The sequence below is a fragment of the Callorhinchus milii genome, unplaced genomic scaffold (genome assembly GCF_018977255.1).
Source record: "Callorhinchus milii isolate IMCB2004 unplaced genomic scaffold, IMCB_Cmil_1.0 Scaffold2, whole genome shotgun sequence".
Lineage (NCBI taxonomy): Eukaryota > Metazoa > Chordata > Chondrichthyes > Chimaeriformes > Callorhinchidae > Callorhinchus > Callorhinchus milii.
The window spans coordinates 47,826,676-47,970,854 of NW_024704743.1; the positions used below are offsets into that span (position 1 = coordinate 47,826,676).

At 41.8% G+C, this 144,179-nt stretch overlaps 1 protein-coding gene and 1 non-coding gene across 2 annotated transcripts; both read left to right on the forward strand.

Moving 5' to 3' along the window:
• Positions 1–4,199: 4,199 nt before the first annotated feature.
• On the forward strand, positions 4,200–67,805 carry hibadhb (3-hydroxyisobutyrate dehydrogenase b). The gene is given in 9 exon segments (XM_042332125.1): positions 4,200–4,315; positions 11,817–11,977; positions 14,197–14,306; positions 15,234–15,355; positions 48,044–48,177; positions 49,614–49,662; positions 49,665–49,689; positions 65,793–65,949; positions 67,123–67,805. Coding segments are annotated over 9 exon segments (987 nt in total). The 5' UTR covers positions 4,200–4,245; the 3' UTR covers positions 67,282–67,805.
• Positions 67,806–81,486: 13,681 nt separating this feature from the next.
• Positions 81,487–81,558, forward strand: trnap-cgg. Its single transcript has one exon. It is a non-coding gene; the product is annotated as a tRNA-Pro (tRNA).
• The last annotated feature ends 62,621 nt before the right edge of the window (positions 81,559–144,179 follow it).

The following is a 144,179-nucleotide window of genomic DNA, read 5'->3' on the forward strand; positions in this document are numbered from 1 at the left end:
TCTTTTGTCTCTGGATTTTTCAGATAGGTTTTCAGGAGGTTATTCTAAATGAAATGAGTTTGCCAGGTCAGTAATTTGATGAAGGTATTGAACTGGAACAGTCAGTATACAATGCAATTCTAAAGTTTTGGAAGCAAGGAATGCATATTAATGAAATGATAAAGAACATGTTTTATCTTGTAGCTAATCACTGCAATAAACAACCATAGAATTTCGAGCTATGTTTTTCTACTGTCCTCTGTTCCTTCACTACATAAACAATATTACCGTTTAGGGTACATTTTGCCTTGACTCAGGTGGATGGGTAAGATCCATGGCACTACTTGAAAAGAGAAGAGAGTTTCTCCCGGGACCCTGGACAACCCGCTCCACCACCCCCAAATAAAATTGGTCACTTGTTTCATGACTGTTTGTGGGACATCGCTGTGCTCAACTGTGCTGCCACATTTGCCTACAAATACACAGTCACTTCATTTCACAGTAAATCCTGTGAAGCGCTTTGAGACGTCCTTCTGACATGATATGGCACCATAACAAATGCAAATATTATTAAGGATTATTGTTTATTTTCTGCATTGGCTTAACTTCCCACTCCGCTAACTTATCTATGACCTCCTATCGTCTTCTGCAAACCTCCTCACATTAAAACAATTCTTTGTCATAATTTAGCAGAATTTTAGCATCTACAGTTTTTGACAATTATAAATGTAAAGGGGAATACAGTAATTAGTAAAACAGGTTTTATTGTCATAACATGTTTATTAGAAGTTCATATTTTAAGACCTTTTTAAAACATGTCCTATATCATAGTATCTGTGGAAAAAAATTAAAATAGGTCTGGCATTCATAATAGTTTATAATTTTCAGGTTGATGTCTTACTCCTTTCTTGAATAATGAGATATAACATTTGCCCTCCTCCATTCCTTAAGGTTAAGATTTTTTATGGAGTTCCTAAAAATATTCGCCAGAATCTAATTTATTTCCTCTCACATTTCATTGCAGATTTCAGGGAATGTGCCATCTGAATTAAATGCCTATAGATACTTAATTATTTTGAGGTTCTCCTGCTTATTGTAGTTTATATCCCTTTCACATCCAAATTCATCCCCAAAATGTAAGGTCTATTCATCTCATTATTGTACATAGGATGCTTCTGATACAAATTAGCCTACAGGGTGTTTGCCTACCAACCAACAACTAATTAATCTTAGGTAAAGCAGTTTAAGGTAAAAGGTGCAATATAAATATAAATTTTCATAAAAATATGACATCCTAAACCCAGTCACTGCCTTTTATGGTTATTGGCACTCAACCTATGTGCAAAGGAAGCTAACAGGAGTTGGACTCCATTCAGGCTTGACTGGAGTTCCAGTGATAATTTGGCACCAGCCCCAAAGGCTAATTGAGCACTAGGTATAAAGCCGTGGGTTAGTTAGAAGGGAGGGAAATCTGGAGTTGACGGATATGAAGAGATAATCAAAATAAACTCTTTCTTTGTTAAAACTGTTGTGCAAGTTTTGTTTTTTCGGTGTAGCCATGCCCTCCTGCAAGCAGTAACACATATTTTCTCCATTTCCATTTATTAGAAGCTCCAGCAGTGTGCTGAACATTCCTATTCACTCTACTTACAAGGTGCTATTTAAATGCAAGTAGTTATGATTGTGCAACTTACACTGTATCTAAGAATGACCAGATCAGCAGGTGCCAGTCCTTATGCCAGATATGCCAGCCGGGTGTCTGGCACATGCGGAAACTATGCTTAAGAGTATTCAAACCAAATTGAGAGTTCCATGCATCCCACCTATACACAGAAATTCCTTTGTATTGGAATGCAAATTGCACTTCTCCCTGAAGGGATGCATTCTGCTAGAGTACTTCCAAATTGTAGAGGGTGACCAAAAAGTCATGATACCATTACAAAGTCTAATAGATCTGAACAAAATTATGATAAAATTTTGTTTTTTAAGATAGTGGGGTAGTTATCATGACTTTTTGGTCACTCTGTATTAGGCACAGAACCAAGAGTTAGGGACATCAGAGTATGTGTAACAGGTAATGCTAAAACTGGATAGCTTGCAATTGAAAACACTGTTTGATAACCTTCCCACTGCTTGTCCAACCAGAACCACCCAACCAGTTAGGGCTTTGGCTTGCAAAGTTAATAGGAGGTGAGTAGGAAAAATCTCTTCCCCCAGTGACTGGTCTGCCCCTCCATGTACTGCGAATGAGCCAGGCTGGCTGTACTGTCATCAGCAGTGCCCTGGAGACCCGCCTGGCTCAGGAATCACACAACTGAGATTGCTGAGAGGTTGATTCAATGCTGACATTTCATTGCCAAACATGTCACCTTGGAGCCAGTTCAGCTCCATGGAGACCCCATTTACCTCCCCCCAGGAGGATAGTTGATAATTGGTCATTTGGCATGAGAGAAGTGCGGGCTTGAAACCTCACTCGGAGATCACATGTGCCAACTTTCTGTTGGGCAACACAGCTCAGCATGAAATGCATGAAAGTATTGCCACCATTTTCCTGCTCCCAATACTCATTTATGATTTTGAGCACTTGGGCATTCAGAAAAGTGGCTTCCTCTTGCCCACTTGCAAAGTTCTGGATCAAACAGTGAGGTTGTGGGTAAACAGATAAAGCATATAGAACTCTGAAGCTCATAAATGCTCCCCCGCTGGGTTCCATGATCTCACTTCTCCACAGCTCCCCTGGCTCCCTCTCCCTCAACAGATACATTTAAGATCCTTATCCTTACCTTGAAATATCTCCATGGCTTGGCCCAATCTACCTTTACAATCTCCTGTCACCCTAGTTCCTTGGCCAGTTCATCTGCTTCTCCAATTCCACGATACTTCAAAGCATCACCAATTCTGCCCCACTATCGACAGGTAAGCTTTCAGCCACTTTGCCTCCATTTTCTAGAACTTTCTTTTGATATCACTCCATCTCCCCACACCCCCATCTCTGTTTTTGTTAACTCTGTAAGCCCAAGCCCTAATAGCTTTGGTGGTCCTAGCTGGACAAACAAGAGGAAGCTTGCCAAATAGTGTTCTCAATTGCAGGCTATGTAATTTTAGTTGGTTAAACTCCAACATTGCCTGTAACATGCACTCTGGGGTTCTCAATCCTTGGCTTTGCCAACCTGTGCCTAATACTTTCTGGAATTAGCAAGGGAGAGAGTCCATATTCCATTCGAGACACCGGGAAATTCTATGTGTAGGTCGCATTCATACTATGAACTTGGATTTATTGAGTGGGAGAAAATGCGAGCTAAAGAGCAGAAAGAAAGACCAAACCATCCAGCGATGGAATAAAACATGGAGGAATATGGGAGAGAGAAAGACATCTCAGATCCTACACACAATCATTGTGGATGAGTAGAAATTGTGGCTGGAGTGAGACTGATGTTTTGTGTCAACAGATGTTCAGGTGCATTTTAACACTGTGATTTATAATACGTGATTTCTGGAGTCTTGAGGGTTAAGAATCAGAACTCAAATTAAATAATCTTAATATTATTACTAACATAGTACAATTTACAATACAATCTACACTTCTACGTCGCCTTTGATTCGGGAGGACGTCCGAAAGCGTTGACCTTTGACAACATGCAACTTAATAAATTGCACGCAGCAAAGAAGCCGAGCCAAGCCCCCTCCCCTGCTCTCCCCGCCCCCCCCCTCCTGCTCTCCCCCCCCCCCCTCCCTGCTCTCCCCGCCCCCCCTCCTGCTCTCCCCCCCTGCTCTCCCCCCTCCCCTGCTCTCCCCGCCCCCCCCTCCTGCTCTCCCCCCTGCTCTCCCCCTCCCCTGCTCTCCCCGCCCCCCACTGCTCTCTCCCCCCCTCCCTGCTCTCCCCGCCCTCCCCCTCCTGCTCCCCCCCCCTCCCTCCCTGCTCTCCCCCCCCCTGCTCCCCCTCCCCTGCTCTCGCTGACCTTGCAGACTGGGAGGAAGGAGAAGTTGCGCAATGTATCAGCGCGGAGAGAGGGGAGACGGGGAGACTGCGAGCGGCGGCGGCGGCGGCGGGGAGTGGGGAGTGGGGGCACCGCGTGCGCTGCTGATTGGATGGAGAGAGAGCTGGTCCCGCCTGCCCTGTGCAGGGCCCCCCCGAGGACTGGTGTCTCCAGCTGTCAATCAGAGATCGACCCCCCCCCACACCCCCCCCCCCCGCCCTGACTTCCGCCGGCGCTGACAGGGATAGGCTGCCACAGGGGAGGAGGAGCGGGTCGGGGAGGCTGAAGCATGGCGACCATCATCAGGAGGTCCGCGGGCTTCTTGCTGAAATGCAGCAGCTATGTCCGTCACGTCACTGGTAAGGTATTGGCCTCTCGATTGGAAAGAAGCGCTGGTTTCAGTTGGCAGCTCCTGCACAGGGGCTGGTGTCGGGAGGAGGGGTCGGGAGGGGAGGGGTCGGGAGGGGGGGGTCAGGAGGAGGAGGAGGGGAGTGGGAGGGGGGTGTCAGGAGGAGGAGGGGGGGGTGTCAGGAGGAGGAGGGGGGTGTCAGGAGGAGGGGAGTGGGTGTCAGGAGGAGGGAGGGGGGGTGTCAGGAGGAGGGAGGGGGGGTGTCAGGAGGAGGGGAGGGGGTGTCAGGAGGAGGGGAGTGGGAGGGGTGTCAGGAGGAGGAGAGGGGTGTCAGGAGGAGGGGAGTGGGTGTCAGGAGGAGGGGAGTGGGTGTCAGGAGGAGGGGAGTGGGTGTCAGGAGGAGGAGGGGGGTGTCAGGAGGAGGGGAGTGGGAGGGGGTGTCAGGAGGAGGGGAGAGGGGGGGGTGTCAGGAGGAGGGGAGAGAGGGGGTGTCAGGAGGAGGGGAGTGGGGGGGGTGTCAGGAGGAGGGGAGAGAGGGGGTGTCAGGAGGAGGGGAGTGGGTGTCAGGAGGAGGGGGGGGTATCAGGAGGAGGGGAGTGAGAGGGGGTGTCAGGAGGAGGGGAGGGGGGTGTCAGGAGGAGGGGAGAGAGGGGGTGTCAGGAGGAGGGGAGAGGGAGGGTGTCAGGAGGAGGGGAGAGAGGGGGTGTCAGGAGGAGGGGAGTGGGGGGGGTGTCAGGAGGAAGGAGTGGGGGGGGGGGAGTGTCAGCCTGAAGCCTGGATATCCACTGCACTGAGGATTGCACCCCTCAGGTCAGGTGTAAACAGGCGCCACCTGAGTGGGAAGACTTGAGGGCGTTTCTGTTGCACGTCGACGCGGTGCAAAATTTGCAAGGATTCGCCGGTCTACATTTTTCTTTCCTCTCTTATTGCGCCCCAGTGCACATTTGGAAGGTGACCCGAAACCATCGGGGCAGTGACAGCCGAACATCTCTCCTTTTGCAATGGCGTATAACGTGCTGTGTGGGTGGGCATTTGTGCACCAGTGCAGTTTGGTGGGTTTCTTTCGGTGCTGCTGATGCTGCTCGAAGCGGCACTTTACTTCTGCGATAGAGAGTGAAATGATCAGAAAGTCATTACTGTGGCGGTGTCCGCTAAGATGTGTCGCTTTTCGGATGCAAATACTGCCTATGTTTTTGAAGGTAAAACACTGCTTCAGAAAGTCCCCATTTTACTTGGAAAGGAAGCACAAGGCTTTTGCAGTGCTTATTAAACACATTTCATTTTTTTTTGTCATTCCCTGTGGAAGTATCGAATTCCTGGTTGAAGTTGGTACAGGATTGACATTGTTACATTTTGAGATCTGTTCTGATCACTCTGTCACTTTCGTATCTGCTGAGGTTTTCAAGGGCTACTTTTTTTGTATCCATAGTAATTAATTTTCGCCATCTCTGGAGTACAGATACGCATCCTCACTCAGTCTTTGTAGGAATTTCGCAGTGCAGGCCAAACTTAGTACTGTTACACCCAAATTATTAGTCTATCCAAAGTTAAAATATTTTTTACGGTGATTATCATTACAAATGTCAATGTTATTAGTAATGTCATGTCTTTCTGAAGACTATTTGTTGATATTTTTCTTTTTAATAGGTTACATTATTTAGTCAACTGAACTTGTTGTCTGCAAACTAAATAACTAACAAATTATATTATTATTTTGTTTATTTTAACATTACAGTTATGCAGAACCTAATTAGTTACTGCATAACATTTTAAATACCCCATTGTTTTTTGTTACTCCTACATGTGAGCTGCTTCCTGCGCTTGGTCTGTGAACGTTTCTGTGAATTGTGCACATTATAGTTGGCATCCCTATACAACAACAGTGTTTTTTTCAAAATACATCCCACTCTGCACCGAACAAAACATTTACCCAATGCAGTGGGTTCAAGTATTCAGTTAAAAAGTCCAGTACTGGCTTAACCAATGGGCAAATTTGATGGTTTGAGAACAGCACGATGCTTTCTTTACTACAGTAGTTTGCAGTTCAGAAATAATTTACGTATTTGGACAATGGCAGTGTCTGATCGCATCATCCAAAGTTGAATTTGATTGGCCACAATATGCAGTGATGTCTCAAGAAGTTGTAATACTTTCAGCTGGCAGAGGACTTCACTAATTCTAATTGATTTCTCTGTTCAAAATCCAATTATCAGCTAAGCCCATTAATTTAGAGTCTGGCATTACCGTGCTCTCTAATTTTACCAACTGTCACTGGGGGTAAACAGATACCGAATGTCAGGAAGTAATAATAATAATCCTTGCATTTGATAGAAGTTTACCTAGGAACCTGGTTGTTAGTCAATTGGCAGATCACTTTCACTGGGGGTAATAATCCCTTTTAAAAACAAAAAAGTAGTCACTCAGTCCATGACTGTTTGTGAGATGCTGCTGTGTTCAATTGGCTGCTGCATTTCGCCCATAGAATATACAGTCACTTGACAGTAGATTTTGTGAAAGGCGTTGAGGCAACTCAACAACATGATAAAGCACTATATCAAATCAAAGATTATTATTACACCAACAGAAGAATTAACCATTTTTAGAACTAGTCTCTGAATTCCTACCCTTAGAAACTGGAGTTAAAATCTTTAAGCAACAGAGAAGAAAAAGATTAATTGAGCTTGTTAAGCAAACCGTAGGCCGCGCAACTTTCAAGAGCGGGGACATAGTTGTGAAATTCAGAAATTATCTGCCAAACTCAGGTACCTTGACATCATCGGGGAGCCTTAAGTTTTTTGGCAAGACTGACCAAGATATGCAGCAAAGTCCACAATTGAGACTGCCCCATTAGTGACAGTGAAAGCCATCAAAATGAATGTTTCCCAAATCAATGGCTTTTTGTCCCGCTGCATTAAGAGAAAGTCATATTTGACCATGCCTATGTTCACATCTCCCTTCTTACCTCTCCCTTCCTTGGCGTCCAATCCCATCTATGGACGTAAAGGGTGTTATATAATTGTAAGCTTATGTCTCCCCACCCGAGAGCAAGATCTCTTTGGGACTGAGCTTGCTCCAAGTGGATATACCTGGCAATGGAATGTTAAAATTGAATTGATCCTCTTTTGACGGCTCCAGTTCTTGAGCCAGATGGATCCACAGTAATCCAAGGCACTGTTGATGGTGAACCAGTCTGGCTCATCGGCAGGACTTGGAGGGGCAGGGATTCTTCTCATTCATTTCCTGTTAACCCTGCAAGCCAAAAATCGAACAGAAAGCTTGCTAGGCACCATCACTGGTTAAACATAAACTGTAGTCCAAAGCACACTCTGGTTCCCAAGCCTTGTCTCTTGCTAATATCACCTGCTTTCTATTATTGTATAACCAGGGCTTATTTTTCCTGGCAGAGTGTGCACTTTTACTTTTAGGTAAAAGAATTTTCCATGTGTACGTAGCATACATAGGTGGAATATTTAGTCTGGTTTGGATTCTCTTTAAGTGTGTTGATGGCCGAGTTAAACAACTGCTGAACAAAAAAAACACAATATATCAAAGAGTTGTCTAAGGCTGGTCAGACTCATTTTACTTGGGGGGCTTGAGTGCTGTGTTAGCAAGAGGATTTCTAACCAATCATTTGGGATGAATTTACATCCGAATCCCAGAACCAACTATATCAGCGGTCCACCTACAGAGCAGTTTAAATAACCCTTTGTGAACAAGTCCCCTGCTTTGCCACCCCACCATTTGCAGGAAAGCCTTCAGCCTCTCTGCCCACTCCCTCTGAAACTCCATCCCACAGTCCCTCCCTTGCTTCCTTCAAGATCCTCCTCTTCGACCATGCCTTTAGTCACCCTCCTACCCCTACCCTCCCCGCCCTCCACCTCTCTTGATCTCAACCACCAGCTTGGGTGTGGATCCGTGACTGTCCAGCGCCTTGGGATGTCCTCTGGATGAAAGACGCTATACAAATGTAATTTGTTGCTGTCTGGATAAATAGATAAGGCATTGTGCTCGGCCACTATTAAATGCTCTGGGATGCTACTCTGAATGAGGCTGCTTTATAAATGTAAGTTGTTGTTGTTATGGTCAATGTGTTTATTGTGCATTAAGAATTTTTTTTATAAACTTTGGTTTGAAGTGATAAAATGTGAAATGTCTCTCTCTCACTCCCCTTTATGTCTCTCCTCTCACCCTCCTCTATGTCTCTCCTCCCATCCCCCTCTATCCTCTACTCCCCCTCTGTCCTTCTCTCCCACCGCCCACCCCGCCTTCTCTCTCTCCTCGACCCCATCACCACTTCCCTCTGCTCCAGCCTGGGCATCCTCTACTGGGCCCATCATGGCTCCCGGCACTGGCTGTCCCAGAGCAGCAAACCCATGTGTCCCATCCCTCACTCCCTCTGCTCAAACCGCCTCCTTAAGGCAAACCCAACTACCCCTTCCCTCATACGTACCCTCCCAACTCTCCACTCATACCATTCTCCACAACCATCTCTCCTATACAACCCAAAATCACTCTCTCCTCCCTCCCCCCCACTCCAGCAAACCCACCCGCATTTCCCTCCAAAATGTCCGTTCCCTCTCAAATAAAGCCCTCACCATCCACGACCTCAGCCTGGACGAGCACCTTGATATTCTTGGGCTCACCGAAACCTGGCTCTCCCCCAATGACCCCGTCTCCCTAGTAGAAGCTGCCCCTCCAGGCTATACCTTCCACCACATCCCCTGTCCAAACCAATGTGGCGGCGGGGTGGCCTTCATTTTCAAAGCTTCCCTTGGTCTCACCCCCTACTCCTCTGGCTGCTTCCCCTCCTTCGAGCACCTCACCCTTTTCCACCCCTCTCTCCCTTTGAAAATCCTCCTGTTTACCGCCCCCCGGCTCCTTCCACACAGACATCTCTACTCTCCTCTCTTCCCTGACCCTCTGCTCCGAGCACCTACTCATAATGGGCAATTTCAACCTCCACCTAAACTCCCCCTGCACCACTTCTGCCGATTTCACTGACCTCTTCTACTCCCTAAACCTTATCCTCCTTATAAACTCACCTAGCCACAACCATGGTCATGCCCTTGACCTCATCATCACCCATGGCCTTGACATTTCTGACCTCAGCATAGTGGACAAGGCCATCTCGGTCCACTTTGTCATCTCCTTCTCCTCTCACATCCCTCTCTCCTCCACCAATCCCTCAACCATCCTCTATCGCCCTTGGAAAAGACTACGCCCTGAGACCCTCACAGAGGCCCTCTCATCTTCATGCATCCTATCCGTCTGGCCTTCCACCCGTGGAGATCCTGAAGCAACCATCCAGCTGCTCCATGATTGCCTCCTCCACTTTCAACTCCCTCGTCCCCCTAAAATCCAGGACCATCTCCAAACGCACCCGATTCCCCTGGTACAACAACCATCTCCGCCGCTAAAAAACCCAAACCCGTTTGCTCGAGCACAGATAGCGGAAAACTGCACTGACAGTTCACCGCCAACTGTGGCTCGAGCATCTCCACAGCTACCGCCGTTCTTTGACACGCGCAAAAATGGCTTTCTACGCCAACATCATCTTGGAGGCTAAACACAACCCCAAAATCCTTTTTTCCACTACCCACTACCTCCTCCGTGCCCCCCCTCAGACCTCCTCAATTTTTGTATCAAATGCCAAGTACGAGGAGGTCATGGACTTCTTTTCAACTGAAATACTGAACATCCGCCAGGCAGCCTCATCCACCTGCCCCTTGTCACCCTTCACCACACCCTCTCTGTCCCCCTCACTCCCCTCATCATCTGCTCCTACCACCACCCCCATTCTACACTCTTTCTTCCCCAACTCTCTCTCTTCCCTCTCACCCACCATCATCTCCATGAAACCCACCACCTGCTGTCTCAACCCCCTCCCCACCGACTTACTGGTTACACAGCTCCCCCTCCTCTGCCCACTACTGGCTGACATTATCAACCAGTCCCTCTCCTCCAGATCAGTCCCTGCCTCCCTCAAAACTGCTGTCATCAACCCCCTCCTGAAAAAACCCTTCCTAGATCCCTCAAACCCCAGCCATTACCGCCCCATTTCTAACCTGCCCTTCCTCTCAAAAGTTCTAGAACGCGTTGTTGCAAACCAACTTCGCACTCACCTCTCCTCCCACTCCCTCTTCGAACCCCTCCAGTCCGGTTTCCGCCCACAGTACAGAGACTGCGTTTGTGAAAGTCACAAACGACATCCTTTCTATCTGTGACCAGGGCTTCCTCTGCCTCCTTGTCCTCCTGGACCTCTCTGCCGCGTTCAACACAGTCGATCACGCCATCCTCCTCCACCGCCTTTCCTCCGTCATCCATCTCAGTGGGACCGCACTCGCCTGGATCGAGTCCTACCTCACAAACCGCCAGCAGTATATCTGCACAAATGGCTTCTCCTTCTGCTCTCACCCGGTCACCTGTGGGGTACCCCAAGGTTCCATCCTTGGCCCCCTCCTCTTTCTGATCTATATGCTCCCTCTTGGGGATGTCATCCGCAGACATGGCGTACATTTCCACATGTATGCAGATGACACCCAACTCTACTTTTCCACCTCTCTTTGCGACCCCCAGGCCCCTGATGTTCTGTCAGCCTGCCTGTCAGATCTCGAGCTGGACAAGCGCAAACTTCTTTTAGCTGAAAGTTGACAAGACGGAAGCCATACTCTTTGGCTCTCGTCAATGTCTAAAATCTCACGGTTCTCATCTCCTCCACCTACACGACCTCCCCCTAAAACTCTCCGAACCCTTCCCCACCCAGGCGTCAGGTTCGACCCCCAATTATCCTTCCTCCCCCACATCCGGTCCCTCACCAGCACCGCTTTCTTCCACCTCCGACGCATCGCCTGTCTCCGCCAATACCTCTCCCCAAAAGCCGCTGAAACTCTGGTCCATGCCTTTGTCACCTCTCGGCTGGACTATTCAAATGCCCTCCTCGCCGGTCTCCCCTCCACTACCATCCATAAAATCCAACTCATTCAGAACACTGCCATCCGCATTCTCACCCGCATGAAACTCCGCTCCCCGATCACCCCAGTCTTTGCCAGACTGCACTGGCTCCCTATCCCAGAGAGGATTGATTTCAAGATCCTCACCCTTGTATTCAAGTCCCTGCACTCCTCTGCACCCCCCTATCTCTCTGACCTCCTCTCTCCTCAGCACAGTATCCGTTGCCTTCGTTCCTCCAGGTCAGGCCTCCTCCTTGTCCCTCGAGTCCTCCGCTCCACCCTCGGTGGCCGTGCCTTTAGCTGCTATGCCCCAAGGCTCTGGAACTGCCTTCCTCTCTCCCTTCGTCTCACTCCCTCCCTTCCCATTTTCAGGTCTCTGCTGAAGACCTTTCTTTTCGACCGCGCCTTTGGTCACCTTCCCACCCCTCCCCCCGCATGGTCCCGGGATCCTAAACTGTAAAGCGCTCTGAGACGCGGTCCGGCGTTGAGGGCGCTATATAAATCCCAAGTTGTTGTTGTTGTATATTAATCTCTCATTGCTAACATGCTTGCATTTGATAGTGTCTTCTAGGTCAATGGCCTCTAAAACCCCAGTGGGATTTATTGGGCTTGGCAACATGGGTAACCCAATGGCAAAGAACCTGATAAAGCATGGCTATCCGGTTGTTGCTTCTGATGTCTTCCCTGAGTCATGCAAGGAACTACAAGATTTAGGAGCACAGGTAAAATTAAAATGGTAACAACACATAAAGTAGTTTCTTCCCTTGATGTACAATATACCTCCAATTTGAACAGATTAGTGATTAGCAATTAGCAAAAAGTAAATAATAATTCTTGCATTTGATATAAAGTTGTCAAGACGTCTCAAAGTACCTCACAGGATTTTATTCTGAATCATAGCGAGTTTGTATTTATAGTTAAATGTGGCAGCTAATTTGTGCACAGTGATGTCCCTCAAACAGCCATAAAATTAATCACCAATTATATTTGGGGGTTGTTGGCCAGGATACCACAGTGAAAATGACAAGAGGGTACTGTACTTGACAGCGATTTTAGCTAATACCAGAAAGTTAGTCTAGAATTCAATTTACTAGTCTGACCAGAACACATTTTGTAACTGAGTAACAAACTGTACATATATCCCTACTAGAGATCAATACAAATCTGAAAAATCTTCAGCAGACTTTCTTTGAAGACCATTAAATTATTTTCATAACCATACTATGAAGATATTTTTGCACATGGGTCTTTACTTTCAAGAATGCTATTCTTTAAGATTTTTGTTCTTCATTAATTACTGGTACTGATGCTACACAAGACTATTGTAATAGAGGGAGAAAGTATAATGGTGAGAATCGCAAATACAATGTACTGACTCATTTGGTAGGAAAACCACTACACATTAATAGTGTGGTGGTTAGACCTCCAATGCAGGGGATACTTATTTTGCCATAAACCTTTATGACTACTTTCTAAAAAGTAGTCATAAAGTCCCATCCTCCTCAGCTCCCTCCATCTCAGGCTCAGAGTGTTTTAGAGCCCCTCCTAACTTGAGAGGTGCTATATAAACGTACATTATTGTTGTTGCATCTCTCATTTGGTATAGGCCAAACTCCAGTACATGCTATATGGAATTAACATTGATCTAACACTAATCTGCAGAATTAGGAGCCATTTAATGGCTACTAAGTGGATTATTACAAATTGTAAATGGCTATCTGGATTTTCTGTCTATTCAATTTAATTTTTTTTAGAGACTGATGTCCCTCTGTTAACAACAAATTTAAAGGAACATATTTTGTTTTAGAAATTAGGAAGTAGTCTTAATTACTGCCATAACAATAATCCTTCTGTATTAGTTCAATTTTCAAATCATTCCCGCTGGAAAAATCCAACTGATTACACAATATAATGTACACTATTTTTACAAGCTGTAATAACAAGAATGTCTTGAATTACATAGTTAAAAACATAATGGACTATGGAAAGTAAATTAACAACACTTATTTATACCAAAGGAGAACAGTAGGCAACAGGTTCAGGATTGTACAGGACAATTTTAGGACACATATCTGAAATGATTTCTTAACCTAATCAACAGTATCAGGAAGGATTGTTGAGGTCCAGGTACTGGATATGTTTAACAAACATCTTGATGTTGCAGTGGGCTGGTATTCTGAAAGAATTGCATAAGGTCAAGGTCCAAAGGGTTCCCGTTCATTCAAATCTCTTTTGAGATGAGGTCATTTTAAACTTGTAAAGTTAAAAGCAATCGTAGGAGCAAGATCATTAACCATAGTCTCTACAGACAATAGCTTGTATCTTCTGCTTCCATTTATTACATTAATCCATTCACACCCTGGCACCTCCTTATCTCTCCAACCTCCACATTCTCCAATCCACCATCTGGGGCCTCCGCACGACTGGCACCAGCCTCCTACTTGTTCCTCGCACCCTCCACTCCACCATTGGAGGTTGCGCATTCAGCCACTATACCGCAAAACTCTGGAACACTCCTTCAATTCCTCTGCTTTGTTCCCTCTCTCCCCTTTTTCAAGTCCTGCCTGAAAACCTTCCTTTTCGAGTGTGCACCACCCCCACTCCCCTGGCTCGGAGTCAGGCTCCGCCACTGTTAAGTGCTCTGAGACCCTACCCTGCGTGTAGGGTGCCATGTAAGTGACAGTTGTTGTTGTATTTAAGGTGCGCTCCAGTTTGTAATTGTATATTCTCATTATAGCAAGGAATCTGGCAAGTCTATTATTTTCTTTTTTAAAAAATTATATTAGCTTGTGTAGATTACATTTAAAGTGAGTGCCACCATTAAATACAGCTTGCCTGATGTACTGGTTACACCCCTAATTACTTTTGAGCCAATTACCAATCTGAGGAATCCTTTATTGCTCCCTAGAAAAGCACTTTCATCTATTTTTCATTTTTGTAGATCATGGATTCTCCTGGTGATGTGGCTGATCGAGCTGATAGAATTATAACTATGTTGCCATCAAGCCCTAATGTGATTGAAGTTTATCATGGTTCAAATGGGATTTTCAAGTAGGTATTTCACTTTTCTGTTTGAAATTGTATTTTAATCAGTGTACGTTGGTCGTAATACAATGTGGCCATTGTGCACACGGATATTTGGTAGTAATGAGTTGCATTTTATTGCTTGCTGTACATAAGAAGTTTGTATATTTATAAAACAATTATTTTAAGTGTTTTAATTTCCACATCTTTTCACTTTTACCGCCGTAGAAATTTTGTTAGGTTTTAAAATTGAAATTTTCATAGAAGTAAGTTACAATTATTTATGTTATTGGCTTCAAATTGAGTTCAACGTTTTATATTGGATTAGTTACAAGGCTCTATGACCCTAGCTCCTGAGATTTGGCTTTATGTTTTATTTTACAACCACAACTTCCAGTTACAATAGCATGTTATATTGCTATAGTTGGTGTCCACCATATACCAACAAGTGTTGCAACAGGGTGCAATTGCTGGTTAGAATTTATGCATTCTGCACATGTGCATTAAAAGCCAGCTGAAGCCGTGCTGACTGACTTCCTGTGCTACAAAGAAATAACTTCCAGGTCACTACCAGTGATGCTAACTCTGTGCTATGCGCAAGAAGTGTGTGTTGGCTTTTAAGAACAATCCTTTCAAGTCCCGTTTAGCTACCCTTTTCACTTTACCCCTGTAGTTATCACCCCTTTAGGTATTTACCTAATTGGAGATTGAGGAAGACGCATGTAAATCTCTGCCTCGCATGGAAAGAGTGTTTAGGTCTATGTACAGTATCAATGGAAGTGATAGAGGTGTAATATAAATAATATTGATACACACCACCACAAGATGCACAGCTTTTCTCCCCCACCCTGCCTGCCAAAATCAAAACATCATATTATTATTTCTGGTATAAGGGTGCTTTTCAGATTTTTCTCCCCTGCCCCCAAATTAACTTCAATTTTATTTTTTTTGCAGGAAGCTAAAGAAGGGTTCATTGTTAATAGATTCCAGCACTATTGACCCTTCAGTTTCTAAGGGATTGGCCAAAACAGCAGAAAAAATGGGAGCGCTGTTCATGGATGCACCAGTATCTGGTGGTAGGTCTCTTCAAGAAATAACTGATACACTTTCTTTTGAAAGTATCGAAATATTTCATTAGCCTTTCTAGCACAGTGTTGGTTTTAAATCATTGGGGAAGAGTTCAACACTTTGTGTCAATAGTAGTTGCTATCCATTGTAGAATGTTTGCAGGAGAGAAGGAGGTCATTTGTGCATCGTGTCTGGCTGGTCTATTATTTTTAAACTTTTGCCCTTGTTCCTCTGAAGCTCCTTCACCATCCCACTTGCTCTTCCTCCCCCCTCATCCTTACTCAATTGAATTTCAAACTGTTTACTTCGACAATTCCTTCTTTCTAAAAAAAAATCTCTACTGTTCATTTCTGGGTTAAAATTAATCTTCTGATTTATTAAGATCACAAACCACAGGCGAGACCTGAAGTAAAATTCTAATTTCTTGATGGAATTTCTCAGATGTGGAAAGCTGCATTTTTTCCATTTAATTGCTTCTAAGTGAGGCAAATTGATCTTTTTCCTTAATTTTCTATGGAAGATTTTAAATACAGCTTTTTGAGGCGTAGAAATACTAAGAGTGCTGCTAACTATAAATATTGTAACAGTGGCCAGCTTTCCTCATTTCTATCATGTTTATACACATCTACAACAAGAACTGTTTCCATTTATATAGTATCCTTCACATGGTGTAGTTTCTTGGAGCTCTGACATCTACATGTTCACAATAATGGTAGATTAAAGGTAGTTATTTTTTTCACTTGGGCAATGGGGTTTTGCTGCTTAAAGTGATTCCCTGGTGATTTTATCGTGGCTGGTTCCCAGTTTTCATTAAATATTCATTCTATCCAGAGCACTAAACTACAGAATACTAACCTTCAATCTATCGGTATGGATATAATTTTGTAAATGAGATATCCAATTCCAATAAAAAAATGCTTTTTTTTAATGGCTGTGATAACAGGACATCATTTGATATAGTGCCTTATCACGTCTTCAAGATGTCTCAAAGGGCTTCAGAGAATATAATGTAAAGTGAATTGACTATTTTGTCGCCAAAACGCAAGAAAGAAAAGGTAAACAAAAGGTCGTGGTCAGAGCCCAGATGTGAGGGAGAAAGAAGTGCTGAGGATTGAACTCTACACCATGGTTGTAAGCTAGTTCAAGTGAATTTTTGAGCGAGAGACCGGGAAGATCTAGGAGATTAGAGCCAGAAGTTAGGAGATGTTGGTGGGAGCCTAGGAGGATGTCTTCCAAGGTTCTTAGCAAATGAAAGTATTAGAGGAATGAAGAAAGCTGGGAAAATTAAATCAGAAAGAGAAGAGTTGCCATTAATGAACAAAATAACAAAGGAGACTTGATGGGTCAAGTGGCTTTCTATTGCTTCTGTTTTCACACCTCATGCTGGCTTCCTCTTATTTTACCACAATCTGTCTTACAGTGTAACTGCATGTTTTGGTAGTTGTTAACCATGTTAAGTCTGTGTTATTACCTGGGAAATAAAACTAACATTTGTACTGGCTAGTGTTTCGACCACAAAATACAGTTATTTTATTTTACTGTGTATTCTGTGAAGCACTTTGAAATGTCTCAATGATGTGATGAGACATCTCAAAATGAACTATATTAAATGTAAGGATTAATAATTATTATTAATAATAAATTCACTGCCTGATATAACAAGAAGTTTGCCAGTTGTCTAGTTAGATCCACTATAGTTGGGTTCAACAGCTGATTATTATTATTATTAACCAAGGTCCCAATAATGTTCTCTCTTTTAGAGGATTTAGAGGAGATGTTTCCAAATTTCTGAAAATAAGACAGTTATTCTTCCCTTGGAATAAGTAATAATGGATTTTAAAAGGCAATAATATTTTATAGTATAGTAGAATGTTTGCTTGTTTCTTTATATAGGGTAACTAGTAATATAAAGGATTTATATGTAGCAAGGTCATCAGTTCAAATCCTGATCTGAATTAGTTGGTCTTTGCCAAGGAAAAGTTGCAATTTCTTTTATCAGGGCCTTGTGTTACGGAATTCAGTAGAGATCGTTGTCAAGTGATCCCTAATGGAAAGTGCATGTGTCTGGACTTTGGGTGAGGATAGAGTCAGGGTTGGTTGTGATTGTCCCTGCCCCCAGCAGACAAATAGATTCCCCTGTCAAAGGTCACACATGACTGATACCATAGGGTGACAGGCACCCCTGGAACCTTATCCTAGTAGAAGGAAAAAGGAGTTAAATGCCATAAGAAAAAAGGGAGAGGAAAAGTTTGTGGGAATAAGAACATAAGGGGAGCTTTAAGAAGGAAATAATTCCTGTTTTCACCTCATTTTGATCTGTCAAATTGTTTTTAAATTGCATTTTGGAGGTTGAAATGGTTTCTGTTTACTTCGGTATTATTTTCTCATCATTGCTATTTCTGATATAGCAGAATCTAATCCCTGAATAGTAGATGTTCATATGATCGCATCAAACTTGCATTGATTTATGGAAATGTCTGGTATTGTACACATCAAATGCTGGGATTACTTCAGAGACATCTAAGTTGAGTTAATGACAGTTTTACTCAACTTAGAACTTGGTGGAAAAATGAAGCTAAGTTGTAAATTACCTCTCCAACACCATAAAATTTAGGATATGGGGATCGTGTGGCTCTTGATTTAAATTGTTTGTTTATCAGCTGGCGCCTGGTCTGGAGTCAAGATCTGTGAATATAAATCTCTGACAGAACCTGGAAACTCCTGCAGGCTACTTTCATTGTGACTGAGGCTAAGTTAAATTGAAAGCTCTGCCGTAAACATTTAATAAGAATATATATATATATGTTTCTATTTTACCAATGTGCTCTTGTTTGCAATTGTGACTGCTCAAGGACTGTGCTGACAAGTGAGGTTAAAAAACATGAACAACATGGATGTCAGAAATTAGACCAGTTTAACTGGTGATTGTCATCTAAAAAGCTTAAATCAAACAGTAATATTATTAGAAACAAAAGTGCTTTCATTTGAAGCTTCATTTGGTGTTATTTTTCAGCTATTTTAACCTTCAGGCTCATAGTACAATCTAATTTTTCTCTCCTTGCTCCACACCCCACTCCCCCCTCCCCCGCTGCCTGCCTTCTGAATAGCGTACATTAATTTATTTTTTTTAAATTAGAAGTTTGTAAGGTGTTATCACAGCCTGACTCTAATATCTATGTAAATACAATTTTTAACAACAACAAGATTACATTTGTATGGCACCTTTCACGTCAGGAGGACGTCCCAAGGCGCTGGACAGTGTACAGCATTTCAGACCCGAGCTGGGGTCGGGGGGAGAGAGGGGAAGGGGGGTGGCCGATGGCATGGTCGAAGAGGAGGGTCTTGAGGCGGGACTTGAAGGAGGCTAAGGAGGGGGCGACGTGGAATGATTGGGGGATGGAATCCAGAGGTTGGGGGCAGAGTGGCTGAAGGCTCTCCCACCAATGGTGGGGCGGGTGGGTTGGGGGACATGGAGCAGGCCAGAGCCGGCTGAGTGGAGGGAACAGGCGGGTTGGTAGGGGGTTAGGAGGTCGCAGAGGTAGGGTGGGGCGAGGCCATGGAGGGCTTTGTAGATGAGGATCAGGATCTTGAACTGGATCCTCTGAAGGATAGGGAGCCAATGGAGTCGGGTGAGAGTGGGGGAGATGGGGTCACGGAGTTTGGTGCAGGAGAGGACACGGGCTGCAGAGTTCTGCATTATCTGCAGCCTGTGGAGGGAGGAGTTGGGAAGGCCGGCAAGCAGGGCGTTTGGATAGTAAATGGGGTAAATGACCAAGTATTTGCCTAGTCTCTGTGCAACCAAGTCGTTGCCATAGAATTGTAACTAAAGGCTTAACTCTAGATCGTGTCTCATGAAGGGGGCATTTAAAAGTTGTGTTGATGGCGTGAAAAGCGCTGTGTCAAATGCAAGGATTATTATTGTTATATAAATGCAATATTTTGTTGTATTAAGTATTGTTGTAACACTCAGTTATGAAGAATGGCCACTTGGATAAGGTACTGGAAGGCAATTGGCACTTGTAACCAAGGGAAAAGAATTGCATTCCAGGCGGGGGAGGGGAGAAAATCAACAAAATAAAAAAAGCCTACTGATTGTATTTAGTTTTAGCTGATTGTAATGTGCTTGTTTGTGATTTGTCCCTTCAGTTACATTGTAGAGCATATATGATTCCAATATTTTTCCTATCTTTAGAGTAACTGCAGGGACACGGTCTATTTGTGTTTTGGATTATTATTTGTGACAAATCACATTGTTATTCAGTGGTTCTGCTGCCACTGAGATCCATTATAATAATATAATAATAATAATCCTTGCATTTGATATAGCGCTTTTCACGTCGGGAGGACGTCCCAAAGCGCTTCACAGAATAGACTGTAAAGTGAATTGACTGTATATTTGTGGGTGAACGCGGCAGCCAATTGCGCACAGCAATGTCCCACAAACAGTCGTAGATTGAAAATGACCAATTTATTATTGTTTTTGTTTTTGGAGGGATTATTATTAGGCGTGTGGAGTAAGGAATGTAGGTAACTCTAGTTGTCTGAGCACAGGAGCAATGCAGATTGCTCTGTTATGACTTGTATAACTATCTTATCCATTTACGATTCCAGTGTATTCTTTCTCCCCCCAACCTGTTTCCTTCCTGGGCTGCTATGTTCGTTTTACATAGAGTAACAGAGTGAAACAGCATGGGAACGAGTCATTTGGTCCAATTAGACAGTGCTTCCCACGATCCTCTGCCCCACCTATTCCCCTTATTTATACCACTCCATCCCCTTCTCCCTTGTGTAATCATCAAGTTTTCTCTTAAATTGATGCTATTTGCTTCAACCCAGCTTCCGGCAGTAAATGCATCACCATCCCATGGTGAAGAAGTTCCTCCTAAATTCCCTATTGGATCTGCAACTAGCCTGCTTATGTTTATACCCTCTAGTTTGTGTATGTATGTGAGTGAAACATTTATTTGCTTAGGTTTTCTCCTTAAGTCGTTGTGTCCTTCTGTCGACATGGTGGTATTCCTAGATGAGACTGCAACATCAGTGACTGTATATTGACAGCCAAATGAAATAAAGTATAAAATAAACTTGACGTGTAAAACAACCATTTTTAAATAGCCATTTCCCTCTTTTAGATTCAGCTGCCAGCATAGTCGAAATATCCAGTTTGATACAGAATCAGATTAAGCATGTGAAGCAGTACTCAAATTCATGCTCTCCTGGTGGTAACAATAATGGCAGAAGTTTCGGGCCAAATCACACTGAAGAAGTTGTGAGGTTTAGACTTCACACTGGCTGACATTGTTTAATTATGGAAGGGTTTGCACTGGACTTTTAAGTGATATGATAATTATGACACTTTTTTAACCTTATTTGCAAGTCTGCAATACATTTTCATAATTTGGGTGTAGAAATACCTTGTTTTCACAAACAAGATGAAAGCAGCCCTTTATAAGAAAACAGTACAAGAGACCAATGTGCACTTCACCAGCAGATGGCATTGCAACCAAACCTGTTCAGAGACTGGGAGCTGTTTTGAAGAAACAATACTAATTCAAACTCACTTCAATCTAATATTTTTTTAAAGCTTTATGGCGCTGGTGAAAAAATGATTTAATTAAATATCATCAAGAAATTTCTAATAGATAATTAAGCTATCTGGAAAATTTGAGAATCTCTTATGCAGACGTGTCAGGCCATTTTGTAGAACATGCATAGTAACGTAGTTTTAATGTAGTAACAGTTTTCAGCAGAAAGTAGATGATTGGATCACCAAGTCTACAACTCCCCAAACATTCCTTTAGGGAGTTGTAGACATATTCTAGTAACCCTAAACCCCTTTCATTTCCAGGAAATTGCCTAATTCCTTTTTGAAACCTGACTTGCATGACTTGTCACCATTTATGTGAAAATAAAGTGTCAAAACACTTAACAATGAAAGAGGTGGTAACTAAGCAAGAAGTGGGAGAAGCATAGAGATGACTGAAAACACAAGAGACAGATTTTGAAAGCAGGGAGAGAGGTAGCAAGGCAAGTTATTTTGGAAGAAAATTGCAGAGGACAGAGCACGGTCACTGAAGGCCCAGCTTCATATGGTAGAAGAGAAGGAATAAGGCACAAACAGGAGTCGAGAGTCCTCGGTACATGAAAGGACATATGGCTGGAGAAAATTGGACAGATATGGAAACGTTCACGGAGGAATTAGAAAATAACAGATCTTAACATCAATCTACTTGAGGGCCACGTAACCTCTTTCTTTGGGTGGGAGTCGGTTTGTGTTTTCTGCAGATGTGTTTGTGTGTGGGGGTCGGTCTCTTTTTCTCTTGCTTTTTGTTGTTGTGTATCCCTTTTTAAGTAACCCTACTATATCCTTCAGCATGTGCAATGGTGAAATAATTAAGCTTTTACAGCAAAGTGATAGCTTCAGGGAGCACAATTGGAAATTGTGTCTATCTTGCCAAGTGTTTGAATGTTTAAAAATAATACATCGTTCAGATGAAACATAAAACTGAGATCCCATCTGCTTGTTTAGGTGGACGTTAAAGATCCTATGGCACTCTTTGAATAGTAAAGGGGAGGTTCTCTTGGTTTCCTGGCCAACAATCCCCCCCCAAATAAAATTGGTCATTCACCTCATGGCTGTTTGTGGGATACTGCTGTCAACAAATTGCCTGCTGTGTTCATCTGCAAAATACACAGTTGCTGCATTTTACAGTATAAAATGGTTGACGTGGGAATAAACTATGCCATTGTTCAGCTCTCTGATGCTGTCCTGTGTGGAGGGCACTATATAAATGTAAGTTGATGTATATCCTATGAATCGCTTTGAGAAGTGCTCCCTCCTTGAAAGCCACTATATTAAAAGCAAGCATTATTATTAGTTTCTCTTGGCCACACTAAACCTATTATTTGATAACTAAGCACATAAAGATTGCTTTCAACTCAAAATGTTTATACATGCTCAAACGTGGAGATACTTCAGCAGTGGGGCTATAAAAGGGTGAGAAAAGATTCAGGGGATATTTTAAGTTATTTCTGAAGTTCATTCTGAGCGTTTGAGAAAACTAAAATGAACTAGGAAGGTTTGCATTCTGTCATTTAGCCTGCCAAGGACTCCGGGATTGATTGAGTGAAAAGAGTGGAACAATTTCCTTCATATGTGGGTACGTATTGTGGGGTGGGGGAGATAGTCATTTGAGCTGAGGAATGGGAAAATTATCTGCTCAAAATGAAATACAAAAAATTGTTGTCTGTTGTAAGTCAAATATTAATTCAATTTGTTTTACATGTTAAAAAGGAGCCTTCCCATTCATTGTATAATCACACAGCGCCAACAGGTAAACCCTTTAAGCAGGCTACCTTTTCTTTTCAGTCTGTCTCTGTGCTTCTATTCAGTGGATCCCCTGAGGGAGATTCCCACATGTGCTGGAATTCTGGGAGCAGGCGAGTTATATTCAACACCAGCCTGTCCATTTTACTAGGCTGTTCCTCTCCTGTAAAAGCTAAATGTGAGATTGGTTAAGAAAGGCAACAGTGGAGGCACTCCTTGACTGGTTTCTACTCTCCAGTAGGCAATCACTGGATGTCTTTTGCCAAATATTATCTGGATTTATCTCAAAGTGACTTTCCAAAGAAAGTTAATTTTTTTTAAAAAAAATTGTGCTTTAAAACCCAAACTGCTTTATGCTGTATAATAAATAGCCCAACAGGAACATTCAAAACTGCACTTCTGAACCATCCTTGTGTCCAGGTGTTGTGCAAAGAAATGGAGCTAGTTGTAAGTTTACTTGAAGAATTGCTAGTCTGTGCTGATTTAGCATATCTAACTCAAGTCTTGTAGCTCAGTGGTTGGAGCATTCATCTCGCAAACGAGAGACCTGAGTTCAATTCCTGGCATTCTGCCTCCACCCTTAACAACAACAAAATTACATTTCTATAGTGCCTTTCATATCGGGAGGATGTCTCAAGGCGCTAGACAATCAATGTTTCAGATCTGAGCTGGTGGTTGGGATTGGGGAGGGTGAAGGGCAGGGATGACCGAAGACACGGTCAAAGAGTAGGGTCTTGAGATGGGTCTTGAAGGAGGCAAGGGAGGGAGTCAGAGGGAATGTGGGATGGAGTTCCAGAGGGTGGGGGCAGAGTGGCAGAAGTCACACCTACCAATGGTGGGGTAGGCGAGGCGGGAGATGTGAAGCATGCTGGAGCCCGCTGAACGGAGGGAGTGGGCAGGTTGGTAGGGGGTTAGAAGATCGCAGAGGTAGGGGGAGCAAGGCCGTGGAGGGCTTTGAAGGTGAAGACCAGGATCTTGAACTGTATCCTCTGTATGCTGGGAAGCCAGTGGAGTTGGGTGAGGATGGTAGTGATAGGGTCGCGGAACCTAATGCAGGAGAGAACACGGGCTGCAGAGTTCTGGATGATCTGCAGCCTATGGAGGGAGGAGTTGGGGAGGCCGACAAGCAGTGAGTTGGCATAGTCGAGCCTCGATGTAATGAAAGCATGTATGAGGGTTTTGGCAGCCTGTGGTGTGAGACAGTGGCGAAGCCGGGCGTCGTTGCGGAGGTGTGGGGGAAGGCAGAACGGGTCATGACACGGATGTGGGGTAGAAAGGATAGTTGTGGGTCAAACAAAACACCAAGTTTCCGGACTGGCTTAGCAAGGTAGAGTGCACAACCACGGATGGTGCTGCTGTCAGCGCCTGAGGTGAGGAGCCGCTGATGGGAGCCAATCAGGAGAACCTCGGTCTTGTTGGCATTCAACTAAAGAAAGTTATCTCTCATCCAGGACTTGATGTCTGACAGACATTCTGTCAGGACAGCAGTGGTCCTGGAATCAAGGGTGGAGGCAGAGAGGTAGAGTTGGGTATCCGGTTGGGACCATAAATTTAGTATGATTTGTGCAAAGTATGGGTTATGTAAAACTTGCATAGAATATAAACTCTTGAACAGGACTTGGGCAGATGTACGACTTAGGCCATTATACGATTTATACAGGTCAGATGTATGCACTACTAGGGATTTTGCACATGCATGGAACTTTGCATGCGCAGAACTGGATGTTTTTTTTNCAGATGTCTGATGTGGTTACATAGGATTTAGTTAGTTGGCATTCTGCAATACTTATGATGGTATGATTGACAACCAATGTGGTGGTGACCCCCCCATTTTTGAATAGCCTGTCCAGCCTTACACATCACAAATTGGCCACTGGCAATGTACAAGCAAGCCACATCTATCCAGTATACCCAGTATGAATTAACACCTTCAGGAGGGGTAAAGGGAAAATACAATAAAAAATATATTTCTTGGATTATTGGAAAAGTTAGAATTCTCATCCAATGGTTGAGTACAAACAAATTTTAATAGGCAATACAAAATTACATTTGCAGTCTTTCGGTGATCTTTCACCGTGTCTCAAGGTGGGCCTTGAGACAAACCTCAAACAAGGTCAGGGAAGGATTGAGTCAGAGGGACTCTGAGATAGAGTTAGGGTGAGTGGGAAAAGAAAGGCTGAAAACCTGCCTTCTGATTGTGAGATGGGTAGGTTGAGTGGCATGAAGCAGGCTGATGCCCACTGAATAAAGGGAGTGGCCGGGTCAGTAGGATTTGAGGAGGTTCCAGAGGTAGTGGGACGAGACGTTGAAGGGATTTATAGGTAAGAACGAGGACCTTGAACTTGATCTGCTCGGGGATTGGGAGCTAGTACAGTGTGTGAGAATTGAGATGATAGGATTGCAGAGCCTGGTGCAGGAAAGGATATGGACTGCTGAGATCTGGATAATGTATTGAAGCTCCCACTCAGGTGGGTAAATGGGAAGCATGAAATCAAATATGCCAAATAGGCTTTTTCATCCAAATCCTCTCCTGTGAACATGTAATCCAGGTCTCTGTCTAACATCTAAAAAATGTTGAGTGTCGGGACTTAAAATGAAAATTTATTATTTCAAATCAATTAATATACTCCCTGTTTTGTCATGATCTTTTGTATCTGGTTAAATGTTAAACGAGTCATTAAGTATGTGTGTATTAGTATTAATTCTGCATCATACCCATTAAAACAGTTAATTTACTTTTAATCAATCATGCAATTTTCCTTTTTTATTTCACTTTTAACATGCAGGGCCATATTTCCAAGGTTTTGGCCTGGTTAACATAATCTAAATACTTCAGAGTTGTGAATCAGTCTCAGCTTCTGATGATTGTAGCTGAGCCTAAGACTCCAGGCTTGTGGAGATTCCTTGTTAATTTTTAAAAAAAACGTACTCTTCTTGGCAATTAGAACTATTCTCTAATGAGGCAAATGATTATGCAGTTCGCAGTCTTAATGTGTTTGGATATGGCAAACCGTATTGCATTTGAGCTTGACACAGATGTGTGACTTTCTGTGTTATAATTTTGATAAGTTAGGATACAATCTTTTTGGTCTACTAGATCACCTATACTGTTCTGCAATTATTTAGCCTGAAATTGTTAAAATCATACAATTACATTGAAAGAGAATTCAAGTCCTACCTCACAAACCACCAGCAGTACATCTGCACAAATGGCTTCTCCTCCCGCTCTCACCCAGTTACCTGCGGGGTACCCCAAGGATCCATCCTTGGCCCCCTCCTCTTTCTGATCTATAATGCTCCCTCTTGGGGATGTCATCCCCAGACATGGGGTACATTTCCACATATATGCGGAAGACACCCAACTCTTATTTTTTCACCTCTCTTTGCGACCCCCAGTGCCCCTGATGTTCTGTCAGCCTGCCTGTTAGACCTCAGGGGCTGGATGAGCGCAAATTTCCTTCAGCTGAACGTTGACAAAATGGAACCCATACTCTTTGGCTTTCGTCAACGTCTAAAACCTCACCTCCTCCACCTACCCGACCTTCCCTTAAAACTCTCTGAACCCGTACGCAACCTAGGCGTCAGGTTCAATCCCCAATTATCCTTCCTCCCCCACATCCGGTCCCTCACCAGCACCACTTTCTTCCACCTCCGACGCATCACCCGTCTCCGCCAATACCTCTCCGAAAGCCGCTGAAACCCTGGTCCATGCCTTTGTCACCTCTCGGCTGGACTATTCTAACACCCTCCTCGCCGGCCTCCCCTCGACTACCATCCATAAAATCCAGATTATTCAAAACTCTGCATTCTCATCCGCACCAAACTCCCCTCCCCGATCACCCCAGTCCTTGCCAGACTGCACTGGCTCCCTATCCCAGAGAGGATCGATTTCAAGATCCTCACCCTCGTATTCAAGTCCCTGTACTCCTCTGCACCCCCCTACCTCTCTGACCTACTCTCTCCTCAGCACAGTACCCGTTGCCTTCGTTCCTCCGAGTCTGGCCTCCTCCTTGTCCCCCGGGTCCTCCGCTCCACCCTCGGTGGCCGTACCTTCAGCCACTATGCCCCGAGGCTCTGGAACTCCCTTCGCCTCGCTCCCTCTCTTCCTATTTTCAGGTCTCTGCAGAAGACCTTTCTTTTCGACCGCACCTTTGGTCACCTTCCTCCGCCTCCCCCTGGCTTGGCCCCAGAATCCGTTACTGTGAAGTGCTCTGAGACGACGTCCGGTATGGAGTGCGCTATATAAATCCAAGTTGTTGTTTCCGGTGTTGTTGCCTGTGTGTTTCCATTATAATTCTGACATTGAATTTACCCAATACTGTATTTGAAATAACTTTGCAGGGCTTCCTTCTACCTTTTGAATTTCAAATTTCCCACCTGAACTTTGGTGGAGGCTGTTGGTGTTATTTATCCCATGTGGAGATTAAGCAGTTCAGTGGTACAGGTTGAAGTCACCTAAGACTGCTATGAGCAGCACCAGCAAAGGCTAAGTTTTGCTCCTGCTTTGACAGCTGAGAACTCAGGCTGGCAGGCTCATCATCCATCTTAAGGCTTGTTTGTCTAAGGAAAGCACATATAAGAACTGCCCTTCATCTTCTTTTAACTCCTAGCACTGACATCATAAATCTGTAGCATCTGTAATGTTTCTCAATCCACAAAACTGGGGTATTAAGTAGTTCCTTTATTCTCAGTTTACAACACTCCTACCATTAAACCCACGCCCTTGGGATGTCCTCTCAATGTGAAAAACACTATACAAATGTAATCTTGTTGTTGGTCTCACTCCCAGTAGGCTTTTATATATCCTGTCTTTTTCTGATTGGCTCTGTCTTTATTGCCATTTGCTTCTTAAAGCAATATCCTGCAGGTTCTTGTCCTGCTGCAAGATCCAATAGGAAGGACCTTAGTCATCGAGTAAGTAAGGTTTGGACAAACTGGATGCAAAGTTATGGTAGACTTTCTTTGAATTGTTGCAATCTGCTTAATCTCGAGTGGACACAGTTCTTTTAGGATTTGAATATGGTTCAGAACAACTTCATATCTTTTAAGAATATGTGGGTTTGCAAGATCTTTACTTTATACACTGGACCATGATATTAGCATCCGTCAAGCACGCCAAGATTTATCCCAAGTGAAGGTCGCTATATAAATGCAATTTTTTTTGTTATAACCTTAATGATGTGAGGGAGAGAAGATTTCAATCTGTTCAGTTACAATTTTGAAAGACACTAGTGGATTTATTTGTTTGAGGCAAATCTTTTCCTCATAAACAAGCGAGACACCTGGGTTCAATTCCAGGCAGGCCGAAACCTTGGGCAAGTTTCCTTACTCCACACGCCTAATAATAATTCCTCCAAAACAAAAACAATAATAAATTGGTCATTTTCAATCCACGACTATTTGTGGGACACTGCTGTGCGCAATTGGTTGCCGCGTTTCGCCCACAAATATAGTCAATTCACTTTACAGCATATTCTGTGAAGCGCTTTGAGACGTCTAGAAGACATGAAAAGCGCTATATCAAATGCAAGGATTATTATTATTACTGGACATCAGATATCCTTGTTTCCTTTCTCTCATTCAAAATGTCTCAAGACCAACAAGGGAGGGATCACTGTGCTCCCAATATCATAAGCTCCAGAAGACTTCATTGTCCTGCTTCTTATTCCAGAATTAACAAGAAATCTGCTACCAATCTCAGTTAGCCTGGAAATAGGGGCTGTGCTATCTGCAGAGAAGGGTCTTGTGTTAAAAGTAATGGTTCTGAGATTATTCTTGGTGTTTGTCTTAAGAATTGGCCTCAGAAGCTTGACTTCCATGTCTTGTCTGTCCTTTTTAAGGATTCTCGCTCTTTGCTGTAAAATAAAAGATTTCTGACTGAATGCACCACCCTGTCCAGCCCCTTTCATTTGTTGTATGAAGCCGTACCCGAATTTCCCATGACCAAGAGGAGACCCTATCCTTTATCCAGAGCTCATAACTGTGGTGGGGAGGGGATGTTTCTCAGTGTGAATCACAGCAAAATCACAGCCTATTGTGAGGGAAAGGACTGAGAAACACAGCAAATAATGTCCCTGTATTTTTTGTCATGTGGGACCGAATATTAGGTTTCCCAATCTCTCAGCAGCAGTTTGCACGCTGATAGTTGAGTGAATTCCTCTGTGTTACCAATTAACAGGACTCAAAAGCATCTGATGGTAATTAAAAGGCATTCCAGTGGAACAGCCACTTGATGGAATAAATTTTGCTGCGTAGGTTTGTAGAAAATCTGTAAAGTAGAAACATAGAGTGGTAGAAACACCTCTACATTATGCATTTTTTCCCTGGTCCTGCTGCTAAGAATAACTTGCAGTTTGCCAAGGCTTTTCTAACAATAAATTATGATTTCACAAATGGATTCTCCTACATATCAAATGATTGTACAGGTACTTGGCTTGTGGAATATAACAAATCAGGAAGATTTTTGACATGTTTATAGGAAAACTAAGTACTTATGTGTTGTGCATATTAGCGTGTGGGTTCTGTGTTGGACCTAACCAGAGTCCTGGGACAGAGATTAAAGAGTCGGTGTGAAACACGTACATTAAATCACACCTCATTCTCTGGCTGTTGAAATAATGGCCTGAAAACGTTTGCACCCTCAGGCTCAGTGACTGCAATTAAACCTATTAAGGGCTTGTTAATGGTGAGTAGCAAGGAATTCCCATGGAACGCTTAATTTTGCACTTGGAGGTTATTGGGTGGCATTCTTAAATGCCATGCATTTTGTCGGCATATTTTGTGAGGCACAGAGTGTTAATAAGAGTTGCTAGATACCATAGTGCAATATTTCCGTATTTCCTCTAGTCCTGTCTCTCATTCTGGTTAAACTCCAGGAGTACTACAGTGCACCTTTTGGATTCTGTAGCTCAGTGGTTAGAGCACTTGCCTCACACGCGAGAAACCTGGGTTCGATTCCCAGCAGGGCAAAACCTTGGGCAAGTTTCCTTACTCCACACGTCTGATAATAATCCCTCAAGAAAAAAAACAATAATAAATTGTTCACTTTAATCCACGACTGCTTGTGGGACACTGCTGTGTGCAATTGGCTGCCGCGTTTCGCCCACAAATAAACTGTCAAGTCACTTTATGGTATATTCTGTGAAGCACTTTGAGACGTCCAGAAGACATGAAAAGTGCTATATCAAATACAAGGATTATTACAGGATTATTATTCTAGTTTTTACCAATCTGCAGCTAAATTCTCACAAGTTTAGGTAAGACGGGTGAGGGGCAAACAGAGGTTATATATTTAGTGTAGTAACCTCAGTAGCAAGCTTTGGAGGCTGTAAAGCACAATGATTTGTTCTCTTGTGTGACAGCTACATAGCCCCAAAAGAATCTCGTTCTGTTTCTTTCATCTAGATCTCTTTTGCAGCCTACTTGAGGCTGTTGAGCACACACGTAGAAACATATTATTTAAATTTTATTAATGTATTCATAGCAAAGCAAGGTGCAAATGCTGTATAACCTGAATAAATTTGACTCAAAGCTCAGGTGTTTTTTGTATGTATTCACTTGAATCTTTTTGTATCTGTTTACTGGCTCAGACATGGGTACATATATTATCCATCCATAAGGCTGTAAGAAAATTGCGGACCGAGATTTTGTTGTGAAAACTGCAACTTTTAACGTAAATTATTAATTTTTGACTTTTTATACTTGCTGCAACTTTTAATGACTACAGTGAGTACATGCTCTCATTGGACTTGTTGGTACGATGTTCCAACGAGAGCATGGGATGGGTTGATGAACGGGTGGATGGTCCAATGGGAGCGAGTATTCACTCGAGGTACAACAACAACAAAATCACATTTATAGAGTGCCTTTCATGTTGGGAGGACGTCCCAAAGCGCTGAACAGTCAGCTGGCACGGCCTGAGCATGGGGGAGGGGTGGTGTATGGGTGAGAGAAGGCAGAGAGGTGGGAGGGAGACCAAAGGCACGAACGACGAAAAAGGTCTTGAAGGAGGCAAGGGAGGAAGCGATGTGAAGGGACCGTGGGATGGAGTTCCAGAGTGTGGGAGCAGAGAGGCTGAAAGCCCGGCCACCGATGGTCGGGCGGGAGACATGGAGCAGGCCAGAGCCTGATGAACAGAGGTTGGTAGGGAGTCAGCAGGTCAGAGAGGTAGGAGGGGGCAAAGCCATGGATGGCCTTAAAGGTGAGGATGAGGATCTTGAACTCAATCCTCTGGGGATGGGGAGCCAGTGGAGTCGGGTGAAGGTGGGACTGATGGGGTCATGAAGTGTGAGAGTACACAAGCTGCAGAGTTTTGGATCATCTGAAGCTTGTGAAGGGAAAAGTTTGGAAGGCCGATAGGTACTTATAATAAATAATAATCCTTGCATTTGATATAGCGCTTTTTCATATCTTCTAGATGTCTCAAAGCGCTTCACAGAATATGCTGTAAAGTGAATTGACTGTATATTTGTGGGCGAAACACGGCAGCCAATTGCGCACAGCAGTGTCCCACAAACAGTCGTGGATTGGAGATGAACAATTTGTTATTTTGTTTTGGAGGGATTATTAGGCGTGTGGAGTAAGGAAACTTGCCCAAGGTTTCGCCCTGCCTGGAATTGAACCCAGGTGTCTCTTGCAAGGCGAGTGCTCTAACCACTGAGCTACAGGACTCCAAGGACTTGAAATTGAACTGATGGCATCAAAACCATAACTTTAACAAATTGGCTGGATCATCTGGGCTAAAAAGTCACGACTTTCTTACAGGCTTATTCATCGTATACAGCCTTATCCAGCCCTCATGGATGCACTCTACACCGCAAGAGTCAATAAGGAACCTTGGCATCCTGTTCGACCCTTAACTGTTTTGCCCACAAATATACAGTCAATTCACTTTACAGTATATTCTGTGAAGCGTTTTGAGACGTCTAGAAGACTTAAAAAGCGCTATATCAAATGCAAGGATTATTATTATTATTAACTGTCCTTCATCCCCCACATCCATGTCATGACCCACTTCATTTTTCCCCACCTACGCAACATTTCCCGGGTTCGCCACTATTTCTCGCCACAGGATGCCAAGACATTCATCCACGCGTTCATCACATCCAGGCTCGACTACCCAACCTCCCTGCTTGTCGGCCTCCCCAACTCCTCCCTCCACAGGCTGCAGATCATCTGGAACTCTGCAGCCCATGTCCTCTTCCGCTCCTCAACCCCATCTTCGCTCGACTCCACTGGCTTCCCATCACACAGAGGATACAGTTCAAAAGGTCCTCACTTTCAAAGCCCTCTGTGGCCTTGCTCCTCCCTACCTCTGTGACCCCCTAACACCCTACTAACCTGTTTGCTCCCTCCACTCAGCGGTCTCTGGCCTGCTTCAATCCCCCGCCTTGTCCGCCCCACCATTGGCAGGCAGGCCTTCAGCCACTCTGCCCCCACCCTCTGGAATTCCATCCCACAGTCCCTCTGCCTTGCCCCCTCCCTTGACTCCTTCAAGACCCGTCTCAAGATTCTCCTCTTCGTCCATGCCTTCGGTCACCCTCCTAAACCTACCCTCCCCGCCCTCCAACTCCTGATCCCAACCACCAGTTCAAATGCGGATCCCTGACTGTCCAGTGCCTTGGGATGTCCCCTGATGTGAAAGGCGCTATACAAATGTAATTTGTTGTTATTGTTGTCCATTAAAAAAGAGCCTAACTGTTTTTTTTTTTAAATCTTGCCACAAGTTCACAGGTTCAGGGTTGTGAAGGATAATTTTAGAACCTACCAGTATTTCTTTCATTACCAATTCGAATAGGGTACCAGGAAGAGTGGTTGAGCCCAGGGCACTGGGCTCATTTGAGATACTGTTTGGTACTTTATTGAGAAGATAGCAGCATTGGTGTTATGGAAGCATGAAATTAAATTGATCAATGGACAATTCATCTCCATTAGTCCATTATTATCATTATTATCTCAATCTTTCTTGTGAGGGTAATAATGATGATTCACAAACATCAGTTTTGAGAAGAGGCTCAAAAGAGATCAAGGCAAATCCAATTGAAATATTCATGATCCAAATTGTCTTGAGTAAACTGAATCTTAATAATAGGCTTAACAAGGTCAAAATATCTAGAGAAATGGGACACATATTTAAGATTAGAAGACAGAAGGTGAACATACAGTTCAGATTAAATAATTTTGCATGGATATCATGGGGGTGATGACAGTAGTTTTGAGGGGGAGCAGAATGCAGAATGCTGCTGGAACAGAGCGACAGGTTGACCAGCAGGGGGCAGAGGATAATAATAATAATAATAATCCTTGCATTTGATATAGCGCTTTTCACGTCGGGAGGACGTCCCAAAGCGCACTGTAATGTCCCACAAACAGTCGTAGATTGAAAATGACCAAGTTATTATTGTTTTTGGTTTTTGGAGGGATTATTATTAGGTGTGTGGAGTAAGGAAACTTGCCCAAGGTTTCGCCCTGCCTGGAATTGAACTCGGGTCTCTCACTTGCAAAGCGAGTGCTCTAACCACTGAGCTACAGGACTCCACTATGGGCAATTAGGTGATCAGTAGCTGGGTGGGTTGAAGATCAAGGCAGCAGGTGGTTGGTTTCATATGGGTGATGATGGTTGTAAGGAATGAGGGACAAATGGGGGCAAAGCAGTGATAGGAACAGCAGTGGAAAATGTGTGGAGGTAGAAGACATGGGGGGTGCACTGGGGGACGGGGGAAGAAGAGGATGCAACCAAGCAGATATTGTCAATTTTAGATACAAAGAAGTCCATGATCTCTATGCACTTGGTTTCTGAAGTGAGGATCTAGGGAGCTTGAGGGGACATGTGGAGGGGTTGATGTGTGGTGGAAAACAGGAGTTTAGGGTGAGGGCTTTGGGCTACATTGTGGTGAGGTAGTGGTGGAGGCAGACAATGTTGCAGAGATGAAAGAAAGCAAACTTGGTCAAAATCTAGATAAAAGACTTTAAAGGAGAGTTCAGGTTTCAACAAAACACCAAGGTTTTGGACAGACTCCATTAACTCAAGTGAACCACCAGTGACGTTGAGACAATCGGCACTGAGGCAAGCCTTGTAAGAGGCAATTTACCTGGGGAGGGGCAGAGCCAGTAGGTTTTACTATTGCCCAGCGAGATTTGGTGGCGGACCATGAGGCCATATTTCAGCCACCTACACTATAATATTAATTTCTAATACCTTAGTGTTTGGACTTCAAAACACTTTTCACAGAATAACTGTTCATGATAAGAATATAATGGATTTTATGGGCTGTCTGGGTTGGAGGATCAACCAATTCCTACACATGCAAATCATTGCAGATCATTCTAGAATGTTTTCATTTATTACAGATTAAAATAATAAACCATAAATGGCTTTAAAACTCTGTCAATTACAGCCATTGACAGTTTTGTTTGTCCACTGTCCTATTGTTTTGTGAGTTGGAAATAGAACCCCTGACTATCAGCATTCGTTCTATTCCGGATATTCAGTGGATTGTGGCAGTGGGAAAGGAGCATAGAATTATAGAATTTTTCTTTGTGCAAACTGTTCTCCTTTACACACATCGTCTGCATATTTCTTAGCTCTGTGTCCTGAGCTGTGATCAGCTATTTGGCTAAGTGTCAGGATATGAAAACCAATTGCACGAAGTTAGAGGTCTTAATATTTGACCCCCCACCTCCCGTACCCTACCCTCTTACGTGATCCAAGATCACATAGATTGCTGAACAACCCCTTGGAAGAGGTAATGGATCCAAAATAAACATTCTTCCTTTATTTATGTATCTTTCCCAAATCTTCACAGTAGATATCCCTAAATCCACCTTTCTAGATCACAAAATATTCTGATTCATTCAGCTCAGTCGCACTTTCATGTCAAATGCAGCACAGGGGTATTTCAGAGACCTCCTGACCATTTGTGGGACTATCCAGTTGTATGTTTTATTACTGTGACTCCACAGGTGTTATTTTTTTCTGATCTGGTGTCCACTTTGGGTCTGTAGTATGGGGTGCAGATGGAACAAGCTCCATCACATCCTGTCCCATCTCGCATGTTTTGTAGCATGAAGATCCCAATGATAACAGCCGCATTCAGCAGCTGTGGTAAGATGTGTCACTATTCCCACATCCCGCTTGGTCTTTCCTGTTATTCAACTTAAAAATTTCCTTTTCTCCCCAACCGTGTTCCACTCACAATTCTTTCGCTTGTGAAAAGTAGGGTTCATACAATCGTATGTTGCCATTTAGCTTAAGTTGTATCTGAAAGATGGTGATTTTTAAAAAAGTTGTTCATGTTTCAGAGCTCCTGAGTGTGCAGCTGAAAGATTTCCTTCAATCCATTTGAGAGGTCCAGGACCAAGTTGTGAGATGAAAATGGTGAAAAGAGGAAGCAACTGTAGTTCAGGCCTGTGCTAACTTGTTGCTCAGCACCTTGCATTGACTTTGCGGAAGGTGCCTTTCTTCTGGGGATTGTAGGTCAGGACTCCTTCTCTTTTCAAATGGTGTCATAATCCTGTCCACCTGAACAGGCAGACAGGACATCTCATCCGAAGGATTGGGGATTATATTATTGGGATAATCTAATTTAATAATAATAATATAAATTAATATTAAGTACTGTAATAAGTATTGCACTGGGGATTATTATAGTACTAATAATCTTTACATTTGAGATGGCTCCTTTCACATCAGGAGGACGTCTCACAAGATTTACTATAAAGTGAAGTGACTGTATTTTGTAGACATTTTTTTTACTGCATGTTGTTTAGCTTCACATCTGCTCTTCAATCATTTGCTTGTCTAGAATCTGGGGCTCCCTGTTTCCTTCTCTCACAATTGTTGACCGAGTTGCTTTATGTCTGGTAGGTCACACATATCAATTGGTAATGAGGACGCTACAGAACTACCCAGGATCTTTGTTACCTTCCTCTCTCTCCCCCCCCCCCCCCCCCCCCGCACACACTTTCATATTGATCAGTACTCTCATTCGGGAATATTGCTCTGTTGTTTTTGGCGGCTTGATTTCCTTACGTGCCCCAGATGCGTTCAGTATAATGGAAGTTATGCCCATTGCTAGTCCTTGTGTCCCCAATGGCCTGCCTCTGTGTAGTTGCTGCTAATTTAACCAATTCTTCATGCACAGTGTTTGTAATTGTTTCCACTTTCTCTGAGGTTCAATTCAAAATTGAAAAACTCAAAAGTAAACACCTTTTTGTGTTAGAAAATTTGGTACCTTAAACTGGTAATTAATCCTCTTCATTATTATTAGAAAACAAACCATTGACACTCAAGTAAGGGGTTTGTTCTCAGACCTGCACATTTCATCAAATGTCTTATCATCTTGAAAATGTCCTTATTGGTTATCATAATGTTCTGGATGATGTCTACACATCCTTCTTGTAACATTCCTGTTTTCTCAGCAAACACATTAGCTTTTGTACTATAACTCTGCTGAGTTATTATTTTAAGCAAACCATTAAAAACGTCACTTTTTCTGATTGATTTATGTAGCAAATGAAAACTAGTGCATAGTTTGAGACCTTTTCTTTATTTAATGTAAACCGTATGTCACTGTTTTCCCCTCTCATTATACACAATATTTGTTCTTTTTTGTGTGTTGGATGATGTTAAATAGCTCACATTGAGCTTTTTTCCTTTTTAAAAAAAAACTCCACAATTTTCCATTATTTTCTTCCCAGTTCCTTGCGACTCCTGCTGTTTTTAGCAAGAAGTCTAAAAAGATCAAAATGTGCTTTAAAAATTGTGTTAATACACATCCGGCATGTGAAAATACTGTTAACTATAAATGAGAGCAGCACCAGTTTTGCATAAATTCAGGGAAGAATAATTCTTGAACAAATATAGTGCATCAAATGGTCATTATTTTTTGCTCATTATTTAAAGAATGGCAATCGTTGTATATTATATTTACTCACTTTAATTATGCTTTCTGTGATATTAATGAATGTATTGCATGGTAGCAATTTTTTAACTTGTTGCAGGGGCACCTTAGCGTACAATATTGCATCCGGGAGCCCCTGCAGCCACATCAAATTGTATCAAGAGAATTGCTAACCAGGAGTAAATGAGGTAGTTTTGATGAGAGAAAATGTGAATTGCCTGTCTGTTTAAGATTAGTTTGAAGAGTAGTTAGCTGGCTGTAATAGGGCACACTTGAGTAATTGCATTTGTATAACAAGCCTGGCTGAAGAGATTTGACAGGCGTAGAGATTTGTCTGGCGAGGATCTCCAGATGGACGTGACCACACAGCAGCTGGGTGGCACATTTCTCAGCATGGTTAGTAACGCCCAGAGTGTCAGCTGTTCCTTATGACCACAGAACCCTGGTAGACCAGCTGGTGGCTGCTGACAGGCAACAGCCCTGGTAGAGTTTCTCTTCAAGCTGGCTGTCAGAGAACTAAGCCAGCAGGGATGACCAGCCCAGCATAACAAGTCACTGCTGAGAATCATTAGGAGAGCTTTAAAACTTGCTTTTGGCAAGAAATGGAAATATTTGAACCAGAAAAAAATGTGATTCTTAATATTCGGAGTCATTTAATGAAAAGGCTGGAAATAATTAGAAATTTTAGAATTGCTGATTTTTAAAAAGAATCTATACATTGCAAGCCAGAATGCTTCTTTGTATCTAAGCTATATTTTTCAATAAGTAGCTGGATATGTTATAAATTTCTTTATTTTGGTGAACAGTTGTGACCCCTCCTAAAGAAATAAAAGGGGGTGGGGGGATCCTAGCAGTTCACATGCTGCGAGACATTCTACTAATGGAGCAATTAGTGTTTAGAGGTCAGCTTTGGGAACATGGATCAAAATAATATTTCTTGCTGGGGGTCATATGCTCTTCATAATGACATCAAAATCTGCTCTCTTGTGTGGCAGGAAGCTGCCTGATCTACTTCTAAGTTGTTGGTACCACATTGAGACTATTGTATAGATTTAGACCTATAGAACCATAGAAATGTACTGCATTGTTCCTCTGATGGATATTTTGAATTTATAAATACTTTTATTGGGCAAAAAAGATTGAGAGGGAATACTACACGTTTAAATGATGAAACACACAGATTTCACAGGTGTTGAAAACTTTGACATACACCATGAGGAATGAACTATGTGGCATAAGTTTACAATCAAAGGCCTTAGATCAGAGGAGGGAGTCCTGTAGCTCAGTGGTTAGAGCACTCGCTTTGCAAGTGAGAGACCTGAGTTCAATTCCAGGCAGGGCGAAACCTTGGGCAAGTTTCCTTACTCCACACCCTAATAATAATCCCTCCAAAACCAAAAACAATAATAAATTGGTCATTTTCAATCTACGACTGTTTGTGGGACATTGCTGTGCGCAATTGGCTGCCGCGTTCGCCCACAAATATACAGTCAATTCACTTTACAGTGTGTTCTGTGAAGCGCTTTGGGACGTCCTCCCGACGTGAAAAGCGCTATATCAAATGCAAGGATTATTATTTATTATTATTATTAAGTCATACTTTCATTTTGCTGACCCATGAGAGGCAAAGGCACCTGTACAAGACTGCATTGATTTTAATTCCACTTGAGCTGAAAGAAACAGGTCATGAGGTGTTTGGCCTAATTGTCCATCTTAGAAATGCTTAAACTCATTTTGTTACACACAGACGGGATGGTGGAATGTTGATTGCCTTGCTGCTAAAGATTACTGAAGTTGAGTTCAGAACAGCATTTTAAAGGAAATTGGTTGAATACTTGTGGAAAGATAATATTAAAGGGAATGGAGAACCAGAGAGGGATGATATTGGAGAGACAACTCCAACAGGGAAATTTTGTCATTTTGACAGGAACAACAACAATAATTTACATAGTGCCTTTCATGGTAAGAGCACTTCTGAAAGCCCTTCATACAGCACCTGAGGTGCTGGGTGGGAGCTGAGGGAGAGTGGGAAGATGCTGAAGAGATAGGCCCACTAATTCCCTTGGCTCCCATCGCCACCGAATCCAATCCCCAGCTCTGATCAAATCCTTGACTGTCCAGTTCCTCGGGATGTGGTATGCAATTATTTGTTGTTTGTTGATTGTTTAAAATTGTGAAGACAAGGCAAAGGGACTCCTGACACTCCAGCGAATAGGAATGACATGGCTGCAAACTCGCCACCAATGGTGGGATGGATCAGGCAGGAGATGTGAAACAGGCTGCTGTTGGCTGAGCAGAGGGAGCAGCTGGGTCAGTAGGATTGCAGAAGGTGGGGTGAGGTGATGAAGAGATTTGAATGTGAGCACTAGGATCTTGATTTTGGTTAATTGAGGAATGGGGAGGCAGTGGAGCGAAGTGAGAATGGGGTTGAAGGCATACGGAGCCTCGTGTGGAAGTGAACACGGTTGCAGTTCTAGATGCTGTCCAGCTTGTGTAGGGAGTAACTGGCAAGCAGGGGATTTAATAATTAAGCTTGCACATGTTGAAAGCATGATTGAGGGTCAGCAGTCAGGTGAGAGGTAGTTGTGGAGTAGGGCGATGTTGTGGAGGTGAAGGAAAGCCGAGCCAGTCAGCGAATGAGTTGAGAAGTCGTTGGCAGAAGAGTCTCTGTTTTGCTCAATTCAACGGAAGAAAGTTAGAGCTACCCAGGACTTGATGTCTGATAGGCAAATGATCAGTACAGCAGTGGTCCTGGAATCGAGGACATTGGCAGAAAATACAGTTGGTTTCATCTGCGTAAATGTGGAAAAGAACCCATGCCTGTGGATGATGCAACCAAGTGGGAGCACATATATTGTGAAAAGGAGGGGGCATAGATAGAGCCCTGAGGAATACCTCATGTGACTATCCAGGGATGAGAGGAGAAATTATTGGAAGAGATGAAGTGAAGATGCTGGGATACATGGGATTGAAACTGGGACAGAACTGTGAAGGTGGAGGAGTGATCAACTGTGTCAAAAGAGACTGAGGTCAATGGGAACAAGGAGGCAACAGCAACAACAAAATTACATTTGTAGCACCTTTCACGTCAGGAGGATGTCCCAAGGCAGAATGAACCCTGGTCACAGATGGACAGAATGATGTTGGCGACTTTGATCAGGACAGTCTTGGTGCTGTGGGCAGGGTAGAAACCGTATTGGAGGGGCTTAAGGAGGGAGTGGTAGGAGACGAAGGAGAGAATTTGGAAGGTGACAACTTGTTCCAGCACTGGGGAGAGGTTGGAGATAGGTTTGTAGCGAGAGAACATGGAAAGGTTGAGTGAGCGATTCTGCAGAAGGGATGTGATGACGTGAAAAGCGCTATATCAAGTGCAATGATGATTATTATTGTTATTTTTGAAAGAGGGTTACTGGACAAATGAAGAGAGAGAGGATGATGATGACAGCTATGGGAGGCACGAGAAGGAGAGGCTGGGTGGAGAGGAGTGGTGGGAGGATGAGGTCAAGGGAGTTTCATGCCTAAAATAGCAAAGAGATGTGGGTAAAAGGTTTGAGGGAGGGTAGCACCTGAGGCTATTGAACAAATTCACTTGATTTTGGACCTGAATAAGTCCATCACTTCTTGCATTTAGAGTTGGGGATAAAGATAGAAGAAGCTCGGGTAGGTGGGTGAAAGAGGTGTTTTGTGGTGCAGAAAATGAACTTTGGCCTCCAGGATGATCGTGGAGCAGAACAATGATTTGACTGAGAGAGTGTAATGGTAGACTTTGGTGTGGTCCAGCCGTATCTTGCAATTTGAGCCACGTGCATTCGGCAGCACAGGTCTGGGATGTTAGTGAACAGAGGTTTTCGGTCTACCTGGGAAATTGCAGAGTAAGAGGTGGTTCAGGATGTTTTGGGTGTGAAGGTATTAATGGTGATAATGAGGGAGTTATCCATAAGGTTGACGGAGGAGGTAAGGTCAAGGCAGGCAGAGTGGGAGGAGTTCAGATGACTCCAAGCCAATTGTGAGGGAGCTGTAGGGGAGCTTTCCATGCTGTAAACCTATGATTCAATGAAACTGGTAGTCTAGGAGCTTGAAGCAACAGCTGCATTCAACTAGGGAAGGGAAAACTAGATCCACCAGGCAACTAGGTTACTGTTCATCAGTGAAATAAATGCTTCAGTCTTCAGGCTGAGTACTGATGCTCAGCCTCAAATTACAAGACAATGAAGGGCTTGCATACTCTACCTCAGCAAGCCGGTATAGAACCTCAGAGTCTTATTCGACTTCCATATGTCCTTCACAGCCCACATCTGTCCTCTTACCGGTTCAGCTTTCCTTCAGCTCCAACACTTGCCCACCTTTGCCACTATTTCTGCCATTGGGCCAGAAGACCATCATCCACACTTTTATTATGTCCAGCTGGGGAATCAGGCCTGCCATCGCCCTGCATGCCGGACTGCCTAGCTCTTCCCTATATAGGAGCTGACTATCCAGAACTCTGCAGCTAGTGTCATCTCTTGCTCCAGGTTCCGGATGCCTGTGTCGCTTATCGTTGCTCAGTCCCACTGGCTCGCCATTCTCAGTGGATCGATTATTTCTGTAGGAAACTATCCAATTACTGATTTCACACTCCTCTCTCTTTTACATTTGGGTGTTTCAGGTGCTTTGGGAACTATGGATGGAGGAAACCAATGACATCAGAGCTGGAAGCTGCAAAGAGAAAAAGATAAAGATGTTCTCACACATTAACAATTTTCTGTTTTACACTAATAGGATGAGATTATAGTTTTTAGCTCATTATAGTTAGAATGAAAACATATTGCGATAGAAATTCAATCTAGGTCTAAATTTACTCTATTAATGTAGCATTGTAGAGTATCCAGAAATTGTCAAATTCTTAAATACTACCTTAATTTGGAAACCAGTTTTCTCTTAAGAGCCTCAGAAAACTAGGCTTCAAAGGTAAGACTGAATTCATAAAGTTTGCTGCATAAGTAAAGTAAATTTAGACTCAGGTGGCATTTCTCCCCAATTCTGTCTAAATGAAAGTTTGTGAAACTGTATTTGCAAATGTAAGCATGTTGTGAAGTTTCTACAAAATATAGTAGTCCAAAGGGATGAATTGCATGAACTCACATTCCTGGCTTAGTGATGCACTTTATGGAAGACCATATTGGTCTCAGTTTGGAGTTCTACTTTTAAGAATCACTCAAAAATAAAACTTACATTTTTATACTGTTTCATCAAGTTGAAACATCTCATAGAACTTCACAACTTCACTGTCAATTAAGATTGTTTTTGGAGGCAAATCCACATGCCATTAGCACAAGCAAGATCCCCAAAAAGTCCTGAGGTGAATTACTAAAAAATATTAAGGATTGTTGATCATAAGTTCAGGAGAAATGGCCTCTTTTGGAATAGTACCATGCAATCTTTAACGTCTACTTGAAAAACACACAGATGGGATCTGGGTTTACTATCTCATCCGAAGGACTGTATCTCTGACATTACTAAATAATGCGCTGGCGCTATAAAAATCCCAATTCTTCTTTCTGTCAACCAAGTTATGGGATCTATTGTTTGCAGTTGCAGCGGAATCAGCAGTTTATGATTGTGCTGCTTTACTGGTTACAGGAAAAAATAATGTGGAGCGACCAAAAGAGGAATGTATTAGGTTGAAGCAGAGGGGAAGAATGGAGAAATAAATGATATGAAATGCCTTGAATTTTTACAACCAGGCAGAAACAACTGAAAACAAAATCTAAATTAAGTTTTAATTGAGTCAACAAATTTTGCACATCCAAATAAATCTAATGTAATGTTTATGTTCAGCTAATAAGGACAATGTGGAAGTGTAGCTGTCTATTTGCATTGAGCTGAAAGGAAACTATCAATCTTGAATTTCTATTTAGATACAAACAAGGAAAAAATTGGATTCCATCTTCTAAATTGCTGCATGATAAATTATCATAAACGCCTTTTTNGAAAGGAAACGCAATGCTCTTACTGACAAGATGTTTGTGCTATGCTTTCCATTTAATGGAATTTATATTGTGGTTCCATCTAAGCTTAAAAAGGCTTTCAAAGTTTATTCTTGTTCAAGAAGGAAGCAGATTCAGGAAACTGAAAGCCCACTAGAGGTCATTGTTCAGTTGTAGCCTATTAATGAACCAGAAACATCTGAGAGGGCAATAAATTACACTGTGGATTTTTCTAATTATGAATTCATGCTTAATCATTCAATGACAAGTAGGTTGTGGCAGCACATCTATGTATTTTGCATACACAGTTATGCTAATGTGCTATTATATTTCAGTAGATGTTGGTTCTTCATCATTAGAGCAGTTCATTAAAGAAAGCTCTCTTGCCAAATCATAATTGCTGATTATGGGTAATAATTAACTTTTCTTCCCCTCTTGATTCTGTCTGTTTAGTCAAAAAGTCCCAGTTTGGCTATACCACGATTTCTTTACCTTCCTGCTTTCTTCTCCTAAGCTCCATGTTACATCCTCAGCAGAAGCCATGCCTTTTGGATATTTATCAGAATTCAAACTAGACTAATTAAAAATCCTGCTGACAGTTGTTCTGATCTGACTTTGACTGGTGTTTGATAGTCATTATGGGCAAATAATGAATCGGGGCCACAAACGCAGCAGCTGCCAGCTTAGCACTGCATTGCAGCTAACTAGTAAAGGCGTCTTGGTAGTAATGAATGCTCCTATCGACAAATTCTCTGGTCCCAGCAGAGAGAGAAACATGAGACAAACAATGAGATGATCTTTTGCTGCCGATGGGTTTTAATTTTTGTTTTTTCCGTTGTGGAATAAACCTTTTAACACTGCTCACAGAAACGTAAAGTCCATGCATTTTATATTATGTCTTTAATTAAAAAACTGAACTAATTGTATTAACTAAACCACCCTTAGTGGTGGGTGGGTGAACATGTGCAGAATTTATGTAGGTAATCACTTGCTGTAAACATCATCAGAGAGGTTGAAGGTTAAAGAAAAGCGAATTAAAGATCTGAAATGTGCTCTCTCTGCCAGGAAGAAAGCAGTAATCAATATTAGTATGGTTGATTTGGATTATAATCTTGGATTCACTCTGTCATGAGTTGCTTTGTGTACATAAAGGGATATTAAATGGGAGCAGATTGGTTATGGTTTATATTTGCTTACATCTATGTAATCTGGGACCCAGATAAATTCTTTTTTTAAAGTGCCACAGAACTTATGGTTTTGTTAAAATACTCTCTGTGCTTTGAGTTCTTATAATCTCCAAAAACAAACAATAGTCCAAATTATGAAGCGCAAGAGAATTGTCCATTTTTTTAAAAGACCTCTTACATTGGATGTGAGCATATTGGCTCGCATGAAGGAAAATACTGGCACGCACTAATTGGGCCAAATGGCTGTTTCCGCACTCTACAATCTATGTAATTCTATATTGTGCACTCTGTCTTCAGCTCCTTGACTGGGTTATTTTGCTTTTGTCAGCAAATAGTCTCTGGCTCTTTGCTAAAGTCATCTGACCACAACATGCCAGTAACTCTTAAAAAAATTATATTTTAAAAATACATACTGCTTCTTACCAATGTCCTTAACCTTGAATAGTCACTTGAAAAGAGTGACTTGTATAATATTTTTTAAAAATTACATTAGCTTTTTTTTAGTTTAAAAGAAAAACTGACTGTGATGTGACTTGCAGGCTGGCCAGGGCTGTTTTCGCAAATCTAAGACTGGGCAGTGAAGTATCACATGACCTCTCCTGTAGGCAGAGTTGGACTTTAGAGAAGCAGAATTGATGTTGCACAGGTTTCGTTAAGATAGGTGAAATTACAATTACTTGTGAAACCACTTTTAAAGGCCCATTTCTCAAGCTACTCTCACATGTAAATCAATTTTAGCTCATGTGTCAAAAACAGCTTTTGTACTGCATTTTTAATATCGATTTGATGCAATTGCTGAAAGTACAGCCTAAAGTTTGTATAAATGTCTGAGCTGGCCTGTTCTCAAAGAGCTCTGTCAGTGACACTTCATAACTCCATATGTCCTCTAATAAACTTGTTAAACTTGTAAATAACAGTCTCATTCTCGCCGCCTGGCTACTCTCTGCTGTACGCACTGGCTGTTCTGGTTGTCTCCAGACCTCAGAGCACATATTCCTTGTATCACATAGTCTGCTTGTACAGGGGTCATCCGATTTCAAAGGAAACAAAAGTGTTCACTCTACATAGTGACTGTAACCAGGCTGCGTTTACATCTAGTTTATAATCTAATTCAATAAATTCCTTAAATATTGAAATGAATTACCTTATACCTTTTGTGGAATCCCGTAGCATAGTGGTTAGTGTGCTTGCCTCACAAGTGATAAGACTCGGGTTTGATTCCTCGGCGGGGCGAAACGTTAGGCAAGTTTCCTTACTCCACACTCCTCTATTTACCTAGCAGCATGTAGAAGTTTGGGGCATAGTTGCTGAAGACTACCAAATGTGAGGAATGGTGAGAGCGAAGGTTTGGACTGAACGCCAAGGTTGCACACTGGTTTGGTGAGTTTGAGAAGGGAGCGAGGAAGGTTAGGGAAATCAGAACTGGAAGTGAACAGGTGTTGGTAGGAGCTGAGGAGGATGGCTTTCGCCTTGTTCATGTTGATCCACAGGAAATTAAGGCTCATCACAGAACTGAATTCCAGCATGAATTGCCACACAATAGAGAAGGTGTAGAAGTGAAGCTGAGGGTGATGTGTTCTTAACTTTACCAGTGGACAAACTGTTGAGTGTGGATTTGTATCAAAAAGTTTATTCAGTGGATTTCACTAGTCACAAATTGGATTCTGGGACAATGCATATGGTTCATCTATTGGACTGAAATCAGTGCAGCTCTACTGCAGAACCAAGAAACCCACAATGGACAGAGGTATTGCAACCAGTCGGAGAAATTTGGGCTGCTCTTTTATTGCAATTTAATTTCCCTTGATGCACTCACCTTTTTGTCCTTTTGGAGAAGTGCATTCACTTTCTATATCCAGCAGTCAGTCTGGCTGAGATTGGGTACTCCTTGTAGAAGCAGTTGCTGTCAACATTTGTACGTGGTTCTGTCAACCAGCTTATGCAGGTTGTTCACACTCGGTGCTCCACATTTAGGAAGCTGCCCATCCCGGCTACTGTGGATACCTCTGACCAGCACTGATACCATATGTAGTTGCACATGTTTGCGGTTTAAAAAGTTCATCAAGGGAATTCCATGGTCAGATTCCATTATCAAGACTTTCACCTTTAGCTTCCCAATAACATCTGTACTATGTTGGTGTAACTGTTGGTGTAGTGCTAACCTGTTCAGCCTAGAACATCACTGGTTCTGTCTTGGTATGTGGTGAATGAGCTGATTTAGGCCAGAGCTGCTATCATTGTCCTCAGCAAGTGAGTGGACCTTAGGTGAAGCCAGGGAAGGACTCAGTTTTCATCCTGCCATAGTTGAATGGTATTCATCCTGCCATAGTTGAATAGATATCCTTATTCTCTTGCCTCATCCATGATGAGGTGGTCACTTGCGCAAGGCTCCAGAGGGTGACTTGTGATAGTGAAACTATGCCAGTGAGAGTCAGGAGAGGACAAAATTAGGAAAATAAAATTCCTGACATCTTTGAAAAAAAGTTAAGCAGATTTTATAGCTGTGCCATAGGAGAAAGTGAAATTCATTTATTCCTCTTTTATGATATGTCTTTTTAAAAAAATAGTCCAAACTAAAAATGTTTATCAAGTGGAGGGTGACCAATCAAAGGCAGAAAGCTATCATGGTTACCTGTAAAATATAACCAGACAAGATACAAATGTAGTCAGATAGAAAATATAATGAGTATGATATGATATCCCACATAAGGGGATAGACAAAAGAATGAAAATTGATGAGAAGTCATCCAGAAATGCCTCCTATGATGTGTGGTTACTGTATCTTGTGGATTTTCGAAGTTAGCATATCTCTGACCTGGAATAAGGTTTAAATCATTTCCTAAATAAAGAGATATATTTTAAACTGATTTAAATTGACAAAGACATTCACAGAGTCATACATCTGTGCATTTGAAGCCTCTAGAGAACTGTCCGGGACAGAGCTGGGAGGACAACAGAAACTGGTTACAAATAAAACATGGCATGGTCTTAAACCAATTGTGCATGGTTATCTTTGGTAGAAAAGAAAACTAATTGAACATGATAAAGTGTAAAGTTAATTAACACCCATAAGTTTACTGATTACCTTCACAGCATTATATTGTTCATTTGTTAGCAGCTTTCCATCCCAGCTGTCTCCCTTTTACCGAATGTCATTGGTAAACAATAGAGACACCATAACAAGTCGTAAATGGCCCTAGTGACAGCAGCCCCTAGTGAAGCTGCATCTGTAGAAAATGATTGTGCCTGATTACCTTTTGAAGACAGCAGTGCGCACATTGCATACTAAAAGCAACTGTCACATTGCTCCGCTTTGTGCCTGGTGTATCTGTTACACTATTGTAGTTGGTAATGTGAATCTTTGCCTTAAAGTACCCTTTCACCATCACAAATCTTATTGTTTGTTGGATCTGAAGAAAATGCATTCAAAATGGCACTAATATAATACTATACTAAGGCTTGTGTTCATTTAGTACCTGTAGTACAGATGTTTGTGTCTGAGTAGAACTTTGAATAGAAAGTGCATTCATTTATTTAATTTCTCTATTTTCCTAAACCACAATAAAGACCTCAAATAAGAAGCAAGCAATATTCAGACAGCAACTGGCTAACTGAAACCTTCTGCTGTAAAAAGGGGGAATTGAAGTGAACCCATTAGCCCACTGAAAAGGCTATGTGTGTTTTGAAAGTGTTGCATTAGATGATTGAGGCGAGAGAGGGAGATGGACTAAACTATCGGTGCTTGAAATGAGTTGCAGGTTTTTCATTAGTAGGCTAGATACTTGATGAACTGACATTCAAGTAATTTTCATTTTCATATTATGTTGTCTGCCACCTGAATTATTTTAACTGCTGTGAAATCATTGAGAACTTATAAATAGACTTAAATTATTATTATTTTTATCTTCCCTTATATTGAGATGGTGAGGGAATTGATGTATAGAATATTTTTGTTAGAATTTGTTACTAAAGATTCATCAACCGTTTCCCAAATTACATTTTGGCTGTATTAATTTATTATTCCTGCATCTAACATAAGTGTTTGTACAACTGAAAAACTGCAGCTGTCAAAAGATTAACCAGCTGAGGAGTGTTGTCAGCATTAGTTCAGGTCTAATAAATGACACTATGAAGCTATTTATCAATCCCTAATCTGGAATAAAAACTATTGGCCTGTGATTAATCATATTCTCCTTGCAAGCTTTGACTATAGTTGTGTAATTATTGCGTTCATTCTCTGATCAGGCATGTTGAAGAGGCACAGAAATGCTTATCAAGAATTTATTTAAAAAGAAGACTCATACAATTCTTTCAGGTGTTGGTGCTGCAACAAGCGGCAACCTTACATTCATGGTTGGTGGACTGGAAGAAGAGTTCAACGCGTCTAAAGAACTGCTGAACTGCATGGGAGCCAATATAATTTATTGTGGACAAGTCGGAACTGGCCAGGTAACTACAGAAAATAAATAATATGAGATAATAATAACAGCCCCTTGTATTTGATAATGGAACATTTCATCCACAAATATACAGTCAATTCATTTTACAGTATATTCTGTGAAGCGCTTTGAGATGTCGAGAAGACGTGAAAAGCGCTATATCAACTGCAAGGATTATAGTGTGTGATAATAATAATCCTTTCATTTTGATATATCGCCTTCCTCATTAGGAGGATGTCTCAAATTAATGTGCAGTGACTATTTTGTAGGCAAACACTGCAGCCAATTTGCTCACAGCAAGGTCTCACAAGTAGTCATGGAGTGAGTGACCAATTTTATCTGGGGTATTGTTGGCCAGGACACCAGTAGAAACTCCCTTCTCTTTTTGAATAGTCCCATGGGATCTTTAAAGTCCACTTGATCAGGCAGAACAGACCTCAGTATGATAGCTCAGACAAAGGATGGCGCTTCATTGGAGTGTCAACCTAGATTATATGAGTTCAAAGACCCAACTAGGGGCATGAATCCATGGCCATCTAACTGCGAGGTGAGAGTTCTATTAACTGAGCCAGGTTGAGACTTAACAAGTGTTAGAATTTGTCCAAATCTTTATTTTGAGTAGTTTTGCTTCTGTAAATCAATTGATACCGTGGATATAGAATACTGAATTACAACAATAGTTTAATTAGAAAAAAATGCAACTTTATGGCACCTTATTTTGAAATTTCTTAAAAGTACTTTATGGGTAATTCCTTTCCAGTGCAGTAATTGTTCTTGTAGGTGAATGCAACAGCCATTTGCATCACTAAGGTCTCGCAGACAAACTTCAGATAAATGGCCACTTTTATCTGGAGGATTATTGGCCAGAACACTGGGAGAAAGTATTAACAGTTTTAAGAAAGGACCAATGTGTTAACAGGTAAAGTGTAGTGACAGTATTTTTAGGTGAATGCGACAGCCAAATTGTGCACAGCAGTGTCCCACAAACAGCAGTGAGGTGAATGGCCAACTTTATCTGGGGAATTGTTGGCTGGACACCAGGAGAAACTTCCTTCTCTTTTTAAATAGTGCCATGGGATCTTTAACAACCACCTGAACAGACTTGTAGGACCTCAATTTAATGTCTCAGTCAAAGGACGATCCATCACAACAATGCAGCAGCACATCCCCAGTACTGCCCTGGAGTATCCAAGACTGTGAAAGTTTAAAGTCCTACATGGGATTTGTACCTAAACTTTCTGCCTCCAAGGCGCCTAAGCCAGGCTGATGGTCTTTCAAAAGAAGTGGAGAAAGGTGGTTCCAACGCTTCTCATTTTAAATATCTTAATTGCATTTCAAATCCTTATCTACAAAAGAGCAGAAAAGATTTGTTTTGCTGGAAGATAAAAGGCCTACATGTCACTTTAATGTCACTCGCACTTTCCTTTAGTGTGATTTTTTTTGCAGGCTGCAAAGATCTGTAACAACATGCTGCTGGCTATTTGTATGATTGGAACTGCGAAACCATGAATCTGGGAATCAGGTTTGTTTGTTTCTCTTACTTTCACTTTGATAGCAGTGGGTTAGTTAATGCTGGGTTTATCTTACAGCCACAAACAACAACAAATTGCATTTATGTAGTGCTTTTCACGTCAGGAGAATGTCTCAAGGCGCAGAAACAACAATGTCACTGATGCGAATCGGGTTGCGGGCAATGTTATGGCTAAACAAGGTTATATCGGGGCCACCAATGTGCTGTAATTTACATCCTTTTTTGAGTTTAGTTTTCGCTGATAGGCAGCTAAGTGCATGCTGCGAACACAAGTGATATTATTGCATGACTTGCACAGTGATGTCATGCGAATATTACCTCCATGACATCCTGTCTGAGGAATCAAACCTGCCTGTGTATCACGTGCTGGAACCCACATGGAACTAGGACAGCAGCAAAAAGGTAGCAATGACCAGAGAACGACACCAGAGTGAAGGTGGCAATTGATCATCACTCTCTCGTTTCTACTACATTGCTTTGGTGTTGCCCCATTTGTGTTCCAGGACAGAACACACATGCACATAGCTGACAACCTCATAGGACATTTGGCAACATCATTGAGTGAGGGAAATTCCACCTGGCTGCAGATTTATTCTATTTATCTTGCATTTCACGGCATCCAGAAATAGGTATATTCGTAAAAAAAGTTCACTTTGAAGCTGGCTTTCTATAAGGTTCTTTTAAGTACAACAGAAAACTGACTCGAAAGTTGAGACTATTCTAAAATTTTACATGAATTGAATAAATCTATTTGAAGCAGAATTTCTGTGTTATGCGTTGTTGGTCACCTGACGATCTTACATATTTTGAAATTCATTACTATGCTTAAGCATATCCAAACCACTTTTCCTGTTAAGAGAATTCCACATATGCATGCCACCTGCACATGGAAAATGCTCTGTGTCTGGAATGGAACGCACACTCTCCCTCCCTTGAGGAACGCCCCCTGCTTGCCTATTCCGGTGACTGTTAGGTTCAGGTTGAAGAACCAAGACTTAGGGATCCCAGAGTTTATGTTAGGGCACTGCTAGAGTTTAACCAGCCCAGACTTTGGCGCACTGTCTGGCAAGCTTTATGGTGCCTAGCTAAGACATCCCTACCCATTGCTTTAGCTTACAGAGTTAACAGGAGATGGGTGACTGGTCTGCCTCCTGAAGCTCTGCCAGTAAGACAGGCTGATTAGGCTGTCACCAGTAGTGGCCTGAAATACTGTGGACCTTCTGGTTCAGGAAATGGACTACCATTTTCTCTTTGACCGTGTCTTCAGCTCCCCTCTCGACTCTCTACCCCCTCCTCGCTCCCTCCCTTCCCTCCCCTCAGCCTGACCATTTCCCCCCTGCTCAGGCTCTGACCCAACTGTCCAGTGCCTTGGGACGTCCTCCCGACATGAAAGGCGCTCTATAAATGAAATCTTGTTGTTGTTGTTGTACCGAGACCACAACAGAGGGACTCGATTCTGACATGCCAATCAGATTCTGCTTACCTCACCCCAAGGGGCAGATGATCTGTGATAACCTCATCCCATTGATGTAAGTCATCTCATTGAGTACAACAGAGGAGCTAGTAGAGAACCTGCTGAAATGTGCAAACCAATTGTAGGCAACAAAAAGTATCCCATCGGTGACACCACTGGAATCACAAAACAAAGCGGCCATTATTTCTGTGGATTTGATCAAGTAAAATTTAGAAGACCGTGTGTCACTTTTGTTACTGTGAGGTGAAGGACCACATCCAACCGCCCACCCCCCCCGACCCACCCATCACATTTTAACATTGCATGGTAGGCTCCAGAGCTTCATTGGCAAAGACTAACTGGAAGCCTGAGACCAAACAAGCTGGCATTCTGCTGGGAAATACTGAAGAAGAGAAAATGAAAAATTATTTTTTAAAAAAAGTTGTTTGAACTGAACCTGATGTTTTACTCTGTACTTTTGGGCAGTAAAATCTAGTGCATACATTTTACTTAATGCAGACTTTTATGACCTATGAACCTAGGGTGTTGATTTATGTATTGGTGTCAGATCTCTTTTCTGCCTGTATAAGGTTTATAGGTGATAGGTTAGCATCTACATATGTATTTGTGTTTATACCATTATGTTCCTTTTTGGGCCCCTGAATTGTTTTCTAATCAGTTTCATTCAGCTATTTTTATAATTTGTTGTCTTTATGGCCATGTCCAAGAACCGTCAAATTTCATTGCAATCAAGGTTTGCAACGTCAAGTGCCATGTAGTCTTGAGTGCTCAGACCTTCAGGATTATGAGGTGGATATTTTTATGTTAACACTATTATCATAATAATCTTTGCATTTGATATGCATATTATCACGTCATCGATGTCTCAAAGCGCTTCACAGGATGTACTACAAAGTAGTGTAACTGTTTATTTTGTGGGCTAACACAGCAGCGAATTTGTTTACAGCAATGTTCCACAAACAGCCATGAAGTGCATGACCAATTTTATTTGGGGGATTGTTGACCAGGACTCCTCTACAAGGTCATATTCCAGAGGTCCACGGGATTTTTTATGCCCAACTGAACAGGCAGACAATACTTCAGTTAAATATTTCATCTGAAGAACGGCACTTCCGACAATGCAGCACACACCCAGCAATTCACTGGAGTATCAGCATTGAGCCATAGAGTATATGAGTTCCAAGTCCCAACATGGGGCTGGGAATAGTTTGTGCAGTGTTTGTACATTATCCACTTGTCCAAACTGGAGTATTTGTATCATTCTTGCAAATAGTGAACCATTCGCTGAACAATTGGTTCAGATGTTGAATTATATACTTAAAGCCAATGGTTCAGCGTACTCTGTTTTCCAAAACCTCCTGACATGGCTGATAAGTAAGTCATTGGCCAATTCAGGGCTCAATTGTAACTTTTGTTTACAATCAAAATTTGTGAGTTTTTCAGCTTTGCTTCTCTGGACTCTCATGGAATTATCCAAGTTTAGTGGTGCTTGTAACTAAATGTAGACAGACATGTGTTGGATTCTTATGGTCCATCTGCCAGTAGCAAAATTCTTTTTTAAAAAAAAATCAGACCATCTAATGATCATATCTTTCAATCGATGTTCGTCAGGTAAGAGGAAATTGGATAGCTATTATTTACCTAATAGCTATTGAATTCCCTGTTACCTTACCATTGGTGTATTTGTTTTTGTATCTTCCATTTTATTTAATATTTTATTTTAATTTGTGGTTTTGCTGAAGGAAAAGCGAGTTTACCGATGACTATTATAGTCATAAGCAAATGCGGAACAGCTATAAAGAATATAACCTTCCAATTAAATAAACAATTTACAGTAAACTCCTGATAACTCGACCCAGGTTTAACTTGTCGCTGCAATTTAAAAGTCAACATGCTGTCAATATCCCGGCCACATTTATTTATATTTTTATACATGTACCTAAATCGCCACTCCGGGTAACTGGTCACTGAGCCCTTTTCCCTTGGAGTGATGAGTTATCAGGAGTTTTTGGTAGTTGTTTTGCTTATAGAGGAACTTTACTGAAGAGGGGAACATTTTTATTTCCCCCCACTCCCATTTAATTACCGCAGAACTAGTTTTATACTACAGCAAAGGAGATAATGTACTTTTTTATCACCTTCTCACAGGGACACCCAACATTTTGGGTCTGACCATCAGCCAAGATCCGCTCAGGTAATGTCAATGGTGAGTATGTGAATTAGTACCAACTATCCTCCCAATCCCAAATACCATTTGGGAAGCTTGAAGGATTTTAAATTCCAGTGGTGCTCTGCGTACAGCTATTCACTCAACCAGTGGCAATGTGGAAAGTGGATCAAAAAGTACAATATCATTTTGTCAGGTTGAAGATTTTTTTTGTGTGAGGGAGGGATGGATATTTCATGTTGATATTTCATGTTGATAATGCAAACCTTGAATTGATTTTTTTAAAAAATAGAAGTATCAAAGCAGCATATGTTTTAGCTGGCTGGATGTAAAAATGTTCCAAAAAGCAAGTTTGCTCATGGTTTAGCAGGGCAGTCCGTTGTGTATAAGCACAGTGGGTGTTGAGTGGAGGGACGTGAATTTCCAATCTCGCTCTGGGTTTCTTAGGAAAATGCCCACGTAAGTCATGTACATGTTGGAGGGAAAAATTATGAGCTGAGACTGTATCCATCACTTTTTGACTTCTTTGCCCACAAAATACACATGGTCGCACCACTTTACAGTATGTCCTGTGAAGCGCTTTGAGACATCTCGGCAACGTGATAAGTGCTATATTAAATACAAGGATTATTATAAATGGAAAGAAGTTTGGGAGTAGATTATCTGCCTGCCCGCTCAGTCGAAGAATCTTGAACATGAATCATCAGTAATTTAAAGAAATGATGAGAAACTCAAATAATCCAGGTTTACACTTTTTTTCCTCATCCCCAGCTCATAATAATGTTGAAAATAATCAATAAATAGCAATATGGGAAGGTAATTTGTGAAATTTGCAAATATGTTTGTAAATAATGAATCCTTAAGATCCCGAGTGTACCTCATACCAACCCTCCGTAAATGACTTACTGTGATCCTTTCATCGCAGTCTGACTGTTTTTGCAGGGTGCTGGCCTGAGACACATCCGGGTAACTGAGTATCCAGTATCCAAATTTTGTGAAATCGACACATTAGACTTAATTACTGAAGAAATACTTGTATGGCTCTTTATTACAGTGGAGCATCCTCATAGCACGGTGGTCGGGATCTATAAAATCCTAACTTGTGCTGTAACAAGCCCAGTTTCATTGCAATACCTGTTTTTGCCACATATGCACATAGCTATCCAGGTTGCTCCTTGAGCACTAGCCAGTTTCCGCACTAATCCCCCCACCTCCCCCAACTTCTTGTAACTGAATTTGTGCTAAAAGAAATGCATTATACTGGGGTGGCACTGTATTTGAAACATCTCAAAGAGCTCCACAAGCTCAAGTCTCGATGTGGATTTTCTTCTCTAACGCAGAGGATAGAGTGCTACCAAATGAGCTGGACTGACGGCTTGCTATCTTTATTTCCATTTGAAGAAGATAATCTGTGGCATTAAATAGAATTAGACTTCTTAAAATGCCTGTGTATGTTGAAACAAACAAATCTAACTGCAGTGCTTTAAATGCCTAATCCCAACATTTCTGACACGAGCCATTTGGAGTTCTGTTTATTCTCATGTTGCCTCGTATATAAAAAAAATTAAACAGTAAAATTCCAATGGTTGTGAGAGCTTTTAAACTTTGGTACGCTAGCAAACCAGAAATGTTCAAATTGGTCTTGCTATCTAGGTTCCATTCTTGCTTCCGTACTAACCTGTAATCCTGATAAATGGCCGATAAAGCTTTGAGAGTTTATTGCAAAGCCTTATATAAACAACAAAGTCTAGATGTGTGGTGTTTTACAATATTTTATATTAGCATACATTTGTATGTATCAAACCTCTCAATATACAGTGAAATCCGCTTTTGCCAGACGCCGGTTAACCCCGAGCATCGGGTAAATCGAACAAACTACCCGGCCCCAATTCATTTGTATTCCTACCTGTTTTGAATATCCTGGTTGATTCGGACGAAATCCGGTTACTCCGGGCAAAATTTCACGCAGGTCGCCACTGCGTTTACTCACTCGGGCTTCCTGTGTGTCCAGCACCTCCATTCTGCCACAAGGGAATCCTGGATATAGATGGGAGGAGTCAACTTGTGACTCTAGCCATTTACAAATGGCTGGAGTTGGGCTGTCAATCAGTGAGCGAGACAGAGGAATAGGGAAGAACAAGGGAGGGATATCGTGATTGATTGACAGCTGAGACACTTGTGAATGGCTGGAGCTGAAACCTCTAATCCGCCGCTAATTGGTCCACTTCCCGTCCAATGGTAAAAGCAATGGGGGGAAGAGGTGCGTAAAAGCAATGGGGGAAGAGGTGCTGCTCCTCTGCCGGGTGGCAAGTTACTGTAATTTGCAGCCAAACAGAAGTAAATATATTTTATTGAATTCTAACAGAGTATTTTAGCTTTCACTGATTAGTTAACATTGCTGCAAGTGAAACAACGTTATTATATATTGTACGGTGCTGGCACCGCTCCTCTGCTCCCCTCACTGGTAATGGTGGTAATGGTATTTTGGTTAACCTTGGACACTTCCTAAGTCGGACAAAACGGCTGCCCCCAATGTCTCTGGCTTAACCGGCTTCCACTGTATATGTCAATAAAGCAAAAATCATCAGAGCTCTCTCTATACTCTGACTGATGCTTCAGCTTAGTCAGATTTTTTCTGCAGAGCTGAGTTACAAAGAGTTGTTTTTTTCCCTCCATCCCCCCAGTATGTATGTCCCTGATGCTTGTGAATTGGTGGGGAAAGAATTGCCTACAACTAATATGAAGACTGTCTGATCATACCAATGATGAGGAGAAAGCACAGTCTGAGAGATTTGATCCTTTGAGCCCTCCACCCAGTCAATTTAAAATAAAGACAGTTATTTTTAAGTACATAAGTAAATTTAAGATATGCCTTAGATTGTTTATATTTAGTTTTAATAGCCAAAATTTTGACACAGTTCTTAACATCTGTGTGTGTCATGCAGAAAAAAACATTGTTAATGTAGCAAATGTATAGTTAGCATAATGTGTGTGTAGAACAGACCAATCCTCTTAGAACAAACTGCTGCTTTTGCAATACATTTGTATACCATAGTCTATATTGAGTAAAATCATACTATCTATATTATGTGGTTCAATTAGGTATTTTATGGAGTTTTTTTTTAGCAGTGAAAGTATTTTTAAGAAGCAATATTTATTGGTGATTAAGCTGAAAGGTGACATTTGCCTTCAATTAAAATGTGAAAATGTAGTTATTCTGTTACTGTGGCCTTGTCTCAGATGTGAGGCCATTCCAACCTATTAAGTTGTCATAATATAATTGAGATAAAGGAGGAGTTTGCTTCTTGTTATTTAGCCAGAAGACACTAATTGGATTGTCAATATGTTTTACCATTTACATTTTAAAATCAACTCTGTGGTGCAGTCAAACAAATCAAAATCTTGTCATAAAGCCACAGATTGATAAAGGAAAGAACAATGGTTTCACTGTGTTTCTAACATTTTGGGGTCAATGTGGCGCTATAGGTCAATTTATTCTTAATATTAAAATCCACTTAGTACACTAAATGATTAAAATTAAAATAATGATGCTGTCATGATCTTTGCATTTGATATGCTGACTATATTGTCAAACTGTCTGCAAGCACTTTTTGGGTAATTAGTATGTTTGTAGGGAGATTTCAAATAATTGCAGCTTTTATACCTGTATCAATTTTCTTTCCTGAAAGTGTTTTGATTCCCTTTTCTTTATGTTGAAATAGATTCTACATGTTGGTGTTGGTTGGCCTCCGAATATCTCAGCCAATTGACCAGTGCCCATTACCCATGTGTTGTTAGTCTAGGAGTAATAAAATACTGCAGGTCAGGAAAACTTGTGAAAAACAGTGTCTATAATGAAGGATCATATCCCATCTTGCACATATATTGGCAGAGGGATAACATTACAAGTAGAAAATGGAATTTATTTCTTGAATGAACACAGATTAGGTTTCTAAAACAGTTTTAAAACAAAAAGGGAGCAAGGCATACTCAATTTTGAATAAAACGTCAGAAATAGTTAGCAACCTGGTGGTAAGCCAGCTTCTCAGGAATAGTGGCCAATGATATATGAAACTGGAGGCGGGGATTTATGTCCACTGTTTTTCCAGTTAACCCTGTAAGACAAAGCTTTATCAGGCAGGGTGGTGTTAGCTAGACAAACAGTGGGAATCTTGACAAAAAGTGCTCGCAATAGCAAGCTATGGAGTTTTAACTGGTTAAACTCTAGCCGTATCACACACACACTATAGTTAAGCAGGGTGTGTAGCTCCAGCGAGAGAGTGCACATGCTATTCTAGACACAGAAATATTCATACGTCAGGCATCCATATATGGAACTGGAACTATGTAGTCTAGTTTGGATACTGATAAGCATGGTGGTGGTTTCTGCATGTCGGACATCTGGCTGACAAAAACACTCATCATTGGTATCAAGGTTTGAAAAGGAGAAAGGAGGATCACAAACTTTTTACATGATTTTGAATTAAACAAGACCAACTTTGAAAGGATGAAGAGGAATGGATTAAACCGAGATGGCTAGATTGTTAGTTGACAAGTAGTGGTGTAAAACAACCATGATCTACATTTATGATTACTACTAGAATTAAAGAAAATAATAATGCTTGTGCAACGGTAAGAGACTGTAGACTGGGAGGGATATACAAAATCTTGTGCTTAATATAGCACCTTTTTTATGTTGGATCAATATCTTGAAGTACTTCACAAAGATGAAAGATAATCAAAGTGAGACATTTTTAAAAGAGTATTTTGAAGATGAAGAGCGAAGGCTGAATGAGAGGATTTTAGGAGACAATTTCAGAGATTTAGGTCATGTAAGCTCAAGGTTCAGCTAAGAACGGTGAAATTGAGGAACAAGCAATTGAGCAGAGTCAGAAGAGCAGTAAAGGCCACAACAAGAATAAGATTGGACAAGTTTCGAACGATAGGGAGGGGCAAGATTGTGAAATAATTTGAAGTTTAAGGCGAGGCTCATGAATTTGATACTGTGGGTATCAAATCTGTGGGTATACCTCTCGATCACTCGTTTTCAAATCCCTTCATGTCCTAGCACCTCCCTAGCCCTCCAACCTGCTTACTCCCTAACCCGCAACCCGATGCCTCCGCTCGACTGGCTCCAACCTTCTGCATGTCCCTCATGCTATCCATTGCGCCATCCGTGGCCGCACTTTCAGCCACTACACCCCAAAACTCTGGAACAATCTTCCTCTATCCCTCTACCTTGCCCTTTCATTCCTCATCTTCAGATCGTGCCTGAATACCTTTCTCTTCAAACATGTCTATGGTTACTTCCCCACCGCCCGCTTTTGTGCTCCGCCACTGTCGATCGCCCGGGCACTACCCTGTGTGAAGGGTGCTATATAAATGCAAGTTGTTGTTGTTTCGTGGTTGTCTGGAGCTCTCTCTCCGTGGTTGAAGGTTGGGTGAATGGAATGCCACGATTAAGCTGGGAAGCATTTCTTTGTGAACTACCATTACTTCTGCCTTTTCCCTTCTCTTATGGAAAGACTCAACGCCTCCAAATAGCAGCATGGTTGAGATTAGAAATTCAGCAGTCTTTGGATTTACCTTTAACCTGCCATTTCACTATGCTTTCATATAGCTTTGTGTAAAAAAATGCAAGATTGCTACATGTAAATGTAAATGTATTTATCTGAGCTTCTACACAAAAGAAATAAAATATTCTTAATAAATTTTAAACAACAAACAATCTGCATTTAAGCTTGGGTATTACAGTATTATAGAAGAGCAAGCTATTTACAAACTGCTTTAAACCATTATGATACAATGCTATGATTGAATATAGATTGGATCATATAATATTAATTTTATGACCTGATTGTGTGACAAGCGATTTGTGGAGGTTTTCATCTTTCCCAGCATAGTTCTATTTGGAAGATTTTATAATTCAATGAAATATCCTCTACATATACATTGAGAATCTGTGAAATATTGTAATGCCCCTCTTTTCATGGACTTGTATTCATGAAAAGAATGACTTCCTAATAGTCATGTTTAGTAATAAACATTTAATATATAACTCAGATTTCTAATATGTTGCAAATTCAGGACACAAAGTGTTAATATTAGATTTAAACTACTGAAGCCAGTCTTCTGTACCAGTCCAGCTTTCTGCAGAATATTAGAATTATTCTTTAATAGAGGCTTTGGATGTCTCCTACAGATTTATTGGCTTCTAAATGGCAAGAGAGAAAATTGCTATCAGCAAATATAAATTTACAACAAAATATTGCAGTGTCACAAATGGGATACTGCCTAAGTAATCATTTGATGCACTAAGCTTTCCAAGCAGCCAAATTTACTGTATAAAAGGAAAGGAATTGCCGCAGATACATTGTTAATAGGTGCATGTTTTGAGGTTAAGGCCTATTTTATTTAATAAATTGGTTTGTTTTTTCCAGTACTGAGGGATGTTGGGCTGGTTGTAAGTGTGTGCAAGTGTGCCCACTGACATGTTATTATGAGGATTGACAGCGTCTGTCAAGCATTTTGATAGCCTGAGCAGTAGATCACTCAAACAGGAACAGTGCTCCTGTGCAGAAAGTATCACATATCCCCCACCAATTTACAGGGAAACAGCAATAACATTTTATCATGGTTGAGGGCCCAGTAGCTGCTTCCTATTAAACTTGGCCTTTTGGATACCTGTCCAGGATTAATTTGTTGATTTCAAATGGAAACTCAGTCCCCTCCACTGAAGCATGACTTGCTCGAGGAGGCACAATCTGAATGACAATTATGTTGTAGACTGGTTTTAGACCATTACAAACTGGGACCCAGTGGAAGGCAAAAGACTTTGGTAACTGATTTTAATAACCTGTCCAATTTAAACTGTCAGTTATGTGCGCACTTGTGGGATAGTTCTAAGAAGAATAACGTAACGAAAAAGTTCTAACATGCTATTATAATGACACAGTTGAAAAAATGTTTTTGAATTAAAGAATAACGGTCCCCCTGAAGAGATTTATATCCTGCATTAAACGGCATGGTTTGAAAGTTGCAGATTAAATTGTGAGGTATCTCAGGAGATTTCATTCATGACTGTAATGGTTATTTTCCATTTCTCACATTTAATAAGGAAACATAAATCAAATTATGATTTTTCTTGTTGCTGTTTTTATTAACTCTGCTTCATACCTCAACACCCCTCGTTTCCTATAAGAGAAAAAACATGTTTGAAATGTAAATTTGAAACACTTGCATATACTGGCAACCAAATTATTAGGATGTGCTTCTTAAAATAATAATTAGATTTGTAGAATTATAGGTGTGCTGCCTCAAAAGCGATTGCCTTTTCAACAAGTGGACCATAAACATAAGTAACTGAGATACCATCTTTGACCTAACCCAGTGACCTCTGTAAAATCCAGAGTGAAGAAGGAATAAAAAGTTTTAATTTCACTTATACATTTGGGGTTTCTGAAACTTCGTAAAATAATTGTATCTATTTCAGAAGCAATAAAAAACAATATAGTGTTTCAGTTCCTAGTCCTTTGGCTACCCGAAAGAGATCTTTAAATGAAACAATTTCTGCTATGAATTAGATATTGGATGTTGAGAAGGGATTATGTGGGATTTTTTGTATTCCCCCCCCCCACTGTTTTGTTATCTCTTGTAACTGGAATAGATAGTATTTCATTTTAAAGGCCTGCTTATAGCATAGACTATATTATTTATGGCGTTCGGGGCCCAATTAGATCTAACTATTTTTCCTGATTGTTTATCAAGGTGAAGAACAGAAGTATAAAATATAAAAACTAAGGAAGTCATTTTAATTTCAGAAGAAATATGCTCTCTGTTATTCTCACTATAATCTAACATACAATGGAGGTGTTTTCTTATTTGTTAAATATAACCTTGTTCTGACTCCAAAATTTTGAAATAGTTTTATTTTAGTACTTCAAATAGATTGCAATTTAAATAAAAAGAGTTATCAGAATTCTATAGAATCAGATTCAAATCCTTGAGCTATGGCATTTTAAAAAAAAGTTTTCACACTTTACAAATGGGGAATAAACTTTGCAAAGCCTCTTTTGCTGTTCTGCATTGCAGTTTCTCTGTATATCCCACCTGAATTCATAATGAGATGTATGTTAAACAAAATGTAAATTGTCTTGTAACTTCAACTAGAGTAAAACATTGGTTACTGACAAGCCGGTCATCCTTAAAACTGAGATAAAATAAAGTACACCTGGAACTTTGCTCATTTAGTAAAGGCACTGTCCAGTATGTAAGCAAGCCATACAGACCAGGTAAATCCTAGGTTAGATACCCTATCAGTGTTAATTTAGTAAATCTCTGCCAAGTCATAATAACTAGCTTCAGCACTCTGGGCCATAGCCATGGAAATTAGGCAGGATCATGATTCAGTGATCCCAGTGGGAAAATATGTGTGCATATTGATATCGGGACAGAATTTGGTTTTCTTGTGATGTGACCTGCAATTGTAGTCTGTCAACACTTCTGATCTAGGCTCATATGAATGAACACTTGGATGAAGCATCATAAGATGTTGTCTACCACTAAATTATACTCTCGCAGTCTAGCATGATTCTGCCTGCTTCAGAAGAGATGGAGGAGCGAATTGGTTTGTGGGGGAAGAGGCTTTTTTTTAGAATTGTTTAAAATAATAAGGAGGCAGATGTTGGTACTAAGGTAATGCAAATAGATTCACGAGACAATTGCTAAGACAGATCACAAAGCTGTTCACATACAGGCCAGGCATGAAAAGATTTAGATGTATTTAATTTGTAGTTATTTGGTGATGTGAGATGTTTTGGAAGATATTGCCTGATTTTAGCTACAGTGCAACCAATCTATTATCTAGGCATGAAAGTGCTCAGTTGTTTTGGAATTGAGTGATTTAAGTGAAGTCTATAATGACTTATTTATTGAATGTAGTAGTATAGGCAGTTTTATATCAAATACACCTACTGACTGCTTCAAAAGGCTGTCAGGGATGACTCCTTAACTCGCCAAAACAGGATCCAAAGAAAGAGAAAATTATATTGTCATAAATATTTAATAGTAGAACCGGTTTTGTATGAATTATAGGCTGTAACACAATCCAATCCAAATATTTGTGTACTATGTCATTTTTGTAAATTATTACTCTGCATGTTATTTTAAGTAAACACTTTGATTGCTGGGGCATGGGTACTTTATCCAAAGTCATTCTTAGTTGAATGCAGGTTCAAAATAAAATCCCTCCAGCAATATTCAAGATAAGAAGATTGGTGGATATGTGGAGTGGACTCCTAGCAGCAAAACAATCCCACTGTATTGTGTGTTTTTTTTAAAAAACAAACTGACCAGAAACCAAAAAGTTGGGTAGGTATGTGGATGGGGAGTGAATCAAAAGTTACAGATATAACTCTGAAAATGATTAAATAGTCCACTGGATATGATGGTTCTGTTGCAGTTGGATGGGTGTATAGTCTGCGCAAACGGCTGCCAAGGTTGAATTGTGGAGATGTGGGAACGAATGTCTTGGAGTTCTGCTTGATTACCTTTGAAGATCATGAAATATTTATGCAGAATTTTCCATCATGGCCATTAAATGCAGGCTGTAGTCCATAACAGGACAAAGGTTTTACATGTCTGTGGAAGCTTTGGCCTTGATAGGCTGAATGGTCCTTTTGTTCCCGTGTTTCTCTATTCTTATGAAGTAAGTGATTTTTGGTTATTAGACTCAGCCATGATTAGCGTAGAAAAATTCATAGTTCCCTTTTGTTCTCATTCTTTTTTAATTTTTAGTGCAGGCAAACCTTCCAAGTTTCTATGCTTTTATGCAGTTTTTTTGTAGTAGCAATTTGTGGTTCAGTGCATTTTTCAGTTATTTCCTTTGTATATTGGAGTTTAAACCTCTGAGTTATGTCCTATATAGAAACATAGTAGTTTAGTAGGCCCTTCAGCCCCTTGAGCTAGTTCCGCCATTCTATAAGATCATACCTAAAGTCCAATTATGGACGAAAGCACGAATGAGGGTTTCAGAAGCTACTCTTGATGATGATGATTCCCAACAGCAGCAACAGCATTGAGTGCCATTCCTGGCATGATGTGCTTTTCACAGCATTGAGTCCTTTTATTTGGTTGAGGGACAGTATCCTTATCTTGGCCTCTCTTTCAGATATCGTAATGCCACTTTCGGTTTTGGTGAATTACTTTGAAGCACTAATTTTAATGTAGAGATTGACAAAGGAAATTGAATGTTACTTGCCGTTTGCCTCACACTCATTCTTTGAACACAGAACAGTCGACTTCAATAAACTCCACCCATAACCAGCAAATGACAGATTTGTTGGGATGGAGCTACTAGAACATATTTTGTGCTTCTTATAAAATAATAATCCTTGCATTATTTATAGCACCTTATCACATTCTTGAATCTCGCAAAGCCCTTCACGGGCTTTTAGCGTAAAGTGGAATGACTGTGTATTTCTAGGCAAAGCTATGTACTCAGGATCTTGTTGCTGAATCCTTTGGTTCCTGTCTACAGTATAATAATATAACAAAGCACTTCACAGAATATATTGTAAAGTAGATTGACTGTATTTTGTGGGCGAAACATAAATAAATATAAATAATAATCCTTGCATTTAATATAGCACTTTTCACGTCTTCTAGACGTCTCAAAATGCTTCACAGAATAGACTGTAAAGTGAATAGACTATATATTTGTGGATGAAACGTGGCAGCCAATTGCGCACAGCAGTGTCCCACAAACAGTCGTAAATTGAAGTAACCAATTTATTATTTTTTTTCTTGAGGGATTATTGTTATCATTATCAGGCGTGTGGAGTAAGGAAACTTGCCCAAGGTTTCACCCTACCGGGAATCGAACGCGGGAATAGAGGCCAGTGCTCTAACTACTGAGCTACAGGACTCCTTTTCCACGTCCCTATAAATAGGGATGAGGAAAAAAAAGGTCATGATTGAGAAATATAGACCTAAATTTAAAATGCCAGCATCACAAGAAGCTTTCCCCTGTACATATGGCAAAATATTTTATATGGAGTTATACTATAATAATAATAATAATCCTTGCATTTGATATAGCGCTTTTCACGTCGGGAGGACGTCCCAAAGCGCTTCACAGAACACACTGTAAAGTGAATTGACTGTATATTTGTGGGCGAACGCAGCAGCCAATTGCGCACAGCAATGTCCCACAAACAGTCGTAGATTGAAAATGACCAATTTATTATTGTTTTTTGGTTTTGGAGGGATTATTATTAGGCGTGTGGAGTAAGGAAACTTGCCCAAGGTTTCGCCCTGCCTGGAATTGAACTCAGGTCTCTCGCTTGCAAAGCGAGTGCTCTAACCACTGAGCTACAGGACTCCACAGGACTTAAATACTACATTTAAAGTGATTCCATGTCAGATGTGTGGTCTAACATTTCCGTTAACAAACAATCTTCTGATCAGTGTATCTGAGGACAATTTAGTGCTGAGTTGCAAAACAGTTTTTTTTCCTGTGGACCTTAAGCCATTTAGAAATGGATTAAATGTGCTGAAATGTTTCACTTGAGACCTTTGCAGCCACCAGATACACTTTTATCCCATTTTTATCCTTTCTTTGACCACAAATGGGAAAAGTTCTTTTATGAAAAATTCTATACTGTTTTAAAAACAATTTTAAAATGCTTAAAGTCCTTGTACATGATACAAACTCTACTTTCAGAGGGACTCTGACTTGCAACTTGAGTTCTCTGGAGCCCAAGTCTTGTAAGTCGAAGTGATACTACAGTGCTTCCTGGAGAAAATGTAATTTACGTTACAGTGTATTTTTTTGGTGCATAAGCCATTCAAAAAATTTTTCATATCCTGTGATTAGTTATTACATAGGCATGATATATTCACTGTGTTGCGGTTGGTTGAGTTGCCACAGACATTATATAATCCCATTATGAAATAGTTCCACACTGTGCCCAGCATTAAATTGCTCACTTTGGATAAAATGCAGATGAAGTTGAAAATAATTGTGAGTAACCAATATAAGAGTGTAATGTGTGTACATTTATAGATATCTTAAAACAAGCATTTAATGTCCAGCTAATTGCATATTCTAACAATTCAGCTTTGTCGTTAGAGAAGACTAGAATAAGGAAAAAGAAATGTTGTACAAGCATTATATTTAATGCCTTTTGTATTCAGTCTGTACAAGTCACCAGAAGGGGTACCATCTCTTTAAAGTTTATTGACCGTGTATTTAATAGCTTCGTTCAATTTGTATATGCTGGACTGACTTAGAATCACTTTAATGTTGTGTCATAAATCCAAAATGAATGCTCTATCATTTTAGAAGACGGGCACTAGAATGAGACAAATGACTGTGTTGGGTCAAATAGCAGATAACTGGTCAGCCTTGCTTGCACTTTGACACTGAAACTGCTCATCTGTGACTTCTGACAGGCTAGGGCTTGACCAGAAGCTCCTGGCGAAAGTTCTGAATATGAGCTCGGGTCGATGCTGGTCAAGTGACACATACAACCCTGTGCCAGGAGTGATGGCGGGCGTCCCTTCTGCTAATGATTATCAAGGAGGATTTAGCACAGCACTGATGGCAAAGGTATGTATTTTTTAAAATAGGCCATTCTTTGTTCGATCCCCATTGGGTCACTGTCAATCTGATGAAGGACGGGAGAGACTTTGCTCACACTCAATGGTCTGTTGATGCCATTTTGGAACCCAGCAGCTATGAGGTGCTTGAGAGGAATCTCAAGGTGACTTCCTCCTCGGCATGTTGTTCTGTTCTTATCTATGAGGAAGCAGCTGAACTCAGCTTAGTGTCATCCTCCTTGCGCTTCATTCAACAAAGAACTCACCACGCGGTGCACTTCACATGTAATGGTATACATCACTCCAAGGCAGAGCAAAGGTGAGTCTTGTGGAAACCTGCTGGGTTTAGTGTGGATTTTTTCCCTGCTTTTCTCATTTCTTCATAATGTGTGATATTTTGGCTGATAGGGACAATCTGACTTTGTCTGACTTACATATTGATTCACTTATTTGTGGGGAGGTGACAGGTTACTTGGCCCTCTCATGAGATTGCAGGGATGAGATCAGGAGCTTCCCATGTGGAGAGGTTGAAATTTGTACCACTGCTACCAAGTTGCTTTGGAATTCCAATGTGTTGCACCATTCCTCTCTCCAATAGGAAGAATCCCTAATGTATACATCTCCTTCATACACATTTAGAATTCAAATCCCAGATTCCTCAAAGCATTTGGTAGTTTTTCTTTTTTATTTGCCCTTTCCCTGCCAGTTTTCCCCCATCCTCTCTTGAATGCACTAACTCAATAACAACAACAAATTGGTAGTTTACTAGGTCACAGAAGTAGGGAGGAGCAAGGCCTTGGAATGCTTTAAAAGTGATGACGAGGATCTTGAACAATCCTGAATTGAATGACCAATTTGGTGGTTTGTTATCCAGAATACTGGGAGTAACTCCCTTCTCTTTTGGAATAGTGCCATGCGATCTCCATTTGTGATCCTGGACAGTGAGCACTGATTGGTTATTTGTCCATGGGGAGGGGGAGCTTTACAGCTGAACCCAGTCTTGCATTCCCCAATGTCCATATGTCAGCTCTCCAAACAGGACAACCAGTGAGCTGAAATGTTGTGTGCAATGTAAATAACAGATTACACTTAATATAACATTGACCAGAACAAGGCCACAATGTAAGTTCTAAGCACAAAGGTTCAATAAAATGTTTAACTCTTTCCTTTTTCCTCTTTTCAGGATTTGGGATTGGCACAAAACGCAGCCACAAACTCCAAAACTCCAGTTCTATTAGGATCCTTGTCTCATCAGATTTACCGGATGATGTGTGCAAAGGGTTATGCCCAGAAAGACTTTTCTTCAGTGTTCCAGCACCTGCGTGAGGAAGAGAATAATTAACCTAGGCTCATACCTTTTAGCTTCTTGAGATATTAGTGAGGGGAAAAGTGCAACATTTAACAGTGTTCAACAAACTTAATTTTTTCCTCCAAAAAGACAGGAGGATTTTATAGCCATAAATCCTGGTCACAGAAAGAGTCTACTTTCTAACCTGTATAGTTATGTACCCAGAAATCCCTGAATTTGGTGTGGGGTTAAGGCAATGCAAGTGTTTTGCTGAATTATGAACAAACTGTCAAGAGCGTTTTATATGAGAATTATGACTGTTACTGCATATTCCATTTATTTACTTTGTTATTGGGTAAAATGTGAATGGATAGAAAAATAGTTCTGTGTATTATCTTCCATTGAGTTTCATCGCCAACCACTCAGTCAAGAGCTTGTTATTCCACAGATCTTTTTTTCCTTGTTTTTCCTTTTGTTTTTTGTTTTGTTCTTCTAGGATCAAATGTAACAGTTAAAATCTCACAATTTAGTGAAATGCAATTATAAATTGAAATAAATTTCTATTAATGATGTACAAACTTGTGTCAGTCATCAGTGTTTTATTTGATCCAAATTTTAGAAGAACTGAGAATTGAGTGAAGAAAAATATTACATTGGGATTTCCCCATTGACTCAACAATGACTGCCAATCACTATATACTGACTCCTGCTGTAAAGTGTTGTGTTGGGTGAGGATGTGATCAATTGTGGATCTGATCACCAATGTGGTGGAATATCTTGCTAACCTTAGTGTTCAGCCTTGCAAATGAATGGCCACTTATGTAAGGATACTAGAGAGTGCCTTAAGCCTGAGAAACCAACTTCTAGAAATAAATAGTCAAATGCCTTCAGCAGATGGAGGTGGGGGGGATGCTAAATTTGGCGGACATTCAAAGTGGTTTGTTTGCATGCTGGTTAAGATGCTTGTTTTATCCATCAGTTAGCAGCCATGGATAGTAATAAAGTGGGGTGGCAGGGAAGATCAATAGGCAATCAACCTGGGCTATGCTGCAAATCGTACATGCCAGATTCAGTAATATTAATAATAATAATAATAATATAATAATCCTTGCATTTGATATAGCGCTTTTCACGTCAGGAGGACGTCCCAAAGCGCTTCACAGAACACACTGTAAAGTGAATTGACTGTATATTTGTGGGCGAACGCGGCAGCCAATTGCGCACAGCAATGTCCCACAAACAGTCGTAGATTGAAAATGACCAATTTTTAATTATTGTTTTGGGTTTTTTGGAGGGATTATTATTAGGCGTGTGGAGTAAGGAAACTTGCCCAAGGTTTCGCCCTGCCTGGAAGTTTATCAGGAGGTTATTATCAGGAGGTTGGAAATGTTTTCCTGCCAACACTTTCAACAACAACAATTTGCAGTTGTATAGCACCCTTCATGTAGGACAATGTTTTAGAACGCTTTACAGAGATAGTATTGGATGACAAACAAGGAAGGATACTTTGACCAATACTACTGTTGAATACTACTGTACTCTTTGATCTTGTTGATTGTACGTCCAACTTCACATCCTCTGGTTTGTCCTGCTTTGACATACTCAGTGAGTATTCAAGGTACCTTACATTCACATCCAAGTTTACTTGTTGGTTGATATGTATTCAAAAAACACTTGCGTATAATTGGCAGAAAGACTTTCACCTCATCGTTATAGCTGAATCATAACCCTTTTTTGGGAAATTAATACAGAATTGATAAATTGCTTCTGACTAATTCCCTGGAACAGAAATATGGATATACAAAATATACATAAAATATTTTGTTCAGGGATATATATAAAAGATTCTGTTCAGACTCATATTGTTACCAAACAAGTATCTGGCAAAAAGTTATAATGGAGTTGAAACTGTGGCAATTACTCCCAATTTGTAAATCAAACTCTCTTGTTGATAAGTAGAAGTGCCAGGGACTCTGCCCAGATGTAATTTACCTCTGGAACAGAGTTCCTGCTGGTTACCATGACATTCCTTTGATTAATGGTAGGAAACATTATTTCCAAATTGCAGTTGCTATTTATGGATCCAGACCCTGAGTGTGAACTAGTGAGTTACAACTGCAGAGAACTTGCAATGTTCACTTTAATAAACAGATAGGACTGTCTCATCTGAAGGACAGCACTTTTTTTAGTCTGCTGGATGTCTGACCCATGCAGAAAACTACAGTAATTAAGAACCTCTCACTAGTTTGATAAAGATCTAAAAACAGGATTTAACATTTAAGTTACAGTGAACAATAAATAATGGGTTAAAATATTTTGCAATCGATAAAACTGAGAGTTCCATGTTTGCCACTTGCACGTGGAAATGTCCCTAAATCTGGAATAGAATGTGCCCTCTCCCTTGAGGGATGCATCTGCTTACCTAATTCTGGAGAGCATTAGTGCTGGTTGGCAAGAGTCAAGGTTTGGGTACCCCCGAGTGTTCAATGGGGTTTTGCTGGAGTTTAACTAGCTAAAACTGCATAGCTTGCCATTGAAAGAAATCTGTCAAGCTTTTCACTCCTTATCCAGCTAGGGCCAGATTACCTGTGGTGATTCCACTTCTAGGATTAAAAGGAACTGATTGGGAAAAATGCCTGTCTTCAGTGACTGGTCTGTCCCTCCACATACTGCCGATAGACTAGGCTTGCTGGTCTATCATCAGCAGTGCCCTGGAATCCTGCGGACCCATCTTGCTCAGGAACCGAACTACCGAGACTATCACAGAGAGTTGATTCCATTTTGACATTCCCTTGACAAGCATATCACTTTGAAACCAGTTCAGTGTCAAGGAGACCATGCTTACTTCCCAAACTAAGGATCATCTCCCAACAATGCAGAACTCCCCCAAGAATGCAGAGCTCTCCCAAACCTCCCTGGAGTATCAATCTAGATGAGCTCAAATGATAATAATAAAGTTCCTGACATGGGGCTTGAACCCAGAACCTTCTGACCCAGAGGTGCGAGTGCTACTAACTGAACCAAAATTACACTTATACTTGGGGAACATGCTAGAATAAATTTCCTGTAATTGTATACCAATTAAAATAAAAGTCACATATGTGATAGGCAAGGTAAATTACAGGGATGAATGAATTGAATGATGTATATATGCTCAGGCTTAAAACTACAGTAATTAAGAACCCCTCACTGGTTTGATAAAGATCTAAAAACATGATTCAACATTTAAGTTATAGTGAACAATAAAATAATGGGTTAAAATATTTTGCAATCGATAAATCTATACATAAACATATTTACTTCAATTTAATACAACACTAGCAAGTTTGTCCCACCAGAACTCTTTGGGGTTGGCTTGTTGGGTCAACAGGAGCAAGCAAGAAGAATATCTTCCCCTAGTGACTGGTCTGCTCCTCCAAGTGCTGCTAATGAGCCAGGAAGACCCAGTAAGCCACATGGTGTTAAATACCCGGGGCAAAATGTGCTATATTATTATTACAAGGCCAGAAAATGCGATCATTTGACTTAAATTTGGGAATTTTCCACGTCCCCCTCCCCCTACCAACACACATACACACTTCTAAATAGATTCCCCCTGCAGACCATTCAGAATTCCTTCAGTGGGTGTTTGAATTCAGCGAGTGGATTTATTTTGATGTCTGGTTGCAAGAATTGATTTTTTAATTTCAAATCTTTACATTTCACATCATATTACGCCACCTGTGGAGTCCTGTAGCTCAGTGGTTAGGGCACTCGCTTTGCAAGTGAGAGACCTGAGTTCAATTCCAGGCAGGGCGAAACCTTGGGCGAGTTTCCTTACTCCACACGCCTAATAATAATCCCTCCAAAACAAAAAACAATAATAAATTGGTCATTTTCAATCTACGACTGTTTGTGGGATATTGCTGTGCGCAATTGGCTGCCGCGTTTGCCCACAAATATACAATCAATTCACTTTACAGTGTGTTCTGTGAAGCGCTTTGGGGCGTCCTCCCGACGTGAAAAGCGCTATATAAAATGCAAGGATTATTATTATTATTTTCTGATGAAGAAGCGTGAAATCCACATTGCGTTTGTCTGCTCTGCAAGCTAATTCCAAAAAAAGGCAGTTTAAATAGAGAATGACAACATTCCAATAAATTTCTTAAACTAATGGCATATGGTTCCTCTTACAGCTTGCCATAAATTAATATGGAAAACTGCTTGTTCTGCAAAGCATTGAGTGTTTCCTTAGGATTTTACGTCTCCTAGGCTTCTAGTCATGGATTTCTATTGTGCATTTAAAAGCATTTTCAGGAAGCTAAAGGTTAATTGAAAACTCCAATCTGAGGCGAAGCTAATTCTGGCACTGGATAGGTTTGGTAACTGTCACTTGATGAAGATATTAAACAGCAGATGAACCTCCAAGTGGCACATGGGAGGGAAGTATTGGAGCTTAATTATTGAATTACTTGTGAAATCATTACATAGTAGCACTTTGTTCTTCATACAATTGGAATTAATATTGCCACGTAGTGAAATTGATGCCATGTGGTTCTATCCCACTCTTTGTGGGGGACACCTAAATTGAACCAAAGCGTTAATACATTTTGGGGTAAAATATTTTACTATTATCCAATCAATCCTGACCTACTAAAAATATTTCAGTCATGGGTGCAAGTTGCCATTAATAAAGTTAACTCACAGGGACATCCAGTAATACAATTGTGGAACACCTTCACTAATGGAAGTTTTATTGAGATTTCCTGAAACCTGACTGAATAGAAAATGAAGGAACGTTTGGAAGCAACCTATACTATTTAGCATCTATGGTTTTGCTGCTATAAAAAATGTGCATCAGATGATAATGTGGATACACTGCTGAATAATTGTTTCTTTCAAAAGATAATTGATTATTCATGCAAGAAACGTTTTGGAACAGTTGGTGCTTTAATGATTAAACGACCATCTGTTTCTCTTAACTTCTTGAAGATACTGATCCTCAAAATTACATCTTAATGTACTCTTACAGTACATCATTCTGCTATTAAGTTTTAAACTGATAAACTTCTCTGTTAAATATACTGAAGAAATTGTCATTGGTCAATGTTACAATTGCATTCTCTGTGAAGTAATCACATTAGAAACAAATGGAAAGTGCACTCAGATTTGCAACATAACGTCTAATCCAAATGGACGACTGAGGCTGAATGCAGACTATGCCTTGATTAGTTCGAACAGCAGCTTCCATTGTAGCTCACATAGCACAGAGAATCCATGTTAACAGTTTGACTGTAGCGGAACTAATGCACATGTATAAAAGCCTGGGAAAGTTGGGTGCTTTTTGGTACGTCTTCAGCACTGTTCTTCCAGAAATTATTTTACAAACTCATAGACATAGGATGATTTATGTTCAATGGACATGCTGAACAAAATTCAAATTGTACACTATACAGCTCTAAATTACAGATTTCTTCTGCACGCTGATAGCTACATGTAGCAAATAGGGCAGCCACACAAGGTCCTACAAACAGCCATGAAGTGAATAAATAATCATTTATCTTTATTAGCCAGGATACTAGGAGAAACTAACAACTCTTTTTGAATAGTGTCACAGAATCTGTAAATGTCCACCTGAGCAGGCAAGTGGGACTTCAGGTTAACATCTCAACTCTGAGAATGCAATATTGCATTGGAATGTCAGCTTAGAGTGCACAAGTTACTTTGTGACACAAATCCACAATTTTCTTGAGCTGGAGTGACACATAGAAAAAATAATTACTTCAGTTTTCAGATCTGAATCCAGTTGAATGGTGCAATAATTATAGCTATTGTTTAAACTCATTATATTTCTGACTGCCAGTCGGAGTTTTAGAAATGCCTTCAGAAATGCGGAGTGTGGCATCTGTTGACATCCTTGGGAGATGGAAAACAGTGATCAAAGAACACAGGATGCGCTTCTATTTAAAAGTAACTTCAGTATATTGTGCATGCTGTTCTTCACACCAGCCTTCTCAGCAATGTGGTCAAAACCAAACTCATACTCTGAAAATTTATTATCTCAGTCACCAGATTATCTTTATCACAAAACATGGAATGGGATCCACTGTGGGTAATGGAACGGATGTGTCCTTCACAAAGCTTGAAGTGGAATATTTTTGATTGCAATGCAAGAATCAGTTTTGATTAGCTTAGTTCCGGTTGAACAACTTCATTTAAGTTGCCTCAAGTTTATAAGACAAGGTGAATGAATGCTTGTGCTGTAGTTTATTGAGAACATATGGGGAGAAATTCCACTTGAGGCTAGATTTATTACTATATTTCTTAGCATTTCTGAGCATCCAGAATTTGGCAAATTTATTTTACGAATTTATTGAAAACCGACATCAAAGTTAAAACTATATAAGAATTTGCCAAGTTCTGGATGCTCTGAAATTCTCAGAAAATAGTAAATCTAGCCTCAAGTGGAATTTTTCTGCATTAAGTCTGGAATGAAGTAAAGTGACTTCAAGCTGCTGTGAGTGAATACCTAAGTGGCCTAGTCTGGCACTGAGCTGTGCATATCTAGGAGGGTCTCAGGTTTGACCCCTGATTTATTCTGGCCTAGGTAATGTCAGGCAGATTTATTGGGGGAGGGGTATTCACAATTGCCCTCAGTTTTCTTGGGTTGGGAATGGAAAAATCATCCAGGCTTCCCATTCCTGATAGCTATCCAGTCAGTCCTGCTGGAAAGTGTCGAATGTGACATCTGATGATGGTAGAATCTGACAGCTCGTGTTCTGACAGTACTCACTGCTTAATATCATTTGATACATGATCACTTGGTCAAAGCTGCTCGGCTGCTACCATGGAATTTCAGCAGGAGTCAGTGGCTATTATTTTTTTGTGAACGTGGAAGAATTTGGGACTGTAGAATGCACCGCTACCAAATCCTACCTTTACCCTACTTGAGGTTTACGAAGGCCTTCAATTGTAGAGACTGAACTTCTGTCCTGCCTATACTGCACTAACTCAGCACAAACCAGGAATCAAACTTTTAACCTGATTCAGTACAGTAGGTGTTGTCTTTACCCAATAAACCATCAGGGGGAGCCCGTGGAGTTTACTTTTATTTAAAGACTGATCGTTGCTTGAAACTGAAAATCTACGCTTTTCAGGTCATTTTAGGCCTTGAATCACATGTCACTGATGTTACCTGCAGGTAACCTGATTTCTGTCATGCTGACCCGCAGCAGCTTGGCTGTAACGTAACCTCCTACTGGGGCTGAGTCGGATCAAAGTCCCAAAGAGCCAGCATGACAAATATCCGATTATCTGCAGGAATCACTATTTGCAACTCGGAGTTGCAAATCTAAGTAATGAATACCACTTTTTCAACCCTGATGCTCAGACAAAAGAATAGCCAACCTCATTTTAGTCCTCTCTAAACAGCAACTCAAGCAACTGAGAGCAACCTAGGGAACACAACTCCCCGACTTTCCTTCTGTCCCAGTGGCTGGCCTCTACACAACACTCTGACAGCCTGAGGAGGAGAACGCTGCAAGCCCACATCAGGGAACCCCTCCCTACCAGTTGCTGGGAGAGGCACATCAGCATACCATGGGCCGCAGCACAGGTCTACCTTGGCATCTCAGCTGCTGAAGTTGGACCAACATCTGGTACTGAACACCATCTCCCACCCTTCAGATCAGATGAGCTCTTGTCTTTCCGCTGTAAAGTGTCTGGTATGTGGCCCCTTGTAGTGGAGCTGTCACTGCAACACCCCAAGTCAGTGTGTTTACATTCAGCAGATTTAAAGCATGCTCATGAAACAACAACTTGCATTTATATAGAGCCCTTTGCGGATGGAGGTTGAGGAGTTCAGACCCGCAGGAGAAAATACATTGACAGGAGCCAAAGTGTGTGGCTTCCAACTTGCTAACATTCAGCAGCAGGATATTTGTGCTCATCCAGGCCTTGATGTCCTTCAAGCAGGTTGACAGGACATCAGCGGACTGGGAGTCGCAACTGGAGGAGGAGAAGTAGATTTGGGTGTCATCCACATACAAGTGGAAGTTGACCCCCATGTCTGTGGATGACATCACTGAGAGGGAGCATATAGATGAGGAGGGGGGGGCCAAGGATAGAGCCTTGGGGTTCCCCGCAGGTGACCGGGCGGGGCGGGAGGAAAGATCATTTGCAAGGGATTTATGACTGGCAGTTTGTTAAGTAGGACTTGAACTATGCGAGCATGGTTCCACTAAGGTTGATGAGGGAGGAGAGGCAGTAGAGGAGAATGGCGTGATCGACTGTGTTGAACTTGGCAGAGAGGTCCAGGAGAACAAGGAGGCAGAGGGAATCCTGGTCACAGAGAGAGGGGATGTCATTTGTTACTTTGACAAGCGCTGTGTCTGTGTCTTGGGCAGCGCGATAACCAGACTGGAAGAGTTCGAGTAGGGAGTGGAAGGAAAGGTGTGAGCAAAGTTAATTTGCAAAACGACTCATTCCAAAACTTTGTCCAGGAAAGGCAGGTTAGAGATGGGTCTGAAATTTGTGAGGTTGAAGGGATCGAGGGTAGGTTTTTCAAGGAGAGGAGTGACGGCATTTTTGAGGGAGAGTGGGACAGAGCTGAGGAGAGGGACTAGTTGATTGTGTTAGCCAGCAGTGGGCAGAGAAGGGGGAGTTGAGTGACCAGAAGCTGGGTGGGGAGGGGATCGAGGCAACAGCTGGTGGGCTTCATCTGGGGGATGGTGGGTGAAAGGGAGGAGGGAGAGATGTGGGTAAAGCAGTGTAGGATGGCGGCTGTGGTAGGAGAGGGTAATGAAGGAGAAAGGCGGTGGGGGGGGTTAGGCAACAATGGTGGGGAGGAGGAAGAGGCAGCCAGGCAGATGTTATTTATCACAGAGATAAAGAAGTCCAGGATCTCTTTGCATTTAGTATTGGAAATGAGAATCGAGGGTGCTTGAGAAAGGGGAGTGGAGGAGGTGGTGAGTCATGGAGAACAGGATTTTAGAATTATTTTTGGCTTCGAGAATGACCTGTCAAGAGAAGGCATTTTTGACTTGGGAGAGGGAGCGCTGGTAGGTATGAAGATACTTGAGCCACAGCTATCGATGAACCGTGAGGCTAGTTTTGTGCCATCTGCGCTCAAGCAACCAGGTTTGGGATTTGAGGGAGCGGAGATGACTGTTGTACCAAGGGGAGCAGGTAGGCTTGGATATTTTGTCTGGTTTTCAGGGGGACAAGGGAATTGAAAGTTGAGCAGAGGTGATTGTTTAACAGTTTGACGGCTGCGTCTGGATCACTGTGGGTGGAAGGCCAGAGAGTCAAAAGGTCCGAGGAAGAGAGCATTTGTGATGGAATCAGTGGGGAGCTTTTTCCATGGGCAGATAAAGATAGTGGATGGCTTGGAGGAGGGGAGGGTGATATAAGAGGAGAGAGAAATGAGGAAGTAGTCTGAGATGACCTTGTCTGTGATGGTCAGAGATATCTAGGCCATGGGTGATGCTGAGGTTGTTTTGACACATCCCAGAAAGGGAGAGAGATGCTGGACAGGGTGGTAAAGGAGGAGGACAGGGAAGAGGTGAGGAATAGAAATAAAAAGGAATACTTAGCCTGGAAGGTTTGAAAGATAGCAGGCAGAAGTGACATCACATGGGCTGTTTCAGCCGTTGGTCCAGGTGAGAGATTTTGAAATGGTGTCTCCGCACCTGGAACCTCCCCGCCTGGAACACCGAGCCCTTGGCCCCCGTGCCTCATCGGCTCACCCGAGGTCTCTGCTCTGGCCGCTCTGACTTCTCCGCTTGCTCCCGGAGTCCTCGCTGCTGCACTCGCCTCTCACACTAACCTTGTTGATCCCACGCCGGAACAACTCGCTTGGTTTGCACCAAAGCTCCGAGATACCTCTCGCCCGCCTGCCTCGAATGGGCTCCTGTAAATTCTCTCCCCGGTCCTGCTCCTTCTCGACAATGTCTCCCGTTCCCGTAATTCTCGCCTGCTCACGTCTGCTCACTCGCCTGCTCACTACTCAGAAATACCCACTAGCCCATCAGGAAAATTAAGTTTGCAATTTAAATTAACCGAGCAACTTTCACTTACATAGTGCCTTTAACAAAGAAGAACATCTCAAAGCATTATACAGAGACACGTATTGGGAGCTCAACGAGTGAGAGATGGGGAGAGACATGAGGTAAGTTAGAGGTAGCTTTTTAGGCGGGAGACAGAGATGGCAGGTGGGAGGTTGGAGGGATTTAGGGAGACAGTTCTAGAGAGCAGAAACAAAGTGGTTAAATGCTCACCCACCAATGGTTGAGGCAGAAAGAGTGGATCCTGACCAATTGCTTTCACTTCAGTGGAAGTTGAAACACTGCAAGCTAACTTCAGTAAAGTGGAGGCTTGGAGTTGGTGCCACTGAGATTAGCACCAGCATTTTAGTGCCAAGGCCACAGCACGGATGCAGCTGACACGATGTCCCAGCACGTATCTATCTGTGTCATAAAACAGCCCAGCCTCATGCACACTGGGGAGAAATTCTGCCTGGCTGTTAATTTACTCTCTTTATTTAACATTTCTGAGCGCCAAATTTTGAGAAGTTGTTGACTTAGTCTTAACTTTGAAATCAGTTTTCTGTAGTTCACAAAAGAATCCTTTCGTCATTTTTTCCCTTTCCACCCTGCTAAGCTCCTACCTGAGGCTTGGGTGCCCAACCAACATTGCCAAGTGCTTTGAGAAGTCCTCCCAACATACAAGGTGCTGTATAAATATAAATTGTGTTGTGTTATATAAGTACTCTGAGACACCACCCTGTGTGAAGGGCGGCATATCAATGCAACTTTTTGTTGTTGTATTGCTATTTTGAACCCTCTGCTTTCTCTGTAGTTAGTACCTTTTGGTGAGGGGAAATATAACATTCTTGTGAAGAATCCAATCCAATAACAATTGGCTACTGTCCAATTTAATCCATTTCTGCGATCTGACAGTAGTGATTGGTTATGTGTAAAGCACAAGTACAGCAAAAATAAAAGTAACTCCACAATGGGCTCAGGCTACTTATTGGGTCAGTATAAATACTGAGCAATACTGCAGTCAGATATAGAATCAGTTCAGGTGATTTAAGCAAGGGTTATAAAATCACATTGGCTCTGAATTTTCAATGGCTTGTCTTAAGTCTAAATGCAGCACGTAAAAGTCTGAATTAAACAGGCTTCATTCACTTGCAATAAACACTCCCACATCCCAAGGTCAACTTAAATGTTCTTCAAAGCAAATGGATTTAAATGATACCCTGGTGTCTGCCTGGAATCTGCACTCACCTCCCGTGAGGTCAGGCCAGCACATGTGTCAGAACCAGACAGCTGTTAGAATATGTCCTGCTTGAGGATTGGAGGTAAGTGGAAATTCTGAGAGATCAAATTTAGTTTGGAGACAAAGTGTTAGGAGCTCACATGATCCACCTCTGAAAGGAGAACGAGGTAAAAAAAAGTGTCATTGTCAATAAAACTCCCCAAAGAATTATAAATGTTAAATCTTGGAGGCAGTGCGTCACTCTGACCCAAGGATTCCTTCACTGATGCACCCGGAAGGAGATCACAATTGAACATGTCCAGTTACTGGCAGGGATTCAATACTTACAAAATTATTTTTGAATCTTATTGTCAACGTTACATTTTCAATCCCAATATTAACATTCTGAGATCCAATAAGGGTCCCTAATTGTTATGTATGAGATATATTTCTGATCCATAAATAACATATGTAGAATAATAATAATCCTTGCATGTCATATAGTACTTTTCAGGTCAGAAGGATTCCCCAAAGAACTTCACAGCATATAATATAGATCAACTGTGTGTTTTGTGGGTGAACACCGCAGCCAATTTGTGCACAGCAATGTGACATATATAGCCATGGAGTGACTGACCAAATTTATTTGGGAGATTGTTGGGTAGGACACTGGGAGAAACTCTGTTTTCTTTTTGAATAGTGCCATAGGATCTTTAAGATTTATCTGAACAGGCAGACAGGGACGCAGTATAATGTATCATCTGAAGGATGAAACCTCCAACAATGCAGCAGGTGCATCATCTTAGCCTATAAGGGTTCCAAGTCCTGATATGGGGCTTGAACCCATAACCTTTTGACTTTGAGGGGAAAGTGCTACCAACTGAGACAGACTGACACAAAAAGATAGTATGTCTACAACTAGCTGCACCAATGGCATAAGGGATAAAGGCAGTCACTCCTCTCCAGTGTAGCACAAAAATCATGCAGACTTGAAAGTGGCAGGTTCAAATCCTAGTCTGTATTAAATTCTCTGATCTTAGGGCAGCAACCGTGGCTCTGCAAATGGCCTGAGTGCCCTGGGTTTGCGAGGAATAATCAGTTAGGGTTCTATCCAGAGACTCCTGGCAGAATGTGTGGAGGTGTGGTGAGAACCGACAGGATCAGGCTGGGCTGTGATACCCCCGTGGTTGAAATGGATGCTGATGCTTTTGGGGTGAGGTACTGGAGGGGTCGAGCAACCATTCCCATTGTGGAGTCCTGTAGCTCAGTGGTTAGAGCATTCGCCTTGCAAGCGAGACACCTGGATTCAATTCCAGGCAGGGTGAAACCTTGGACAAGTTTCCTTATTCCACACGCCTAATAATAATCCCTCCAAAACAAAACAATAATAAATTGGTCATTTTCAATCCACCACTGTTTGTGGGACACTGCTGTGCACATTTGGCTGCCGCGTTTCACCCACAAATATACAGTCAATTCACTTTACAGCATATTCTGTGAAGCGCTTTGAGACATCTAGAAGATGTGAAAAGTGCTATATCAATTGCAAGAATTATTATTATTACAGGTAGAAAAGGAATTCAATGCCTTCAGAAGAAGAGCTGAGAGAGAAATTGGAGGAGGAAAATTGGTTAAAAAATGCATGGACCATATTATAGTGCTAAACAATAACAGGCGATAACACATAACACATTCCACAGTGAGGGAGTGGGAATAGAGAACACTGTGGCTTTAAACAACTGTTTATGTACAAGTCGTTTCCACACATAAGACTAACAATAATAATCATCCTTGCATTGATATAGCACCTTATCATATCGTCAAGATGTCTCAAAGCGCTTCATTGGATATACTGCAAACTGGATGAACTGTGTGTTTTGTGGGCGAAACACGGCTGTCAGTTACGCACAGCAGTGTCCCACCAACAGCCATGAAGTGTGAATGTGAAGCAATGAAGACTGTCTGATTGTGAGCTCAGTGCTGTGGAAGCTGCCATACAATATACTCAGGGTGTTGTCTAGAGCATCGGGAGCTGCAGCTGGCTCTGCAGAGCAGCTTCACTGAGCTTAAGTCACTGCCCCACTGACCTCAGAGCTGTCAGCATCAGGGAAGCATTAGGAGCGAGATTTATGAGTTAAAAGAATGAGACAGATTGCGAACCCATTTAAAAATGGGAGCTGTAATTGCATCAAAATAAATTGCATGTTTAAACTTAACTGAGTGAGTCTCATTCCCAATGAGTGAGACTTAGTGCTGTAGGTTTGCTCCTTTGTTGTCTAGAAAGTCACATATGAACGGGCTGAAAAGTGCCTCTTATGTTTATACTCACATTATACCACTATACCAGTGAGTGGAGTAATATATCAAAGGCGGCTTTTGCTCTGTAAATCACAGTGTATTGTTTCTCAGTAAAACTGATCCTACCTGTCAGCCGACTCCATTACAATCCCAGTTTAGTCTCCTAATACAGTCCTGTGAAACACCCACTTTCAGGCACATGTGGCTGAACCATTTCAAAAGACTTGGTGACTGCAATGTTAGAGGCAGAAACAGAAGGTAACCAGACAGTTCCAGCAGTGACCCTGAGCAGAAAGTTTCTGAAAAGCTAAAATGAAGACTGGACTGTATATTAGAAATTGGAGTAAAAAATTTGATGTTTCAGAAAGATTCATAAATACATTCAATAAATATCAAATCTTTTATGAATCTCTTTCCACCCCATTCTCCCATTAAGAGAGATTAAATATTGAACGGTAATTTATTTAATTTGAAGCTCCAGCACTTTTTTTAGAGATTTTTCATGAGACGTTAAACCGAGGTCCCATCTGGATGTTAAAGATCCCATGGCACTATTCAAAATGAGATGGTAGTTTCTCTTGGTCAATAATCATCCAGATAAAACTTAATGTCTGTTTGTAGAACATTGCTGTGTGCAAATTGGCTGCTGGGTTTGCCTACAAATGCATTCATTTTGGAGAGCATCGGGAGCTGCAGCTGGCTCTGCAGAGCAGCTTGTGGAGTCCTGTAGCTCAGTGGTTAGAGCACTTGCCTCGGAAGCGAGAGACCTGGGTTTGATTTCCGGCAGGGCGAAACCTTGGGCAAGTTTTCTTATTCCACACTCCTGATAATAATCCCTCAAGAAAAAAAACACAATAATAAATTGATCACTTCAATCCACGACTGCTTGTGGGACACTGCTGCCACGTTTCACCCACAAATATACAGTCAATTCACTTTATGGTATATTCCGTGAAGCACTTTGAGACATTTAGAAGACGTGAAAAGTGCTATATCAAATGCAAGGATTATTATTATATTATTATTCACTAAACTTTAAAATCCTGTGAAGACATCTTCCCAATGTAAAAAACACTATACCAAATGCAAGGATTATTATGTTTGAAAGTGTATCTAAAGCTACATATGAATTCAGGTGACCATTGAAACTGCTTGTGGTTTTCTTTGACAATTTATTTATGTCATGCAGAATATCGGAAGCATGTGGTTTGAAACCCTACATCAAATTTGTGGCACTAATTTGGTTACCTACAGATACAGTCACTACTCTTTAATAAAACTCTTGTGAAGTCCTTTGAATATCGGAAGCATGTGGATTGAGCTCATAGTCTATGCTGACACTCCTCTGCTGTGGTGGGGGAATGTTGCATTGCCGTAAGTTCTGTCCTTCGGATTCTGCCTGTAAAGTTAGATATTAAAAATCCCATGGCACTATTCAAAAAGGAAAAGGAGTGCCCTGGCCAACAATCCTACTTATAAAAGATTAGTCATTCACTTCATTGCTGTTTGTTGGACTAATTTAGTTACCTACAGATACAGTCACTACAATTTAAGAAAACTCTTGTGAAGTCCTTTGAGATGTTTCATTGATAGGATAAGGCTCTATATGAAATGCAAGATTTATTATTATTAATATGTGGAACATATAACATGCAACATATAAATACAAATATAACTAATAAATATGAAGTAACAGTATGATATCTGTCCATTGTTGATCTTTGGAGGAGGAAAGGAAACAGAACTAGTTTTGCTCCCTTTTGTGCTGAGCTCAGACTCTCTTTTTCTTTCTTGCTGCACAAGTAATGGTACGATGTACAACATTTAGTAAATGTATTGACGTGGTGTTGAAGTATAGTGCCTGACACAAAGGGGCTACTGAAAGGATGTAAACTGCTATCAGAGCAACAATGTGATGTTTGGTAAAGAGAAAAGTGCTTGACCCGAAATGGCTACTGTCTGAAAGTCCAACTATTAGAAGGTATAAGGTAGCAGCACTGTAAATTGCCTGGCCTGAAGTGACCACTGAACAAAGAAATCCATAGTTTATTTGAATTTGTAGTGAATTGTACTGTCTGCGGAATTTCAGTATCTCAACCTCGTGTTGTTTTATCTATTAATAATATAAACCTTGCATTTGATAAAGCGCTTTTCACATCTTCTAGACATCTCAAAGCGCTTCATAGAATATACTGTGAAGTGAATTGACTATATATTTGTGGGTGAAACGTGGCAGCCAATTATGCACAGCAGTGTCCCACAAACAGTCATGCATTGAAGTAACCAATTTATTATTGTTTTTTCTTGAGGGATTATTATCAGGCGTGTGGAGCAAGGAAACTTTCCCAAGGTTTTGCCCTGCCGGGAATCAAACCCAGGTCTCTCGCTTGCACGACGAGTGCTGTAACCACTGAGCTACAGGACTCCAGAGCAGAGATAAGCTCTATCTTGCTTATCTCTGTTCCTGTGTGTAGTTTGAAGACATTGTCTGCTGCTCTGGGTAATGATGAACAGTTTTGGTCCTCAAAAAGCAATTTGTTTTAAAAAAAGTTCAAAATATTTTTTGTAAATCCACAAATAAATCGTGTAGATGACTGCAGCTGACCAAAGTTAAATACTTCATCTCAGGACAATTTTATATCACTGAAACTGATCACAATATCACAAGAGATGAGAAAGCCTTTTAGCCTATTTGATCTTATCCTTCTTGTGTACCAAACGTTCAATCGTCCTATTACAGCATTCAAACACTTCTAAAAGAAGTTTAGTCCTGGCTTCAACCACTCTTCCTGGTAACCATTCCAGCTGTTGATTACTCCCTGTGTAACATAATAATTATTGCATTTGTCCAAAAATTGCTCTTAGGAACCTTGATCCTCTTAAGTAGGTTGATAGGTTTCTGCATGTGTCAGACACCCGGCTGACCAAAATAAAAGCAACCTTGAACTGCAAACCTTCAAACCTAGGCTCTAAGACCTTATCACCTCCATCCTCACCCAACTCCATTACCTTCCCATCATACAGAGGATAATAATAATAATAATAATCCTTGCATTTGATATAGCGCTTTTCACGTCGGGAGGACGTCCCAAAGCGCTTCACAGAACACACTGTAAAGTGAATTGACTGTATATTTGTGGGCGAACGCGGCAGCCAATTGCGCACAGCAATGTCCCACAAACAGTCGTAGATTGAAAATGACCAATTTATTATTGTTTTGTTTTGAAGGGGTTATTATTAGGCGTGTGGAGTAAGGAAACTTGCCCAAGGTTTCGTCCTGCCTGGAATTGAACACAGGTCTCTCACTTGCAAAGCGAGTGCTCTAACCACTGAGCTACAGGACTCCACTATTAGCGGGCGAGCCTTCTGTCACTCTCTCCCCACCCTCTGGAACTCCATCCCGCAGTCCCTATGCCCCACCCCCTCCCTTCATGACCCATCTCAAGACCCTCCTCTTCGACCGTGCTTTCGATCTCCCTGCTTCCCCCCCGCCCTACACCCCCTCCCGAACTGGATAAATTTATCCAGTTAAGCATCATGCCACTCCAGAGGCTCCTCAAGAGACTCTTTTCAAGGATATAGAGCCCTAGCTTATTTAATCGTTCCTCATAGCTTATCCCTCTAACATTGGGGATCAGCCTTTGTTATTTTATCTGTACTGGACCCAAAATCATTACTTCATGACCAAAACTGTACAAAATATTTCAGAACTGGCCTAACCAAAGCAGCAGGCCTTTCTTTGTTCTCTTATGCACTTGCCTTACTCCATTACTGCTAAAATCCTCATCCTAGGCTCCAATGTATACAGAGCTATGCATCCTGAGTATTGGCAACGTGCTGTATTGTTGGAGCAGCCATGTTTCAGATGATATAACAAAGGACCCATCTGCCTGATCAGGTGGACATTAAAGATGCCATGGCACTATTCAAAAAGAGAAAGGAGTGTGTCCTGGCCAACAATTCCACAAAATAATATTGGTCACTCACTTCATAGCTGTCTATGGGACACTGCTGTGCTCAAATTGTCCTCCATTTTCACCTGCAAAATACATTTCAGAGTATATCCTTTGAAGGGCTTTGAGATGTTCTCCTGACATGAAAGGCTTTTTATCAGATATAAGGATTATTATTATTGGCTCCCACACTAGGCTCTGCATGCACATTAGCCACCTCCCACCCCATATTTGCCCAGCTCCATTGGCTCATAGTAACCTCAATGGTTTGACTTTCAAATTCAAGAGTGCTGTAGCTCAGGGAATGATTAACAATAACAACAACTTGCATTTATATAGCGCCCTTCACGTTGGATAATATCTTGGAGTGCTTCTCTGCACAAGGGTAGAGAAGAAGAAAATGAGAATGTGTTGACCTTCCTTGCAGTATACATTTAAAAAAATCTTCAATCCTAGTTTGAATCAATGTCTAAAATGTCCTGAATCACTGATTATTCTCTCTGCGTGTAAAATTATGTAATATCAGATACTTGCAGATAAGTAGAAATGGTCGGTGAAATTAATGCCCTTGTTTTGAACTAATAAAACCTTTTGATCTTTGACATATGGAAAAGTAAGTTTGTCCTGTCTATTGAAAGGAACAGGAGCCTCATGAATAACGCTGGTTTGCTTTGATGGAAGTAGCCGTGCATGCCCAGCAGCCTTGGTTTTGTAAACAGATTAGAGAATGCTCATCAGCATGTATTTGCATCTCACAAACTCTTGTGTGCCATAGCCTTTCTCTTAACTCTAATGAGCTGTGAAGACTCCCTGAATTTTAAGAAATGCCATTAACTCTTGAACTAAATGGAAGTCTGTAAATGGCTTTTTACCTGAGGGGCTCATCATTATTTCCAAGACACTTTTAAAACCTTTGGCTGTTGTTAACAGGGAACTGCTATGAATTTAAATGGATATTCTTCCTTCTCTTAACTTGTTGTATTGATTCCTGTTCCTTTTGAACTGAGGATAAGCATGATGCTCTCTGCTGCAAGAGACATGATAAGTGACTGAATCAGCCACAATGGATGGTCTTGCGTCATGTTGTCTGAGGCTCTTGCAGCAGTGAGAGAATAAAATCTCTGAGCAGTGCTGTAATTGTTCCCTTTGCTGTGTGACATTTTGTTCTGCTTTTTTTAAATCAAAGTGCTGGAGTGATGGTCAAAGGGAGGTATTGTTGTTTAGTTCAGCCACAGCTTTTACCAGAAACCCCAGGGATTCCTGTTGTTGGTTTTCCTTATGTAAGGAACGCCACTGAGTTTAGTCATTCACTTCATGGCTGTTTGTGGGACAAGTTCACCAGATCCGAAGATTGGTCTGGATGAAGAAGGCCCTTACGTCCATCTGATCTCAACCCTCCAGAACCCAACTATCATCTCTCCATCAATGCATCATGCATCAGGACACTGGATTCATTTTTAAATCAAGAAATATTCAATCAAAAAACAATTGAAAACACTCCATCGATCGAACATGGACTTACCTAGACTCATGCGAATGTTTGGGAGGGGGCGGGGGGCTTCTTGATGGCCACATGGGCCACAGTTTGGCTGCCAATATACAGTCAATTCACTTTACAGTGTGTTCTGTGAAGCGCTTTGGGACGTCCTCCTGACGTGAAAAGCGCTATATCAAATGCAAGGATTATTATTACCACTGCCTAAGTCACATCTGGAGTCCTCTAGTTATAGAAACAGCCTATTTATGTTAACCATATCAAACCTTTTTATAATTTTAAACAACTATATTAATTTCGATTTTTAAACAACAACAACAAAATTACATTTATAAAGTGCCTTTTACTTCGGGAGGACATCCCAAGGCACTGGACAGACAAAGTTATGGACCAGGCTGGGGTTCGGGGTTGGGGAGGGTGGAGGGCAGGAGGGGAAGCAGGGAGATCAAAAGCACGGTCGAAGAGGAAGGTCTTGAGATGGGCCTTGAAGATGGCAAGGGAGGGGGCAAGGTGGAGGGACTTGGATGGAGTTCCAGAGGGTGGGAGCAGAGTGGCCTGCTCGCCAATAGTGGGGTGAGCAAGGCGGGGGACTTGAAGCAGGCCGGAGCCCGCCGAGTGGAGGGAGCGAACAGGATGGTAGGGGGGAGCAAGACCATGGAGGGCTTTGAAGATGAGGACCAGGATCTTGAACTGTATCCTCTGTGTGATGGGAAGACAGTGGAGTTGTGGGCAAGGATTGGGGTCATAGGGTCGCAGAGCCTAGTGCGGGAGAGGACACAGGCTGCAGAGTTCTGAATGATCGCACAGCACAGCAATTGCGCACAGCAGTGTCTCACAAACAGGCATGACCAAATTATTATTTTTTTTCTTGAGGGAATATTATCCCCGAAAATGCGATCTGCCAATTGACTAACAACCGGGTTTCTATTTGCTGCTAGGTAAGCAGAGGCGTGTGGAGTAAGGAAAATTGCCCAACATTTCGCCCTGCCGGGAATCGAACCCAAGTCTCTCGCTTGTGAGGTGAGTGCTCTAACCACTGAGCTACAGGACTCCACTGAAGATGTGTTGTTGCAATAGAATGTGCCTCTGATGAAAAGAGAATTGTCCACCTGAGTTGCTGACCACAGGGAGTTGCTCTTTGCTATCAGTGAACCCATTACCTTCCACTTTTGATTTGCTTGGGTTCAGCAAGTGCCAAACAATAATGTCTTAGCTCCACAGGGAACTAGAAGTGAAGTGAAATACTGTATAGTTAGTTGAGGCTGAGAGTGTTTGTCAGGCACCTTCACTCTCACTTTGTTCTCCAGCCTCCACTGGTGTTATTGTATTAAGTTCTGCTTCCTATAGGCTTCAGGGGGAATGGGCAAGCATACAATGATTGTCAGCCTGGCTCAGTTGTAGCACTGTCATCTCTGAGTGAGTGGTTCAAGCCCCACATCAGAACTTGGCATCATATAGTCTACGATGACACTCCAATGCAGTGCTGGGGATGTGTTGCATTATCGGAGCTGCTGTCCTTTGGATGAGACGTTAAACCAAGGTCCGATCTACCTGTTCAGGTGGACATTAAAGATCCCGTAGCACTACTCAAAAAGAGAATGGAGTTTTTTCCGCTCTCCTGGCCAACAATTCCCCAAATAAATCGGTCGGTCATTTCATGGCTGTTTGTGTGACATTGCTGTGCGCAAATTGGTTGCCACATTTCCCCCACAAAATACACAATCAATTCACTTTATAGCATATACTGAGCACATCTCAATGCCATTATGATTATTATTGTTAATAATAATTAACAATATTTATTTGTTTAAGCACTGGCACCAATCACCAGGGTCACTTGTCTAGCTGCAGGGCTGAAAGCACCATTAAAGAAAGTTCTTGTTCACAGAGGTCCAGAAGAAAGATTCATCACTGCTGTACTGGTAATCTAAAAAAAAACAGACAGAAGCTAAATGTAGAAGTAATAATAATAATCCTTGCATTTGATATAGTGTTTTATCATGATGTCAAAATGTCTTCATAATAGATAGATTGCATCAATATTGTCTTTATATCTTTAACAGGTTTTGAAAAGAACTGGCAATGAACTGCAGCCCAGCTCAGCTATTACTTGTTTATGTATTATCTCTCAGAAGTTATGTTTATTAAGTCTAATTCAGTAAACCGATGAGCAGTGACATTTATATTGAAATGTGTGCATGACAGAGCCCCTGATCGAAAAGTACTTGTGCTTTGGTACCTCCACTATACTGCCCTTCCATTTCCTTTATTAGCTTGAATAGATACTTTACTTTCCTTTACGTCTGCTGCCCCTTCAAATTCTTGTTCAAAGACTTCTCACTGAGTCAATTGCTCACCAGTCAGGAAGTAAGTCTTTATCCTGATTTTCTGTTATTTATTTGTGTAATTAAGGACAATAACCCCTTTTTTGCATGTGTGATATCAGTCTCTTTGTTCATTGCCCTTGTCCCCTTGTAAACACCACCTTAGGCTTTCTAAGTAGACATGCGTCTTCCAGTCCCAGATTTAAAAGACTCAGTACCAACTCAACAACAAAGTGGGGCTGTTCCTTTAGAATCTGCAATAAGACTACATGGGGATCTTTAATTGTTTGGCAGGCTGGCTGCAGTGTTTGTAGTTGTTTTCTCCTGCTGATGCTGTTGAGTTTAAGCTCCTTGTATCAGTGTACCCTCTTTCAGCAGGGTTCTACTTGGTACAAGTAGTGCCTCTCTGTAGTGCCTGTAATAATAATCCTTGCATTTTGATATAGCATCTTATCGCCTTTTTGAGTCATCTCAAAGCACTTCAACAACAACAATCCTTGCATTTGATATAGCGCTTTTCACGTCTTCTAGACGTCCCAAAGCGCTTCACAGAATATACTGTAAAGTGAATTGTCTGTGTATGTTTGTGGGCGAAACGCGGCAGCCAATTGCGCACAGCAGTGTCCCACAAACAGTCGCGGATTGAGTGACGAATTTATTATTATCATTTTTTGAAGGAATTATTACCCCTGGAAAGCGATCCGACAATCGACTAACAACCAGGTTCCTACTTACTGCTAGGTAAACAGGCATATGGCATAAAAAAACTTGCCCAGCGTTTTTAACCCTATTTACATGACACCTGCACACTTGCATCTGTGAATTTGTAGCTGGTTCATAGTCCCAATTTGCAAGCTGCTGAGTTACTCGACTTTGTTTTCATTGTAGGGATGTTGGTCTGGTGAGTTCCTTTTTCCCCAGGAAAATAAACAAGCAAGAAAACTCCCAGTTCATACCGATGTGAAATGTACATCAATATAACATAAACACCAGAACTATCTCGAGACAAAACATTTGCAGTAATTTGTAGCAAAGATGCAATTCACAGTAATCCAATAGTCACATAAACAGTTTGTATGCCCCAGGTTATTTGAAATACTTTTCAATTCAATATCTGGCAGGCCTTCTGGCTATCTGCTTTTAGACGTGGAGTCGGTGTGATAAACTAGTTAATAAGCTCAATTTTTGTAAGGAGATCAGAGCAGATCTTTCCTGTCACAGTAATGAAACGGTTCTCAACATGATTAATGCCACTGTTATATTGAAGACCCAGAGCAGCTATATGTGGTACCAAAATGGAGGTGTTGCTGAATCCTGAGTCTTTGCTGCTATGGCTTTGCCTCCAGACTTCCAGAAGGCAACTGACATTCTGCACGTATGTAAACACCTTGATATTAATGTGTAAATAACAATGTCAGATTTTCGCCATGAACAAATCATCATTCCAAATGTATTTCCCAATCTCCATTTCCCAAATAACAGTAGCTGAGGCCAGAATATCAGGGAATTTTGCTTCTGTTCAACTGCAATTATTTGTGTAGCACAGATCACAAAACAAATTCTAGACATTTCATGTGAATACTAAGGTCTTACTGCATAGCGATACGTACTCATTGCTGTTATTTGTGCTTGAATAGAAGTCATTAGGTCTGGCTGGAGACCTGATTCAAAATAAAGTGGAAATTTGGATCCAAAATAGTAGTAGGTTATTAGCTGCCTACTTAGCTTGCCTTTAGACATGAATTGAACAACAACTTTCCTTTATGTAGCATTGTTAACGTAGAGTAACATTTCAGATTGCTTTCTAGAGATGATGCCAGACATGAGCTAGAGGGTATTGAAAAGCAGAGGACTGCTCTGAGACACTAACCTATACTTGTTCAAGTTTGTTAAATAAATGCAAGTTGTTGTTGTTGTTGTTGTTGAGAGAGCTTACTGTAGGCACAGCTAGAGGTAGGCAAAGGGGTTGAGAATGGAGTTCCAGACAGTGGAGGTATAGTGGCTGCAGACTCACACGCAGGGCGGGGTGTGATGTGGGGGTGCACAGAAAATGCGAGGTTGCTGAGTGGAGGGCAAGCAGACAGGTAAGGCTGGAGAATATCACAGTGGTAGGGAGGAGTGAGGGTATGAAGGGATTTGTGGGTGAGGATCTTTAAGTCATTCTGCTGGGAGGCAGGGAGACTGAAGCGTGGTGAGGATGGGATTGCTGGGGATGAGGAGATGGAGTTTTGGATGAGCTGCAGCTGTGGATTATATAGCTGGAGAAGCTGGACAGAAGGACATTGGAAGTCAAGTCTGGAGATGATAAAGTCATGTAAAGCCTTTGACACTGTGGATCACTCAATCCTCCTCCACCGCTTCTCCTCCCACCTCAACCTTCAAGGTTCTGTCCTTGGAGTCTTGTAGCTCAATGGTTAGAGCACATGCTTTGCAAGTGAGAGACCTGAGTTCAATTCCAGGCAGGGCGAAGCTTTGGGCAAGTTTCCTTACTCCACACGCCTAATAATAATAATCCCTCCAAAAAATCAAAACAATAATAAATTGGTTATTTTCAATCCATGACTGTTCATGGGACATTGATGTGCGCAATTGGCTGCCGCGTTCGCCCACAAATATACAGTCAATTCACTTTACAGTGTGTTCTGTGAAGCGCTTTGGGACGTCCTCCCGCCGTGAAAAGCGCTATATCAAATGCAAGGATTATTATTATTATTATTATTGACTGGTTCAAGTCCTACCTTTCACACCGCCTCCACTTCATCACGGCAAACGGCTTTTCCTCCAGCCCCCACACCGTCTCGTGCAGTGTTCCTCAGGGCTCTGTCCTCGGTCCCCTCCTCTTCACCCTCTACATGCTCCCCCTTAGTGACATCATCCGCAGACATGGGGTAAATTTCCACATATATACGGATGACACCCAACTCTATCTCTCTGCCTCTGCCCTGAACTCCAGGACTACTGGCGTCCTGACCGACTGCCTGTCCAACATCAAGTCCTGGACGAGGGCCAACTTTCTCCAACTCAATGTCAGCAAGATTGAGGCCCGCCTGATTGGCTCGCGCTAGCGCCTCCGCACTTCAGGCGCTGGTAGCATTAACCTCTATGGCTGCACACTCAACCTCACTAAGCCAGTCAGGAACCTGGGTATCTTGTTTGACCCTGAACTGTCCTTTCTCCCACAGTCCCTTTGCTACGCTTCCTCCTTTGCCTCCTTCAAGGCCGGTCTCAAGACCCTTCTCTTCGATCGTGCATTTGGTCTCCCTCCCACCTCTCTGACTTTCCTCACCCTTACACCACCTCTCCCCATGCTCAGGCCCTGGGACCTGACTGTTCAACGCTTTGGAACGTCTCCTGACGTGAAAGGCGCTCTATAAATGTAATGTTGTTGTTGTTGTTGTTGTTTGTTATTGTTGTAATAAGGGTTTCAGCAGTGCTGGGTGTGAGATAGGGATGGAGATGCGTGATGTGGCAAAGATAGATAGAGAAAAGTGGTATCGTGGAGTCCTGTAGCTCAGTGGTTAGAGCACTCGCTTTGCAAGTGAGAGACCTGAGTTCAATTCCAGGCAGGGCGAAACCTTGGGCAAGTTTCCTTACTCCACACGCCTAATAATAATCCCTCCAAAACCAAAAACAATAATAAATTGGTCATTTTCAATCCACGACTGTTTGTGGGACATTGCTGTGCGCAATTGGCTGCCGCGTTCGCCCACAAATATACAGTCAATTCACTTTACAGTATATTCTGTGAAGCGCTTTGGGACGTCCTCCCGACGTGAAAAGCGCTATATCAAATGCAAGGATTATTATTATTATTATTATTATTATTGGTCAAGGACTGGATGTGAAGGTGGAAAGAGAGCTGAGGATCGAACCAAATGCCAAGTTTGTACACTAGCTCAGTGAGTTTGAGAGAGACACCAAAGTAGAGAGGTAGATGTGGATGTCATCTGTGCAATTGAAATGTAATAGCGGACAATGTAAATGTAATTAACATTAAATGTAAAGTAGTTTGATGTCAATGTTTTAGGAGCTATATTAAATGCCAGGATAATGCCCACACAAATACACTCTGACAGCAATTGGAGTGGGAATTGTGCACATTATGTTTAGATTCTTCACATGACAAACTCTGCATGTATTTTCCTCTTGCAGTTCGGAGAAGGTGTATGTAGGGGGCAGCAATATGAAAATGTACTGCAGGCCTGTCCTGTTGGGATTAACAGCTCAGCATACACAGAGCCAGGAAACATGCCAGAAGCAGTGGGAGGGAAATGTGGGGGGATTCATTTACCTTACCCCCTCTGGAGGCTCAGTGAAGATCCACCTGGGGATACAGGAATCAGTAACTTCAGGAAATGCACTTCATTTAGATACCACAGCTGAAGACAGGGCTACTGCCAGGATTGCAATATAAACACAGCATTACAAGGAACAGTGTATACTGTGAATCTCAGTGTATACAACAACAAACAAAAATTACATTTGTATAGGGCCTTTCACGTCAGGAGGACATCCCAAGGCGCTCATACATGGTATGAGAAGCAGTATATGTGCCAAGTGATAGTCAATTACTGTCTGATAATGATATACAGAGCATCAGAACAACTGGAATATGAATAACAATAGAAACCTGGGCAGCACAAGGTACAGTTTAACTCTGGAGTAAGAAGCTGTGAAACAGCAGCAAAGTGTTTCACATCTCATGTACACAAGGCTTCCTTTCTGTGAAATACTCTGAGCTCAGGGAGTGTAGCGCTTTCTCTGGTTACAGTCCAGATTCACACTATAAAAACACTCTTCACAGGTTCTATGGTAACACTCTTCATAGGGATTTACACTATTGAATCACTTCACAGCCCAGTCTAATATAATAGAAGAAGAAATACATTCTAAACACAAGTAATACATGTAAGGTAATATCAGTTCAATATGAAAAGCAGTACCCGTACTGCAGAGCATGACAAAAGAAATAATACCAGCATCACTGTGGAGTTATCTAACTCCACTCAGCACTGGCATGCCAAGGATATCCCCACAAACATGCTGGTACCTGTGAAGTGAATAGTGTTAGAATGATAAGGAGTTTGAACTCTTCAACTCTGAGCCTCACGCTGCATTACTCTGGAGTCCTGGCAATACAAACAGCCATTCCAGTGCTAGCATCAGTTAAAACTGATGAGAACATGTTTGAAATACTCCACCCGTCCCCTCCCCCATCCCTGGCATCACTGTGTAACTCGTGTCTCAGGGAATAGTCCTGCTGGAAGTGAGAGTTTGCTGGAAGCATGGATGATGGAATTGGAGCTTGGCCATAGTTTAAACTGCTGTGCCTCTGAACTGCTACCAGCGTGAAACCAACCCCTGATAGGAGGTGTTCACTTTCATGTTGGAGTAACATTGCAGTGCCAATTTGGCAGGGTGTACATTGGAAATTTCATGCTGGAGGGTGGATCATGCTGGATTTACTCCAGCGGGAACTTGGCAGTACAAACAAGATTAAAAAAAGCAAAGTGCAGGCAGGTTTCACTATCTATATAATAGGAGCTTCCCCAAAAAAGCGAGTAGTGTGAAGGAGCCACTTGACGCTGCACTTAGTACAATTGCTGCCTGGAGTAATAATAATAATCCTTGCATTTGATGTAGCGCTTTTCACGTCTTCTAGACGTCTCAAAGCGGAGTAAACTCAGGATATTCCAACTTCAAATGAAAATGGACCTAATCTGATTTCTTTTTATGACATTATATTATCTATGTTATTCATTTATTTAGGAATCTTCTTCCAAGCCAAAGTCAGTTTTAGTCACTATGTCCCTGCTCGTTCCCACTTCTCCCAAAAATCCTTCTCTTCCTGCATTCAAATTCTTCTTAGCCTGTATTTCTCTGGTTAATGCTCAATCCATGACTGTTTGTGAGACACTGCTATGCATAATTGGCTGTTGCGTTTCACCCACAAAATATACAGTTAATTCAATTTATAACAATAACAACAAAATTACATTTGTATAGCACCTTTCACATCGGGAGGACGATCCAAGGTGCTGGACAGTCAATATTTTGGACCTGGACAGTATATTCTGTGAAGCACTTTGAGACATCTCAATGATGTGATAAGGCGCTATATCAAATGTAGGGATTATTATTATGTTATAATGCCCTCAAACTCCCCTGTTGCTTTGCTCAGTGCACACTATCATTTCTGTGAAACACTTAATTTCACAGAAATGATAAGGAGGACTGAAAGGTGTTATGTTTCCTTTTTGCTCATTGATGTTGCAATTTTATTCATATCAAAAGATCTTGAGCACAATTAATTCCAAGTAAATTAAAATTCCTTTCGGCATCGAGCATATTTGCAAAAGGTGCTGTTTATCCAAACATTCAAAAATATGAACAGCAGAATTCTAGAACACACAAAATAAAGTTATACGCAGCAGAGGAATAACGATTCTGCATTTATAATAAACTTCCATTTAATTCTCAATTGGTAACTGAACTGATAGTTGGAGATTCACCACCATATTTTCAACACTGTAATGTAGGACCATAGACATTTTCAGCACAGAGGTCAAACTGACCCCCATTGTGTTTGTGCAATATGGACTCGATGAAGAATTTACTAGTGATTATGGCAACAATCCAATCACATGATTCAGGTGTGTGCTTTAAACTACACAGATCTGGCTTGCTTTTTATTTTGGGGGGGTTTTATCACAAGCAACTCCTGGATGTGTCACAGGCTAACCTCTGGAACAATGTTTAAATGCTGAATTTATGGAAATCGGAATGAAGATAACAGTCCAAGTGAGTTCTAGAGGATTGACCTGTGACACATCTGAGATTTGCCAATTAATTACAAATCCTTTTACAAATGAAATACCATTACATTGCAAATTAAATCCCATTATCTAAAGCCTTTTTCTGCTTCAGACCTGAACATACATATACTGTGCAGCCAACTATCAGAGGCCCGAACCATCTCCAAAAATCTTTAGTTTTTCTAAACTGTGAACTTTCATAGGAATGCTTGCATTTGCATACAGTGACTATAACAACAAAATGTACCTTATGAAATCACTGTTAAATGCAGTAACTGTATATTTCAGCTAAACACTTCAATCAATTCCCAAATAACAATGTTCTACAAAACAGCCAAGTGGTCAATGATCAATTTAACTAAAGGATTGTTGGCCAGAACAATTTCCATTCTCATTTCGAACACTATATAATAATAATAATCCTTGCATTTGATATATTGCTTTTCACATCTTCTCAACGTCTCAAAGCGCTTCACAGAATAGACTGTAAAGTGAATTGACCATTTGTGGGCAAAACACTATCACTGGTTTATTGAAGTTAGTTAGATAGGGTTTAGTCTAATAATAAAAAGAATAATCTTTGTGCTAGGAAGATGCCTTAAATCTCCCCGCTCCTCCCCCTGGTACACCACCCACCTCCGCTCACTGAAAAGCCAGGTGCGGGCTGCTGAACGCACCTGTGTCAAATCTGGCCTAACGGTCCACCGACAAATCTGGCTGGACCTCCTCAAAATTTACCGCTCCACTCTAGCCTCGGCCAAGTCGTCCTTCTACTCCAGGATAATCCTGGAGGTGAAGAACAACCCCAGGCTACTGTTTTCCACCACAACCCGACTCCTCCGTCCCCCCGCCACCCCGCGCAGGTCATCTCCTCCAACCTTCACTGCGAGGAGATGCTGGATTTCCTTGAATCCAAGATCAAGGGAATCCGCTCCGCGGTCACTTCCCCTCCAACTTCCACCAACCCTCCACCCCTTCCCTCCCACACTCCGACTCCTACCCATCCTCCCCTAGACACCTTCGTACCCGTTTCCCCACCCTCTGTCACTGAACTCATCCTATCCCTAAAACCAGCCACCTGCTCCCTTGACCCCATCCCCACTCCACTCCTTATCTCCCAGCTCCACTTTCTTGCCCCACATATCACTGACATCATCAACCTGTCCCTCTCCTCTGACTCTGTCCCCATTCCATTAAAAACTGCCATCATCACGCCCACCCTGAAAAAACCCTCCCTTGATGCGTCGCAGCTATCAAGCTACCGGCCCATCTCCAACCTCCCCTTTCTCTCCAAGGTCTTGGAAAGAGTTGTCGCCTCCCAACTGCGCTCTTTCCTTTCCACCCATTCTCTTTTCGAACCCCTTCAGTCAGGTTTCCGTGCTGCCCATAGCACAGAAACTGCCCTGGTCAAGGTCACCAATGATATCCTGACCATCTGTGACCAGGGCTCCCTCTGTCTCCTCGTCCTCCTCGACCTATCGGCAGCATTCGATACGGTCGACCACGCTATCCTCCTCCACCACTTGTCCTCCCACCTCAACCTTCAAGGCACTGTCCTTGAGTGGTTTAGGTCGTACCTTTCTCACCGTCTTCACTTTGTCTCGACGAATGGCTTCTCCTCCACCCCCCGTACTGTCTCATGTGGTGTCCCTCAGGGCTCTGTCCTCGGTCCCCTCCTCTTCACCCTCTATATGCTCCCCCTCGGTGACATCATCCGCAGACATGGAGTTAACTTCCACATGTATGCGGATGACACCCAACTCTACCTTTCCTCCTCTACTCTCAACTCCACGACCACCGATGTCCTGACAGTCTGCCTGTCCGACATCGAGTCCTGGACGAGAGACAACTTTCTTCAGCTCAACGTGCGAAAAACCGAGGCCCTCCTGATTGGCTCACATCAGCGCCTCCGCACCTCAGGCGCTGATACCATCAGCATCCAAGGCTGCAGTCGGGGAGCGGTGACAGGAGAGCGCGGGGAGGAGCCTGGGCCTACTGACCCAGGTACTTAAACTCGACGCCGGAGCGAGTGCAGCCAGTCGGGGAGCGGCGACAGGAGAGCGCGGGGAGGAGCCTGGGCCTACTGACCCAGGTACTTAAACTCGACGCCGGAGCGAGTGCAGCTAGGCAGCGAGGGGAGGGGAGGTGTGGGGGCGGAGCTGGGGAACTGCGACGTCATAGATTAGTTTTCAGGTGAGTGCGCGCGCACAAACCCCCCCCCCCCCCCCCGGGCTCACATCAGAGCCCACTATGGTCCTGTTGGGTTCGATGCCCCAATCTACGGGATGATGCCATCCACCTGACCGCTCGCTCCCGGTCCCCGCGTGCGCACTATGGCTGCCGCTTTGACCCGAGCCCCTCACCCCCTCCCTCCCTCCCCCTCCTCTCTCCCCCCAAACCCTCCCCCCTCTCCATCTCTCCCGCTCTCTCCTCCTCTCTCTCCGTCCCTCTCGTCTTCTATCCCCACTTGACCCTCCCACAACCTCCCTCTGCTCCAGCCTGGGAATCCTCCGCCGGGCTCACCGTGGCACTCAGCATTGGCTGTCCAGCAGCAGCCACACCGACTGCCCCATTCCCCACCACTCGCGCCAGCCACCCCGGACACAGACCCGGGGAGTCAACCTCTCCTCCCTTATCCCCATTCCCCCCACCCCTGCCTCACAACCTGGACCTCCCTCCCCTCCCACACACCCTTCTGTCAACCGCTCCCTCCACATCGGACTCCAAAATGTCCGCTTCCTCTGCAACAAGGCCCTGGTCATCAACGATCTCATAATAATCCCTCCAAAACCAAAAACAATAATAAAATTGGTCATTTTCAATCTACGACTGTTTGTGGGACATTGCTGTGCGCAATTGGCTGCCGCGTTCGCCCACAAATATACAGTCAATTCACTTTACAGTGTGTTCTGTGAAGCGCTTTGGGACGTCCTTCCGACGTGAAAAGCGCTATATCAAATGCAAGGATTATTATTATTATTATTATTATTATCATGGCCTTGACAGAAACTTGGCTCACCCCAGGCGACACCTTCCCCCTCACGGAGGCCACGCCACCCGGCTACACCTCCCACCACATCCCCCGCCCCAACCGCCGTGGCGGTGGTGTTGCCCTTATCTCAAGGACACCACTTGCCCTATCCCCCTACTCCTCTGGCTCTTTCCCCTCCTTCGAGCACCTCACCCTCTCCCACCCCTCATTCCTCTCCCTTAAAATCCTCCTCCTCTACCGGCCCCCTAAAACCTCTCCCACCTTCATCTCTGACATTTCAACACTCCTCACATCTCTTTGCCTCTCCTCTGATCGCCTCATCATCCTGGGCGACTTTAACCTACACTTCACCCCCTCCTGCTCCATCTCCACAGACTTCTCTTCCCTGCTCTCCTCACTCAACCTTTCCCTACACATAAACTCCCCCACTCACAGTCACGGCCACCCACTCGATTTGGTGATCACCCGGGGCCTCAGTGTCTCGGATGTCACTATTACCGACAAGGCCATCTCCGACCACTACTTCATCTCCTTCACCACCTCCACCCCCCTCCCCACCTCCACCAGACCCACCACCATCTTCTACCGCCCTTGGAAGAAGTTACCCCCACAATCCCTAACCGATGCCTTGGAGTCCTCTGAACTCCTCTCCCTCTGGCCTTCAACCCTCACCGACCCCTCTTCTCCTCTCTCCCTCCTCCACAATATCCTCTCCTCCACACTCGATACTCTTGCCCCCATCACTTCCCGCACTGTCTCCTACTCCCGCTCCTCCCCCTGGTACACCACCCACCTCCGCTCACTGAAATGCCAGGTGCGGGCTGCTGAGCGCACCTTTGTCAAATCTGGCCTAACGGTCCACCGACAAATCTGGCTGGACCTCCTCAAAATTTACCGCTCCACTCTAGCCTCGGCCAAGTCGTCCTTCTACTCCAGGATAATCCTGGAGGCGAAGAACAACCCCAGGCTACTGTTTTCCACCACATCCCGACTCCTCCGTCCCCCCCGCCACCCCGCGCAGGTCATCTCCTCCAACCTTCACTGCGAGGAGATGCTGGATTTCCTTGAATCCAAGATCAAGGGAATCCGCTCCGCGGTCACTTCCCCTCCAACTTCCACCCACCACCCACCCCTTCCCTCCCACACTCCGACTCCTACCCATCCTCCCCTACACACCTTCGTACCCGTTTCCCCACCCTCTGTCACTGAACTCATCCTATCCCTAAAACCAACCACCTGCTCCCTTGACCCCATCCCCACTCCACTCCTTATCTCCCAGCTCCATTTTCTTGCCCCACACATCACTGACATCATAAACCTGTCCCTCTCCTCTGGCTCTGTCCCCATTCCATTAAAAACTGCCATCATCACGCCCACCCTGAAAAAACCCTCCCTTGATGCGTCGCAGCTATCAAGCTACCGGCCCATCTCCAACCTCCCCTTTCTCTCCAAGGTCTTGGAAAGAGTTGTCGCCTCCCAACTGCGCTCTTTCCTCTCCACCCATTCTCTTTTCGAACCCCTTCAGTCAGGTTTCCGTGCTGCTCATAGCACAGAAACTGCCCTGGTCAAGGTCACCAATGATATCCTGACCATCTGTGACCAGGGCTCCCTCTGTCTCCTCGTCCTCCTCGACCTATCGGCAGCATTCGATACGGTCGACCACGCTATCCTACTCCACCGCTTGTCCTCCCACCTCAACCTTCAAGGCACTGTCCTTGAATGGTTTAGCTCTTACCTTTCCCACCGTCTTCACTTCGTCTCAACGAATGGCTTCTCCTCCACCCCCCGTACTGTCTCATGTGGTGTCCCTCAGGGCTCTGTCCTCGGTCCCCTCCTCTTCACCCTCTATATGCTCCCCCTTGGTGACATCATCCGCAAACATGGGGTTAACTTCCACATGTATGCGGATGACACCCAACTCTACCTTTCCTCCTCTACTCTCAACTCCACGACCACCGATGTCCTGACAGCCTGCCTGTCCGACATCGAGTCCTGGACGAGAGACAACTTTCTTCAGCTCAACGTGCGAAAAACCGAGGCCCTCCTGATTGGCTCACGTCAGCGCCTCCGCACCTCAGGCGCTGACACCATCAGCATCCAAGGCTGCACTCTCCACCTCTCAAAGCCAGTCAGGAACCTCGGCGTTTTGTTCGACCCTGAGCTGTCCTTTCTCCCTCACATCCGCACCACAACTGGCACCGCCTTCCATCACCTCCGGAATATCGCCAGATTACGGCACTACCTCACCCCTCACGCTGCTGAAACCCTGGTTCACGCCTTTGTCACCTCAAGGCTGGACTATGGGAACTCTCTCCTCGCCGGCCTTCCCGCCACCTCCCTCCACAAGCTGCAGGTCATTCAGAACTCTGCAGCTCGTGTACTGTCCCGCACCAGGCTTCGGGACCACATCACTCCCACCCTCGCTCGCCTCCACTGGCTCCCCATCCCCCAGAGGATTGATTTCAAGATCCTCATCCTCACCTACAAGGCCATTCACGGCCTTGCTCCCTCCTACCTCTCCAACCTACTATCCCCCTACCTACCTGCCCGTACCCTCCGTTCCTCTGGCTCCGGTCTGCTCCACGTCCCCCGCCCCAACCGCCCTACCATCGGTGGTCGGGCCTTCAGCCTCTCAGCCCCGAGGCTCTGGAACTCCATCCCCCAGTGCCTTCGCCGCTTCCTCCCTTTCCTCCTTCAAGGCCGGTCTCAAAACCTTTCTCTTTGACCGTGCCTTCAGCTCCCCTCTCGACTCTCTTCCCCCTCCTCGCTCCCTCCCTTCCCTCCCCTCACCCTGACCATTTCCCCCCTCCTTGCTCCCTCCCTTCCCTCCCCTCACCCTGACCATTTCCCCCCTGCTCGGGTCATGACCCAACTGTGCAGCGCCTTGGGACGTCCTCCTGACGTGAAAGGCGCTTTATAAATGGAATCTTGTTGTTAAATCACTTTACAGGATTTACTGTAAAGTGTAGCTGTATTTTCTAGGTGACTGTATTTTATTTGTAGCAGATAATTTATGCGCATCGATATTCCACAAATAGCCATGAAAAGAAAGATTGATTGTTTCTGGGAGATTTTTAGCCAGAGAAGCTCCCTTCTCTTTTTGAAGAACGCAATAGTGTATTTAACGTACACCTTTAATGTTTCAAAGTGTATCAATTAATAGTAAGTTTTCTAACAAAGAACATCTTAAGAAACCGAGGAACTGGAGATCATTTATAATCTTCCAAATAAAATTGCTTTGCTGTATGTAAAGCAAGTCAGCAAATTGTACTAGCTTAGTGAGAAACCTCCATCACCACACATGAGACAAGCTATCCCACAGTTGGGAGCTTGTTCATTCCTCATCCTTACTTGAACTTTAGTTAGCTGCATTTTTCTAGAGAATGATCATTGATGACTGTCCCTGTACTTCCCAGGTTCCAAATTTGTCTTAGTTCTTTGACATGATTAGAAAAATACCAAAGTACCCAGTGAGTTTAAGAAAATGAGATTTCATTCTCACAGACAAGTTAAATAAAAAGTTGATGCCTGAAATGCTGTTTTTCATTATGTACTTTCCTTGCATTTGATATAACGTTTATAATGTTGAAACATCTCAAAGATGTTCACACCTAATTGCTGTCTAGACTGTGTGGACAATTTTGGTGCCCCACTAGCAAATAAATATTAGAATACAGTATTAAATAACAGCCATACTGCTGGTGCCAGAGGTCACATGAACTAAAATATCAATAGATTTGGTATATTTTATCTAGAAGATATTGCATGGAACATTATATGCAGCTGGCTGTGCTCCACCATTAGCTCCACAAAACCTACACCATTAGTTGTGCTCTCAGCCGCTCCATCCCTAAACTTTGGAACTCCTCTTTGTCCATCATCAGATCACACATAAAGACTGTGCCTACAGTCACCTCCCCTTTCTCCCCACTTGCTGTGAAACTCTGCCATGGTTAGGTGCTCAGAGACCCTAATGAACGGCGCCTTATGCAAATGCAAGTTGCTATTGTTGCAGTCTGTAAAAGAAATCAGAGGCTCCTACAATGGTCCTGTGCTGTTTAGTCAGATGAATACTGAGCTCAGGTCCACATTGCTCTTCATCTTTGCAAGGTCATTAAAATGAGAACCGAGACCTGAGGGTTGGGGGGGAGGGGTAAGGGAGGGAGAAATAAGTATATCGGGTCCCCTGGCATTGGGGAGACAAGACGGCCCAAGTAAGGCAGGTTTACAATCTTTCCTCTACTTAAGGTCTATCTAGAAAATACTTTGGAGTGGGTATTGGCATGTGATATAGGAGTCTAAAATGCAGGAATTTAAATACAATTCTTCAATAAAAAATCCAAGGAACTCTCACTATTGGAATAAGTGTGAAATATTTTGTAGTGGGTATTGGCAGTGTAATAAAAGCTCATTATGAGTGAAGCTTCACATTTGACAGCACCAAAGTGTTTGAAGGAAGCAAAAAGAATTTGTTTTTGTAGAGCGGTGCTAATTAACATGTTTACAGTGACAAAATGCGGCACATATTCAAAAATAACATTTTGTGATTTCATCTGAGCCAGCAAAATAACTTGCCTAGCTCAATTAAAATTGAGGGCATTTGTTATAGAACAATTTAGCAAATTCAGCTTTTTGTTCGAATAAATTCAAATTTGCTGCCTCTTCCATTTGCTGATAAAATGACACAAGTGAGGCTTTTACCTGAGTGAGGCATCAATGTGACTTCTGCGGTCTGATCTTCTGGTGAAAGCAGAACCTGCACAGTTTGTATAGGTGACACAAGACTTCTGAAGACTTATCATTTAAAAAATGGAAAATACTACTCTTAATCTGCACAAGAGCAAGAGAAAGGTATTTTTTCTTGCAATCTATTCAGTGATATGATAGGGTAGATAGAAATAGATTATTACCACTGAGCCACAATTTCAAGATAATCACAAAAAGAGTTAAAAGGGAGGTTAGAAAACAAATATTTACATACCAACAACACGGAAGGTTATCAGAATGTAGAATTCTCTGCCACAGACCACTGTTAAAGCAGAGTCTGTAATTATTTTAAAAGGCAATTAGATTGATACTTGGAAAAACATTAAAGTGTGTGTGGAGTAAGGGAGAAGAGAAAGATTAGTCAAGGTGGCTCATGTAGAGAAAATCATCAGCGCAGAATTGATGAGCAAATGATATATTGTAACATTCCACAATTCTGTGAATATTCCTGTGGAGAAGTACCTGATTATTATTTGTTTTTTTCCTTGAATACCTGACCCCCTGAGCTGAACAGTTCATTCAATTCTGAGTTGGGTCTTTGGGAGCCAGGAAAACCAGCCACTTTACAATATATTATGAGTTGTCTCCAGAGACAGGTCTAGAAAATCTATGATAAAAATATGTAACATGAACATAATAGGGTGGGGGTGGGATTGGTGTTATAACCACTTCGCGTGTGAATATGATGGTGACAAGATGGTGATCAGGCTGAATCTCAGTTAGGTGTTAAATTGAGTGTCTCTGGCTATAGAATAAGGGGAGCTGGATTCCTTTGTTCTGCTCTTTTTGAGACCTTGCTGTGAAATCACACTAACTCAGCTCTCAGTGGATGAGAAAAGTGACATTCTTCTAACTCACTTGCAAAACTATTGTTGATGAACAATCAAAATGATTTCACTTTCTTCACTTGTTTTCAGGTCTGTGGTCTCTGTATACAATGCACTAGAATTTCAAGCAAACATCCACACCCTTACAATCAAATAAAAACACAAGTGTGGGAGAACAAACCCAGTTTACATTGGAGGTATAATTCCAAGGTGAGCTTGGTATGACACCACAAATTGACCTTATGTATTGGTTAGAGTACTCTCCTCACAAGCAAGAGGACCTGGGTTCGATTCCCGAGCAGGGCAAAATATTGGGCAAGTTCCTTATTCCACATGCCTGTTTTTACCTAGCAGTAATGTAGAATACAGTTGTTAGTCAATTGGCATATCACTTTTCCAGGAGTAATAATCACTTCAAAAAAATTGACTCCACAGTTGACACAGCATCTTGCCCTTTGTTCACATTCTCAACTCACCACTCAGCTCACAATCCCAATGTAACCCTCAGGTCTCATTCCAAACTGAAACATTACATTCCTAGACTCAACTCAGCTCACATTCCAGACTCAACCATTGACCCAAACATCAGACTAGAAGTCATTATTTGAATAATCTGGTCACTCAATCCACGACTGTTTGTGGGCCACTGCTGTGCGCAATTGGCTGCTGCGTTTTGCCCCAAAAATATACAGTCAACTCCCTTTACGGTATAGTCTGTGAAGTGCTTTGAAATTTCTCAATGACATGATACGGCGCTATATCAAATGAAAGGATTGTTGTTATTATGAGCTGCAGTCGGTCCTTAGAATCTGGTTGAGAATGGCTACTTCCATGATGGAGATCTGTACAACAAACATTAACATTTAATTCGCAGGTACCATTGAGGCTGGCAAGGTGCCAACTGTAATAAAATGTTGAATTAACCTTTGACAAGTGATGCATAAATTCAACAAGAAAGATGGCATAAGGTTCAAATTGTGAGACTAATGCCAACATAAATCCATTCTTATTTATCAAGATAAAACATCTCATATATCTCCCAGTTGCTCATGTCAAAGTCTTGGCTCAGTACATACAAAATAGTGATATTCTCAGTCATCTTTACAATGAATGAAACTGAAAGAAATACTTCACATTTCTGAGTGAGATTTACAGGGTGATGTCTCCAGCTGCACTTTTTCACAAGGCAAGTAATATGCAAAACTTTACATCGAGGTGTCATCCTGATGCAATTGGTAAGATGCAATTGATTTGAAAAGAGAATGCCAGCAATCGCCCATATTTAAAGATTAGTAATTCACTCCTTGCCTCCTAGTGAGTTATTGCTATTTGGAAATTGGCTGACATGTTCACCTACAAATACATATTCACTGCACTTCCTAGAAACTTTGTGCAGTGCTTTGAGATGCGTTCTGCATATCTAATTGGGAGTGAAGCCACTACCAGCCATTCGAAAAGTATTAATACATTTCAGTAGTTCATTTTGTTTTTCTTTTCACTTATGGTCTTCTTTTTAGCTTCAAACCCTGTAGTTACTTAGAACCTCTATCCAGCAAAAGGATGGATGGATTTGATGTGTGACCTTCTCAATTATGACATTGAATGTCCTATCTCTCTCACCGTCTCCACTTTGTTGCCTCTAACGGTTTCTCCTCCAGCCCCTGCACTGTCACGTCTGGCGGGACGCCAGGGCTCTGTCCTTGGCCCTCTCCTCTTTAATATCTACATGCTCCCCCTTGGTGACATCATCCGCAGACATGGGGTCAACTTCCACATGTATGCAGATGACACCCAACTCTACTTTCTGCCTCCACCCTCAACTCCAGGACCACTGCTGTCCTGACAGACTGTCTGTCGGACATCAAGTCCTGGATGAGGGCAAATTTCCTACAGTTGAATGTGAACAAGACTGAGGCCCTCCTGATTGCCTCGCGCCAGCGCCTCAGCACCTCAGGCTCTGGCAACATCAACCTCCATGGCTGTACACTTCAACTCACCAAGCCAGTCAGGAACCTAGGTATCTTGTTCGATCCTCAACTGTCTTTTCTTCCCCACATCCAAGCCATGACCCGCTCTACCTTCCCTCACCTCCGTAACATCGCCCGACTCCGCCACTACCTCACCCCTCAGGCCACTGAAACTCTTGTTCATGCCTTCATCACCTCCAGGCTTGACTATGCAAATACCCTGTTTGTCGGCCTTCCCAACTCCTCCCTCCACAGGCTGCAGATAATCCAGAACTCTGCAGCCCGTGTCCTCTCCTGCACCAAACTCCATGACCCCGTCTCCCCCATTCTCACCCGACTCCATTGGCTCCCTATCCTTCAGAGAATGCAGTTCAAGATCCTGGTCCTCATCTACAAAGCCCTCCATGGCCTCGCCCCACCCTACTTCTGTGACCTCCTAACCCCCTACCAACCCGCCCGTTCCCTCCGCTCAGCCGGCTCTGGCCTGCTCCACGTCCCCCAACCCACTCGCCCCACCATTGGCAGGAGAGCCTTCAGCCACTCTGCCCCCAACCTCTGGAACTCCATCCCCCAGTCACTCCGGCTCACCTCTCCTTAGCCTCCTTCAAGTCCTGTCTCAAGACCCTCCTCTTTGACCATGCGATTGGCCACCTCCCCTTCCCCTCCCCTCCCTTCTCCCCCCCTGACCCCAGCTCGGGTCTGAAATGCTGTACACTGTCCAGTGCCTTGGGAAGACCTCCCGATGTGAAAGGAGCTATACAAATGTAATCTTGTTGTTGTTGTTGTTGAATGGCACTGAATGATATGGAGGTAGAAGCCCCCTTTCAAGCAAATTCTATCACTTTATGTGTCTTTTTTTCTTTTTTAGAGACTGAGTATTTTTCTCCGGACTGGCTCTTCAGAAGACCCCAATGAGAATAGTGAACCTCACCCAACTGCAGAAGCAGTTATGAGTAGCTCTTTAATGCAAACTCAGAAATCTCCCGTTAAATTCATTAATCGTTAGGATTCTGACCGCTCATTCTCTAAACCCTTGAGTAAATCCAAAAATATATCCTGAAACATTGTGCAAGGCAAGTTTGGTTGGCAGCAGCCCCCAAAACAAACCAATAAAACCACTCTAATGAGGGTGGTTTGATTTTTTTGTCTTAATAGAATCACCAAGAAAAATGTATTTCTGACTAACAATATGTGCTGACCTTAAGGAATCTGGGAACGAGATGCCCAGGCTTAAGAAACACAGCACGTCTTTGTTTCCAAGCATCTCTTGTGGTTTGAACATTATTTGGCAATGAAGAAATGAACTTCCTTATTTCATCCACTATAAATACCCAACAGTTGGCGTCAATACAAAGATCACAAACAGCTACTGTTAAAATAAGTCTATAACAATGTTCAGAATGTTTCTCCTTCTAGAAAGAAAGTAACATTGTACAGGTTTCAGATGGGAGATCAGAGTATATTTAAATTTCTGACATTGTTCGAGTACCACAGCAAAACCACACAAGATTGCAGGTTAACCATTTTGTCTAATTTCAAGACGTGCTGTGCTTCTAATGTTAAAAATAACTAGCCTATTGCATTCAGAAATAATAACATCTGCAGCATGCTAGTGTGCTAGTGGACTGTGCTGCAGAGTGGTAAGACATGGATCGAGACCTCTCCTTCTCACCTCTCCTGGTTCCACACAAGATGAGGCTTCAGATGGCCAACTGACTGAGCATTGTTCTTAATGGAAAAAGGCAGAACTTGGAATGAAACTGATACAATTAAAAAATCTAAAATAATACTAAATTAGTAATCTACATATTTGATATAATTATTTAATATATTTAATATAGTCATGCCTTCAAAATGTCTCACGACAATTTATAGGATATACTGTGTAGTGACTGTGCATTTGTAGGTGAACACAGCCAATTTGCATAATTCACCACGTCCTTCTTATTACCTCTTTCTTCGGCACTTCCAAACGCAGCCAAAATCCTCATCCATGCATTCGTCACCTCCCCACGCAACTACTCCAACGCCTTCCTCGCTGATTTCCCCAGCCCCACTATCCACAAAATCCAGTTAATCCAGAACTCCGCTATCTGCATACTCACCTGCACTAAACTCTGTACCCCTTTCTTGCAGAGATGCAGACTCTGTAACCCTTTCTTCAGGGTTACTGGTTCCCAATCACCGAACGGATTGATTTCAAGATTGTCACACTCGTCTTCAAACCCCTTCATGCCTGGGCACCGCCTGACCTCTCTGACCTGCCTACTCCCCAATCCACTACCTGCCACATCTGCTTGACTGGCTCTGCCTCTTGCTTGTCCCTCATGCCCTCCATTCCACCATCAGTGACTTTGCTTTCAGCCACTATGCCCTGAAACGCTGGAACTCTTTCCCTCAATCTCTTTGCCTTACCCTCTCTTTTCCCATCTACAGGTCATACTTGACAACCTTCCTCTTCGACTGTGCTTATGGTAACACCCCCCCCACCCCATATCCCCCACCCCTCATCTCTTGGCTCGGTGTCAGGCTCTGCCACTGTCAAACACTCTGAGATGCTACTCTGCTTGAGGGAGCTATATAAATGCCAATTGTTGTTGTTCCAAAACTCACAATCTACAAACCTCACTGTTGTATTGAGTTCCTTATTACAATGGTTTATCTGACTACATTCTGCCCATCCACTAGTCTGTTTTCCATGCAGATTGTATCACATCCTTTGCCATTCTTCATTCACATCACAGTGATTTGAACCGATAAAACATTTTTTACAGACACTTAATAAAAAGCATGAGAATTACTGTCTAGTCTTTTCCAACGTGAAATAAATGAAATGCACCTTTTATTTTCCAATTACAAAAGTAAATTTCATGGCCACTTATTTCTTTGCTGATATTCGACAAAGTTAATTTGTTTGGCAGCATTCCAGAATATACAACATTATGACTCAAAAGTACATTGTAAGGAACATCTCTTCAGATGATTTGGCACTTCTTTTGTACCAGGAATGATCTGCTACTTTGGGTTCACTTCCAGCATTGGGTTGTTGTTTATACGTGTAATCTGAGCATGAATACAAACCTGATCCATGATGCAATAATACAACATTGGAGATTTATTAATGCACTGAGGTTTTGATTTTTTATTATTCCTTTATAATTGTAAAGAAAGAGAATCATTTGCTGAGAGCCACACTAGGTAATTACAGGCTGAATGGTTTAATAACTGCTGTACATCTCCTAAATTATAAAAGAACTCTAATCAGCTCTTTAATGAGAATGCAATTTAATCCTCATTTAAATGGAGCTTTTTAATTAAGTTCCAGCCATATCTGAAGCTAAGTTCTGAAATCAGTTTACACTGTGTAAGCGTTTTACACTACTGCGTGAATTGACTCCAGAAAACCATTCACATCATGTCCCAGGGGATTTGAATTGGTTATGTGTTATGGGAAAAACAAAAATAAACTGGAAAAGGTTATCGACCTTCATGTCCCCCGTCCTTCCGCACTACCATCGGTGGGTGAGCTTTCAGCATTTTGTCCCTGCTCTCTGGTAGATTACAGACGACCTTGAAAACTCAGAAGTAAAAGGAGCTCCAAGGGCACATGACAGAGCAGAATTGCATATGCTTCATGCTCCTGCATAAGGAGGCTGTGTGTGAAGTATTTTTTTGGTCAGCTGGATGTCTGACACATGCGGAAACCCACCACCACTTAAGAGTATGCACACCAGACGAAGTTCTCAATGGGGGCATTTCCGCATTAAATATTGGACACTTTTAACTTCAAAACTCTTTAACTCTTTCAGGACAAATGCACCAAAATCTTGATTCCTATGAGTGCAGGTACAGGACAGCTAACCTCGATCCTGTCCTCTCCCAATGGCCATCAGCTGTCCCTTTCAGTTTGGAGAGGGATTAGCTTTTCTTCTTGAGAATCCTCAGGAGCAGAGCAGGATTCCTGGCTTCAAAGTCATTGCATTAAAAATAACCCCAAATGTTTTGAGCCACTCACACCTCATTGCTCTGATCACTGAATATGGACAGTTTGGCTCCACTAAGTGTATGAAACTGGAGCATGTTGATTTATTAGGCAACTTTAAATTCATAACGTGATTAAAAAAACAGTAAATATAATACTGAGGTCTTGCATGCAATTTTGCCGTATGCTTAGCTCTAGTTTGCTTTTAAAATTTTAGAATAAAAAGAGAAAATGAACCTATCCATAAACACTAATGATAATTTCCTTTTTCTTCCCACCATGCATCACTCATTGTCACCATGAACTGGGAAAAGGCCTGCTAATAAGAAGCAAACTTAGGAACAAACATTTGCATAACCACTACCTCAGAGCCCACATGCTATACTAATTGCCTGATAGCAATTAAAATGATTAACTTAGAGTAATGTATATATATTTGTGCAATTAACCAGCTTTTGCACACTGCATGAGTGGTCATTTACTGCTCCTAATATGCCCTTTGCCACACAGTCTTAATGCATCTGCCCACCCTTGATACCCACTTCACATGAGCACAGGATTTATTCAGATCAATGTTTTCGGTCAGCTGGAAATCCATCACTGTGCTTCAGAGTACCAAACCAAACTGAGAATTCCATGCATCCCACCTACACATACAAATCCGAGAGATAGATTATTGGAATGCGCACTCTGTCCCTGGAGGGATGCATCCTGTTTAACTAATTCCAGAAAGTACTACCAAAACAACAAGTACTTGCATTTATATAGCGCTCTCCACGTGGGGCAGCGTCTCAGAGTGCTTAACAGTAGTGGAGCCTGATTCCGAGCCGGGGAGTGGGAGGTGACCGTAAACATGCTGTAAAAGGAAGGTTTTCAGACTGGACTTGAAAAAGGGGAGAGAGGGGGCAAGACGGAGGGATTGAGGGAGAGTGTTCCACAGTATCAGAGCATAGTGGCTGAATGCGCGACCTCCAATGGTGGAGCGGAGGGGGAAGGGACAAGTAGGAGTCCAGTGCCAGGTGGTGGATTGGGGAGTGAAGAGGTTGGAGAGGTAGGGAGGTGAATGGATTCAAACACAAGTGTGAGGATCTTGAAGTTGATTAGGTGCAGGTTGGTAAGAGCCAAGTCTTGAGACCCCAGAGAATGCGTTGGGGTACTGCTGGAGTCTAACCAACCCAAACCGCTTAGCTTGGCATTGATAGCACTGTTTGGCAAGCTTTGCTGCTGCTTGTCCAGCTAGGACCACCATAGCCATTTGGGCTTTGGCTTGCAGGGTTAACAGGAGCTGAGTGGGATGATTCCAAGCCCCCAGTGACTGGTCGACGCCTCCAAGTCTTGCCAATGAGTCAGGCTGACTATGCTGTAAGCAGTGCCCTGGAGTACTGCGGACCGGACTACCGAGACCGCCACAGAGGGCTGGCTTGCTTACGATATTTTGTTGCCAGACATGTCACCTTGGCAACGGAATGAAGAAGGCGCTTTGGCTCACTTGATATCATTTTGACCTTACAGAATTCCACCCTCACCCATCCCCCATCACAACGCATTTTTTTTAATGAAATGACTTCGCTCCTTATGTTTGGTTCTGTTTGGTTACTAATTTCAATGTGATGATTTTCTGATCTGATTAGCTCTGCAGCTGACTAAGATATGCACAGTTTCATATCCATATGATTGCCAGGTATAGTTTGAATCTAAACACGAAATTACCCTTTATCAGAAGGCTAAAGAACTTTGCAGTCTTATTTTGTCAAGACTGAGGTAACATTAAGCACTGCTGACTTTCCATATTATACTCAGTAAAACCATATGCTACATATGCTGTGTTTTGTTTTTGTGATTTATAACAATTATCAACATGCTGTGAACTGGCTCAGGTACAAAGCATATTCCAAAATGGCTACTTCAAATAAACTGAAACAGAACCAAATGTGCTGCAAGAAACTTAGTTATGGCCCAGATTTCATGTTAGAAAAACAAGCAGGGAACGGGCTGTCGTTGAACAAAGGGCTTTGTAACAGCGCCCATGCATCCAGGAACAGATGTGTTCTGGGAACTGATATCACATGTTATGTACCTTTGCAGCGTACATGACCTCCTTTCTTCATTGTTTCGTAATAACACTGGTTTCTGTGGGTTTAGCTGGGCTCAGACCAAACTAAACTGGCATGCACTCGTCAGCTTTCCTAGCATGAAATAATTTTCACAGATGTGTTATTTCTATGGTGCAGCTTTTTCCTAAAGTAAAAATAGACTTGAAGTCTGTAGATGACAGATCATGTTGCAAACAAGATAAAGAGTAATGTGGCTTTTATCACCAAACAAAAGTTGTAAATGTATGATGAGGCACCAGGACTTATTAAGAAAGAGCATTCAAATGTACAGTGCCTGTTTTGAGTGCTTCACTCTCACTACGGTGCCAATTACTCCCTTAGCTGCAGTGCCAATTACAAATCATATTCCTCTGCATTTGTCAATTGTTAATTGGGTTTGGATGGACACAGTTGAATTATTTTAGGTGGTAAAATAGCACCAGGTATTTTTTAAAAAAAACATACATTGAATATAATCACAAGTAGCCTAGGTTTTGTTATAAGCTATGTTAACCATTTAGAGGTCTGATAGTCTTCACACAAATAGATGTATAGGTGACTGTTTTAACCATATAGCAAAACCTAGGCTGCATATTTACCGCTTGTGTTTTTTCCACTGATAATTTCTATCAGTGAAACCTGGAAATCTGTGTCTTAATTATCCACTTATCTTATTGACTATCCACTTTCTTGATTATCCACCTTTTTAATTATCTATTAATTACACACACAAATACAGTCACATCACTTCACAGTAGATCCTGTGAAGTGCTTTGAGAGGTCTCAATGATGTGGATAAGGCGCTATATGAAATTCAAGTATTATTATCATCATCATCAACCTTCCCAATTATTCACCACATTTTACTTGTTTCATGTTTTCTGTTCTTGGTTCCCATTTCTGCTGCTGCTCCTGCTCATCTCTCTATTCCACTCTCAGCAGAAAAAATACAAAGAGAACGTAAACAGTGAACAGTTTAATGAGTATTTATTGTCTCTACAAATGTCATTGCTAACAATTTAGAATTTGAAAAAAAATGATATGTCAGAATCATTTAAAGTTTTATTTCTTGCTCCTCTGTGGAACTGTTGAAACGAGGCCCGCAAATTTCTGCACTGTGGTCCCACTAGGACCCATTATGTGTTACGTCTATATCTTAGAGACTGGTAGCTTTCTCTAAGCTCTTGGAATTGGGGAGTGTATGTGTGTATATAACGCATGTCTAAGGTATTTCCAAACAAGATGCAACACTGATTTACATTTTTTAATTATGGTTCAGTGAATGTCTGACGATTTAAAAGAAAATCTACCAGTAACAATGCTAGGAATTGAGCAATCACTTAAAAAATGTCATCTATCTATACAATGTTACCAATATTTTCAACCACTGAAAATGTTACTGTGGTTATTTATTATCAATTATCTATCGCTTCATTTTGGTGGTACGAGATAAGGATGTAGTGGTACATGTACCTGAGTGCTCTAAGCAACCAGTGAGAATCGTTATTGTTTACTGGATGTTCTTCTAGAATGTGGGTAATATGTGTTTTTATATGTATTCCAATCGTGATATTATGCAACTGTGAGGAAAATTATATTTTGAAAGACAGTTTAGTTTAAAATGAGTTCATCTGCAGTTTGCTATGTAATAAAAGTCAAGTTTCAAATTATAATTTATAATATTAAAGGATAGAGAAAAGAGAAGCCAAATGCAACTAGATTAGATAGCTCCAGTGGGGGAGTTAGCAACAGCAGAGAGACGATGGGAATTTGCAGTCAGTAAGGGTTCAATTTGAAAATACCACTATTAAGGTATCTGAACTATTCACAAGAGAATAGTCTTAAGAAAAGCCTTATGAGGTCTGGCACTGTACTGCGGATACCAAGATCTGTGTTTCTGTGCCAATGAAATATTCCATTACACTATCTGTTTTATCACTGGCCTTCTGGGTGGCAGAATGGGACACAGTGCAAATGCGTGCAAGCAAACCAGGTTCTTCCTGAAAGAAAAATGAGCTGACATTAGAGCCCAGCAGATGGGTCATGTAGCTCAGGCTACCTGGAATGAGAAAGGCCAAGAGTGACTCCCCTCACTGCAGGCATCATCAAGCCCTCTATAACCTTTGATTGGGGGTTAGCAGCAATGGGAAGTGTGTTTCATTGCCGTTGACAGCTCAGGGTAGATAACTGTCACATCCTCAGCCCTGACATGGAGTATCCCAGAGGCTATGGGAACGTGAAAAAGTAATCTTAAACCTACACTTTCAGTGGCCATATTTGTTTGAACAACTATTAGGGAAACAAAAACCCACACACAACCAACAGCAATTCCACAGCTGTGTCATGTTTGAATTATGAGTGCATTGTGCATTGGTGACTTTCTTGTGCCTCTTATACATTATCCTGCCTATGCAACAACTAAATTGGGTGCAACAGTACTTCATTATTTTAATTAAGCTTATTGCAAGAGTAATCATCATTGCCATCAGTATCAATCATTGGCAATTTTTTAGATGATCAGTGTAAGTGATGAAGGCCTTGGCTGACAATAAATGATGGTATTGCAGCCTCCACCTGACATTTCATTGGACTTTGCAGGGCTGTTCTAAATACTCCTGGGTTCACCACATAAAGAACTATTTATCTATGACAAAAGCTGGGTCTACAGCATATTTGTTTTTGCTTCCCAAATGGATAGACACTTAATATCAGCAAAGTCCATCCTTTAGCTGTTGACAGCAAAGCTATCTATTGCTGTTGTGTGCAACCATTGGCTGGACACAACAGTAGCTTTACAGCAGCTGCATAGGTTTTTCTTTGAAAGACTAAATGCAGATATTTAAAAATATATTACTTGTACTTTCCGCAATGCTGCATTACTTGTATTGGAACAACAGAGATATTTATTAAGAAGCCAAAAGATTGTAATAAAAATTGAAAATAATGCAATGAAACAAACAATGTACAACAGCAGAATTCAAGTAAATACAGTATATTTTTAAAGAGAGTTTGACATCCATGGATTATAGCTCAGAATTATATAATAGATTAATATCTCTCAATTTCCATTTTCACTAAAAATGAAATCTGAATTCTGGTGTCTGCCCATTTTAATTCCCACTAATCAGTAATTGACATAAAATTTAATGTGCAAGTTCTCACAAGGTGCATTTTCAGATTTAATTTAGATAGAATTCAGCACAGACAAGAGAATCTTGAAATCTTAATTCCAACACTTTGCGACTGTCATAAGGTATTTTATTGCATCAGAAGAGACTTTTTATCTATTTGTCAGTGTTTGTTGTATATGGTATATGGGTTTCTATACATTCAAGTCTATACATTAAGTAAAGATATTTCAGTCAGATCTACTCTTTAATTCCGTAGTGTATAAAATATAAATCATTCTCACTGATTTAGTTAAAACATTTGTGTAGTATCATCCACAGACCAGCAAACATAATGTGTTTCATCAGTATTTTTTTCAGAACCAAATACAAATAGAAATATGTTATGTGCTTCGAGTTTTATTTGATATATAAAAATAAAGATTTGCATCTCTTGTTATCTTGACATATTTACTTTGCTATGTTGGCAACAAAATGCACAGTATTTCACTTTACAGTATATCCTGGGAATCTCTTGGGAATCATCCCGATGTGAATGGCGCAAAACCAAATATACTAACTATTATTATTAAATAGTAATCACTGCAGTATTTTGCAGCGCATTTTTGAATAAATTAGCATTCTTTTTAAAAATTGCATTACATAATCTAATTAAAATAATAATCCAATTAAAATGATAATAATAATCCTTGCATTTGATATAGCACTTTATTACGTCTTCTAGACGTCTCAAAGCGTTTCACAGAATATACTGTAAATAATAATCCTTGCATTTGATATAGCGCTTTTCACGTCAGGAGGACGTCCCAAAGCGCTTCACAGAACACACTGTAAAGTGAATAGACGTATATTTGTGGGCGAACTCGGCACAAGCGCGCACAGCAATTTCACACAGTCGTAGATTGAAAATGACCAATTTAATTATTGTTTTTGGTTTTTTGTAAAGTGAATTGACTGTATGTTTTGTGGGTGAAACGTGGCAGCCAATTGTGCACAGCAGTGTCCCACAAACAGTCATGGGTTAAGTGACCAAATTATTATTATTTTTTTAAATGCCAATCCACTAACAACCAGGTTCCTACTTACTGCTAGGTAAACAGAGGTGTGTGGAGTAAGGAAATTTTGCCCAACATTTCACCTTGCCAGGAATCAAACCCAGGTCCTCACACTTGCGAGGCGACTGCTCTAACCACAAAGCTACAGGACTCCTATAAACACCATAAGATCTAATTTGTTATATTTCTTAAAAGGATTAATTAATAAGGAATTTGAATCGCGCCGATCGGGACTCTTTCAGGTAACCAGAAATCTGTTATGCCGACCTCTGTACTTACTTTATGGTAGTCTGTTAGGGAACTCTATTCCGATCTACTTATTCAAATGGCTATCTAATTAAGGAAGCTTGTTAAGAAATACTGCAAATTAGACTGCAGTGTTTTTAAATATAACTTACAGAGTAATGCTTTGAGAGTAAAATTAATAACAATTTTCACTTACATAAGGTTGTTCATATTGGGTGAACATTTCAAAGCACTTTACAAAGACGAAGTGGAAATCCAAGATGGAAGAGGTAGGGGGAAGGCACAGTGCAAGCAATAGGTCTTTAGACAAGTCCGAAAATCAAATAAACAAAACAATAAAAACTACTATGAGATGGAAATCATTTTAGAACAATGGTAACTCATGGCTAGAAATGGATATGGTTAGAAAATATAATGAAACAATATTCAATGAAACTAACTGTACATTTCACAGACAGTTAAGTTTATGTGGGTATATATTGTCTTTGTGTGTGCATAATTTAATAATAAATAAATAATCATATACAGTATTTGTTCTTGCTACATAAGTGAAGCTAATCCCTGTATTATTCTCTATTGCTCGTGCTTGTAGACAATGTCTTAATAACACATCAGTACAAGAGGATTGTGTTATTAGGTTGAAGGCTATTGAGCTGTGTTGTCCCAGGAGAGGTCTTTAGTCTTGGGTCTGAGGATTAATAGCACTGCTGTCTCATTAGATGACTTGTAAGAATTGTGAGACCCTTATGTTGCAGTAGTTGAGTTCCCAGTTCTTTTTTAATCAACTGTAAGATTTTTTNCTCAAAGGATAGTCATTTATCAAAATACAATGAGTATTTGAGTAGGACAATTCAGTATCAGAGAATGTATTAAAACCTTCTTCTCCTATTGGTTATTGCTGGCCTGGCATCAGAATTTTGCAACCCTCCCTGTGCTACTAATGTAGAATGAATGACAAACTTTGATAGATTGTAAAGGTAAATTAGCTTTGGAATGTAATTGGATGACAAAATTACAAGATTGCTCTGGATAGGAAGGGTTTTCGGCCCTCCAGAACAGCCACTTATTGTCCCCCCATCACTGCATCAAGCTGCTTTTTAAATGAGTTCAGTGTCCTGGCCTCTACCAGGCAACCTATTCCAATCCTTGACGGCTACCCTCTGCGTAAAGAAAAACTATTCTGTCCTGAAATTGCACTTTACAACTCTAAACCTGTGTTCCCTTGTTCTAGTGTCATGATACATCCTAAAGTATTGATCTGGGTTTACTTTTTCAATCCCATTTAAAATTGTGTACACTGAGTTATTTTCTTGTCTTGTCATTGCTCAGTCATTCAAATATATTCTACAGGTCTGAGCACAAATCATTCTGGTTTTCTGTAAGGAATCGAAAGGCCTTGTCAAATTGTAATTCTATCACAGCTAGATTACTCATGGACATCTTAAAATGATTTGTCACCTTGATGGTGACAACTAGCAATGCACAAACAATCTGAGTGACCCATGCTGTATGAGCACTAGCATCTTCTTAATAATAATAATCCTTGCAATCGATGTAGTAATAATCCTTGCAATTCATGTTGGGCAGATATCTCAAAGCAAATGGTGACAACTATTTATGCACCAACAATCTGAGTGACACATGTATGAGGTCCCCACTGAGTTGTGAAAAGCCCTAGCTTGTCTTGTCATTGTTCAATCATTCAAATACATTCACCAGATCTGAACACAAATCATTCTGGTGTCAAAGTGCATGTGATCTTTAATGTTCAACTGAACAAGCATATGGATTACACTTCCTGAGTTTAGATCTCATTAATAAGCTGCTCAAGTTGCACACTCTTAACTGGATTTATGACATTGTTTGAATTTGCTCTTAGTCAAATATTGTGCAATCACTTTTCTTTACCTCCACTTAGTTAATGTGTGCTTGCTGTGTGCCCTGCGACTCCACCCCTCAGTGTCACCATTTCAGCTACTACATCCTTAACCTCTGGAACTTCCTCCCCCACCCCATGTGTCTTTAAATCCTGTCTTAAAACCTACCTCTTTGGTCATGCCTATGGTCAATTCCCCCTTCACCCTTGGCATCCTACCCATATTTGTAAAGCACTCTGAGTTGTTATTCTACATTAAGGATGCTGTATAAATTAAGTTGTTGTTTATCCAAACTCTCTTGTGATCTTATGCTAAGGGGGTGCTAAGGGGGCTGCCCAGGCGAAGTGAAGAAAAACAAATTTTAAACCAAAACATGTAGGACCTTGGCATATTTGTTTGGACAAAGTTCTGTATCATACCCCGTCATCTATTTGTCTCAAGCATTTTGACCAATTCCCGCTGCTTTCTCCCTTCGTGCCTTCTTTCCTCATGAAGGAAACAACAACAACTTGGATTTATATAGCAATGTTAGCATCTTGAAGAGCTGCAAAGTGACGGGGTTGAACATCAAGCAAAGGAGAAGAGGGAGGTAGTCACAGTAGAAGGGAGAGGTCTGAAAGTGGGATTTGAACATATGTAATAGAGAGTGAGGTGGAGGGATTGAGACAGGGAGTTTCAGAGGTTCTAGTGGCTTAGGAATGAAGGCAAAGCCACAGACGGTGGCATAGAGGGATCAGAGGGCTCACAGCAGGCCTATGAAAGTGGAGAAGGGAGGTAAATATTCTTGCAGGCTTCTGTGGGTAACTCTGTTTAAACAATTGCATATTGTTCTTCCTTTATCCGAGGCTCTATCAACTAATATTCAGTTCAGGTCATTCTGAGTTCAGAGATTTGATTAAATGTTTTTGACAGTATAATATCATAATTCACCTAGAAATGCAGCGTCATTGCATTTTATAGAGTCTTTGTAAAGCACTTTGAGACGTTCTCAACAATAGACATTGGTCATTCTATAAACAGAACTGAAATATTATTATTGTAGCTTATTTTAAATGCATTGATAGAGCTAAATATTCAGGGGACTTTTCGAAGAAAATTGGGACTATTTGTAAGTATACGAGCTGGTGTCAGTCAGTTATGTTCTTCCCAAGTGTTTTCCACAGAAGGTAAAATTAAACCAACAGTAACTGAGTGGAACATCTTCCAGCACTCCGAAAGATCCTACCTAGTGTGAAGAGCGCCATATAAATCCAAGTAGTTGTTGCTGTTGTTTTTGAAATGCACTGTGTAGTGTGGTATCACCTCCGACAAACCATTATTATTGTTATTATTATTATTGTTATGGTTCAGATTCAATCATGAATAAAATGTTCGAGATTGTAACTGGAGCTATGATACAAGCCTGTTCTGAATTAAAGATAAATAATCCTTGCATTTGATTTAGCACCTTATCACGTCGTTGAGATGTCTCAAAGTGCTTCATAGGATATACTGTAAAGGGATTGATTGAGTATTTTGTGGGCCAATTCCCATTTCCCAGATATGATAAATTTTTTTAAATGTTTTAAAAATATATTTTTTTTATTAATAATTCCCTGTTAATTTTTTTCACCAAATGTCTCCATGTCCTTCAGAGGAACTTCCAGCAGCAGTTTAATTCCACAGGCACCTCCAATAATTCACTGTATCTAGACAGTGTGCCTCACCAGTTAATTCACCCATTCAACAACAACAACAACTTGAATTTATATTGCGCCCTCCACGCCGGACGGCATCTCAGAGGGCATTCGGGTATCATCGCCAAACCCAGTCCTGTTCTCATCGTACTGGGTTCACACATACACAAGACCAATAGAGATAGCAATTAATAGCAAGAATCCTGACTAACTTGAGCCATTGAAGATTTTAAAGAACAGTTCAGTTTTTGCCACAAATGTGACCTTATCCAATATCCACACAACTTTCAATGGGGCAGGAGGGGTGGGGGGGAAGGTATCTGGATTGAAGTCAGGAGCTGGAACCTTGAATGATTTTCCCGTTCCTGACACTGCGACATTGAAGCAAGTTGTAGCATCTACTGCTCCATTTTATAGTATCAGCTAACCTAGCACAGACTGGGATTCCTATCTGCAAACTTCTTGTCTGCAAAGCCTAGTACCTCACTATCGGGGCAGTTGTAGAAATTAAAGTTAAAGATTGTTAATTTTCTGAGAGCACTTGAGCAGTAAAATATTAAGAAATATGTAAAAGAGTTGGGATGTGGGATTAACAATAAGGAGTGATAATTCTGGGAGTAGTGACACAGACATGATGGACCAAAAGGCATGAATAAAATTGAATATGTTTCTCTGTTTCATCCAAACATTAATTGCTGCATAGCTGATTCCCATTTTCAGCTTCTGTGCTTTGCAGTTACAATCTCAGGAGCTCACAATAATCCTGCAGTTAAATGTAAAATAATTAAAAATCATTCAGCAAATCATAGCCCAATTACCTGCTGAGTACCAGATTGCACCGAGGGCCCTGATTAAAGTACCAATTCCAAGGAAGATAGTTGATAAAGATGAAAAACAATCCAACAAGTGAAAGGGTACAAGGAGAGGAAAAGTTTCAACCTGCTGGAAGGAAAACATTGATATACAAACCTTGAGGCTCCAGGGTTACCCTTAAGAACAATGGCACAGCATGTTGGTATTCGAATGATGGCACATAGGTTTGTGTCAGCACTTCTCCACGTGCTATCTGCCAATCAGTATAAATGGCAATCTTTTTCTTACATGTTTACGGTGAGGAAATTCCACTGTAATCCCACACAGAGAAAAGATTGCTATATTTAGTAATCGGTATATGATAGGAGGAAAAATTGAAAGTCATGCTAACTCCAATTGTTCTCACTTTATTCCCAATTGTCTTAAAAGCAACTCTCCGAGATCAGTGAAAGAACCTTGTCAACCTGCCTACTTGGCTGACTAATGAAGAGTAGTCATCGGGAGAGACCAACAGAAAGGTGAAGAAGTCAAACAGATTTCTCAGTAAGAAGGTTTGAGTAAATGACAGGTAGATTCTCATGATAAACCATTCCATAGATGTTGGCAGTCAAATAGAAATGGTTCTGTTACTACACTTGGATGTCTCTTGGATGAACTGTTAAACCACTTGCCTGTTCATGCAGACATTAAAGACCCCATACATCATTTGAAACTGGTAGACATTGTGGCATGCAAATTGGCTGTTGTATTCGCCTACAAATACACTGTCACCACACTTTACAGTAATTCCTGTGAGACACTCTACATCTCTCTATCTCTCTCATCTCCCTTCCTTCCTGAACTTAGAATTGGGCTAAGCTGTGATGCTTCACTACATATAGGCTGTGACACGTTGTCTGGGTTCATGCATTAATTATTTTAACTAGGGCAATAGCGGCTGGCACCTTTTGAATTGTGACTGATGAGAAGAGTAGGGGAGAAAAAANCAGAAATGGTCACTTGAGGAGCAAGCTCTTGTTTAACAAACTCCTGTTTGTCCCTGGAGCAGAAGAAGAAAAGAAGAAAAAGTTTGAGAAAAATTCATTCATTCTGATGCAAGAACTAAACAAGAGTAGAAAAAATGATGGAAGTTGCGGGACTGTATTCAGCGCTCTATCTCGATCCACTATAAACAGTATCTACAGTTCAGGGATTCATAACGGGTTCAATGCTTTTCTTCTCATTGAGCCATTCTCATTCAGGAGTTCAACTCTTTTATTGACAAGATGTATGTGTTATAATAATATGGTTCCCCTGGATTCTGGAGACACTTAAGTGTATAATAGTTCCCAAGTTTCTGATGCTCAATGAATTATGCAGAACTTCATCTCTTTGAAGTGTATTGAATTTGTAAGTGCAAATGTCATGACAACCCCCTTTGACAACCATCAAGATTCCATCTCATTGCCTTATCTTATCTTACATAATTTGCAACAGGAGCAACAATGCAGTGAAAGACAACACAACAATGGTGAGTATTTCACAGAAGCGAGTTTTGCAAAGTTCTGCCTTTGAAACCTGTGGTAGATTTTTAAGATCAGTGGCAAAAGAAGGTTTTTCTCGTTGCAATAATGTGCACCACTTAAGTGTTTTTAAACTGTACTTTTCTGGTGGTAATAAGATACCCAAAGAATTTCAAAGTTTCTCTTTCTTCAAAAAAATGAACCTTTTGAAGTGAGCAAAGTTTTGTTAGTGAACAAATAAACTACTATACAGAATTAAAGCTGATTCAGTGTGCTTTTCATATTGCCTCATTGCCTCATTGCAAATTATGTTACATAACAGCAGATTTAGTCAAGAGGTGTGAGACTGCTGGGAAGGGCAGTCATGACACTTTTACATTTCTAGCTTTTCTCTGGAAGCAACTAGTATTATATAATGGATGATTTTCTTGACTCTGAGTTTGCTCAGATCCAACTCTGAGTCAGATGTCCTGTTGCCTTCAATTGTGCAGGATGATCTGACAACATGTTGAAAAACTGTCAAGTCAGAGAAAGCACACCTGGCGATTGTCCGTGCTATTGCATGCTATTGGGTTAGCAATAATCTTTGCATTTGATATAGTGCTCGGAAGCATCCCAAAGCACGACATTGTGATATCAAGAGGTTTGTATGTACATGGCTCATCATTTTCCATAGGTGGTCTCCAGAGGTCATATGAAAATGCTTTGTTCTGGACATCAGGACTACGGAATTGCTGAGAACTGGAATATAACAGTGACATAACACTGGTATGGTTTTGCACTGGCTGCGGTATAACTGCACTCCACCTATAGCCAGTGCAAAGCCAACAGTTATGGGGACTTCTTAATCAAGTTTTTAATAGGATATAAAGAGCTGGTGGGAATTATAGAAAACAACAGAGTATTTCAGCACAGAGCAAGGTCAATCACCCCACCATGCCTGTATGAATGGCTGATCTGTTTTTAAAAAGGGGCACAAGTGTTTCTCCTCCATTTCCTCCCACCCCTCACCAGCCACATGTTTTTCATTCTTACTCTTATTTTCCCTTTTACTTGGGTCAGTTCCCTGGGCCCCCAATACTTTATCCAAATAACTGTTGTTCATGAGTGAGTCGGAACAATGTAGAACTCTTCCATTGTGAGAGATATCATCATTGAGATTGATGCTGTCCTCAGCAGCCACATACATTATGATTTTGAATAGAAGTTACTGGACACATTCAGAAATAGGAGCCCTGACTGACATTTCCGCTCCTAGCCCAGGAATCCTAAAGACAATTACAGTGTCCCAGTTGTTGCCTGGATTAAGATTAAACAACTCAGCAAAGACCAGAATTTGAACCTGAGACCTTCTTGTTTCTCTGCCTTACTGTTAACCCTGTGGTGTCTTTATTCACTAGGCCTTTGGTGGACTGGGACATAATAGGATCTAAGTTGTCATTTTTTTTCATTAAGAAATGTGTAATAATGATCTTTGCATTTGGGTTAAATTCCTATTGGGGCTCACGTTACAGGGTTTACTTTGAAGTGTAGTGTTTGTATTTTTAGGTGAATGCAGCAGCGAATTTTATACGCAGGCATGTCCCACAAACAGCCATGATGTGAATGACTATTTTTTAAAAAAATCTTGGGGGTTGTTGGCCAGGGTACCAGGTGAAACTTCCTTTTCTATTCAAGTGGCAAAAGTCCACCTGAACAGGCAGAGGGGCCTTAGTTTTATATCTCATCTAAAGGATGGCACCTCTGACAATTCAATCCTCCTCCAAAACTGTTGGATTGCTATCCTAATCTATGAGTTCAAAGCCTCAGTCTGGAGCTTGAACCCTAAACTTTCTGACTCAGACATGAGAGTGCTATGAAGAGAGTGCTAGACTGACATTTTAAGAATGTATTCTTCAATACATACAACAATTTAGAAAATCAATCATTACACATTTCTTATAAAGAAATCTATTAAGAAATCCTGCAAATCAAATCCCAAGTTAAACATTAAGCAGCATCCAGATGCCACTTCATTGAGCTCTATGCATGTGTGCTATTGTTGAGGTACAGAGCTCTCCTGTCTTGAGAGGCAGCACCGGATGAGAGCAGTAGCAGCTGCAAGTATAACTCCACTCTGTGTTGCTCTGCGACAGGGACCATGTTGAGTCAGTGCCTGTCGCATAAGGGGGCAATTAATTTTTGTTTTGTGCATTAACAAGATATTCACAGTCATCACTTCCAGAGGATTCGTCACTGCAGTACTGCTGACAATTCCTTGGATATTCTTGTACTGCATGAACATATGTAACAATGTGCAAGAGTGGCAAATTTTAGATGGCTTAAAAATGGAGGTAGCTGAAACAAGTGTTCCAGTTTTACATACAGTACACTATTTCTGTACTTTAGATTTTACATTTCATGAATAACATGGAATAGGATTTTCCCAAGGCTGGACATTAAGAATTTACATAATCGACGATGCTACCTTGATATTGACCCATGTGTGTTAGAGAAACAGGAGTTACAGCGACCAACATATATACCACTTTGTTATATCAACCTTTTCATGCATCAACACTTAAATACCTGGTAAATTCTAACAGAAAAATTACAATAAAAAATACTTAATCCTTTGAACAAAATACTTTAGATATGGAATCCTTAGGCTGATATTCAGTGTAATTCCAAATCTGACAACGTATTTTATGTTTATTCAATGTCATATTTTTTAATATTGTATCTATCATAGATGTACTGTTCATATTATGGTTAATACCACTACTAATAATCTTTACATTTGGTTCAGCATCTTTCATGTAGAAAAGACATCCCAAAGTGGTTCACAGGATATACTGTAGAGTGCAGTGACTGTGTTTTGTGAGATGACTGTGGCAGGACAGTTTGGCCAACACTATCTCAAAATCACAGTATGGTTAAGATTCCAATATCTTTTTGTGAAATACCATGGAAATATCACCAGCAAAAAAGAATCACAGCTCCACATGTTTAAGTGGATTAGTAATTTGTGTCCCTCTTGCTGATCATAGATGTCCTGTAGCTCAGTGGTTAGAGCACTCGCCTTGCAAGCGAGACACCTGGGTTTAATTCCAGGCAGCGCGAAACCTTGGGGAAGTTTCCTTACTCCACACGCCTAATCATAATCCCTCCAAAAGAAATAATAAGAATAAATTAGTCATTTTCAATCCACGACTGTTTGTGGGACACTGCTGTGCGCAATTGGCTGCCGCGTTTTGCCCACAAATATATGGTCAATTCACTTTGCAGCGTATTCTGTGAAGCACTTTGGGACGTCTAGAAGATGTAAAAAGCGCTAGATCAAATTCAAGGATTATTATTATTATTATGATGATGATGATAATGATGTCACTCCTAATATTTTCCAGTTGTAAGTGAGACCATCTCCAACAGCAATGGCTGAGTTAGGAAACACGTAGGGTGAGAGAAAACACAGCCACAAACTGGTCTTCTGCCAATCTATGGCACTGGGTGACCTTGCACCAGTATGCTTTGCCACTGAACCACTGGATACACTGTGATGGTAAAATGTCATGGAGTGCTGTAGTGCAGTGGTTAGAGCACTCGCTTTGCAAGCGAGAGACCTAAGTTCGATTCCCGGCAGGGTGAAACTCTGGGCAAGTTTCCTTACTCCACACGCCTGATAATAATCCCTCAAAAAAAATAATAATGAATTGGTCATTTCAATCCATGACTGTTTGTGGGACACTGCTGTGCACAATTGGCTGCTGCATTTTGCCTACAAATATACAGTCAATTCACTTTACAGTCTATTCTGTGAAGCGCTTTGAGACGTCTAGAAGACGTGAAAAGCGCTACATCAAATGCAAGGATTATTATTATTATTAATTGTGATAGCTCTGTAAATCTATTTATAAAGAGGAAGTCAGTGCCCATCAGGGCAGATTATACCATCAAATTCAAGCGAGTTGGACAGTGGATACCGTTGACCAATCTATCCTCCTCCACCGCTTCTCCTCTCACCTCAATCTTCATGATTCTGTCCTTGAATGGTTCAGAACCTACCTCTCACACTCTCTTCACTTCATCTCCACAAACGGCTTCACTGTCTTGTGTGGTATTCCTTGGGGCTCTGTCTTTGGTCCCCTCCTCTTCAATATATGCTCCATGTTGGTAACATCAGTCGCAGACATGGGGTCAACTTCTACATGTATGCAGAAGACACCCAACATTATCTCTCTGCCTCCACCCTCGACGCCAAGACCATTGCTAGCCTGAGAGAATGTCTGTCAGACATCAAGTCCTGGATGAGAGCTAACTTTCTACAACTGAACATCAACAAGGTTCAACAAGAATGCTCTCCTGATTGGCTGCCGTCAGCACCTCCACACCTTAGAGACTGACAGCATCACCATCTAAGGATGCACATTCCACCTCACCAAGCCAGTCCGAAACCTTGGCGTCTGTCTTGTTTGACCCTCAACTGTCCTTGTTACCCCACATCTATGCCAAGACCCGCTCTGCGTTCCCCCACCTCCGCAACATACCCCGGCTCTGCCACTGTCTCACACTGCAGGCCGCCGAGACCCTGATACACATTCATAACATCCAGGCTTAACTATGCAAACTCCCAGCTTGTCGGCCTCCCCAACTCCTCCCTCCATAGGCTGCAGATCATCCAGAACTCTGCAGCCGTGTCCTCTCCCACACCAGGCTCCACGACCCTATCACCCCCATCCTTGCCCGACTCCACTGGCTTCCCATCACACATAGGATACAGTTCAAGATCCTGGTCCTCACTTTCAAAGCCTTCCATAGACTTGCTCCCCCCTATCTCTGCGGCCTCCTAACCCCCTAGCACCTTGCCCACTTCCTCCGCTCAGCGAGCTCTAGCCTGCTTCACGTTCCCTGCTTCACCCACCAGCCACTCTACCCCCACCCTCTGTAACTCCATCCTGCAATCCCTCCACCTTGCCCCCTCCCTTGCCTTCTTCAAGACCCATTTCAAGACCCTCCTGTTTGACCGTGCCTTCGATCATCCAGCTTCCCTCCTTGCCCTCCACCCTCCCTGATCCCGACCCCCAGCTTGGGTCCGAAACACTGATTGTATAGCGCCTTTCACATGGGGAGGATGTCCCTAGGCGCTAGATAATGTAATTTTGTTGTTGTTGGAAAAATGGACAGTGCAGTCCACACACAGCGCAGTCTAGGGAATGACACCAGTGCATTTGCTCTACAGGGGAGTTGCATGTATTCTTTTTTATTGCCTTTTTATTATTAAATGGACAGAAAGATACTGCATATCCCCAGAATCAGAATCCCATTCCTGTTCATTATCCATATGTATGTATCATGCTGTGTATTACAGAGATTTAGAGTAGGTAAGAGTGCTGCCCTTTCATTTAGGAGCATGATAGTGAAAATCAAATTTTAATGGAAATCCCTTCTTCAGGTCATTGCTATGTAAAGCTGGAGACAAATAAAGTGAATAGTTAACAAATGAATTGGACTGTTTGCACCTTGTGGATGTGTTTCTCTGTCCCTATAGTATTGTGGTTAATACATTCACTTCCTGCTGTTGGCCTGATTCCCAGTGAAGACTCCAGCCAATAGACTATTTGTAGGTAATGAGTTTTCTCAGTTGTCTGACATTAGTTGTTCCATTGCAAAGAAAAATGAGCACTTCATCCTTTATCTCATACAAAATGCCTCCTGCTGGCCTAGCCATACGGTAATGTAAGTATTTTGAAAACTCAAAGGAGACATGGGTCACTTACCTAGTCCCTCGTCTTTAGGGTAATGGAATATGGGCAAATATTTGTAAAACAGGCGGAACAAATAAATCTGATACTTTTGTTAGTTCCACTCCAGGATGCTCCTAGAATTCCCTATTTTTTTGTCAGCTTTAACATAGGAATTTTGTAATATTCTAACTCTACTTGTACATTGGTTTCTTATCATTGTGTGCATCAGTGCACTCTCTGTCACTCTTTTAATATTCTCCCATGCCAATTCTTTAATTGGCTTTTACACTTTGAACACAGGTTACAAAGGAGACAAAGGAAAGCATATTCCAACAACACAGACATTAAAGATTTTTTTTGGAAGAAAGAAATATGCTTCACAATGTTCTAAGCATTAAGAAATTAGTGGTAATTTTTTGAAAATAGCACATAGCTGATTTGGAAAAAAAGTTTTAAAATTTTCAACGGGTAAATATTGATCTGCAATGATTTTATTTAATTGCTATCAAATACTATATCAAAGCTTTCTTAAAAAAGGGTTTGATACACTTTAAAACAACACCAACAATTTGCATTTATATAACACCCTTCACACGGAGCTGTGTCTTGCAATGCTTAACAGTGGCGGAGCCTGACACTGAGCCGTTGGTGACTGTAAGAATGGTGAAGGGGAAGGTCTTCAGTCATGATCTAAAAGAGGGAAAGGAGGTGACAAGGTGGAGGAAATGAGGGAGAGAGTTCCAAATCTTCGGGGCATAATGGCTGAAAGCGCTAATTAACTACTTTAATGTAGTTGTTTTACTGAATCTGGTTTTGTTGTGAAGTCATTTGTTTTAAAATTGAGTTTCTACCAAATCTGGCCATAAGTATAAATTTGCTTAGTCTCACCATTCCTGAAATTGAAATTTTACTTTGGGTAATTCCACCTCGACCCAGTGTGTAAGTAATCTTATTTCATTTCAGTCTGCCCTTTGAGTAGATTTGTTATGCCATTTAAGCTTCATTTGCCCAAAACGTTGCTATAGTTTTATTCAATTTCAGTTGGATCTGCTCTCAAGTGAATTTTTTTATTTAATTTTATTTTAGTGGTATTTTTGTTTAATTTTTATATGCCTGCAATAGGTTACCTCAAATTATTACGTCTTGCTAGCTTGGAGTTGTGATATGCTTGCTGTGAAAATCATGCCATAGAGAATTCAGACCACAAATGGCATTTCAGTGGAGAGCTATTGTAAAGAGCAGTGGCATCACGTGGCACTGAATCATTAATCTAAACTTCAAGCTCAAGTACCCTAAAGCAATTTTCTATAGCTTTAAAACATTAGAAAATACAACATTTAAAAACATACCACTGCTTCAATGTCTGCCTTTATTTCCCCATCAAGAAATCAAATCGCAAGATAGATGGGGGGAATGCTCACCACTGGAACATATGGGCGGATGCCGACCTTACATTCAATTTATCAAAAATAATATAAACATGAGCTCCATGCTAAACCAGTGATTTAGCTCAAGTGCACAGCATAGCGGCACATTAGTCAAATGGAACTGAGCAAAACAGTAGCTGATGTAAAAATATACCAGCAGCACCATTATAGGACAAACATGCTCTGTTTTAGAACATGGATTAAGTAATCAATATGGGCTCAAACGTCAGGAAGTTTCAAAGCATCTTTGATACTTTATATGATAAATGCACTGATACTGTACTTAAACAGCAATTTATAAGCTGCAATGGAGCATCAGAACACCAGGCTTACAATCTGATGTGATGTGATGAGTTATTGTGACGGCCAGCACATTCTGAACTGTTAAAATAAATGACAGGACAATTTTGCTTTGTGAATGACCTGGTTGTTGTGTTGGTTCACAGTAAAATAATGTTATGTTGCAGTTAAGAGATAAGTGGGCATCAAATGAACAATTTAAGATTTAAATTTAAGATCTATGTACAATGTCAATAATAGATTTGGTGGAGACAGAACTGACAGCAGAATATAAGTGGAGTCCTGGTCAAGTTTCCTTACTCCACATACCTGATACTAATCCCTTAAGAAAAAAAATTTGATCACTTCAATCCACTAATGTTTGTGGGACATTGCTGTGCACAATTGGCTGTCGCTTTTCGCCCACGAATATACAGTCAATTCATTTTACAATATATTCTGTGAAGCGCTTTGAGACATCTAGAAGACGTGAAAAGCACTATATCAAATGCAAGGATTATTATTTTTATTATTATAACAATCCATACATTTGTGAATATGAAAATATATATAATGCAGGACAGGTTAAGGGTTGGTTTCAATGTTGCTATTTATACAAACAGCAAAACATTTAAGGGCAGTTTTCTGGAGGAGTGACTTCTGCAGGTTGATTATGCCTTATTAATTTAAAAGGCAGCACACTTTCTCTGAAATCAATATCTTAGGAGGTCTCATCTGCAAACATGTTTTTCTTAATTTAGTTAAGAAATTATATAACAACAAAATTACATTTGTATAGCGCCTTTCACATCAGGAGAATATCCCAAGGCGCTGGACAGAGAGAGTACGGACCTGAGCTGAGGATGGGGGGGGGGGGGGGGAAGATGGAGGGCAGGGGGGAAGCAGGGAGATTGAAACCTAAGTTGGAGAGGAGGGTCTTGAGGTGGGTCTTGAAGGTGGCGAGGGAGGGGACGAAACGGAGGGACTGCGGGATGGAGTTCCAGAGGGTGGGTGCAGAGTGGCGGAAAGCCCCCCCTGCCGATAGTGGGGAGAGCAAGGCGGGGGTTGTGAAGCAGACCGGAGCCCGCTGAGCGGAGAGAGTGAACAGGGTGGTAGGGGGTTAGGAGGTCGGAGAGGTAGGGGGGAGCAATACTGTGGAGGGCTTTGAAGGTGAGGACCAGGATTTTGAACTGTATCCTCTGTGTGATGGGAAGCCAGTGGAGTTGGGCATAGTCCAGCCTCGATGTAATGAAGGCGTGTATGAGGGTTTCGGCGGCCTGTGGTTTGAAACAGTGGCGGAGCCGGGCGACGTTGCGGGGGTGGGGAAGGCAGAGCAAGTCATGGCGCAGATGTGGGGTAGTTGAGGGTCAAACAAGACCCCAAGGTTCCGGACCGGCTTAGTAAGGTGGAGTGTGCAACCATGGATGGTGATGCTGTCAGCGCCTGAGGTGAGGAGGTGCTGACGGGAGCCAATCAGGAGAGCCTCGGTCTTGTTGACGTTCAACTGTAGAAAGTTAGCTCTCATCCAGGACTTGATGTCTGACAGACATTCTGTCAGGAAAGCAGTGGTCCTGAAGTCAAGGGCGGAGGCAGAGAGGTAGAGTTGGGTGTCATCCACATACATGTGGAAGTTGACCCCATGTCTGCGGATGATGTCACCAAGAGGGAGCATATAGATATTGAAGAGGAGAGGGCCAAGGACAGAGCCCTGAGGAACGCTGCATATAGTACAATACAATTTATATTTATACAGCACCTTTCATGTCAGGAGGATGTCTCAAAGCACTTTTGAAGCAGAAGTCACTTGCACAAAGCACCAACTAAAAAGAAATGGGGCAAATACAGTAAGTGATGTGATAATCACCACACTGACATAAAATATTGTGGCAGGCATGGGAGTATTCTGGAAGAAACAGTCAACACCAGCCAAAGTTGGCGAACAATCAAGTTTACTTTATTTGGTCCAACGGCAACAAATCAGGTAAACAACATGTAGAGAGCACCCATAATGAGAATAGTCAGCTCATTTACCCCCTCCTCTCGAGACAGGTCCTGTGGTGAGAAGGTCTCTTACAATTCTTGGGGGCAGGTGGTTACCAACATGAGAGCAGAGTTTCAGACTAGCTTCACCATAGTAATCTGGCTCAACGAGACAACATCTCCTGGGACTCATTGAGGTTTTAAGGCAGAATCTAGTTGAAGAAATATTAAATCACTGCTCACTGGAATGAGAATAAACGCCTTCGCAATTCTCACCTCACTCAATTTTTTTTTAGCTCAACGAAGATTGCTCAGGGATGAATTCCCAAACCAGGAGTGGGCATTTGCTGACTTCTTCACCAGGCATTGTGTTCCAGTTAAAATTAAAGTTAGACATGCTTGCCCGGAAGCTGAGAATGAAGGCCTCAGATGGTTGCTAACGAGAGAAAAACATAGAGGAAGTTTGGAATGGGAAAAGACTGAGGGAAAAAATATTGTCCAGAACAACAAAATTACATTTGTATAGCACCTTTCACGTCGAGAGGATGTCCCAGAAGGTGCTGGACAGTCAGTGTTTGGTACCCGAGCTGCGGGTCAGGATTGGGGAAGGTGGAGGGCAGGGGGGGATGCAGGGAGATTGAAAGCACAGTCGAAGAGGAGGGTCTTGATATGGGTCTTGAAGGAAGCAAGGGAGGAGAAGGGAATATTCAGTCTCAAATAAATCATTAAGGACATGTTTTAAGGATAACCTTAAACCATATTTTCTGTCCAGGACATAAACCATTTCTTAATTAACTCCATTTATAATAAAGGAATGTAACGTGTTCAGCAATATCTCATTTTTATCAATCGTTTGTCCACTCCTCCACTTTCCCCCTCCACTCAGTGAAATTTGACTTGCAGTGTGTCTGCCACCCTTTCCATGCCACCATCTATTGCCAAGTCTTCAGTTCCGAATGCCCCATAGCTCATGGAACTGCCTACCTCTCGCATTCTGTCTCGCCCCCTCTTTCTGTCTCTCAGTCCTGCCTCAAATTCAAATCCTCCACAAGAAGTACAACCTTTACATCACCTGTAACATCAAGACAGTAAATGATTGACAATATTTCTGCAATAAGACAAGCTAAAATTAATCACTTTTTTAAAAAAATATAATATTTGGTGCAGTTTATTTTTCATTGCTGATTTTATTTTGCCAAATTGAAAAGGTAGAAATACAACAACTAAAATGAACTAAGTATAATGATTTATGTAATTTGATTTACATTGTGGATTCTGATTTAGTCTATTTATAGGAACTTATGTACTACTTATTGGTCTATATTTCTATTGTCACATTGAGAATGAGCCAAAATGTTGAAGACCGAATCTCAGAAGTATTCACTAGGAAGAATGTAGAAATATGGGAAAAAAATAAAGCTAAAACAAGTACCCAATACACATTAGTTAAAGACTCTTCCTTATAAGGCATCTGAGCATTGCCAAATTTATGGCTGTTCTCCAGATTTATGGAGGCGATAATCCTAGCCATTCTTCATTGTGACATGCCCAGTCACTGTAAACGAGGGAATTAAAATAGAAGAAGTTACCGTAGTTAGTTTAAAAAAAATTGAATGAAAGAATTACGATAAAACTTTTAACTGTTCTGTGTCTCCTGAGAGTCTGTATTGGAATTCAAATGACAGAAATGCCAGTGTCAATCCCAACTGAAGCCTTCTCTTACAAGAACGCTTGAATTTAAAATGTAGCGCGGTTCAGAACTGCAAGAAACTTTATGAGCAGCAATCTCCATGGTATAGTGGAAAATAACATTTCAAAAGAATTTTAATTCTCTAATGATAATCCTTGCATTTTAATATTGTGTCTATAAGATTGGGAATATCTCAGGGCATTTGACAACATTTCTGTAAAGTGTAGCAACTGTACTTGTAATTTTTTTTGCAAAAATGCCAATCAGTTCAGACACAGCAATTTTTCTCAAACAGCTGTGAAGTTTTATTTTGTCTGGAAGATTCGTAACCAGGATACCAAGCAAACTCCTTTCTCTTTTTAATAATGCCATGAGATCTTTAAACATTTATTTGAATAGGCGGATGGGACCTCAGTTTAGTGAAGGACAGCTTCATCGATAATAAAACGCTCCCAATGCACAGCAATGGTTTGTCAACCTGGAATATGAGCTCAAAGCCTTAATTTGGGGCTTGAACCCACAAATTTCAAACCAAGTTGACATGATCTTTGGGTTTTGTGATATATATTAACTATATTGTGGAATCCTGTAGGTCAGTGGTTAGAGAACTCGCCTCGCAAGCAAGAGGCCTAGATTCGATTCCCGGCAGGGCGAAATATTGGGCGAGTTTCCTTACTCTACATGCTTCTGGTTACCTAGCAGTAAGTAGGAACCCGGTTGATTGGCGGATTGTTTTTCTGGGGGTAATAATTGTTTCAAATTTTAAAAAAATAAGTAAATAAGTTGGTCACTCTATCCACGACTGTTTGTGGGACACTGCTGTACGCAATTGGCTGCCGCGTTTATACCCACAAAATATGCAGTCAATTCACTTTACAGTATATTCTGTGAAGCGTTTTGAGACATATCAAAGAAGTGATAAGGCACTATGTCAAATGTGAGGATTATTATTATTATTATGATTATTACTCTGGGTTTTATTGCTAAAGCGCTCTGAGATGGCGTCCAGCATGAAGGACGCTATGTAATGCAAGTTGTTCTTGTTGTAAATCTTAGGTTCAGTCAAATACAATCCAATAATATTTAGAAATAAGTACAGCAGAGAGGGAATTGTAGCCATTCTAAGTCGTAAAGCAGCAGCAAAGCCATATACTGTACATATTCAGTCCAAGTAGGAAATTCAACAAGCTTGTTGGCTGATCAATTACAAATTTCATAAAGATATTGAGATGCAGAAAGATCTTGCAGTTCAGATACTAGAAAAAGATCTTTAAAGGTGGGAAAGCAGGTAATAAAGGCAATAGAAATACAAATGAAATCCTGGGCTTTCCCTGGAGGGCCATTAAAACAAAAACAATATGTTAAGTTTATACAAGATACTGGTTAGGCTGCAGCTGAGGTATTGTATGTATTTGTATATGTTCTTATATAGAAAGGACCTCAGAGTCATGGAGGCTTGGTTAACAAGATGATTTCAGGGATGAAAATTATACAGAGAAGGTTCCAGTCATAAAATCTGAAGGGAGCTTCACATGAAAAATGTTGTTTGGCCCAATTGATCTAATCATTCCAGAATATCCATGCTATCATTTTCCCAATACAGTATCAAGCTGTTTCTTGAATATGTACAATACCTCACCCTCAAAGTCTTTTCCTGGTATTGCATTTATTAATTATCTTCTGAAATTACCAAGGTGTTGGCCTGGCTCAGTTGGTGGCACTTTCGCCTCTGAGGTAGAAGGTTATGGGTTGAAGCCTTGCATCAGGACTTTGAACTCACAGTCTAGGCTGACACTCCAATACAGTGCTGGGAGAGCACTGCTTTGTTGGAAGTATTGTCCTTTCATAAGATGTTAAATCGACTGCATTCTTCACATGGATATTAAAGATCCATGGCTTTTGGAAGTCTAGATACACTACACAATATGGCTTCAATTGTCACCTTCGTAAAAAAGGTCTATGAGGTTGGTCGGATAAGATCTACCACTTCTGAAACTGTGTCAGATGTCATTTATTAGGCTGTTTTTACATAAGTAATCTTCCATTTTATTTCTATTGATTGATTCCATGAGTTTTTATTGTTGTTTCCCAATTATTAGAGTCTCTCAGTAATGTTTGTTTCAAGCGTGTTTCAGTTTCTGGAAACTAAAAAGTACTTGCAATAATTCCAGTAAATTCCTGGTTCTAGATTTAAAATTTTAACAATTATCTGGAGTTATCCTGTCCTAGTGAGCACTTATTGTAGAAAGCCTATATCAACATTAACTCTAGTTTTGCCATAATGCATAACCTAATCTAATGCCATTTTCTCTCCCCATATCCTTCAATATTTCTCTTTTTCTAGATCTAATTTATTTCCTTTTAATATAATTTATGGACTGACTCAATTTTAGTTTGTCAATGAAACCAAAAAAGCAAGGAAGAGGTGATGAGAATTTTTTTTACACAGAGAGATGTTAGGGTGCAGAAAGTGCTCTACCTGGAAGCATGAATGAAGCATAATCCATAAAATAAAAAAGGATGAAATAACAATAATGCTTGTATTTGGTGCAGTACCTTTTGCATCAAGAAGACGTCTCAAAGCGCTTCACAGGATTTACTTTGAAGTGTAGTGACTGTGTATCTGTAGGCAAACATGGCAGCTCAGTTGAGAACAGCAATATCCCACAAATACCAATTGCATCTGGGAGATTATTACAACAACAACAAAATTACATTGTATAGCGCCTTTCACACCGGGAGGACGTCCCATGGTGATGGACAATCAGTGTTTCGGACCTGAGCTGGGGTTAGGGATCGGGGAATGTGGAGTGCAGTGGGGGAAGGAGGGTGACCGAAGGCACGGTCAAAGCTTGAGACGGGTCTTGAACAACAGCAAAATTACGTTTGTAAAGCGCCTTTCACGTCGGGGGGACATCCCAAGGTGCTGGACAATCAATGTTTCGGATCCAAGCTGAGGATCGGGGAAGGGGGAGGACAGAGGGGGAAGGAGGGTGACCGAAGGCACAGTTGAAGAGGAGGGTCATGAGACAGGCCTTGAAGGAGGCAAGGGAGGGGACGAGACGGAGGGACTGCGGGATGGAGTTTCAGAGGGCGGGGGCTGCGAGCCTGGTGCGGGAGAGGGCACAGACTGCAGAATTCTGGATGATCTTCAGCCTATGGAGGGAGGAATTGGGGAGGTCGACAAGCAGAGAGTTTGCATAGTCGAGGCTGGATGTTATGAATGCAAGGCAACAGGGGAGGGGGTGAGGCGGAGGGACTGCTGGATGGACCTCCAGAGGGTGGGGGCAGAGTGGCTGAAGACCCAAACGCCAATGATGCGGCGAGCGAGGCACTGAGCGGAGGGAGCAGGCAGGTTGGTAAAGGGTTAGGAGGCCTCTTAATTTTTAGGAGAGAATTAGATAAATATCTGAAATGGAAAAATACAAAAAGGTAGGGGAAAAATGCAGGAAAATGGACTAAATGGTAGCTCTTTCAGAGAGTTACTGCAGGCACGACAGATTAAATGGCCTCCAGTGCTACAATTTTCTATGGTTTTATGGCAGTCACCGACAGTTTGTCTTTTTATTCAAGATGTTTCACATCAGAACTTTTCCTTCAACAAATGGAGCAAAGTAATGTTTGGAAATCTAACAAATTTATGCTAGACACACAAGTTGCCAATAACCACATGGACACCAAGCTTACGTCTGGTAACTATGAAATCTTTATTACCCTGCTAGACAAACTGGCTGCAGGAGTGCAGGCAGCCTGAAAGGGAGACCTGAGTCAGTCTATTTTCAGCAAGTAGTGGGAGGATATATAGATTGCAACTCATACAGTCTGCATCTGCAGCAAAGGAAGGAGAACACAATTAAAATGTGAATGTAGGATGCACTGTACACCCCACAGACTTCATAAAATGCATTCATCACCTGCCACATGCTGGAGGGGATGTGGGTTACACAGGAACGTACCCAATTGCACAATTTTGGACATCCTCTCGTGTGAAAATTTCAGTGGAATGCTGTCAGCTAACATTGAAGGGATCCTAAACATTTCAGATCCAATCAATTAATAGTATTTTACCTTAGGATTTAAGTGGATTTTTACTGTAAGCATAGTGAGGGAATAGGAGGATGTAACCAGAGTATTCCTGTTACTGACATCGTTCTGAGCTGCCAATCTTGGCAAGGTCAATGGTCTGCAGTAATTTAAGGGATTGATGCTTGACTATCTTGTATGAGATCATAGAATCATAGAATTTTACAGCACAGAGGGAGACCATTCGGCTCATCGTGTCCATATCAGCTCTTTGAAAAGAGCTATCCAAATCAATCCCATTCACCTGCACTCTCCGCATAGCCCTGAAAACTTGTCCTCCCCAAATAATTATCTGTTTCTCTCTGAAAAGTTGTTATTGAATCAGCTTCCACCACCCTTTCAGGCAATGCATTCCAAATCTGAACAACTTGCTGTGTGAAAAAATTTCTCCTCACCTCCCCTCTGTTTCTTTTAACAACTATTTTAAATCGATGTCCTCAGGTTACCCACCCACCCGCCAGTGGAAATAGTTTCTTCTTGTGCGCCCTATCAAATCCCCTCATAATTTTGAAAACTTCTCTTAAGTCTCCTCTTAACCTTCTCTGCTCCAAGGAGAATAATCATAGCTTCCCTAGCCTCTCCTGATAATTGAAGTCCCTCATTCCTGGTACCATCCTGGTGAATCTTCTTTGCACCCTCTCCAATGCTTTTACATCCTTCCTAAAGTGTGGTCCCCAGAACTGAACACAGTACTCTCGCTGAGGCCTAACCAGTTGAGGCCTAAAGGTTCATCATAACTTCCTGACTTTTGTATTCTATGCCCCTATTTATAAAGCCTAGCATCCCGTATGCTTTGTTACCTGTCCTGCCACCTTCAAAGATTTACTTATATGAACCCCCAGGTCTCTCTGTTCCTTCACCCCCTTTAAGGTTGTGCCATCAGCTTATATTGCCTCTCCTCATTCTTCCTCTCAAAATGCATCACTTTACATTTCTCCACATTAAACTTCATCAGCCCCGTGTCTTCCCATTTTACTAGTCTGTCTATGTCCTCTTGCAATCTGCTACTATCCTCCTCACTGTTTGCTACTTTTCCGAGTTTAGTATTATCTGCAAACCTGGAAATTTTACTCCCTATACCCAAGCCAGGTGATTTATTTAAGCGCTCTGAGATGCCGTCCGGCGTGGAGGGCGCTATATAAATCCAAGTTGTTATATAAATCAAAAACAGCAGTGGTCCCAAATCCGATCCCTGGGGGACATCACTGCACACTTTCCTCCAGTCAGAAGAACGACTGTTCACGACCCCTGTCTGCTTTCTGTATCCCAGGCAGTTCTGTATCCATGCTGCCACTGTCCCTTTAATACTGTGGCCTTCTATTTTGCTTACTAGTCTCTTATGTGGCACTTTCTCAAATGCCTTTTGAAAATCCATATAAATTACATCAACTGCACTACCTTCATCCACCCTCTCCGTTACTTCATCAAAAAAGATGAGGAGGTATAGGTGTGCTTTAAATGCAATGAGCCAAAGTACTAATGCATGGGGAAGTTCAGTTGTACAAGTATTGTAAACTTACCATAGCTTTGTTCTGGTAAGATGCAGGATTAATGTTACATTAGCAAAAGCAGATTTTCTGTTGCATTTTTATTTTTGTGCAAGGATAATAGAGAAATTCCACCTGCTCTAGATGCACTCTATTTATGCAGTATTTTAGAGAGTCTAGAAATTATAATAATAGTTCTTATGCATGGTATAGCACCTTTCACGTCACTGAGACATCTCAAAGCGCTTCACAGGATGTATTATAATAAAGTGTTTTTTCACTGTGTATTTTGTGAGTGAAGCGCAACAGCCAGTTGTGCTCAGCAATTCATAGGTCTTCTTGTAAAGTGTAGTGACTGTATACAACAGCCAGTTGTTCATAGCAGTATCCCACAAACAACCATGGAGTGAGTGACCAATTTTATTTGGGGGATTGTTGACCAGTACACCGGGAGAGAGAAACTCCCTTCTCTTTTTGTATAGTGCCTTGGGATTTTTAACATCCACTTGAACAGGCAGATGGGACCTCCGTTTAATTTCTCATCCAAAGGACGGCACCTCAGACAATGCAACGCACCCCCAACACTGCATTGGCGTGTCAACTTAGACAATGTGATTCCAGGTCCCGACGTGGGGTTTGAACCCACAACCTTCTGACTCAGAGGCGGGAGTGTAAGAGTGCTGTGTGCTATGTGCCAGGCTGACACATTAATATATTAATATAACACATTCTTAAATACAGCCTTAATTTTGAAGCTGGCTTTTTGTAAATTCCTTCAAGAGAGACAATTTCAAAGTTAAGATTGAATTCAACAATCTGCCAAATTTTACACACGATAAAATGTTACATAAATAGAGTAAATCTAGACCCAGGTGGAATTTATATAGCTAATGCCATACCACAGAGGAACTCTGAGCAGGATTTTGCTCCACCTAACTAATAGTTTTTTTTATTATGAGAATGGCTTTCGGGGGCATTTGCTCATCCGGGAACACAAATCGTTATCTGGGGACTGACCCTGGAAATTGGGGATGCATAGTCACCCCATCTCAAAGTGCTTCACAGATTTTCTTGTAAAGTGTAGTGACTGCATACAGCAGCCAGTTGTGCATAGCAGTATCCTACAAACAGCCATGAAGTAAATTACCAATTTCATCTGGGGGATTACCTGTTCTGAAATATTACCATAAATATTTAACATTTTATTTTGATCAGTCGGGTGTCTGACACGTGGAAATGTTTCCCCATGCTTAAAAGTATCCAGACCAGATTGAGAGTTCCACATATGTGTGCCATCTACACATAGAAATTTCCGTGTATCTGGAATGGAATGAGCATTCTCTCCCTGCAAGGATGCACACTGCTTATCTAATTCTGGGGAGTACAATACAATACAAAATTACATTTGTATAGCGCCTTTCACATTGGGATGACGTCCCAAGGCGCTGGACAGTCAGGGATTTGAGCAGGGGAGGGGGGGGGGTTGGGGTAAGGGAGGGTAGGCACAGTCAAAGAGGAGGGTTGTAAGACATGCCTTGAAGGAGGAAAGGTAGGAAGCGAGGCGAAAGGAACGTGGGATGGAGTCCAAAGGGTGGGGGTAGAGAGGCTGAAAGCCCGACTGCCGATGGTGCCAATGGTGGGGTGAGCCGGGCGGGAGACAAGGAGCAGACCGAAGCCTGCTGAATGGAGGGAGCAGACAGGTTGATAAGGGGTTAGCAGGTCGCTGAGGTTGGAAGGGGTACCACACAGGTTGTCAAGAGCTAAATCTTGGGGACCCCATAGAGTGTTGGAGATCTCACACCGCAGGCCGCCGAAATCTTCATACACGCATTCATAACATCCTGGCTTGATTATGCAAACTCCTTGCTTGTCAGCATCCCCAAATCCTCCCTCCATAGGTTGCAGATCATCCACACCTTGACGGGTCGGCCTTCTGCCACTCTGCCCCCACCCACTGAAACTCCATCCCATAGTCCCTCCGCCTCACCCCCTCCTTGCCTCCTTCAAGTCCCATCTCAAGACCCTCCTCTTTGACCTTGCTTTTAATCACCCTACTTCCCCCCCTGCCCTCCACCCTCCCGAATCCCGACCCCCAGCTCGGGTCTGAAACACTGACTGTCCAGCACCTTGGGACATCTTCCCAACGTGAAAGGTGCTATACAGATTCATTTTTTTTGTTGTTGTTGCTGGAATTCAAGCAGATAAACCACATATTCTAAAATTGAGAGTACTGTCTGCCAAGCTTCCCAATGCTTGTCTATCTAGGAATACGGTTTTTGTTAGGACTGATTCTACTGAGTTATGTTCTTGTTAAACAATGTTGAAGTAAAAGAGGATCATTTATTTCATGGGCAACACATTTATTTTGAAGTTTTACAGAATAGGGCATGAAATCAATGTTGTAGAGTTAGTTGTAAAGGGACTCAGGTCAAAAAGGGGGAGGAGTTGAGTGAGGTGCCTCAGGGGTCTATTCTGGGATCCCTGCTGTTCCCAGCTTATAAAAAGGACCTGATTCACAGACAGTAAAATTTACAGATGACGCCAAGCTAGGGGGGGCACTATTGAAAAAGAGGAGGCAGCAAAGAACTTTCAAAGAGGGCTCAACATGGTGCAGACACACATAGATCTTTAAAGGTATGAATGCAGGTAGAAAAGGCCATAAAAAAGGCAAATACAATTCTGACTTGTATGTATAGGGTATTGAATACAAAAGCAGGGAAGAGATGGGAGTTGGAGTACTGCATGCAGTTATGGGTGGCTTGTTTTAAAAGAACATCAAGTCATGGTACAGAGGGTACAGCAAACATTTCACCAAAGATGAGGTGTGCTATAGTTATGAAAAAAATAGTTGCATCATTGGAGCAGAGAGGTTAAGAAGGAATCTTAAAAACTCTTGACACAATACATATTGCTTTTTCCGTTGTAATTGCCAGGCTGTTGAAACTCCCAATACTTGGATGATGCTTGGCACCCACTAATCTCCAATATTGTAGCCCTGCTCTATCTGTGTCAAGTAACTCACCCTATGCTTACACATTACTTTTTAATTCCTTCCCCTTTCCAGTAACAATACCGGTGCTTAAAGCTGATGATTGATGTTGGCATTGTTGCTGGATCCTGTATATAATCCACAATAAGGTCCTATCACCAAAGTTAGCACTGTAAATGCACAGACAATCTGAGATTGCCCCTAAAGTATGCTTATAATGGTACAGAACTCGGTGACAAACATTACCTTTTTTAAGCGCTCTGGAACGCTACTCGGCATGAGGGGTGCTATATGAATGCATGTTATTGTTGTTTTTGTTGTTTTTGTGTGTAATAGACACTTTGGACTGATTTGGGTTGGCAGGAAAAAAATAAAAGATTTATCTATTGTTTCTTCAGCATATTGGGATAAAATTTAGGCTGATTATTAAAATTAGCAATCTCTTCTGATAAGTCTTTATAATGAAATTTCTTGGTGTATGCATTTAATGGAAAATAAAGTATCAAACTACTGCACAATTATTATACGTCAATATCATGCTGGTCCTCTGTTAAAGAACTCATGTTTACATTGATAGCTTCTTTTTATTCCTTTATCTGGCTCATCATATCTCCCTCTCTATGATAAACCACGTGATGTGCTGGCAAGCTGTTACATTTTTATATAAACAGTTTGGGATCCATAAAATTATCGGAAGTTATTACAGTCAGTTCTGCAAACATTTTTGCTATTATATAAACACTACTTGGGGCACAGTACTGCAATGCTAGAGCAAAGAATTAGGAGGGTTTTGTTGCACAGTGGTCGAGACAGCTTTCAAGAGGGAACTAGATAGATATCAAAGGTATGGGAAGACTAAAGGGCGACTGAATGGATTGTTCTTCAAAGAGCCAGCACAGACACGATTGACATAATGATTTCTATGGTTCCATTATGTGAAACGTCTGGATGAACAGAAAGTTTAATAAAATGCAATCTGGCAAGGAAAGAAGTTTAACAAACATACTGCCTGAATTTCATTATTCGAAAATATATTGAATCCAATGTCATTAGATTCGAAAAATAAGTAGAATTTTGCTATTTATAGAAATTGTTCATAAGTTCAGGAAAAGCCATTTTGCATTTGATATAGCGCTTTATCACTGCTTGGAGACGTCTCAAAGTGCTTCACAGAATATACTGTAAAGTGAATAGACTGTATATTTTGTGGACGAAACGTGGTGTCCCACAAGCAGTTGTGGATTGAAGTGACCAATTCATTATTATTATTTTTTTGAAGGAATTATTATCCCTGGAAAAGCAATCTGCCAATCGATTAACAACTGGGTTCCTCCTTACTGCTAGGTGAACAGAGGTTTGTTGACAAAGGAAACTTGCCCTGCCAGGAATCGAACCCAAGTTTTTCGCTTGTGAGGCGAATGCTCTAAACACTGAGATGTCCTCCCAATGAGACAGCCACTATATCAAATGCAAGGATTATTTATCCTCTTCTCCATCTGGCATAGCAAGTCACAGTCCCTTCATCAGGAAATGCAGTCAAAGGTATCACCATTAAAAACATTTGAAGCTGTAATTATAAAGATTTTAAGCATGGCATAGGCTAGAAAATGTGCCATTTTTCACTGTCAGGTTTTTGTTTCCATTCATTTCACTGTGACAAATGAGCCAATTTTACAGACCTGAAACCAGGTGTTCAACATCCAAGTTTGAAAGCCCAAATTACACAGAGTATTAGTTAATTTAATTATAGAACAGAAATATTTGGGTAACCATTCATGTTGTCACAGTTACTGTGAGCAGTCAATTTCCAGCATGTTGGTCCTATCTCCAACCTTCTCTAGTTTCAGCTGCACCTAGCCTGGGAAGTGGTATACAGATGTCAGAAAGGGAGGGGAACCTGCAGGGTACATTGTCTTATAAATTTCTCTCTTTCCTCCTCTGGGAAGTGTGGCTTATAGTGATGTGCAGGTCATAGACCAATACTCTAGTGTAGTGCTTTGTGTAGCTGAGGTCTTGTCTAACTGTAGAGGTGGATATTAAAGATCCCATGGCACTATCTGAAAAGAGAATAATCCTTGCATTTGATGCGTTATCTTGCCGTTCACAGAATATATTGTAAAGTGGAGTGACTGTATATTTTGTGGGGGAAAGAAGGAAGGTTCTCCTGGTGTCCTGTGGACTCCAACAATATGGCGCTTCCCCCAGCACTGGATTGGAGCATCACTCTAGTGTCTAGATTATGA